The 144,179-nt window shown below is 40.1% G+C and overlaps 1 protein-coding gene across 4 annotated transcripts; it reads left to right on the top strand.

The window, feature by feature from the left end:
- Positions 1-28,969: 28,969 nt before the first annotated feature.
- LOC124803155 (probable ATP-dependent RNA helicase DDX56) lies at positions 28,970-136,435 on the top strand. Of its 4 annotated transcripts, none has more exons than XM_047264346.1 (11): positions 28,970-29,131; positions 29,374-29,535; positions 30,791-30,925; positions 31,050-31,240; positions 32,846-33,106; positions 58,710-58,889; positions 74,014-74,155; positions 78,355-78,455; positions 79,214-79,355; positions 127,403-127,621; positions 136,292-136,435. In XM_047264346.1, exons 1-11 carry the CDS (start codon positions 29,066-29,068, stop codon positions 136,355-136,357), a joined length of 1,665 nt encoding a protein of 554 aa, XP_047120302.1. In that variant the 5' UTR covers positions 28,970-29,065; the 3' UTR covers positions 136,358-136,435. The 4 variants fall into 4 exon arrangements, with proteins under 4 accessions (XP_047120302.1, XP_047120295.1, XP_047120315.1 ...); XM_047264339.1 differs by having other exon boundaries at positions 28,991-29,131; positions 29,325-29,535; XM_047264352.1 differs by having other exon boundaries at positions 29,017-29,150.
- The last annotated feature ends 7,744 nt before the right edge of the window (positions 136,436-144,179 follow it).

The following is a 144,179-nucleotide window of genomic DNA, read 5'->3' as shown; positions in this document are numbered from 1 at the left end:
AATTACAGACCAATATCGTTAACATGGGTTTGTAGCAGGATTCTCGAACATTTCTCAGTTCGAATATAATGAATTTCCTTGAGACAGAGAAGTTGCTGTCCATGCATCAGCACGGCTTTAGAAAGCATCACTCCTGTAAAACGGAACTCGCCCTTTTTTTCATATGATATCTTGCGAACCATGGATGAAGGGTATCAGACGGATGGCATATTCCTTGACTTCCAGAAAGTGTTTGATTCGGTGCCCCACTGCAGACTCCTAACTACGGTACGAGCATATGGGATTGGTTCCCAAGTATGTGAGTGGCTCGAAGACTTATTAAGTAATAGAACCCAGTACGTTGTCCTCGATGGTGAGTGTTCATCGGAGGTGCCCCAGGGAAGTGTGGTAGGTTCACTGTTGTTTTCTATCTATATAAATGATCTTTTGGGTAGGGTGTATAGCAATATTCGGCTGTTTGCTGATGATGCTGTGGTGTACGGGAAGATGTCGTCGTTGAGTGACTGTAGGAGGATACAAGATGACTTTGACAGGATTTGTGATTGGTGTAAAGAATGGTAGATAACTCTAAATATAGATAAATGTAAATTAATGCAGATGAATAGGAAAAAGAATCCAGTAATGTCTGAATACTCCATTAGTAGTGTAGCGCTTGACACAGTCATGTCGATTAAATATTTGGGTGTAACATTGCAGAGCGATATGAAGTAGGACAAGCATGTAATGGCAGTTGTCAGGAAGGCGGATAGTCATCTTCGGTTCATTGGTAGAATTTTGTGAACATGTGGTTCATCTGTAAAGGAGACCGCTTATAAAACACTAATCCGATCTATTCTTGAGTTCTGCTCGAGCGTTTGGGATCCCTATCAGGTCGGATTGAGGGAGGACATAGAAGCAAATTCACAGGCGGGCTGCTAGATTTGTTACTGGTAGGTTTGATCATCACGCGAGTGTTACGGAAATACTTCAGTAACTCGGGTGGGAGTCTCTAGAGGAAAGGAGGCATTCTTTTCGTGAATCGCTACTGAGGAAATTTAGAGAACCAGCATTTGAGGCTGACTGTAGTACAATTTTACTGCCGCCAACTTACATTTCGCGGAAAGAGCACAAAGATAAGATAAGAGAGATTAGGGCGCGTACAGAGGCATATAGGCAGTCATTTTTCCCTCGTTCTGTTTGGGAGTGGAACAGGGAGAGAAGATGTTAGTTGTCGTACGAGGTACCCTCCGCCATGCACCGTATGGTGGATTGCGTAGTATGTATGTAGATGTAGATGTAGATGTAGTTCTATCTGTTTGGAGATTGTAATGGTCGCCTAGTCGTAGATATTGCTAATTGCTATAATCGCACTACAAGATGTTAGAATGTTTTGCTTTCTGGCAACCAATACACTTTCTTAGCACATGTAGTGCACTTCACCTAGGTCTGGTGCAATAACAATAATTACCTATTTTATCAGTACAGTTTGCAGTGCCATAATTGTCCCAAGTATTGTGTGTGTGTAAGATAAAATCATTCACCTAGTCCTCTGGCAAACACACTCACCATTGTTCTTGTTTGTGAGAAACAGAAAACCTCTGTGAATAGTGAAAAACTTTTTTCACTGTTCATCACTGTCATGCGAAAGTTTTACTCCAGCATGTGTCCTCCTGCTGTAACTGCTCTGTGTGTTTACACATGTGGACATAGAATGGGCAGAGTGTTTTGTCCTCCATCAACATAGCTCTTATTGCACCTTCCTTCTCTAAAAGATCGTGGAATTCCTCTAAGCCTTGTGGTAGTCGAGAAAGAGTATCAGCTATATGTTTTGGTTTCCTTTTATGTATACTATCTCAAAATCGAATTCTTAAAGATACATATATCACCTGGCTATCTATCGGTGTGGCAATTTACAAGTTAATAAAAGCGATAGGGACTGGTGGTCATGGTATGCTTTTGTGTGTTTACCCCAAAGGAAATATTCAAACTCTTCAAAGGACAAAATTACAGCCAAACCCTCCAACTCCATAACTGAATATGGACGCTTAGCTTCAGATAAGGTGGGACTGGTTAAGCTAATTACTTTAAGGATGAGGCTTCCCTTTTCTTCTAGCATTTGAAAAAGGCGTGCACCCAGACTGTGAGAAGATGCGTTGGTACGTAAACAAAATTCTTTCTTCATGTCTGCTTGAGATAAAATATTAGCATTTAATATGTCTTGCTTGATGTTCTTAAAATCGGTTTGACATTCCTTGTCCCATAACCAAGGTCTGTTTTTCCGGAGAAGATTGAGTAAAGCATCACTGTTCATAATTTGGTTAGGGATGAATTTCATAAAACATCACAATAGGGCTACGTATGCCTTTAATTGTCTGTTTTGAGGAGCAGGGCAGTTCCTTATGGCATCGAGTTTTTTAGGATTCGGCAGTATGCCTTCCGAAGAGATTATGTGACCTATAAATTTTACCTTTTCTTGTACAAAATTAGATTTCTTGAGATTGCTGTTTCTTGAGAATTGCTGTAACTCCGTATTTGGAAAAGCGATTCAATACTTGTTCAATTAATCTTAAATGTTGTACTCAAATGGGTGTAGCGACTAAAAGGTCGTCCACTTATACAGTTACCTATCACAAAAGTTCGGGCACTAGCACTCCGTCCAGAGCAGGATAAATACACCTGCGCTGACATTCAGTCCAAATGGCAATACTGGAAATTCGAAGCTCCTGCCTCCACTTATGAAGGCGATATAATTCCGCCTTTCTTCATGTAGTGTTATTTACTAATATGAAGACCAGGGATCGATTATAGTAAGAAATTTAACATTATGGAATTTCATAAGCTGTTCTAAATTGTCTGGACGTGTTTGGACTGGTACAACAATCTTATTAATGTTATGTTCGTCAAGGACCAAGTGCTCCTTGCCATCTGGCTTACTGATGGCCAAAATACGACTACAATAAGGAGAAAATGATGGTAATGCAAGGGTCGTTTGAAAAGTTCTCGGAATGGAATAGAAAAAAAGTACTTACATCACTGGAAGTTTTTTATTTTTCAGTTAGTAGATTAATGCACTTGCTCCAATGATGTTGCACTGCCTTGATCCCATCTCGAAATAGAGTTTCCTCCAGCCCTGCAAAATAGTTGTCAACTCTGGCTATCAATTGTTTGTTTGAAGTTAATCTTCGTCCACCAAGAAAAATTTTCATTTTTGGATGAGGTGGAAGTCTGACAGAGCCATATCAAGTGAATCAGGTGGGTCTGGCAACAATTCATACCTTAGTTCGTGTAATTTTGACATGGCAGGGGCACGTGTGTCCAGTTGTGCATTGTCTTGGTGAAAGATGACTTTCTTCCTTGCTAAATGTGGCCTTTTTTTCGCGTATCTTTTGTTGCAATTTGTCCAGAGGCTTAGCATAGCATTCTCCAGTAATAGTTTGCCCAGTGGGGAGATAATTTACAAACAACATCTCCTTTGCATCCCAGGACACTGATGCCATGACCTTTCTCGCTGAAGGAACTGTCTTTGCTTTCTTTGGTGGCGGAGAATCAGCATGTTTCCACTGCTTTGACGGTTTTTATGTCTCTGGAGTATAGTAGTGCACCAAAGTTTCAACTGTGGTCACAAACCGGCACAAGAAATCTTGTTCGTTCTTCTAAAATGGGGCAAACATTGTTCTGATTTGTCCATTCTCATGAGTTTTTGATCCACCATCAAGAGTCGTGGCACCCATCTTGCAGATAATTTTTTCATTTCTAATTCTTCCGTTAAAATGTGATATACACTTTTGATGACATATGGCAAGTGTGAACAATTTTACGCACTTTCAATTGGTTATCCTCCATCACCATTTTGTGCACTTTGGCAATGTTTTCTGGAGTAGTGACACATCTGAGCCGATCACTGTATAGATCATCATCTAAGCTCTCCCGACCAAATTTAAATTCATTTATCCACTTGAAAACAGTTGAATATCAAGGAGTAGACTCCTCCAGTTTATTCTGGAAATCGGCATAAATGTCCTTTGCTTTCATGCTTTACGATGTACTTAATCACTGCGAGATCCTCGATTTTTTCCATCTTCGCAAATCACTACACAGGAACAACAACAAGGCCACGTCACTCACACAATTCTCTCCCAAGAGCACAGATGTGGCATGTGTTTACAGACAACAGTCCAATGAATATCACGTGAACAACTTGTTGCTCTAGTGCTGATCTCCTATGGTGTTTACGAGAACTTTTCAAACCACCCACATATTATGCCTCGTTCAAGCATCCTGTTAATCTCTTTTCTTACTGCTTCCCTCTTTGTCAATGGTATAGGGTATGAATTAGAACAAAAAGTTTCGTGAGGATACACTTCCATTTTGTACACAAAATCCTTGATGATTCCTGGTCTTTTTTCAAATACATGTATATAAGCAAATATCAGTTCCCTAAGTTCCGCTTGCTGTTCTTGAGACAAGCAATTTGATTTACTTACCTTTGTCCTTTTTGTGTCTACTTTTACTTCTTCTGCTGCCAACTATTCGTTATCGTATGTGTTGACAAACATAACTATAGGATTTACCAATTGAACTTCAAAGTCGTGAGTAACTTCCGTTTTACATCCATTAGTACTTCCTCTGATTAGGTCTATTACATCTTGGGTTGTCGGGTGTTCTGCCGGATATCAGCGTCGTACTTGCACGATATTTCGGTCACGTAGCTCGAGACCTTCATCAGGTGCGACCTGAGACTGCTCCTCGAGTGGACCTGGTCCAGTATTTATGCCTATGGCCTTCCCCCTCCACCAACGGCTGCAGGCGCTTCCTCTGTGGTCCGCGCCCATTCCCTGTGACCTGCTGGAGCGTTGCTGCTCCGTTTTCCGTCCGCTGCGGTTCTAGGTGTTCCCTCTGCGGTCCGCGCCCACCAGATCCGCTCAGCAGTTTTATCAATACTGCCTCGTAACCTTTCCTATACTTTCTATAAACCTAAATCTATTTTAGCTAGAAGTTGGCTCTCTTTCTCTTTTAGAGCTTTTTCTACAGTACCTACATAAATTTTGCACTCTGACATGACCTTTTCAGCTAGGGTGCTGCCCTTATCCAGCATCCTGGCTTCAGCTTTTTCAGTTATTTCCTTTACATCTGCACATAACTGATCTCACTGTTTTTTGACAAATTGGTCTATTCTTAAATTCAATTTGTGTATTTCTGTTGGTAGGTTTTGCAGCTTGCTGACTTTGTTCGTCACATTTTTTACCGCTGTGTCCACTTGGGACTGCGTCTCCTGAATTTGAGAATATGTTTCACTATGGTTTTGTAGCTTACCTGCAGGTTGTTCCTGTTTATCGTCTACAGATGATACTTTTTCCCTTAAGATATTTATATTGCGGCACATGTGGGTAATTCTGCCTTGTTTTAGTTGTTTACCTAGCTTTGTCAACTTCCCAGATAGTTCGTAAGATAATTCAGTGCATATAGTTTTGCTCACCTCACTGAACTGTTGACTAATATTATCCTTAAAATCGGTAAGTTCCTGACTTTGGTGTGTAAAGTGTTTTCGTACACCCTTAAATTGTTGTATTACAATAAAATTCCTGTTGCTTTGTAAACCGTTGTGTTATTAGTAGCACGAGTTGTGTCAAATTTTGCGTGCCACTAGTATTTACATTGCTTTTACGAACTGTTTCCTGCTGTTGCGTTTGCGACATCATGAGCAAATAGAGGAAGTTTTGCTGTCGCACACTTCAGTTTCACTATTTGGAAAAATGTTTCTGGGTGAGAACTGAGAAATTGTCTCACTGAGCGTCATAAAAGTGACATCATGATTAGTTATATTACCAGTGTCATCATTTTTTAAAAGTGGGACGATAACCTCGTTGTTTAGTTCATGAGTTGGCGCGTTATTTCCAATTGTTTCCACACTCGGGTTTCCATCTTGGCATACTGCATTTTGTAATGAGTTCCTTTGACTCCATTGTGAACAGTATTTAACAAAATTATGAAAAAAATTTCAAAAATGAAGTTTTGTTTGTATCAGTACTTTTCAATCAAATTTTCTTCTTTTCATTAGAAATGCACTTTCTTTAAGGAAATTAATTGGAAGGAAAAGAGTTTATCTACTGCCAGAGAGAAGGCGCCAAGTGTGGCCATTGAAGCATACAGCATTGCAGCTTCTTGCCTTCACCATTGAAATCTGCATTCTTGGCACATCTCGTTTGTAGGCAGAATTTAATTTTAATTTGTTCCTCAAAAAAATTTGTTATCTCAAGAACTGAAAGGTCTATTCATACTCCGCTTGGCGTCGTCCTTTGAACGGTCGCCATTGAATAGTGGCAGAATAGGTGGTGAATAAATAATAATTACTGCTTGAATAATTAAAATTTTGTTTGGAGGGTCACACGTCAAAGTCAATACATTTTTAACTCACCAACATTTGACATTTAAATTTACATACTTCTTTTGAAATAGTTGCACTGTGCATAGAGCTGGTTATGCAAATACTGTTACTGGATTGCCTGTCCGCAGCTCACGCAAATTTCTCTTGTCTGTTTCGCACCTCTTGAGGCAGGATTCTCGGCGCAGACGAAATGATGAACAGAGGGGGTTATTAATATAATTAGCCATATGCAAACTTCGTTCCCCTAATGACATTTATAACGCTTCTTTAATGTATGCTTAGAATACACATTTTTGAACAATACTAACATGGTGGAACTCATCATACATCCACCCGCTGCCACTTATAGAGACAAACATGTGAAGATACAGAAATTAACCAGTTGAAGAGCGTATCTCTACTCTTTGAAAGTATTATGTTTCCCACAACATGTCTTATATGTATAAAAAAAGAAATGATCCATTACATCCACTCTGAAATAACACTTTCCATTACATAAATCAATCTGTACTTTGAAAGATCTGAAAACATCCATCCCCACTAAACAATTGAGATTCAGTTTTTCTGCTACCAAAAAGATACATTCTATGGTGTTGTCTATGAATGTTATGTGTATATGCCTATAATTGTACGCTCTTTGACCTTACCCAACTGCAGGAAGGATACGGCACTTTTGCACTGGTAAAGTTTATATCTCAATATCCTTTCTCATTTCATTGAACAAACTTTGTGAAGTAATGTTGGTCAACGCCCCCGTATCTAGTACAATGAGTGCAGTGACATTGTCTATTTTAGACTTTATCATGGCCTGTACTATTTCCTCTGCTTTTTTAATATCACTTTCGTCACCCATACATAATTCCTTCTTAATATCACTGTACTGGTCATAGCGTATAAAACAATTCGTAAATAAGTGCTTAACCCTGCTCCTTTTTCGGTCTCCGACTGGAGGATGATCGGTGCCAGCTTCTATTTTCCTTTGGGGATGACTGGGTTATTTCGTCGCTTTTCTCCAGATTGTATCCTGCTTGGATCGCGAATCAGTTTCCCTTTGTTCTTGTCCCCTGTTTCCTTGGCTGTAACCACTGCTATTTTTTTAGGTTGCCTCATGCTATCGATATGTCCTATCCAGTTGCCACTTCGATTTTTATTATCTACTGGCGGTGGAAATCTGGTATGTGGACCCCTTTGTTCCACAGTTAACCAATGGTAACCTGGCTCATGTTCTCTCATATCCCTTTTTTTGGTACCTGTAGTTTCCTCTATTACTGTAGTTCATCTGTTACTTTGGTGAGGAGCGTGAGGATCCCAACCGTGTCGATTGTTTCCACTGTTATTGTTGTTCTTTTAGTTAAAGCAGTTTCCATTACGCGACACATCAGGCTGTAAATTCCTGCTCTCACCTGGAGGTTACCCCTCGTCATAAATACGAGGGCGGTTCAGAAAGTAACCTCCGATTGGTCACAGTGCGGGTTGTGGGGGGAGTAGCGACGCCATCTGTGCGTTCACGCACTCAACAGGTCAGTGGGCATCAATCCGTGGTCGAGTGAACGTCGTACCTGCGCTAGTTTAGTTTTTGTGGCAGTTTCAAATGTGTGCTGCAATAGAAAACCCCGCCAAATGTGAAGTGCGTGCTGTCATAAGGTTTTTTACAGTCAAAGGATATTCTGCAGCAGCTATTCATCGTGAGCTTTGTGCCGTGTACGGACCAAGAGTTATGAGTGAAGGAGTTGTCTGTGAATGGGTACGTTTATTTAAAAATGGACGAGAAAACGTTCATGATGAAGAGAGGAGTGGTAGACCATCATTGGTGACTGACGAACTCGTTCAAACAGTTGATGCAAAAGTTCGTGAAAATCGACGTTTCTCAATGTCGGAGTTGTCTACTGGTTTTCCACAGATTTCTAAGACTCTCTTGTACGAGATAGTGACAGCAAGATTGGGTTACCGTAAGTTCTGTGCACGATGGGTGCCCAAAATTCTTACCGACCACCACAAAACTCAAAGAATGGCCTCTGCATTAGACTTTCTGTCACGTTATGAGGACGAAGGAGAACCATTGTTAAACAGAATCGTGACCGGTGACGAAACCTGGATTAAGTACGTGAACCCTGAGACAAAAGAACAATCAAAGATGTGGGCACATTCAAATTCGCCTACCAAACCAAGAAAAGCCTCGCAAGATTTTTCTGCCAGAAAACTGATGGCAACGGTGTTTTGGGATGCCAAAGGGGTGTTGTTGGTTGAATTCATGGAACGTGGTACGACCATTAATCAAGACGTGTACTGTGAAACAATAAAAAAGTTACGACAGGCTATACAGAACAAACGCCGTGGTATGCTGACTTCTGGTATCGTTTTTTTGCACGATAACGCCCGTCCTCACTCTGCTTGCAGAACAACGGCCCTTCTTGAGTCCTTCAAGTGGGACGTTATCAACCATCCACCTTACAGCCCAGACCTGGCGCCAAGTGATTATCACCTCTTCATGCATTTGAAGAAATGGCTCGGGTCACAGCGGTTTGATGACGACGAAGAGCTCAAAGATGCGGTCACAGGCTGGCTCCAGGCACAAGCGGGTGATTTTTATGCAGAAGGAATTTCAAAGCTTGTGAAGAGATACGATAAGTGCCTCAATCGCTATGGAGACTATGTAGAAAAATAGTGCAAAGATGTAGTTGTAAGATGTATATATCAAAATATTTTTATTTAACTTGGTGTATTTTTTTAAATCAAACTGAGGTTACTTTCTGAACGGCCCTCGTAAGATCAAGCGAGTCGAGAATAGAGAGAAAGTACTCGAGATCGTTCTCTGGTGTTGTCACCAATTTTTCCTTAATATGCCGCTGCAGCCGACTCTTGAGTGTCTTTAAGACGTCAAAATATGAGATTGGATTCATCAAGTAACGACGCAGTCCTCCCTGTTTACTGTTAATGGGATGATAGCTACACACCTCACGACGTAACCTGTCTTCTACAGCGATTGACCAGAATTTATCTAGAAACGCTTGCGCAGATTGTTCGAACGTGTGGCAGCGCTCAGCCATGTCAGTAACCCAAAGCAAAGTGTCATCTGGGGCACAGCCTACTACGAATCTGATATTTTGTGCTCCCATCCAGTTACGTGGCAGCACATTCCAGAATACTCTTATCAATACGGCAGGGTTTGTTTTCTTGCCCTCAGTCGAATATACTGGAAATTGCATGTGCCTAATTAAGCCTTCATAGGCTAAAGTAAACGACAAACGAGTTGCTGCACTCAGAGGTTGCGGGATCGTCGCCAGATGCTTGCGACTGTACACAATATACAATGGCTCCGTCATTGGCATTCTTTGTTATAAATTATTCTTCTCCGTCAGATACAGTTGCAGGTGAATGCGTATGAACATTTCCGTTTCCTGAAATATCGATTCAGCTTTGATTGTTAGTTGCGGTCGGCTCCTTTCAACTACTGCTGCCATTCGCAAGCTCTTTACTTATTCGCTATTCTGCTGCATTAATATCTGAGTCGATTTTAGCAATTATTTTTCTTTCCTTCTGTGTCATTAGTTCTTCCATGACATCTGTGTACATTTTATACTCTTGCACGAAATTCTGTGTAAGCATAGTGTCACTATCTAGCAACCCAACCTCGGCACTTTAATTTAGTTTCTTTGTATCCTTGTACATCCGTTCATGGTATATTTTTACGAATTCGTCACCTAGTTTCAAATTCTTCACCTCTCTTGATAGTTTTTATACTTCATCCGGTTAAGTCCTTGTAAACTGACTGCAAATGCCGTGATGTTCCCATGCACAACCTTCACGGTTTCTGTAATTAAGGGTCTGCGCGGTTTGTAAATTATTCTGAACTTCGGTTACATTGGTAAGCCTGTCCACTGTTTCCTTTTGATCTTGACAAGACTTCTGATCAAGCCTATCTATTATTATCAGTGGACAAGTATGTGTGTAGCTCTTTTACTAAATGTCTGCGCAGGTCCACGATAACTTTGCTTTAAAATCGCCAGACTTCTCTGTTAAGTCATTGTACATACCTGCACGCAAATTGTGTATGTTTGTATTTAGGTCACAAGTAGCTTTTAATATCACTTGCATTTCAGATATTGATGACACGGACATTGACGACATGCTAGCATCTCGTGTATCTTTCGGATTTTTTCCCTTGTTATCAGGTTCTGTCTCCGTGATGTAGAACAAACAAATTTTTCGGAATCCAGGTAATTCGCATTTTTCGCTATTATCTTGGGAAAAAATGCTCTCTGGGGTCGCTTGCGAATTTATTTTATCTACTCTGAATAATGTTACGTCACCCTTCAGTACATTTTCCTCCCCTGTTTGAGCTGAGTTTAAATAAAATTCAATAAACAAGAAAATTTCAATAATCAAGAAAAATTGGATAAAAGAAGCTTCATATACAGTAAGTAGGATAAAGCTAAGGGTAGTATCAATTTAATTCTTCAAAATATCAGGGGAATAAAAAATAAAGTAGATGGTCTCACAAATAAGAATGAAATTGATATACTTTGTCTGTCTGAACACCACAAATGTGGTGATGGAAAGTATCAGTATAAATGGGTATATTTGATCATCATCCACTTGCAGATCTAGCAACGATAAAGGAGGAGTTGCCATTTACACAAAACAAGAGTATAAGTACAAAACTTGTAACCTCCCCCTCACTTATCGACCTTAATGACAGTGAAAAATTAAACCACGTGCACCTAATGGAAATTTGGGAAAAGCAATCTTCACTGAAGTTAATTTGTCGGTAAAGAGGGAGGAAAGGGTTACATGTAAATGAAAGGAAAAATGCAAATGAAACTGGTGGAAATTAATTTTGAAAAGGGGTAAAGTTATAAAGAAAGTAAATGTGCCGCCGTTACGTTAACAATTAACTAGCGGTAATTAGATATTTGAGATTTGTCGGAAATTACAGTCGCCAGTCCTAAGGACAATTACTATAGTAACTGAAAAAGAACTTTGAAATTAAAGCAGTGAAATCGAATGATGCTGGCGTTTGAATTTCAACGACACTCGGGTTCATTCCGGAAAAGGAAGGGACCCTGCTTGGTAATGCAATTGGGACAATGAGCAACCAAGGTTCATGCTACGTTGCTGTAATTTAGTTATGAAAATGGAACAGTTTGAAAAGCTGAGGTCTGCCATACAGTTCTAAAACTTTACGTGGTTCCAGTCTTCCTTATTGGTTGATTGAAGGTTTGAAGCCGTCGATCGAGGAGGTTGCGACAGTCAGTCATTGTCGGCCGTCGCTGTTGCAGAAGCTGGATGTTGGCGCGCCTTCTTCTCGACACGGTCACCGGGCGAAACGGGCTCTTGATGTGCGCCAGCTAGTGCTTCCCGTCCGCGACACCATGTCAAAAACTATCATAGCAAGTCGAGCGCAATTACATGCTGCCCAACCCCGAAAGCGCGGCAACCCGCGGGAGCGTCACACAACACACCTGCTCCACTGCACCACCCCAGCCAGACTCTCCCTCTGCCCGCGCTCCAAGCGACCGAGTTCCCACTACCAAAGATCCTAAACACTTTGGTTCTCCACACGATCTATCGATGTATTCGTTCGATAACATAGTTTTCCCTAGGCCAGACCCAGCGTATAAATACAAATAATATTCACAAAACAAACCAATTATACATCGACATAAATGCATAAATATATATACAAATAGTAAAACAATTACAATAAAGAGACAGAAATGTCATATCTTCAGGTGACAAAATATGGAAAAAATTTATAGTACAATAGATGGAAACAGGAGGATATGCATTTCCGGCGTTACACGTGCCCCACATTGTCTGAGGATGTTCGTGTAACCTAAACAGACTCAGAAAATGTCCCAAAAAGGAAAAAAAACAGCGGAAATGCGTATGCTCAAAACATCAAGAAAGTTTAGCATTAGGCCAATTAACCATAAACCAATTTTTAGACCATAATAATTGAGTGGAGACACTCCTAATCTTATTCCACTCTGTCATCCTACACAAAAGAAAACGGGTTGACAACATATTAAAATTCATAGAAAACATAGAAAATGGTTTAGCTATTCTAAAATCGTCAAAATTCCTAACAGTATCAGGGAATGGAATACTATTTATAAAATTAATCAGAGTACATGGTCATAGAAAAGAGATGTATCAAAATACGCAAATTAATAATTAATTACATAGAATACACATTTTATATAACCTTTTCATAATTAATATTCTTGTCATGAGAGTCCACTTAACGCTAAACAAGAAATTAATATACGGAAGATCGACAAAAACATAAATATTGACAGCAGAATTCTTTCACATAGGCTGTCCGGGAAGACAAAGAACTCCGCCTTCCGGACCTGCAAGTACAAAGAATGCTGACAGCGGCACAAGAGCTGACAGCGGCTCCGCCTCGCCAGTATTGTTGGGCCCGCCTGTGCGGTACGCTTGATCTCACTCGCCCTCGTAACGGCATTTCCAGAACGTCCGTTTCACTGAATTCTTTCGTAAAAACTCAATCCCGAGTAATCTCAAGGAGTCCATTAACAATATCACAGTGGATAACTCGACACTGTCCATCATCACACGCATGTACTAGCCTGAAATTTAAAACAGCGTCTAAGTACATCGGCAATGACTAGTAAATCACACATTCATGAAATCTTACAGCTAGTTACAAAATCATATTTACATTCCTTAATCTACTGTGACTCAGCTGAAAGCTTAAACTAGCAGCTTGGATTTTTCAATTGATTTATAATGACTCTCTCTTAAATCATTTAGTAAAAATTCATTACTTATTAATTACAACTTCTTTAATGTCCTCTTGGTCAGGCAAAAGCATGGCAATCTAGCAAATCGTTTAAATCTTACACTCTATATTTACATACTGTACAAATTACCCATTCTGTGGTATTAATCAATCCTAGGTTGGTACAATTTCAAGTCTACAATGTTCCGTATACCTAATAGTTTTCCAGAGCTTGGATACTCTAAGCAATAAGCATTTGTGTGAGGTATACCAATGACTTTATATGGTCCATTATAAACAAACTTAAATTTAGAGATTTCAATGTCTATCTCGCTCGATTTCTCATGAGCTTTTACAAGTACTAAGTCTCCGATTGCAAATTTAGCAAAACGCGCTTTAGCGTCATGACCACGTTTGCGAGCATCGGCTTTTAGCTTCATTATTTCTCGCAAACGATGTTTTTTCACACCTATACTAATGTCAATCCGTGGAGGGAATTTGATTATCTCTTCCACTAAACTTTTACTTCTGTCATCTAACAGGATTTCCTCTGGAGAAAATCCTGTAGACTCATGTCTCAAGGTATTCATAATTCTCTCAAATACTACTACATATTTGCCCCATGCCCTATGGTTGTGATGGCAATAGGTACGGCAAAGTCGGCCTAGCTCGCGCATATATCTCTCAGCGGGATTTCCAGCCAGACAGTAAGCTGAAATATGGATCACTTTGACCCCATTGCTTGCCATGCCTTCATTCCACAACTTAGAAGTAAATTGTGCCCCATTGTCTGATAGAATCGCCTTGGGCTTACCAATATGAACAAAATAATCGTTCACAAGCTTGCTTTGGCTGTAGCTTTCCTAATCGGGTATAGTTTGATGAACTTGGAAAAAGCTTCTAGCACTACTAAAATGTAGGCAAAGTTTCCTGATGACTTGGGCAAAGGTCCGTACAAGTCCACGCACAGTAATTCAAAGGTGTCGTTAGGCCTTATACTTTGCATAGGACCATGACTCGTACAGTTGGTAACCTTCACCTTCTGACATAAATCGCAAGTTTTCACTCGGTCAGTAACGCGTTTTAACTTGTTAAAATGCGCTACTTCACTCAGCTTTTCCGTACATTTCTTTGGTCCACAGTGACCATACGCCAAATGGTAGTAGTCTATTATTTCCGTGACGTATTTGGTGGGCCAGCATACCCGCCAAATATTACTATCTTCATCCTTATGTATGTACAAGATATGATCGTATATCTTGTAATACTTCCTTAATTTCTCTCCTTCTGGACTCCTCTCGTCATATCAGGTTTTCACCATATTTAAATAACAGTCCTCGTTCTGATGACGACGTAGATTCTTACAGATGTTCATTATTAATTTATGTCCCTCAACTTCTTTAAAATAGTATAATTTGACCACTCCATCTGCCTCATCTTTCAATAGATCTTGATTAGACTCGGGCAACCGCGACAGCGCATCCGCTACGCAATTGTCGGTCCCCTTTACGTAACAGATGTCATAGTTAAACTGCTGTAAATACAGCGACCACCTAGTCACTCTTTCCTGAAGTAGTTTACATTCCTTCAGATAAGTGAGCGCCTTATGGTCCGTATGAATAATCACCTTACAGTCCCATAGGTAACCCTTGAACTTACTGAATCCCCACACGCTAGCAAGACACTTTTTCTCAGAAATCGTGTAGTTTCGCTCACTTTTTGATAAAGTTCGACTCGCGAACGCTATCGTCCGGTGTTCTTTATCCTCTGCTTTACCAACTTCTTGGAACAGTTCTACCCCCACCCCGGAATTCGACAAATCCGTTCCCAGACGGAAGGGTAGCGATAAATTAGGATGAAATAGTATGTTAGCTCTTAACAACTCGTCTTTTAATCTCTCTAGAGCGGCTGACATCCGTCAGTCCACACAAACGAAACATTTTTGCGTAAGAGGTTATTCAAATTTTCATCATTAAACACTTGTCCTTTTACAAATTTACGGTAAAATCCTGTGAGCCCTAGAAAACTTTTTAACTGTTTCCTAGACTTGGGTGGAGGACAATTCCTTATTGCCTCTAGTTTCTCTGGGTCTTTCGTAATACCAGCAGTGGTAATTACATGCCCTAAAAATTTCAGTTCCTGCTTCACAAATTCGCATTTCTTTAGCTTTAGAGTCATTCCGCCATGGCGCAATGCTCTAAATACTTCACCTAACAGGTCACAATGGTCATGCCAAGTGGGATTGGCCAACAATAGGTCGTCAACATATACAGTTAATCTTGAACTCAAAGCCGGTCCTAGCACTTTATCTAGGGCCCTGATGAATACGGACACAGATATATTAAGTCCAAACGGCAGTACTCTATACTGATAACACCTGCCCATGAACAAGAAGGCGGTGTATGGCCTAGATTCTTCTTCGAGTTCTATTTGCCAGTAACTAGCCGTCAGATCGAGGCTAGTCATGAACTTAACGTCATGAAAACGTTGCAAAATCTCCTCCATACTCTCTGGTCTGTCTGTTTCGCGTTGAACGACCCTATTCAACGTGCGTGCGTCAATCACAAAACGCACACTGCCATCCCGTTTTGCTACAATGACCAAACCGTTATTGTATGGACTCGTACTTCTTTCAATCACTCCCCATTCGATCATCTTATCTATCTCCCGTTGCACTGCTTCGTTTTTGGACAGCGGTATAGCATACGGTCTCACGAAGAATGGTTCGTGCGGAATTACATGCAACTTGCATTTATATCCTTCCACAAGTCCCGGTTTGTCTGAAAACACACTCTTATTCCTCATTATCACTTCATACAGGCCTCGTCTTTGTTCGTGTGTTACGTTTGACACACCGTCTACAATACTTTCCAATTCACTTTCTACACTATTGTCAATGCTGAGATTCCTCACATTACAGTAGTTCAAATTCATACCTACGTCAATACCATCCGGCCAGTTAACAATGTGTGTAGGCTGATATTGCCTACGCACACCGTCCCCTGCCTTGTCAAAAGTAACTACTATTGTTTTAACTTGTGACATACATGTCAAAGTTTTGCTTTCACAATTAATCACTGCACGGTACTTTAATAGCCAATTTAACCCGATAATTACTTCCGTAGTTAAGTCTGGCACGACGACAAACTCTTGTTCAAATCGTGCCCCACATATCTCGAAGTTGACAAAAATCTGTTTTGTGACCGGTTTACTGGCCTTCCCAGTAGCACCGATAATTTTCACTCCTGTTACTGGCATAACTACGATGCCAGGTCTGTCTTTCAGTAACTCAAATATTTTCCCAGATACAGCACTCAGTTCTGCACCGGTTTCAATCAACACGTTTAGTTGTAGTTCGTGCACATTAACAGACACTACTATCTGTCTACACTTGTCATTGCCTGTTTCTTTATATTCCCACAGTAAATCCTCGTCTATATCCAGGTCATTCCAGAAAAAACCATCCGGCTTTGATCCTAAATCCGGCTTATCTGGCGGCCTTTTCAACCTCTGTTCACTTACAGTTTTAATTTCAACACGTTTGTCCTGAGGCTTAGTCTGTAGCTTCGCCTCCAATACCGAAACCTTTTCCTGTAACTCGTCAACTAGTGAGTGTAGCTTTGCTATCAATTCACTAATTGTCACCTTCGTTGATTCCTCTTTGGTCAGATTGATCTCATCTGCCAATCTACCTGGAGGAATGTGCCCAGTAGTATCTACAATTACTTCCTCTAGATCTGCGCAACCCACACTGCTATCGTCTGACCGTATAATGTCAGCTCTAACCTCATACACGCTGTAATCTATGTGCTTTTCTACCAATCGTGTCCGGCTATCACTAAAATTTTCGTAATCTTTCTCCTTAATACTCTCGCAATGTTTAAACTGGAGGTTGGCGTCGGATGGGTCGGCTACTTCTACCACTATAACTTTCGGTAAAGTCTGCCGTTTAGGGCCAGAACTTTCCGTTACTACTTCAACATCCAACTCCTGCGGGACGAAAAACGACGAATCTTGCTCGTGCTCCCCATTAACATCAACTATTTCTAGTAAAGTCTTCCGATTAGGGCCAGAACTTTCTATCACTTCACAAATACTATCTTCCTGTGGGACGAGACGCGGCAAATCCTGCCCGCGTTCCCCATAAACACTTCTCCCGTACAGGCCCCTATAATCTCTTAGTTCGTCGTATAAGCGACCGAACTGCCTTAACCAGACCTCATCCCTCTCTGCATCCCCTCGCTCAATGACGGACGTGTTATCCGACATCTGATCTTCTCTCAACAATTGCGAATCATTCTTAAACTCAATCTCCATTTCCGCTGTGGGTGTTACAGCTGCCACTTTATAATCGTTTTCCGGAACACTACTTAAATTGTTCTCACTGACAGTGAATGTATTTTCTACTGCCGTGTCTACAGCTGATCTACTACTTATGGGCGCACTCCTTTCTCTTAACACTGGCACACTCTCCCACCGTTGAATATTCCATTCAGAATTTTCGTAACGACGACACCTGGGTTTTCTCCTGTTATTGGGCCTCCAAAACTTCTCCACACCCAGTCGGCCCCTCACCGGCGCGGCTAATGGTTTCCCTGTCTCGTCCCAGCAGATACGCTCCCCGGATGCTGCTGAGGCGGCTGATCACACCCTCTGGCGTTATTACTATTCTGCGAAGCCCGTATCACGCTAGTATGATACTGGTTTCCGTCATTCCTGTTAGTATTTGCGTTGTACCGATTGTCATTACGGCCCGAACCACTATTGTTATTGATGCCAAGAGTGCGGTATGCATTATTCCCATAGTTATCGTAGTTGTGGTTCCTGTGGTACCCGTTGTTGTTACCACGGCCTCTACCATTGTCGCGATTATTGCGCCAATTGTCCTCGTCCTCAACTCTTTCCAGGAAATCATTGATTGTCCTGTAATTGCTTCCTACGTAGCGTTTTGTATCATCTGGAAGCTTCTTGTAGAGTTCCCAGACTATTTCGGATTCCGTGCGGCGATCACGCAAATTTCCAACTTGCGGATCCAGCCCTCACAAAACTCCTTCATCGAGCCGCGCGAATTCGCATCGAAAGGCCTCGATACGACAAATTCGAGCCAGACACTTCGTTGTTTTTGCTCTGACCAGTATTCAGCCAGAAACAAATTTTTAAACTCGTCAAAAGTCAGGTTCGTAATGTTGAGGTTTAAGCCCCAACGCTTGGCATCACCAGCCAACACGTCAATAATCGCATTAATTTTTCTCTCATTAGTCCATGATCTGGGTAAAACTCTTTCACAATTTTTAATGAAATCCGTCGCGTGTATACCGCCTTTTTTCAAGGGGTCGAACCGCTCCTCTTTCGTCAACAATTCCGAACTATGTGCACATATTGGCACATAGCTCTGTTTTTCAAGTTTATTTTCTAATTCCGACACTCTCGTAATGACTTGGCAAGTGGTTGTCGCAAGCGTTTCCACTTCCCTCTTTTTCTCTTCGCAGGTATTAGCCTGCTTCCTCGCTTTAATATCTACTTCGGACACTAAAGCCTTTAAAGTTTCCACCTTCTGTTGATCCTCTTTTTTCACTAATTGAATTTGTTCCGTCACCTTATTCTCGATGATCGGAACAACCGCTTCTCCTACACTTTTCTCGATTCTGCTAATTTCGGAATCAAAACGAGTATTTATGCTCGCAATTTCCGCCTGAACGCTTATCATTTCCTGTTTAAGATTACCGATTTCGATATTAATTACAACAATATCTTCTTTGATTTTATCAACTTTTGTGTTAACAACTCCAACTTTGTTGTTAACAACATTAATAGCTTTGTTCTGATTGTCTAGCTTCCGTTCAATTTTTTCATACTGAGCTTCTTGCTTGGCAGACTGAGCTTCTTGCTTGGCAGCCTGAGCTATAATTTCTGCCGATTGACTCTTGATTTCGTTAATCAAAACATTCAATAAATCAGTTAAATTCCCGGAAACTGCCTGTTTTACTTCCGTAGCTGGTTCCTCTATATATGTTCCCCCATATTCGTCATCAAGGGGTACAGATTTGATTTTCGCTTCCGATTCCGAAACATTTTCTAAAGTTTAGAATTCCATTTCTGCTTTTTGTTGCGTTTCGGCGGTCGCGTCTTTCATGCTAGCCGCCTGCCCCTGAACAATGGGTTCCACAGTGCGTGTTTCCCACTGTTCGACCAATTGTTCCGTATCCAAGTCTACCAAATTTTGGTAATTATTGCCTTCACTCATTTTAATAATTTTCAATATAAATGCCAAATCTCAAATCTAATTAGGATTCCTCACACTAATATTCTCGCTGATGTGTCGACCATTTCGTAGCCAGTACTTTGTTACGAGATTTGCACTATGCAAAATTCGTGTCCAGAACTACCTCAAATCCGAATATTGTCCTGTCACCAGGTCGCCACGTGTAACCTCCCCCTCGCTTATCGACCTTAATGACAGTGAAAAATTAAACCGCATGTACCTAATGGAAATTTGGGAAAAGCAATTGTCACTGAAGTTAATTTGTCGGTAAAGAGGGAGGAAAGGGTTACATCTAAATGAAAGGAAAAATGCTAATGAAACTGGTGGAAATTAATTTTGAAAAGGGGTAAAGTTATAAAGAAAGTAAATGTGCCGCCGTTACGTTAACAATTAACTAGCGGTAATTAGATATTTGAGATTTGTCGGAAATTACAGTCGCCAGTCCTAAGGACAATTACTATAGTAACTGAAAAAGAAAGGGTATTAGACATATAATTAGCACTAGAAGCGTGGCAACTAAAGGTTGACACGTGTAGTGTGAAAACTGAAAGTTTGTCAGAAGTAATAAATTTCGCTATACTCTGACTTAATTTAGCAAAAGAATTAATAAAACTGGAAAATCGAAAGTTAATTTAGTGATTGAAGTTAATAGTGAGCTTTCTTTCTGAAGCACATCGAAATTCAGTAAAATACGGTTAGTCTTGGACTACCTCAACAATCATTTCAAAAGCTACTTGAATCTATGCAATTTAGAAATAAGAGATTTAACTTTGAACTTGAATTTAATGATTGTGAACAATTAAAAATAGTAAAATTTAGTACATATCAAGCTGAGCTGCAGTCACAGGTAAGCTAAAATACGGTAACAAAACTCGCACTCTTAATTTGTGCTTGTGTAATTTAAATATTGTAGCTAGCTATGAATACCTTAACTGTACTTTGAAATTAAAGCAGTGAAATCGAATGATGCTGGCGTTTGAATTTCAATGACACTCGGGTTCATTCCGGAAAAGGAAGGGACCCTGCTTGGTAATGCAATTGGGACAATGAGCAACAAATGATATGCTACGTTGCTGTAATTTAGTTATGAAAATGGAACAGTTTGAAAAGCTGAGGTCTGCCATACAGTTCTAAAACTTTACGTGCTTCCAGTCTTCCTTGTTGGTTGATTGACGGTTTAAAGCCGTCGGCCGAGGAGGTTGCGACAGTCACTCATTGTCGGCCGTCGCTGTTGCAGAAGCTGGATGTTGGCGCGCCTTCTTCTCGACATGGTCACCAGGCGAAACGGGCTCTTGATGTGCGCCAGCTAATGCTTCCCGTCTGCGACACCGTGTCAGAAACTATCATAGCAAGTCGAGCGCAATTACATGCTGCCCAACCCCGAAAGCGCGGCAACCCGCGGGAGCGTCACACAACACACCCCCTCCACTGCACCACCCCTGCCAGACTCTCCCTCTGCCTGCGCTCCACGCGACCGAGTTCCCACTACCAAAGATCCCAAACACTTTGGTTCTCCACATGACCTATGGATGTATTCGTCCGATAGCATAGTTTTCCCTAGGCCAGACCCAGCGTATAAATACAAATAATATTCACAAAACAAACCAATTATACATCGACATAAATGCATAAATATATATACAAATAGTAAAACAATTACAATAAAGAGACAGAAATGTCATATCTTCAGGTGACAAAATATGGAAAAAATTTATAGTACAATAGATGGAAACAGGAGGATATGAATTTCCTTCGTTACAAACTGTAGAAGTAAGCGAATTTCGTGTCGATCAGCACTTTGAAGTTTGTACTTGTGAACTACAGCTAGATAGTGTAGTGTTGTTTTTAGCAACAATGTTCAGGTCCCCATTAGGACATTGGGAGCTATTCATAGGATAGTTTGACTCCCTAATATGCTGTCTGTCAGACAAAAAGAAGAAGTTATTAATCTGTTGTGATTTCAATTTAAACTTTTCTAAGCAATTCCGATAACAAAAGTGAACTAGAAGTGTTATTAATGATATATAACATAGAAACAGAAATAAATTTCCCTACAAGTGTAGCTCAAGACAGTAGCACTCTAATAGATAATGTATTTGTGCAGCAAGAGGATGTAAAAGTAACACATGCTTTCCCTTTAAGAAATAGATTATCAGAGCATGATGCACAACTGATTAACTTACAAAACCAAGCAGGGTGTAGAGTGTAGAAAATTAAGTAAAAGCTTATGCTGGTTAATCTGGTATCTATAGAGCAATTGAAAGAAAGTTTAAGTAATGTTAATTGGGGAAATGTTTATAATGAGCCAAATGGAAATGATAAATGCAACATATTTCTTGATAAATTTATGTCACTTTTTGAACACTGTTGCCCTAAAGAATTACTAGATGTAACACCAAAGAGTTTTCAACAAAACCTTAAATCACTACAGGTGTTGAAGTGTCTTCAGAAAGGAAAAGAAAATTGTATTAAGCAGCAAGTATTTGTAAATAACCAGAAGTAATTTTACACTATAAAAATTATTGTAACATGCTGACAAAAGTTGTCAGAAAATCAAAAAATATGTAAATTAGAGATGAAATTAACAACTCAGGCAATAAAATCAAATCAATTGGAATGTTGTTAGGATGGAGATAGGAAAAATAACCACTGGGGTAGGTAGTATTACTATTAGAAAGAATGAGACAATATTAACTAACAGTACATGAGTAGCTAATGTATTTAACAACCATTTATTAAGTGTAGGTGAAAAAATTGGAAAAAATAGCTCAAAAGACAAAAGCCAAGCAGTACATGGAATAGTCAGTTTTGAGAAACCCTAGTCAGGTTAGTTTTTATCTAACAACCTCTTGTGAAAAACGGAAAATCATTGAATATTCGAAAAATAAATGTTCTTTTCGAGTAGGTGACATCTCAAACAAGATATGAAAACAACCTGGAGCAGTTACAGCAGATGTTCTAAGTCACATCTTTAATGCATCACTAACCCAAGATATTTTCCCAGACAGGTTAAAATATGCCATTGTCACACCACTCTACAAAAAATAGGACACCACAGATGTCAATAATTACTGGCCAGTATCCTTGCCTACAGCATTTTCAAAAACTGTCGCGATAGTAATGTACTCAGGAGTGGTTAGCCACCCCAACAATGATGGGATACTTAGTAAATCAAATTTTGGATTTTGAAAATGCTGTTCCACTGAAATGGCAATACACAGTTTCACTGCCCACATAGTAGAGTCTTTAATAGTAAAATGTCACCAATAGGAATTTTCTGTGACCCATCCAAAGCATTTGATTGTGTGAACCATGACATTATGTTACAGAAATTACAAATCTATGATATAAATGGAAAATTCATATCTACAGAACAGGAAGCAAAAAGTTTTTTTTATATGGTTTAAATGATTTAAGGAAGTTTCCCACTTTATCTAACTGGGGTGAAGTCACATTACATGTTTCACATGGTTCGATCTTGGGTCCCCTTCTGTTCCTGATATATGTGAATTACTTCCCTTCTTACCTGAAACAAGAAGCTAAAGTGACACTATTTACTGATGACAGAAGCATCATTATTAATCCAGTAAAAGAAACTCTAACAGGAAAAATACAAATAATGTCTTTGGAAAAGTAATTGAATTGTTTTCTGCGAATGGGCTTTCTCTGAACTTTGAGAAAACATAGAGCATCCAGTTTTCTACTACAAGGAATACAGTTTCTTCAATAAATATAACACATCAACAAAAGTCAGTAGCCAGCGTAGAGCATACTAAGTTTTTAGTTTTACATATAGATGAGAATCGTTGGGCGTTGATGAAAATGCAGTTGAGCGCCCCACAAACCAAACATCATCATCATCATGGGAATCGTAATTGAAAAATTCATATTTTGGATCTCCTAAAGCGACTAGGTTCAGCAACTTTTGCAACCATAATAATTGCTAATTTTGAGGATACAGAGATCAGTAAGCTAACATACTTTGCATGCTTTCACTCTCTGATGTCATACTGGATAATATTTTGATGTAACTCAACACTTAGAAAAAGTATTCACTGCTCAAAAGAAAGTGGTTAGAAAAATGTGTGGGGCTCATAGTCGCACATCTTGTAGGGCTCTCTTTAAAAGGTTAGGAATTCTTACAACAGCCTCACAGTACTACATTTACTCAGTAATGAAATTTGTTCTCAACTCCATGGACTAGTTTAAAAACAACAGTGACATTCATGATTATAACACCAGAAGAAAGAAAGACTTACTCTGTCCTCTACTTAACCTATCTTTGGCACAGAAAGGGGTAAAATATGCTGCTGTAAAACTTTCGGTAAATTACCCAAGCACGACTCACGCCCCGTCCTCACAGCTTTACTTCTGCCAGTACCTCGCCTCCTATCTTCCAAACTTAACAGAAGCTCTCCTGCGATCCTTTGCAGAACTATCACTCCTGAAAGAAAGGATATTGCAGAGACATGGCTTAGCCACAGCGTAGGGGATGTTTCCAGATTGAGAAATTTATCTATATTGTGTCATAGTTGCTGCCAAACTGAAGTGGATGAGTACCGTGGTCATTGATCAGTCGGCAATGGTGGTAGGTGGACGTTGTCACATATCAGAACAAAACATTCTTTACTTTCTGAATGACCATTGTACTTACAAATGTTAATGTGCTCTGATGTAGTTTTTTTGTTTTTTTTGTTTTTTGGATCAAGATTCAGTTTGGGTAGAAACAAGTATACTGAATGTGAAGTCTAAAGAGTTTAAAGAGCGTAAGGTGCCCATCACAAGACCAATAATGCAGGATAAAATTTCTAGTTTTATAGTTTCACTTGGGAATTATGACTGAAATATTTGTTTTATAATAATAGTCATTGTTCTGCTAATATAGTCTTTGACTGATTTTTTGTGCTCTCTTAAATGTTTTTGGGTCCAACTTTCCTCAGTGAAAATGTAAAGTCGATCCCAACACATGTAACATAAATGAGCATAGGTATATGAATGCATGGTATATTTTTCAACTACCCCGTCTGAAAAATAGATTATAATGTGTTTAGATCTTTATAGATTATACCAAACTGGTTTGGTTAGCTGATATGCTTAAGAGCTCAAAAGAATTGTAAACATGCAATAAATCGAGCTTAGTAAGAACATAACTTGTTTAATATGGAATCATCAAAAAACAAATACAGGAAAGCATCGAGTGTGATAAACTCAGTGGACAAGAGTAAACAAACATAGGCTGCAGCAGGCTCAGCTGTTGAATTTTATAACTTTTCAATACTGTCTATTAATGAAATATGTGGAAGCATTGTTAGGATTTACCTGATCTCATAATATGTCATAATGTAAGGTATGTACTCAAACACAATTTTTTCTCTAAGGTAACACCTGATATTGTTTTTAGTATCGTAAATAATTTTAGTCTTTCTGATAGTGTAGTTAGACACCATCTTTCTAGTAATATATGAAAAAAGATGATTGAGTGTAAAGCATTTCGTCTTAGTTCTCGAATAACTAAATGTTTAAATGAGGATGTGTTTCCTTAGGTATTAAAATTATCTACAGTTCCAGCCATTTATAAAAATTGGGTGGTTAATTGCCTCTCTAATTATTGCTCAATGTATCTGTCAATGGTCTTATCTATAGTTTCAGAATCCATAATCTGTTATCACTTTTGTGATTATTTGGAACATAATAACATTCTTTCCGCTGCACAGTTTGACTTTAGGAAGAGCAACTGTAGTTTTCTTTCTATTAACTCTTTGATTAAAAAAGTGCTTAGTGCTTATAAGGAGAAAAACTGTAATCAAGGTATATTTTGCAACTTGATCAAGACCTTTGACTGTGTAGAGCATGATTCACTTCTCAACAAATTATTTTATTATTCTATCATTAACAACAAAGTAGGTAACCTTTTTGAATCATTAATTAATATGCATAAACTGTGTTATTGAGAACAAGAGATTGCAGACAGCTGCAGTTAAACATGGTGTGCCATGAAGGTTAGGTCTGGTACCTTTGTTATTTATTCTAATGATAAATGGTTTGCCATTTTATATAAAAACTCGCTTCCTTCTCTAGGTTAGTGATACCAACTTTTTCAGTGTCAATTCCGGCTTTGATCCTTTACTATGACTACAGACACCCTATCACCAGTGTGTATCTGGTTCTAGCTATTGAATTTTTGCTCATAGAGAGTAAAACTCAACAAACTGTATTTAGCTTAAGAGATTTGCCAGTAGAAGACTGTTGATGCAGTGTTAAGTTTTTAAGTATTGTCATTGATAGTAAACTGCTTTGGGATACACATTGCAAAGTTGTCTAGAATGGTGTACTTCTTAAGAAACTGAAAAAAATCTTGCACATTTGGCTTAAGCAAGATCAGCTTATTTTCCTTTTTTCACAGTGTTACATCCAATGGGCTTTCATGATGGTGCAATAGTAGACATTTTTAGAAATTTTTGATACTACAAAAGAAGTTTATTGGGATTACAACAAATTCACGATAACTTGCCCACTGTGGACTGTTGTTTATTCGCTTATAATATTAACTCTAATATATTTGTACATTTACACTGTTTTCTTGTATACAAAGACTAAATTATCTGAAAACAATCTTAGACAGGATTATACTCTCATGATAGCAGAAATAATCGGCTTACTGACATAACTTCCTGTAGACTATCTAAATCATTAAACAGCTAAGAAGTGGTAGGATGTGAAAATAATCAACAAACGTTCTCTAGAATGAGTAGAAATTCCATTCAATATAGTTAACACAGAGTGTACAGTTGATTATCTATTAATCTATTTTCATCAGTTAATGAATTTTATAAGTGCGAAAATGTTACAAGTTAGCGGCAATTGTTTCGACAGTGTACCGTAATTTCTTTCGTGTTTGTGGATAAGACGCCTTGTTCAAATTGTTTTAGCTTAAATATTATATTTTATTGAAAATTTGTTGTAACTTATTGCAATTTTAGCTTTTTAAGCAAATCTTTTTGTGTGTATACACGATATATTTGTATACTTTTGTAACTTGATGTTGTCTATTGAATGACAGTAAAATTTCATTTATATCTTTAATAATAATAATAATATTTTATTGTTGTTAAGCTTAATGAAGCAATAGACAACGCCAAATACAAAATATAAACAAAATTATATGCAGGAGTTATAAGTACAATATTACAATAGTTTTATAAATAGTCAATAAACAGAAGATACAACATATAAAGTGAGGTAGTACAACCAAATCAATCAGAATGTACCAGTACAAAATACAGGAAAAAGTCAGAATACTGAATACCAAGACAGGAAAACATATTATATACAAAGAAATATTGCATCAGATTATAATAACTGCCCTTTGCAACTCTGCAGAAAAAAAAACAGATTAATGCCTATTACTAGCTACTTACAAATAGGTAACTAGAACTGCTAATGAAATAATTAATATTATTACTAGCTACTAACAAGTAGGTAGCTAGAACTGCTAATGAAATAATTAATATAGTATATTGGGAGCAGCCAAATTTTATAATATTATTTGTTTTTGACTTCAATCAAGAAATTCATCAAGGGAATAAAAAGGATGCGCGACCAGCCACTCATACAGTTTTGGCTTGATCTTTTCAATAGGGCAATCGAATTTACAAAGAGAACACTTGGAACCTATTACGTGATAGCTTTTTAAAGACTTAGTTAAATGTTGAAATGGTACATCAATGTGTTTCCTGTTATTCATATTTTACGAATGTGTATTTTCTCTTAATTGCTGATTTGGTGAATTGTTCATGGTATGTAGAACAACAGAATATATATATAGAGATTAACAACAGTCATAACTATAAGTTTGACAAACAATGGCTTGCAGGAATCTAGTCTGCCAGAATCAGTGATAATTCTTACAACTTTTTTTTGCAGTAGAAGAATATCATGTACATGGCTACAGTTTCCCCATAATAGTAAACCACACCGTCAGGTGGCTTGCGGAGTATGGACGTAGATGTAGATGTAGAAGAAATAATGCTCAGAAAGAAGACAAAATATACTGATCTAATATACTGATCTGATACACAACCTTTTAACTTTCTCAACAAATAGATTGCTCTACAAAGCCTTGCAGATATATAGTTAATATGGTAATTCCAATTAAGTTTACTATCTAAATATATACCAAGAAATTTAACATTATTTGAAACATTCAGAAATAAGCTTTATCTTAAGTTGAAAAACATGAACTGTGTTTTATTTTCATTTAATAAAAAACCGTTTGCTCTGAACCATTTTGATGCTTCATTGATGGTATTTTCTGTTATATTTTTTAACAATTCAATGTCAATGTCATTATTGGTAAAGGTTGTATCGTCAGCATATAGGATTGAATGGGAACTTACATTAGATGGTAAATCGTTAATCATAATCAGAAAAAGCAGTGGGCCAAGCACCGAGCCCTGAGGCGCACCACACAGGTCATGGGCTACATTGGATCTATCTTCATTAATACAAACAATCTGTTTACGGTTCTCCAAAAAAGACCTAAGAATACCCAAGCCACTGTTTTGAAAACCTAAAACTTCTAATTTACGCACAAGTAACTTGTGGTTCACACAATCAAATGCTTTACTCAGATCACAAAAGGTGACCACAGCAAACTCCTTATCTTCGAATACCTGGAGAACCTTTTTAACGAGCGAATCAATAGTATGAGTGGTCGATCTATTTTTCCTAAAACCAAATTGTTCATTGGAAATAATAGAATTATTACCTAGAAAGTTACACATTTGGTTGTACATAACAGTTTCTAATACTTTAGAAAAAACAGGAGTGAGTGATATGGGGCGCTAACTAGATGGACATTTTCCATTTCCATTCTTATACAGAGGAACAACTCTACATAACTTCAGTACATTGGGGAAAATTCCCTGTGTCAGACACTTATTTGTAACATAAGGTTGAGGGCCGACAATGCATTCAATAACATTTTTCAATATCTTACAGGATATATCGGCACTGCTCGAAGACTTAAACTTATTTACAATATTTAAAACCTCCTGCTGCGTCACTTCATAGAACACAAAATTATGTCTGTCATGCCTAAACCCCAAATTACAATTTTCCATCATTTGAGCAGCAGTTTCCGCGGATTTAATGATATTTTTCTGAGTATCCGTAACTGACTGTATATAGAAATTGTTAAAATCATTTGCTGAGACAGCTACCTCTTTTGGTTTGTTATTTTTGGCGACTGAGTTTATTATATTCTATGCTTTTTTACATTTATTTTTTGATGCCTCGATACATATAGTGTTATGTTGTTTTTTTGCTTCAATAATAGCTGCCCTATATTGCCTTTGCTATGGTATAGTCTTAAATAAAATTTACAGGTATTCAACTACAGTTTAAAAGGAATAATAATTGTAACAAGTATAGTACTGTTGGAGAAAACATGCTTTTGGCTCAGAAAGGCGATAATTCCGCACCTCACATGGGGGATACTGGTACCAATTTCTAGTGCATGCGGTAGATGTCGGTAGACTCTTAGACCATCGTCTATGGGTAGACTTGTACGTGACAAACTAAACATCTTTGAAATTCGGGAACATGTCTGCAGCGGTGTGAATGTTGTTGTTTGTGTGAGAGGTTATGTGTAGTACGTAATTGCTGTTGTTGTTTTCGTATTTCTATTAAGATGGAAAAAGAGGGTGATCATAGCCGCAATTTTCATGAGATGGAGTTGGATGATCGTATACTTAAGGTATCAAAACTGTAAATCGGTTAGTCGTTCTGACGTTGTATTTCTTTCGTCATGCATGCAGTAGGTACTTTTCGTTCTCTTGAGAAAATTCCTCATTGGAAAAGTTTGACATTTAGTTATCTTAACTGTAACTTAAGTGCTAGTTCAATTGCGTTCGTGTTATGTGTTTTATAATGAATTCCTTTTCCCCCAGCGGATGTGGTTGTGTGACCATTAATGAGAACGACTTACCGTATTTGCAGGCAATAGCAAAACAAGGATGGGAGAAACCTACACTTATTCAGGAAAAAGCTATTCCTCTCCTACTGGAGGGTAAAGATGTCCTGATTAGAGCGCGAACAGGATCCGGAAAAACTGGTGCGTTTGCAATACCAGCAATACAGAAAATACTTAATTCCAAACTGGTGAGCTGCAAAACTGAACAATCTTTTCTTTTTTTATATTTATTTTTGCTTCCGAATTGGCTGTCAGGACTGTTTTCAAATAAATAGTTTAAATTAGATTTACTTTCATTCCAATCGACCCTTAGTGAGGAGGTCCTCCAGGATGTAGAATATGTCAGAAAAACAATAATCCATGACAAATACTTAAAACTAAAGCAATTAAGCTAATGTACCTTCCACAGGCACCAAGTGGAATGATTGTCATTTTTTTAATGAACCCTAAATGAAAGGATCATTTTACAACACTCATTACTGAGTCGCATTAATGCACTGAATTTAAAATTAATTATTTTTAAGGTCATAAACATATAATAGAACTACAATCCTTTTTTACAATGAACACATTACTGCACTGAAAAAAAGTTGGTTCTTCTGAGAAATTCATCAATGGAGTAGAAAGAGTTGGCCACCAATAAATCCCTTAGGCCTCTCTTAAACTGACTTTCATTGGTCGTTAAGCTTTTTATGGCTGCTGGCAAGTTATTGAAAATGTGTGTTTCTGGCTAATGCATTCCTTTTGTACCAGGGTATGTGACTTTCAATCCTTGTGAAGATTATTTGTATTTCTGGTATTGGCTCTATGAACTGAGCTGTTGGTTTGAAAACTGATATTTTTGATGACAAATGTCATTAAGGAATAAATATATTGGGAAGCAATAGTTAGTATCCCTAGTTCCGTAAACAGGCCTTTGCAGGATGTTCTTGAGTTCGCCCTGCATATAACTCTTATTGCACGTTTTTGTGTCTGGAAAACTTTAGCTTGGCTTGATGAATTACCCCAAAAATTAATCCCATATGACATTATGGAGTGAAAGTAAGCATAGTATGCCAGATTTTTTATTTGTGTCTGACAGAATTCACATTGCAAATAGAGATTTGTTTAGACGCTTCATCAGTTCTGTGGAGTACTCCTCCCAGTTGAATTTATTATCAAGCTGTAATCCGAAGAATTTAACACTGTCCACTTCTTTTTTCTGCTTGTCATCATATGTTAGACATGTACTCATGGGACATCCCTTACAAATTCTGAACTGCATGTAGTGTAAGATTTTGTCTTTTGTAATTTAGGTAATAATCCCCTTTATGCGAAAATTATTGTACAGTTAATGAAAACCTGATTTCACTAGGTTCTTAACTGGTGTGCGTTATTAAATTGTGGTTTGTTATATGTAGTGTGATCTCTTGATTAAAGCATGATAATTTTTGTAATTTTCAGGTTGCCCGGGAGCAGGCTGTTAAATGCCTCATACTTGCACCTAGTAAAGAACTATGCCACCAGATTTATACAAATATTCTTCAGTTGACCATTAAATGCTCAAGAGAGGTGACGTGTGTTGATATTTCAGCACCAGTAAGTAAGGAATTATTTCCTTTGGTTTTGTTATAGGCTTGTGTACATAATTATTATTGTTGTTGCTGTTGTTGACACACTAATCTGGCTTAGCACTTACAACATTATTTTATCTTTCTTATAGGTTGACTTGTCTGCCCAACAGTCACTTTTAACAGAGAGGCCTGATATTGTAGTGGCTACACCCTCAAGAGCTCTTGCACATTTAAAAGCTGGTAACATAGATTTGAAGAAGTCTCTTGAAGTGTTGGTAATTGATGAAGCTGATCTTGTGTTTTCTTTTGGTTATGAAGATGAATTGAAGCAAATATTCAGGTGAATCAGATATATAAACACAATTTTTTTAATAGCGATCATTGAACCAGACAATAGTGGGTAGATTACATAGATGAAAACCTTTTATTCTTCCTCGTAGCTGCTGATGAGTATTGAGAAACAGTGTACAGACAACATTTCACAATAGTAATGTGTATATTTGACAGAGTATATGAATCTTTCACAAGAGAAATCTGTTTTTGTGATTATTATTATTATCATCATCATTATCGTCATAATTGTCATTATTATTATCATAATATTATGTCCAGATAGCCTCATAAGATTTGTACCCTTGAGCACAAGTTAATAGAAAAAGTGACTGAAATGAAATGTTATGCAACCCTCACAAAGACTGTTCCATTACCACAAGAGGTGTTGGAGAGGGCTCAAGTTCGTGGAAGGAAACATGCTGACTTTTTGTGTTTGTGTGTGTGTAACAACGAAAACAAAACGACCAATTATTGACAAAATTGTGTAATTGCATAGATAAAAAAATCTACTCACCAAGTGGTGGCAGAACATTCTGTCATCGCTTGGTGAGTAGATTTTTTTATCTCTTCAATTACATAATTATATTTATACACGCAGCTTTTTCGACATTACGGAAGCAACCGATTCCACCCGTCTGCTTTGATTCGGCACCATCAGTATGATGAAAATGGCTACTTCCAGCATGTACAAAATGATTACAATGATGTCACTACATACACATGCCAACAAACATGAACAAAATTAAAAAGACACAATAACATCTCACTCCAAAAATAAAATGAAACTAACGAGACAACTGCGGGAAATTGGGGGTTTAGGGTGGGGACAAGCTAAATATACAATAATAAAAAAACACTGGACCATCCCAAGACAAATACTATAAAAAAATTAAATTACAGCATTGTGTTACATCAAACTAGTCAGACCTAACAGAAACACCAAACACATAAACAAAAAAAAAAACCTTAATAACAAAACACATCCATGTTACCACACCAGCTACCTGAACTCGAAACCACATTGGCACAATGATACCCAAAAGTCAATACCACATATCAAACTCAGTATGTCCACATCTATCACCAGAGGGCACCACCAAATAGAACACGAGATGTACAAACACAACCAACTCAAAACCTCCACGCCATATTGACATCGCACACCACATCACACCACCATTACGTCATGGGTGTATAATGGGGACTTCCATTGACCCACTTTTCCTCCACTTTGTGTGTTATTAACAACTAAAAAAAAAACACCCGCACGCACCTCTGCACATGTATTGTTGAAACAGTCCTAGGTGTAGGTTACACTGGAAGTAGGCGGCTTGGTTGCGAGTTCATGAAACTAACAAATCTGATTTTATAAAATCTTGGGTTTAGTGACAAACTAATTTGTATGTATGGCTTATTAGTTATTAGCCGTGCTGCTGATTCATCAGCCGCCGTTTTCTTTTGGGGTTGTCCACCCCCCCCCCTCCCTTTGTAATACATCTTCCAAAAGATTATTATGATGGTCATGGATATTGGGATGTGCATTTTATATCATTTCTCTTGATGAATTATAATCTAGATTTCTTGGTGTCACTCAACAAAAGTTTTCTTTCAGATTCTTGCCACGTATTTACCAGGCAACACTTGCAAGTGCAACATTGTCAGAAGATGTATTGAGTTTGAAGAAACTTGTGTTGCATAATGCAGTTACATTAAAGTTGGAAGAATCAGAACTAGCGCCAGCAACACAACTGTCACATTATCATTTGGCGGCTGAAGAGGAAGATAAGGCAGCGATTTTATATGCGCTACTGAAGCTACATCTTATCCGTGGCAAGACTGTCATATTTGTTAACTCTGTGGATCGTTGTTACAGGTCAGGAAATATATTTTGGAAAATCCCTACAATAATTACATGTATTTCTGTTCATTGTTTGCATGTCACATGATACAAAAATGGAACAAGTCATTTACCTACAGTTTAAAATGATTTTTGTCCACAGTTTTCAATTTGGTTAGAATTAGCTTTGTTGTTTCTCTGCAAACTGTCACTGCACAAGTCAATAAAATGTTTTTTACAACTTAATTGATACTTTTGCAACAGGAACCTAGTTTATGAAGACTTCTAGTTCATTACTTTGGTCCCCCTGCGGATCCAGGGGTAAGAATAGGCCTGCGGTACTCCTGCCCGTCGTAAGAGGCGACTAAAAGGAGTCTCAGAATTTTTGGCCTTATGTGATGGTCCCCTGTCAGGTTTGATGTCCATATCTCAAAATTCTTCCGAAGAGCAAGCCGATTGGGGAAGGGTGCCTTACTTGGTGCATTGTGTCCATCTTGCGGTCAGACCTTTCGCCAGCTTATTCGTCGTTGCATTGCAGTCCTGCCCGCTCTCCATCTCTTGGGCATGGATACGTTCCTGCGTGCACTTTCCGCCGTGTGATTTGCAGTGCCACTTTCTGCACTGACGGCGACCACGGACTACATGTCACCTAAAATCCAGCATGGTAGCCAGTCCGTTGTGGTGGGGCGCCATGTACCCAGTTGGTTGTAGCCCCCTGACAACACAGGGATCGCTCTACTGATGCCCGCGCCGTTAACTCCCCACGTATGCCAAGGAGTAGATGCCCATCTCCCTGGGGCATCAGGACTCCCAGCAATGGCCATCCTGCCAGGTGGCCTTTGCTGTGGCTGGGTGGCGCCCGTGGGGAGGGCCCTTGGTCGGAGTAGGTGGCATCAGGGTGGATGACACGCAATGAAGCGGGGCACATCTTTTCTTGCTGTTGGCCAGCCACCAGCAGTCCCTAAGCACTCAAAAGCTCACCTTAAGGCTAATGTGTATGACCCCAAATCGTTCCCCTGCCTGGCCACACCATGGGAGGAACGAAAGGCTGTGAATGACAGTGAAAGATATTCGTCCCGGTATCTCATCTGTACTAGAGCTGACGGGAATCCTTTGTGTCCATGAAGCCTCAGTTCCTTGTAGAACATTTAGACGACAAGTTCAGTGAGGTGGAGGGCTTGTCCAAAATGCGGTCAGGGTCAGTCTTAATAAAAACAGCATCCTCTGCCCAGTCGTGAGCCTTGCTCGCTTGTACGAAGCTGGGGGATGTTTCTGTTACTATCACCCCGCATAAAAGCTTAATTATGGTCCAGGGCATTATTTTCCACAGAGATCTTCTTTTAAGGTCCGATGACGAGGTGCGCGCCAACTTAGAGCGATGAGGTGTCCATTTCGTCCGGCGCGTCCATCGGGGTCCGAGGGATCATCAAGTTGCCACCGGTGCCTTCATCTTGGCCTTCGAGGGTGACAAATTACCTGAGAAGGTCAAGGTGATGGTCTACCGTTGTGATGTCAAGCTATATATCCCTCCCCCGGTGCGGTGCTTCAAGTGTTGGAAGTTCGGCCATATGTCTTCTCGCTGTGTTTCCAGCCTCATATGTCGCGATTGTGGTCGACCATCCCATCTTGATACTCCATGTGCCTCACCTCAAATCTGTGTCAACTGCTGAGAGCACCATCCCCCTTGCTCGCCGGACTGGAAGATTCTACAGAAGGAACGGAAAATAATGGAATACAAGACCCTGGATCGCCCGACCTACACTGAGGCTAAGCAGAAATTTGAATGGCTTCATCCTGTGCGCATGATGTTATCTTATGCCGCCACTGTCACTCCTGCTCCAGTTCCATCAGCTGCACCACATACAGTCAGCTCTCAGAGCCAGAGGACCTCACCTGCCCCCTTGATGGTGGGGGGCACTTCACTCCCTGTTGCTCCTGCTCCGTCTACTTCAGGAGCCACACCCTCCCCCAACCATCGGGGACATCAGTTCCCCCTTCCCAGCCGGAGAAGCGTAAGACTTCTTCGGCTCCTCTCACCAGGAAGGAGTCCCTTGAGGACCTCCCTTCGCAATTTCAGACCAGCGGAAAAGCGGCTACCCGCAAGTGGCTGAAACAACCACCGGTCGCTGGTCATAGGGCCTCACGGTCATCGTCCGTCCCTGCGACTGACCCACTGAAGCCCTCCCAGCCTGAACTACTGAAGGCACAACGCGAGAAGCAGAAAAAGAAAAAGGTTCTCAAGAATCCCGATATTGCAGTGGCACCCGTCCCACTACTTCCTACAAGCTCAGCGTCTGGGAATGAGGTCGAGATTCTAGCGTCTGCTGAAGACCTGGATCTCGCTGGTCCCTCAGGCGCAATGGATGTCACTCACGCGGGTACTGAATTGGTGGCAGCAAGTGACCCAGCGGCGTAAACTGTCTCCCCAGTCCCTTTATGCCTTTCTCAGCCATGGACCATACCACCCTCCAGTGGAACTGCAGCGGTTTCTTCCACCATCTCGCTGAGATCCGACAACTTCTCAGCTTTCACCATTTCCTCTGTATTGCTCTACAAGAAACTTGGTTTCTGGCAATGTGAACCCCCACCCTCCATGGCTATCGGGGTTATTATAGGAACCGGGCAGCTTATGAAAGGGTATCTGGTGGTGTCTGCATCTATGTCCTTCACTTCCTTCACAGCGAGTCTGTCCCTTTACAAACACCTTTCGAGGCTGTCGCTGTTCGGTTGTGGACGCCACAGGCTGTTACTGTCTGCAGTCTTTATCTTCCACTGGATGGTGATATCCCACAGCATGTCCTGGCTGCACTGATAGCCCAATTGCCGCCACCTTTCCTGTTACTGGGTGACTTCAACGCCCATAACCCTCTGTGGGGTGGGTCAGTGGCAACAGGTTGAGGCACCACTGTTGAGCATGTATTGAGGCAGCTCGACCTTTCCATTTTAAATGATGGTGCCTTCACACATTTCAGTGTGGCGCATGGCACGTACTCACCCATTAACCTTTCGGTCTGCAGCCCTAGCCTCTTACTGTCTGTCCAATGGAGTGTGCATGACGACCTGTGTGGTAGTGACCACTTTCCAATCTTTCTGTTACTGCCACAGCGGCACTCTTCTTGGCACCCTTGCAGATGGGCTATGAATAAGGCTGACTGGGACTTTTTCTCCTCCATGGCTGCTATTGCGCTTCGTCCTAATGAAGCCATTGTTGCGGTGGTTCATTTGATCATCACCAGCATCATTACTGCCGCAGAATCTGCCATTCACCGTTCTTCTGGGTCCCCTCGGCGGAGGACTGTGCCTTGGTGGTCGCCTGAGATCGCTGGCGGGCGCTCCAGCGTCACAAGCGACATCTTTCAATAGAACACCTCATTGCCTTTAAACAGCTACGTGTGCGTGCTCGCCGCATTATTCGCCAACGCAAGCAGAAGTGCTGGGAACGGTATGTCTCCACCATTGGGCTCCATATATCTCCATTGCAGGTTTGGGCCAAGATTAGGCACCTCTATGGCTATCGGACCCCTGTCATCATCCCTGCACTCTCACTGAATGGAGCCGTTTTTTACTGACTCTGATGTAATTGTAAACCGCTTGGCAGCGCATTTTGCTCCGAGTTCCACTTCTGCGAATTACCCACTGGCCTTCCACTCCATTGAAGAGCGGTTGGAACATCGGAGCCTTTCATTTCACACCCACCATCCTGAATCCTACAATGTTCCATTCAGTGAGTGGGAGCTCCATAGTGCCCTAGCCGCTTGCCCTGATACAGCTGCCGGGCCAGATCGCATCCACTGTCAGATGCTAAAACACCTCTCAGTGGACTGCCAGCGATGCCTCCTTGACCTTTACAACCGTATCTGGGTCGAGGGTGAGTTTCCGTTGCAATGGTGGGAAAGCATTGTTATCCCCTTTTTGAAACCTCCCAAGAACCCATTGGAGGTGGACAGCTACCGCCCCATTAGCCTCACCAACGTTCTTTGCAAGTTGCTCGAACGCATGGTGAACCGGCGGTTGAGCTGGGTACTCGAGTCTCAGGGACTTCTGGCTCCGTCTCATGGTGGGTTCCGTAAAGGCCACTCTGCCGCCGACAATCTGGTGAGCCTGGAGTCAGCCAACCGTATGGCCTTTGCCCGCCATCAGCACCTCGTCGCTATCTTTTTTGACATGCGGAAGGCGTACGATACGACGTGGCGCCATCACATCCTCTCTACCTTCATGGTCGAAGTCTTCGGGGTCCACTGCCGATTTTCCTACGAAATTTTCTGTCGCATCGCACCTCCCAAGTTCAGGAGAATGGGGTAGCACAGGGTTTTGTCCTGAGTGTCTGCCAGTTTTTAATTGCAATTAACGGGCTCGCTGCGGTGGTGGGAACGTCTGTCTCAGCTTCCTTGTATGCTGGTGACTTCTGCCTCTACTATAGATCCATTGGTATTGCAACTGCTGAACTCAGCTGCAGGGCACTATCTGCAAGGCGCAGTCTTGGGCTGTAGCGCATGGCTTCCAGTTTTCGGCTGACAAGACCTGCGTTATGCATTTCTGCCGGCGATGAACAGTTCACCCTGAGCTGCAGCTTTATCTTGCCGGTGAACTTCTTGCTGTGGTGGAGACACATCGGTTTTTGGGTGTGGTTTTTGATGCCCGGGACTTGGCTCCCACATATTTGGCAGCTTAAAAAGATGTGTTAGCAGCATCTTAATGCTCTGCAATGCTTGAGCTGGGGAGCCAACCGATCTACCCTCTTACGGCTCTATCAGGTGTTAATTCAGTCCCATCTGGATTATGGGAGCCTGGCTTATGGTTCAGCATCCCCTTCTGCGTTGCTGGTGCTGGACCCAATCCTTCACAGCAGGATCCGACTTGCCACTGGTGCTTTCCGGACAAACCCTGTGGACAGCATACTTGTGGAGATAGGTGTCCCTCCACTGCAGTTACGGCGCCAACATTTACTGGCCGCTTATGCTACGCATGTTTGTAGCTTTGCCGGGCATCCTAACTGTCGTCTTCTGTTCCCACAGTCGGTCGTTCATCTCCCAGAACGTCGGCCCCGGTCGGGTTGTACGATCGCGGTCCGCATCAGAGAGCTACCTCCTTTCCGGGCCCCTCTGCGTACACCCCAATGGTGTGTGCCTCGCCCTTGCCTTTGGCTCGAATTGGCACAGGGTCCAAAGGACTCAGTCCCTCTGGAGGCCTTCCGCCACCGCTTTTTTTCCATCCTTGCCACGTATCAGGGCTCTGGCGTTGTTTACACTGACGGTTCGATGGTTGCTGCTCATGTCGGTTATGCTCTGACTCTAGGGGACCACTACGAACAACATTCATTGCTGGCTGGCTCCAGCGTTTTCACTGCTGAACTGGTCGCCATCTTTCTTGCCCTAGAGTATATCCGCTCCTGCTCAGGTGAGTCCTTCGTTATCTGTAGCAACTCCCTGATCAGTTTACGAGCTATTGACCAGTGTTTCCCTCACTCTCGTCTGGTGATGGCTGTCCAGGAGTCCCTCCATGCTCTTGCCAGTTGTGGCCGCTCTGTGGTCTTTATGTGGACCCCAGGCCATGTTGGGATACCCAGCAATGAACATGTAGACCGCCTGGCCAGTGAACCAACTCTGGAGGTAGGCCTCCCGGAGACTGATTTGCGGGCAATCTTACGCTGCGCAGTTCTCTCGCTCTGGGATGCTGAATGGTGCGATCTGACCACACCTAATAAACTGCGTGCTGTCAAGGAGACGATGGCTGTGTGGCGGTCATCCAAGCGAGCCATTCACGGGGACTCAGTCGTCCTTTGTCGGCTCCGCATTGGACACACCCGGCTGACGCATAGATATTTACTGAGCTGTGGGGACCCGCCTCTCTGTCGCTGCGGGGCGGTTTTGACAGTGGTGCACATTTTATTGGCCTGTCCGTTTTTAGCTGTGCTCAGGCAGACATTTGCGCTGCCTGATACGCTCCCTGCCCTTTTAACAGATGATGTTGCCATGGCAGGCTTAGTTTTGCGTTTTATTTGGGCAGGGGGCTTTTATCGCTTGCTCTAAATGTTTGTCTTTATTTTGTCTTGAGTCTGGCCTTTGGCCTACGGTTTTAGACTGAGTTTTTAATATGTTTCTCGGTGGTTGGCTTTTCCTTTTTTTCTCTCTGGTCGGCCAACCACTGTCACACACTGTATGATTTTACTTCGTTTTGTCTGGTCTTTGGCTAAGTTTCTCTTGTCCCGTGTCGTCTGTCATCTTTTCCTTTGTTCGTTTTTATTCTGTGTGGATTTTTGACATTTAGGAAAAAGGGACCGATGACCGTAGCAGTCTGGTCCCTTTAATCCCCTGGACCGATGACTGTAGCAGTCTGGTCCCTTTATTCCCACAAACCAACCAACCAACCTTTAATCCCCCAAACCAACCAACAGTTCATTACTTGGGAAATATTATTCAGAAATATTGCCTTGCATTGTCTCTTGAGTTGCTTGCACTTTCTTCACCATTGCGTTTAAGCATTTATTATTGAAATAGTAGTATTTGAGTAACCATTTACAATTTTTTTCATCTTGGTTAGTAATGATGTTTTTATGGTATTGGCTACATTTTTTTAAAATTTGCTGTCTTATATACACTTTTATTGTTGTTGTGGTCTTCAGTCCTGATACTGATTTGATGCAGCTCTCCATGCTACTCTATCCTATGCAAGCTTCTTCACCTCCCAGTACGTACTGCAGCCTACATTCTTCTGAATCTGCTTAGTGTATTCATCTCTTGGTCTCCCTCTACGATTTTTACCCTCCACGCTGCCCTCCAATACTAAATTGGTGATCCCTTGATGCAATACACTATGTAATCAGAATTCCCCAGAAACATACATTTTTCATATAAGGTGCAGAGAGCTGCCATCTACTGCCAGGTACTCAATATCAGCAACCTCAATAGTCATTAGACATTGTGTTAGAGCAGAATGGGGTGTTCTGTGGAACTCGACTTCGGATGTGGTCAGGTGATTGGGCGTCACTTGTGTCATACATCTGTACGCAAGATTTCCACACTCCTAAAAATCCTAGGTCCACTGTTTTCAATGTGATAGTGAAGTGGGAACGTGAAGGGACACGTACAGCTCAAAAGCGTACAGGCCGACCTCATCTGTTGACTGACAGAGACTGCCACCAGTTGAAGATGGTTGTAATGTGTAATAGGCAGGCATCTATCCAGACCATTATACAGGAATTCCAAGCTGCATCAGGATCCACTGCAAGTACCATGACAGTTAGGCGGGAGGTGAGAAAACTTGGATATCATGATTGAGCGGCTGCTTATAAGCCACACATCGCGCCGGTAAATGCCAAACGAAGCCTCGCTTGGTGTAAAGAGCATAAACATTTGACGACTGAACAGTGGAAAAACACTGTGTGGAGTGACAAATCACGGTACACATTGTGGCAATCCGATGGCAGGGTGTGGATATGGCGAATGCTTGGTGAACATCATCTGCCACTGTGTGTAGTGCCAACAGTAAAATTCAGAGGTATTGGTTTTACGGTGTGGTCATGTTTTTCATCTAGTGGTTTTGCGCCCCTTGTTTTTTTGTGTGGCACTATCAGAGCACATGCCTACATTGGTCTTTTAAGCACCTTCGTGCTTCCCACTGTTGAAGAGCAATTCGGGGATGGTGATTGCACCTTTCAACACGATCGAGCACCTGTTCATAATGCACTGTCTGTGGCGGAGTGGTTAAATGACAATAACATCCCTGTAATGAACTGGCCCACACAGTGTCCTGACCTGAATTCTATAGAACACCTTTGGGATGTTTTGGAATGCTGACTTCGTCCGAGGCCTCACTGACCGACATCGATGCCTCTCCTCAGTACAGCATTCCGTGAAGAATGGGCTGTCATTTGCCAAGAAACCTTTCAGCACCTGATTGAACAAACGCCTGCGAGAGTGGAAACTGTCATCAAGGCTAAGGATGGAGCAACATCATATTGAATTCCAGCATTACCGATGGAGGGCACATGAACTTGTAAGCCGTTTTCAGCCAGGTTTCCGGATACTTCTGATCACGTAGTATATTATTGTATCTTTAATTTAAGAAGTAAAAGGTAACAACTCACCAAATAATAGAGGTGTCTAGATGTCAAAAGGTACATAAACAGTACAGAGAACTTTGGGACAAATCCTTTAAGTGGACAAAGGGAAAAAGGAGGCAAGTAGTTTGAGGGAATATTGGGAGAGGATTGCTGACAGCTGAGAGGTTGAGGCAGCAGGTGCACGGGTTTCAGTTGTACATGTGCACTAGCACTGCTGAGTTGATGCTGCATCAAATCATTATGATGTGGAGGATTAAGATGGGAAGAGAAAAGGGTGTGGATGCAGGACAAGTGAAATTAATGTTTCGGGGCTGGCATGCTGGTGGACATGTGGCTGGGGTCTACCTGAGATTGAAGCCAGGAGGATTATGGGGTGAGAGGGTGTGTCCAAGGAGAACTCCCCATCTTCATAGATCAGATATAGTGTGTTTAAAATTAGTTGCGACTTTTGACTTTCGGCTCACTGGAGGGTGCCTGACATTGTTGCCTAGGTAACACCAGTGACGGGCTGGCTTTTACTAACGTGCCACCAGCAGTTCAGTTGGTTAAGCACCTCTGTTGCCACTCTGTGGTGCATGTGGAGTTTTATGTTAGATGAAACTTTGTTGGTAAGCTCTCGTTGTAAAGTGCAATTTTCTGGTGCTAATGTTTTCCAGTCATCATGTATTGTGAATAAGTGTTTTGTGGTTGTGTTACATTAATAATTATAGTGCAGCACATTTGAACACATGATTTGCAATAAAAGTGATCAGTCAAATACACATTCACTGGCTGTGAAGAAAATTTTCTGCTGCAAAAATATTCCCATGAATTTGACAATAATAATGAGCAATTTGCCCTACCACTGTTGTGATTGATAGAGCAAACTACAACTATGCAGTAGAAGAAAACAGATATTTTGCTCAAAATGTGAAAGAATGTTCCACTGGATAAAGTTGAACTTAGCATGTATAAGGTGAAGTTAATGGAACTTGTTGTAGTACACAAGCCAAAACCCCATGCTAGTAGGTTGACAAACTGGTTGATACTAAAGGACGTAATCAGGCTTCCTCCATATCATGCTCATTTGACTCTGACTTAGAATATATGGTCCAAGGTGAAAAGCGATGTGTCAAAAACAAGGAGGAGATTGTGCTCAGTGAGGTTGAAATGCTGATAAAAGAATCCATTCCAAATGTTACGTGATGGGATGGGTCTCAAGTTGTCAGCCATACCAAGAATGTAATTGGAGAGACCTGGATTCATGAAGGACTATGATGAGTTTTGGTTAATATGTAACTTCTCTTGTTGCCATATTAAAATCTGGTTCTTTTGTCAAAACATAACAGAGCTTACAAATATTCATCTTACTAACATTCTAACACAGTTGAAATTGTGACAGAATTGTGAAACATTGAGTTATTAAACCATTAACTAAGGGCAAGACGGGTCAGTGGTTTATGAAAAAGCCCTTTCTCAGAATAAGAATAAATATGTAACTTCTTCGCTTGCATGGTTACAAGACCCAAAGCAATTCTTTTTTTTTTTTTACCAGCTGTTGATGATCCTTAAAAATTATATTATTTCATTGAAAAAAATCTGTAGTTGATTGAATATCATGGTCGATATGCAGTTTCACATGTTAATCATATGGCAAAATACTCTGCTCTTTGTGTGCTATAATTTTCCAAAATCTTGTTTTGATACATCAACCCATTTTTGAGATATGAGGAATTTATGAATATTTGATTTTGGCTTTTTCACTGGCATGTGCATTTGTGATGGAGTGGTTTACATACACTCCATGTCCTCAAGATTAGAGACAGATAGTGAATCCTTCCAAGTTTAAGGATATTACAATTTATTACCTACATGTCATGTGCAGCAATACATGACCTAACACGCACCATATGCAGATTCATAATGACCCCTATGTCTCACTGCAAACTTTAAGAATTTCTTGCAGTAGTTCACCTAATATCAAAATATTACAATAACCCTGACCATTAATGAATAGTCAGTTCATCAGAAGCTAATGAATTGAGTTATAAGGTGTGTGAGAATAAGTGTTCATTACTGAATAGTTTCTTTAAAACTGTTTGGAAAACATTCTAGGTTGGCTGGCTTGCATGGCTTACTATTCATGCAGTCAGGTGAGCCAGCCCGATTAACGTGCCAAGTAGGCCTGGCATTACTGTCACCTACTGGCTTGTTCGACACACACTGGCAACTATGCTTCCCTCCAGTCACTTCTTACTGAATTGTTAAAAGTCACAACTAACTTTAAACACTGTAAGTTGTTGTTGGAGGAAAGCACCTGCACGGCACTTGTTATGAAGCAGCCATTGAAATGGGGCACGTGCTCAACATTGGGTTCTGCCGCTGGGGTATCAACTCTGTTCTTGACCACAGTTTGAAGGTGACGATTCATTTAGGTGCACAGTCTGTTTTTGTTCATGTCCAAATAAAATGCTGTGCAAAAATTACAGCAGAGCTGAAATATGATCCTGCTCTTAATAGGATAGTGTAAAACTGTTATGTAACTGGTGTGGGATGTGCTGGGAGCTTGTCTTTGTCAGATCTTATACCTGTATCATCCACAGTGGTATGACCAATGTGGCAGGAGGTTGGGAGTAAGTGTAGTGTAAGGGTGGACTATTATATTGCGTAGATTTCATTATCCTCCTTGCAGACTAATACTGTAACACTTTTGGGGTGAAACAAGGTATTTAACTTATGGAAGGCATCAACTAACTGTCTAGCTCTGTCCATCCCAGAAGTGTAGTATGACTTCCAACCCCTACTCAAATCCTTAGGCTCACCCCAGAACCTCTCCCCCAAAGCTATCTTCCTTTTTATTCCAATGACACTCTGCACATCCACCTTCCACATACTTGCTAAATCCATAAACTCAGCAATCCTGAAATCCCCATTGTAGCAAGTTATCATGTTTCTACCAAAAGAATCTCCACTCTTGGTGACAAACACCTCCAACCACTTGCCAGCCTAGCCTCTCACATTAAAGATACAGACAATTTCCTTCACTGATTATCAACGGTTCCCACTGAATTATCAGCTGATCTGTACTTGCCATCTTGACACCATCTCCCTATACATAATAGTCTCCCTTGCCCATAGCCTTGCCAATGTTACACACTACCTCTCTCAGCATCCTTAAGACTCCAAACCTACTACTCCTTTCCGTTTACATCTAACAGACTACATCCTCATAACTGCTTCTCTTTTGAGGGAAAGGTACATAACAAATCAGTGGGTGGTCTTCAGCACCTTCATGGCACTCAGCTATGCCAACCTGTTCAAGACCTTCCCAACAACCCAAACTGCTTGTCTGGTTCAAGTTCATTAATGACATCTTCATACTTGAGATCCATTGCCAAGACACCCTTGCATCATTACTCCATAGCCTCAACACCTTCTCTCACATTTGTTTCACTTGGTAGTCCTGAGATCAACTTCTCACCTTTCAGGATGTTGACCTCCTTTCTCTGATACCACGCTGCTCCACCCTTACGTGTCCCTGTAAAGCCCACTAATCTATCAGTAGTACCTGTTCCACAAAATTTCAGGAGAACTGCCTGATGTTTGTAGCTTCCTGACAATATTTTGGCACAGTCTTCTGGCCATTTTCAGGTAATACTGGTGAAAACTGCCTGAGCTCTGGTATTTAAGGCCCCACCAGCACGTGCATGGTGAATTCACATGGTGTCGCGCGTGTGCTATTTTAGCGCATTCAGTTCTGCTGTGCTGCACGGTCTCCGTGTGAAAACTTGCCGCATCGATATCAATTCGATTGTCTTCCCATGGTTCCATCACAGAACTATGCCGGCTATGGAGGACATGAAGTTTTTCGATGATCGAATTCCATGCCTTATTCAATTGGAAACTGCCATCATGAATAATAAGAGATTCACTGTCAGACAACCGTATTTCCATGGATTCATTAATAATAGAACTCCAAAAGTTAGACGTATGGGCCACAATTTTTGTCTCATTGTAATTCATGACATGACCAGTGTAAATACAGTGTTCGGTGATGGCAGACTTACAAGGCTGAAGAAGGCAACTATTCCGCTGATGTTCTACAATGTGATCCTGCACAGCACATGTCATTTGCCCTATATAAGATTTGCCGCATTCACATGAAATCCTGTAAACACTTGCCTTGCGCAGCTCTATGTTGTCTTTGACAGATCCAACACCAACAAAATTTTTGCAGGAGTGTGAAAGGTTGTTTTCACTTTATATTTTCTTAGTATTCTGCCTATTTGCACTGAAATATTACCAATATATGGTAAATAGGCAGTCATTTTAAAGACCCCTTCCTCTTCTTCGCTCCATCGTATACAGATCTGCAGCACTGTCTCCACTTGCTGGGAAAAATACCCATTCTTTAGAAATAGTCTGCAAGTGCTCCAGTTCCATTTGCAAACTACCGGTGTCGGAGGTGACATGGGCTCAGTGAATCAAAGTCTTCAAAACACCCATTGTTTGTGCCGGATGGTGGCAACTAGCGGCTTGCAAGTAAATGTCTGTGTGAGTGGGCTTTCTAATACTGAATGACGAAGTATGCCATCGCACCAAGACGTCTAAAAATGGCAGGCATCCCTCTTTCTCCAGCTCCATAGTAAATTTTATGTTTTCGTGTATGGAATTCAGATGTTGTAGGAACTCTCATAGACGATCCAAACCATGAGACCAAACTATAAAAGTATCATCAAAATATCGCCAAAATACTGTTGGTTTAAAAGTGGCTGAGGTGAGTGCTCACTCCTCAAAATCTTCCACAAAGAGATTGGTCACCAGGGGAGACAAAGGACTCCCCATGGTGACACCATCTGATTGCTCATAAAACTCATTGTTGGATAAAAAATATGTAGAGAAGAGGGTGTGCTCAAACAGCGCTGTAATGTCAGCTCCAAACCTATTGCCGATGAGATGTAGTGAGTCCACAAGATGTACATTTGTAAAAAGTGAAAGTACATCAAAACTGACCAACAAGTCATAACTTTGCAGCTGCTGATGAAATCACTAGAATTCTTCATGTGATGTGGACACTTTCCTACCATTGGTTGAGCAAAGGTGCCAAATACTTTGCTAAGTCGTAGGTGGCTGCTCCAGTATTACTCACAATTGGATGTGATGGCATGTTATCCTTGTGGATCTTCGGCAATCCATATAGCCAAGGTGGAACTGAACTATTTGGTTTCAGTTTCTTAATTACCTTCTTTGGTCAGGAACTGTTAGTCAGAAGTTCTGCTGTTTTCCGCACCACTCGGGTAGTAGGATCCTTTTCTGTTTAGCGATATGTTGAGCCGCTTAATAAAACATTGATCTTATTAATATAGTCCTCCTGTAGCATTAAAACAGTAGCATTAGCTTTGTCCGATTTAAGTACCACTGTATCTGGGTTTTCGTAAAATAGACACCGATAGTTTGCAAATGGAACTGGAGCACCTGCAGACTGTATTTCTGGAAAATGGGTATTCGTCCTGGCAATTAGAGAGAGCGCTCAAGACCTTCAGTTACACGATAAATCAGTCTAATCTAAAAGCCGTAAATTCAACTAAATACCTAGGTATTACAATTACGAACAACTTAAATTGGAAAGAACACATAGAAAATGTTGTGGGGAAGGCTAACCAAAGGCTGCGTTTTATTGGCAGGACACTTAGAAAATGTAACAGAGCTACTAAGGAGACTGCCTACACTACGCTTGTCCATCCTCTTTTAGAATACTGCTGCACGTTGTGGGATCCTTACCAAATAGGACTGGTGGAGTACATCGAAAAAGTTCAAAGAAGGGCAGCACATTTTGTTTTATCACAAAATATGGGAGAGAGTGTCACAGAAATGATACAGGATTTGGGCTGGAAATCATTAGAAGAAAGGCGTTTTTCGTTGCGACAGAATCTTCTCACGAAATTTCGATCACCAACTTTCTCCTCCAAATGCGAAAATATTTTGTTGACACCGACCTACATAGGGAGGAACAATCATCACAATAAAATAAGGGAAATCAGAGCTCGTACGGAAAGATATAGGTGTTCATTCTTTCCGCGTGCTATACAAGATTTGAATAATGGAGAATTGTGAAGGTGGTTCGATGAACCCTCTTGCCAGGCACTTAAATGTGATTTGCAGAGTATCCATGTAGATGTAGATGTAGACCTGTGAACGATGGAGCAAAGAAGAGGAAGAGGCCTTTAAAACGCCTGCCTATTTACCATATATTGTAATATTTCAGTGCAAATAGGCAGAATACTAAGAAAGTATAAAGCAAAAGCCATCTTTCACCTTCCTGCAAAAATTTCGTCGCTTGTGGGATCTGTCAAAGATGACCCAGAGCTGTGCAGGGCAAGTGTTCACAGGATTCTGCGTGAATGCAGCAAATCTTATATTGGGCAAACAACACGCACTGTACAGGATCGCATTGTAGAATATCAGCGGTGTACTCGCCTTCAGCCTTGTAAGTCTGCCATCACCGAACACTGTATTTCCACTGATCATGTCATAAATTACAATGAGACGAAAATTGTGGCCCATATGTCTTAACTTTCGGAGTTCTGTTATTAACAAATCCATGGAAATAGGGCTGTCTGACAGTGAGTCTCTTATTAATCGTTATGGCAGTTTCCGGTTGAATATGGCATGGAATCCAATCATCAAACAACTTCGTGTCCTCCATAGCCAGCGTAGTTCTGTGATGGAACCGTGGGAAGACAACCGAATTGATATCGATGCAGTGAGTTTTCACCACAGAGGGCGTGCGGCACAGCGGAATCGAATGCACTTAAGTAGCACACGCACAGAGCCAAGTGAATCCACCATGTGGGGCCCTAAATACCACAGCTCAGTGAGTTTTTGCCAGTACCACCTGAAGATGGCCAGAAGACTCTGTGCCGAAATATTGTGGCAGGAAGTTACAAACATCCAGCAGTTCTCCCAAAATTTTGTGTAACAATATCTACGCGGGGAAAGTTTAAAATCTCACAGTAGTACCTGTGTTTAAATAAGTTCCCCATCTCCTCCCTCACCTTTCCACACCAAAACATCACTACAGCATAATATGGTGAACTATCAATGGAGCATCTGCAATGATGATAATTCACTTGTTGAGTATGTTAAAGTTATTACAAAGGCCTTTACAGTGAGGAAATATCCCCCAAACCTAGTTCTGAGACAGCACAACATACTGTGATGGAACTGGCCCTTATCTCCATGTCTATGACAGACATCTTAATTATAGACAGATCCTCAACTTTGTTATCTCCATCAAACAAATCACCATATGAGTGCTTTGCACCTCTTTCATATTTTCTTTCTTCATGTCCCCTTTCCATTTTAATTTTTTTTTTTCCGTGGCTACAAATGAGGCAACAATGTCTTCAGTATTTTTCCATTTGACTTGCACTCGTTAATATGATACCCATTTTCGTCCTTGACATACCATTCAGTAATAACATCAGCCCCTAAAACGAAAGGTTCCCGATAGCCCATTACTATATTCTCCTGACTTGTCTCTAACATATTCACCATCAGCTCAGCTCCCTCTATGGAAATGAATGTACTGATTGCTTCTTGAGAAGATTGAGTCCAGCAGCTGTGTTATTGCCACACCTAAGGTTATCTCCCAAAACTTCATAAACACTATTTCGCCTAACAAAAAATCTCTTATTTCCATCAACACACTATCTACTTCTCCTCAAACATATTCTCCAGCATTCACCAATCACTTTAAAATTCATCATAATTGTCTTTTCCAATGTCGACTGATACAATAAAAATTTCTGTAATTTAATTGCCTCCCTCATTACAGGAATTGCCACCACTGTATTGCAGCTCATCTTAATTGACATTACACTCAATCTCACCAGGTTTGGATTTACCTTTGCTTCTGATTTGGATTCCAATTTTACTCAAAAAACTTTATGATTACCATCATCATCTTTCCCTAAATACAATGTATTGTCCTGTCCTGTAGCCTCATTGTCTAATACCTTACTATGTTTCAGTGTTCTTGCTTTCTGTGTTTTGTTACTTCACACCACTCTACAGTTTATTCACACTTTTAATCATCTCCATTATTTGCAGTCTGTTTGCCTGTCCTTTACACACTCTTGATTGTGTCATATATTGCGTCTGTTTCCACAATGGTTTATATTGCTACCTTCATACCTGAGATGCAGCAAAAGTCAGTTTTCGAACCTCCTATCTCAGTTTTCCAGTCCATGACTCATTGGACCCTCTAACCGTTAATCCCTATTGTGATTTTGAAAATTTCCATTGTGATTATTACCCTTCCAGAAAGTGTTATCATTATCATTTCTATTAAAATTATTGTTCTGATGACATTCATGACAGTTATTGTGAGTTATGTTTGGTCCCTGTTGTCCTGTAGGTTGTTAAAATTCTGTGCCTTGAATTTTACCCCCATTACAGTTTCTCAACCAACTTTAAACATTTACCACTTGTAATGGTCGCCTAGTCGTAGATATTGCTAATTGCTATAATCGCACTATTTCACTCCCATTTACGGAGCTTGTTAGCACTTGATGTTAGGTTGGCACCATTAAAATGCATTGTGTTGTGGTAATCGCTGCTACTTGCTGGATCGCTGCTGTGTCTCGATGCTGATGCTGGCTCTAAATCTGGTTGTCTAGGGTTAAAAACATGAGGTCCCGTGTTTTTTATGTGCTTTTGATGATAAAGAACGAGCGAAACCAACAAATATGTAAACTTCAAATATTTATTACTCTGGTGGCCATCTTAATTCCACTGTCCACCAAAGACCATGACACAACACAAAGTAGTACTTCCTTTACATGTTCTTTAGTACTTCCTTTACATGTTCTTTGCATTGTTTATCCACCTCAAACAATAACACACAAACACACTTTACCAAAGTGACATCCCAACTGTGCCCCGACCCTTCTTGCTGCTTGTATTTATAACATTGTCAAAGAACTACTAAAAAGAGATATAGTTTATAAGTCACATGTACATCTGTTATCATAATTTGTGCAGAAAAGTTATTAATTTGCATCGAGTGACATAATTTAACATGTTATTAAAATGACAGACAGATTTGTTGACTTGACAGAATAATTCTTTGTTACAAAAAGGCCGTTTTATAGAAGTTCGTCAATTGACTTCTCTAATTTGCATAAATAAGTAAATAACATGAATTATTAAGAATTACATTGGTTTTCGTCTAAAATAGGATTGATTACGTGAATACTGAGTGAAAACGCTCCTATTGAACAAATAGGTTTCACTGGGTGATTTTTATTTAAGGAGATCCAAAATACCTAAGTTGGCCACTATTTTTCGTACTTCATATTAATTATTTAAGATGAACTTAGTGTTTTTACATGATGACATTTGCTGTATCAGTGATCAAGTGATATTAACTTTTGTGTGGGTCAGTTATTCAGTATAATTTAATGGGTTGACTGTTTATGGAGACATGTTATGCAATCATTGTTAACATACACAATAACTTTTCTATAATCATAAATACTCGTTAAACTGGTTGAATTTGGAGGGTATCACATACTTCGGTAAAGTAAAGCCTTTAATATGTTCCGTTACACACTGTAACAAGTCCCACTGTAGAAAATCCAGCAACTGTCCCTTGAGCATTGTAATTTCCATTAATATGCTCAAGGACCATTAATTTTGCCAGCTCATTCACACAAAACCCCTGCATTGAAACACTACTGTCCCTGTAAGAACTAATTCTGAAGTTGCATTAGCTTTGCTTCATTCCAGAATTTGTTCAAAAAACATCACTCAAACACATTGTAACTGGTGAATGAATTACTCATTAAATTTGCTCTGGATTGAGGATCACTTTCCAACTGCCTTTTTGCAAGTTTAGTTTTAGCTTCATCCAATGCTCTCACACAGACAGCCCACCCCACAGTGCATTAATTACAGTAGGGGTCTGACCCATTGATAGAGAATCGAGTTCGGTGCACACATCGTTAAATTGCTGCGTGCTGTACTGTCTCAGGATGGATTGCCACTTCTAAACTCTGTTTATTACATTCAGTTGTTTTCTGACACTCTACAATTCTTCCAGATAAATTGCTGCATGTTACTAGTCTCCACCTCCAATGTATTTTGCCTTTGTACACAGTCATTCGCACTATCACTCAACTCATCTTCTATCTTTTTGATCTTTACGTCAATTGATTTTTCAACTTTATGAAATTTATTGTTAACAGGACCAATGTCTTCTGAAATTTTGTTCATTTATACTCTTGTGCCCTTTAACTTCTCCTCAGTTTCAGTTTTTATTTTCCCAGCTACGATTTTAGTACAGAAATTCTCTTTTATATCCTACAAATTTAAATAATTAGTTTCCTTCTCTGTCATAGAATTTAATTCAATTTTTACACTCAGTATATTAGAATTTAGATTTGTAAGAGCTTGCAATAACCAAGCCATCAAATATTCTGTAAGAAAATTTATTTATTGAGAGCCTGATCTGATTAGGGGCAACAGGGCCTTCAGTTACATCGGACCAGAGTTTCACTCATACAGTAGCTTTTCTATATCATAGTTACCTAAGAAATAATGTACCGGATGGTTATAATTAAACTTTAACACATTATAACATGGAAACTAATTACTGTATGAGGACCAAACTTAGTAGCATTAGTGTCAATGATATGAGAAAGGGAAATAATACAGTATCAATTCAATTGAAACACTTTTAATGTGCTGCTATGGTACATCATACCATTACATACCCGTACCGTTACTGCTACGAAAGGGGCTCAATATCGTGCCCACCAGTGGCTAGAAGAGTCTGAAAGTGCAGGATTGCATTCTTCACAGCAGAACAAAGCATGTCTGTACGTATGCTGGCTACCTCTCTTGATAAACTGTGTTTCACATCAGCACATGTGAATGTTCCCTTGGTAACCCTGTTCTTCAGGTAGCCCCACAACCAGAAAACACTGTGAGTGAGATTAGGTGATTGTGCCGGCTGATAATTTGATAGTTTCAAAATGTGTTTCAGAGCAGCAGGTGAACTTCATGAGCGATGTGCGATGGGGCCTCATCTTGCATGAAAACTGAGTTGAATGTGTGTCTCTCCTGTAGGGCTGGTATGACGTGCTGGCAAAGCATATCGCAATAATGTTGGGGAATCACAGTGCACGTCTTCGGTCTTTGAGTGCCAACCTGCTCAGAAAAGAATGGGCCAATGATGAACATAGCCATGAAGCCACACCGTACAGTGACACGTTCACCGTACAGAGGAACTTCATGCACAGTGACTGGCAGTGAAGATCCCCACACTCATCAACTCTGTGTGTTCACCTCACCAGTCAGAGAAAAATGAGCATTGGCTGTCCATGGGGTGGTCCAGAGCCAGCCCTTGTCTACTTCAATCCTTGCAAGAAATTGGAAAGTGAAGTTATCAGATTGTTGTGCACCCTGTAGTGCAAGCTGCTGTACAATATGGATCTTGTTCAGATACCATTTGAAAATGGTTTACAGCACCATCTTTACAGTGGACCATGTGATTTTAACTGTCGTGACACAGCGCGTGCACTGCCTGCCGATTGAGAATTGCGAGCAGCGTTGTGTGCTGTAGTAACAGCGATTTCATCAACTATCTGTGGCGCAACCTACATTATGCTCCGCAAGCAAGTTGAGAAGGAGGACCCTTCCATAATCCTTTCAACTACCTATATTCTTGAAGTGGAGCTGCAGTATTACAGTTGTTTTTATAATAGGGCTTCACCAGTAATGCCCTGCTCCTTTCTTCCAAGCTCTTGTTGACATGTCAACAAGTGCACTGTGACTGGCCAGGTGTGTGAGACTGTTAATCACGATGACTGACCACGGCACCTGGTGGCCCTAGTTGGAACTGGGTGGTAGCACTTCATGCATGGAAATCGTGCACCCCATGCTACCAAGTTTGGTACTCATATGGTAATTAGTTTCTGTGTTATAACACGTTAAACAGAGAAAGTTTAATTATAACCATCAAGTATTTAATATGACATATTGTGTTAAAATGATTTTTGTGTCTGTAGACTCAATGTGAGTAAATAATATTGCATGTGCTGCTGCTGATGTGCAGACCTTAAAAGAATTTATAGTTGTACAGAATAGACATTTTCTGATGTAGTTAGCTATGGTGAAAAGAAATTTAAGGAAACTTTACCAGCAATATAATGTGAGAGGTTATTTCAGTCAGGTTCCAGCTACTGAGAAAGATTTTGAGAAAACGGCTGAACACGGAAGTGGGGCACAAAAGATTTAGCTCTGATGGGAATGGGTGTTTCTGTTATGTTGTTCAGACAAAAGTATTAAAAGTATTAAGGCCAAGGGGGGAGGGGGGGGGGCTATGAGGGGCAGTGTATGTTGGTAACACAGTAGGGTATGGAGATCTCTGCACTTGTCCACAAGCAGCCAGCATAGCTGTGCATATGATGATGAAATATGATCTGCATAACATCACTGTAATCAATAGTTTGAAGTTTAAGTGTTTGTACAAGTTCCTTTTCCGCTCAAGAGGGAAGAGCTCTTTATATTTTTGTAGGACATTGAGAGATGCTGATGCCTTTTTGCACATTGCAGATGGGTGCTCGGTCCAATTTAGATTTTCATCTGTTGTTCATCCTAGACTCTTTCTGAGAGACGGAAACTAATATTTGTCTCATTTAGAATTAAATATAGTAGGGGTTCCCAATATTTCAGGCTAATGAAGCTAGAATGTCCAACCATTATGACTTAGGTTTTGGATAGGTTTAGATTATTTTGATAGTGCATGCAGGTCAGTATTAAAATTCTCGATAGCTGTCTTCAGGTGTATTGGATTTGCATTTGGGTCATCAGTGTGGGGTATTTGCAGTAGGACAAAACTGATGATATATTGTTGACATACAATGAAAACAATGTACGACCTAATACTGAACCCCAGGGGATGCCTGATACTACGTGCCTCCGTTGTGCCTTTATGATACTGGACATGATGTATTGCTGTGGGACATCAGGTATAAGCAAAACTGATGCACTGCATTTGATGAGAAATTTAGGCTGCTTAGTTGGCAAGTAAAATGTTGCAGTTGACAGTGTAAAAGGCTTTGCTGAAGTCTAAGAAGCACATGATAGTCACCTCTTGTGCACTCGTGGCAAACTTCAGGCCATCTGTTACCTTTAGTAAGACAGGTGCTGTGCTGCGATGTTTACAGACACCTGATAGTTATTCATCTAGTAGGTTGTGTGTAGTTAGGTAGTTTGTTTGGACAGTGCCGGAAGGATGCAGATAGATCAGTAATGAGAGGGTGCTCTGGCAACTTCCTTTAAGGTATTGGCATAACTAGTCCTTGTTTCCAGGCCTCACGGAAAATACTGGTGACTAAGGAATGGTTGAAGATGTCTTTTATAGTGGACAGAAGTGGGTCACTAATACGCTTCATTTGGGATGTCATGCAATCATGTCCAGTAGATGCTGATGTAATAAACATTATAGCTTTTTTGATGGAGTTGCAAGTAACAAGCTTCAGGTAGAATTTTTCGTAGCTACAGTCATTTGCTCCCATGAAGTAATCAGTGTATCTCTGTTTCATTTGCCATTCAGTTGTGGGTAGTGCGGAATACTGATACAGTTCTTCAGTTGGAACAATGGGATCAGCTGCAGCTTTTACTTTGTCTGTACTAAGACTACGCAGGTTTTTCCGTAGGACAGCTGGTCTGTTTCTGTTGTCAGTTAATGGATGGGCATGCCTGAGTTTAGCATATTTCACAACTTGACTGACTCTGTTCCACTTCTGCTTGTAAACAATATGATTTTTGGGCGTAGGGTGTAGTGTGTATGCTCAATGTACAGCGTCTGAGATTCATGAGCTGTTTTAGTTCTTCAGTTAGCCATGGTGAAGGTTTCCTTTTTAGGTTTCTGGTCTTTAGGGGAGCCTATTTGTAGTTGAGCAAGTTTGTTAGTAAATTCATGAAGTTTCTTCATTATGTCTGAGAAGGGAGTAGAATACAGCCCAAAAACTATTTCATGTGCCTCAGTTGCAAGTTCAGATAAATTAATGAGTTTGAAGTCATGGTATGAAGTCAGTTGTGGTTTCTTTCTGGGACATTAAAATTGTTATAGGCAGATGTGCCAGCTGCAGATATCTAAGAGAGATGAATTACTCCATTTGGAGATTTTGTTGCAAATATGAGTGTATAACTAATGTTCATGTGATGGGTTGGAGCAAGCTGAAGTAGTACACATTTGAAGAAGAAAGTATCCAATTGAATTTCACACTGAAAGGACTACTGCATAGAAAATTTATGTTTGGGTCACCAGCTACAATTATGCTCTTATAGTGATTCAAGACTTGAAAGAGCAGTTTCAAAGCAGACAAATCTGCCTGCTTTAGGAGGTTCATAGTGGAAACATACCAGGCACGTCATCTTAAGGGATTTCATTCGTTCTCGGATTCTGGGCTATCTGGTACACTAGCACTTCCTGACTCATATAAACTTAGTGATTGTTTAATCATGCCGCTCTTCGCCTCTGACATTAAACGTGCAAATTCACATGTTATTTGCACTTTCAGCATCAGTACTTATCAGTCATGTTGACTGCCTCTGCTCTGCTGCTGCTAAAGGTGAAGTTACTGCTGATGAAGCCGTTGTCGATGCTGACAGCGAAGATTTATTTTTATTTATTTATTTATTCTCCATGGACAAATACAAGGATTTGTTTCAGATAGTTTACATATTGATCATTTCCCCTTATAATATTGTGGGAAACAATTATATACAATAGGCCTACAGATGAAAAAATTATGTTGCTTTTTTTGTAAATGTAAATACTATTTATACAAATGAAAGTATTCTGCTCCTCTAAGAGGAATTCCTTAATGCTATAGAAACACTTAGTGCTCAGGAACTCCTTCAAATCCCCATATAATAGGGGGCTCTTGTCTGCACTTTTTGTATTATTTTTTTCCAGGTGATAATCATCATCCCTCCTAGTATTGTACATGTGCATTTCTCTATTTAGATGATTGTACTGCATGTATTTTAGCATCAGCTGAACAGTTTTTTAAATATACAGTGATGGGTGCGTTAGTAGTTTCTTAATTTTGAAAATTGCTTTGTAGGACTCATTATATATAAGCTTACACATGATCCTAACTGCCTTTTTTTGAAGGATGAATACCCTATTTGCATGCTTGGCAGCAGCACATCCCCACACTTCAATTCCATATGTGAGGTATGGATACACTAAAGCATAGTAGATTATACTCATTTGCTCATATTTAAGAAATTGTGAAATTGTCCACATTGCATAAATTGATTTGCTTAGTTTTTGGTATAAGAAATCTATATGATGCTCCCAAGAGATATGCTGGTCTAACATTACACCAAGGAAGGAAGTTTTATCTTTCAGTTTTGTTTCTGAACCATCATCAGACACAACACTCATTGCATTTCATCTTGTTTGTGGTGTATTTGAAATTCCATTAGATTTGTTTTATTGATGTTTAAGCTTAAGTGATTGTTTTGGAAGTAATTCTTCAGTCCAAACAATTTTGGGCCAAATCATTCTCGTTGTTTCCCAGTTAACAACGGTTGTGTCATCTGCATAGTTAAGTATCTTGCTCTTGTGTTCTGTGGGCAGATCATTAACATATAGTATGAACAATAAAGGACCCAAAACTGACCCTTGGGGCACACCATACTTTACTACAACTGGACTGAAGCTGTACTTCTTACTAACGTTGCCCACTTTGTGTGTGACTTGTGTGACCTGATATCTGTCTTATTGGTATGACTGTATGAGACTTTTGGCTATTCCTCTGATACCATAAGTTTCCAGTTTCTCCAGCAGCAGCTCATGAGATACTGTTTCGAATGCATATGATAGATCTAGGAACAAATATGCCACCCTTTCTTTTTCATCTAATCTCATAAGTATCATATGTACTACTTCACATACGGCAGATGATGTTGAATAGCTTTCCTAAAACCATGTTGGGTTTCTCGTAACACTTTTTCTTTGACAAGAAAGTTTTCTTACCATATTGAAATAATCTTTTCTAATACTTTGCTTAGGACCGGAATTGAGCTAATTGGTCGGTAGTTTTTGACTTTGTCGATACTACCTTTTTTGTGCAATGGCTCGACTATTGTATATTTTAATTTAGATGAAAACACACCTTTATTCAAACTTTCATTGAAAAGGTGGAACAGAACAGGTATGAGTGAATGTTTGCATCATTTTAATATAATAGAGGAGATTCCATCCCATCCCATAGAGAATTTGTATTGCATTTTATTTATAATTCCCTCTACTTCAGTTGTATCTGTTTCATACATAAACACTGATTTTTGCACCTGGTAAGGAGTTCTGTAGTCATCAGTGTCAGAGGTCACACACATGTTACATGAATTTATAAAGTGAGTAATACAAACATTGCTGATCATATATGGATGTGAAGTATTTACATTATCAGTCGTTAGTTGGATATTGGTGATACTAGGCTTTGGTTTTCTGCTGATTCTCTCATTTATACAGTTCCATACTAATTTGCTTATGTTATTTGAGGTAGCAATTTTTTGCTGTATAATTTTCTTTGTGTATACATTCAGTGCTTGTTTTTAGTCTTTTCTACATGTTTGATAGTTGTCTTTAGTTGATGTGTCCGGGAACTCTTTACGTATTTTCCAAGTAATAAACATTTTCTCCTTCAGCTGTTTTACTTCTGAAAGAAGTCTTACACGGTTTTGAGTATATTTCTTTTTGAAAGTAACTGGACATGTTACATTGAAATGGGCAAAGTTAGTGTTATAAAAGTTATTCCATTTGTCTGCAACATTTTCTGCACAATATATGTCATTCCATATCTCAGAGTGCAGTGCAGACTCCAACTTCTGTAAACATTTTTCATTTGTACATCTTATTTCCATCATCTCATATGTACTTTGTGAATCGTAATGTGACTGGTTTGAAGAACATTCCGGACAGTTCAAGCGAATGATTTAGCCACCCAATCGCCTGACATAAGACCCGTCGAACATTTATGGGACATAATTGACAGGCAATTTCTTGCTCAGAAATCTGGCAGTACTTTCATAGCTATGGATGGATATACAGGCAGTGTGGCTCAGTATTTCGAGGTGACTTCCAATGACTTGTTGATCCATGCCATGTCGAATTGCTGCACTACAATGGGCAAAAGGATGTCCAATATGCCAATAGGAGGTATTCCATGACTTATCACCTCAGTGTATATTCTTCCAGGCCAGGCAACAACACTAAACATGAACAAGACTAATGCATTTTGGTGGCTGTTCTGTCTGCCACAGAGAATTGCAACTTTAATCATTTACGTATCCAATGATAGTGTGTCCACATACAAAGCTACACTGACACCCAAACATGTCTTCTGAGTGCTTCATTTTTTTGTCAGACGTTGTATTTGTGTAAGGAGCAACTACTAGGTTTGAGCAATGTATTTTATTTAGATGCAGGTCATACCAGTCTTCTCTTGCATAATATGCAATATAATTGTGACAGTATTAACTAAATTTGTACATGATTGTCTTTTGCAGGCTGAAACTATTCTTGGAGCAGTTTGGTATTCCTACTTGTGTTTTAAATTCAGAACTTCCAGCAAATGTTAGATGTCATTCTGTCAATCAGTATAATAATGGGGTTTATGATGTAATTATAGCATCTGATGAAAAAGCTCTGGAAGAACCTCATGAACTGAAAGAACCAAAGAAGAAAAGGTAATTTGTATTGCCTCTACTTTCTTCTGGAAACAAATAAATTCAATCTTCATTTTTCTTGAGGAGAATTGTTGCAAACAGGAAAATCTTAGTATAGTATACTTTCAGTTGATCACTAATTAATTATAGTAAGATACTGACTTTCCCAGTATAGTATACCTTCAGTTGATCACCAATTAATTATAGTAAGATATTGACTTTCCTAAACAACATTCCAAGTTTCAAAATATGAGGCAGATTTGTCAAGTCTAGCATAATATGTTCATTAAGCTGTTGTGAACTGTGATGTGATGATTTCAAATTTATTTTTTCTGCTTGTAACATGTAATTTTGCATGCATGGGGAATGTCAACAAAGTACAGTTATACCATTATTTTTACACACAAATAATTTTTTCAGTATTGTAGAATTATTTAATTCATATTGTATGACAATAATTCACTCCATAGTGAACAGTTGGTGTTAGATGCAGTTAAATACTACGCTTATAGCTAGGAAAGGATTTTTGCTTACAGCAATGCTCATGTTAGTTGCTGCTTTTAAAAGTAGCTCCAGAGGTAGGAAGATAGTGGAACAGGAGGAGAAGATTACTGAACTCCAGGTGGAACTAGATAAAGCGAAGCTAGATCTGGAATGGTTAAGGGGGGAGGGGGGGGGGGAAGAGGGGTGGGAAGTTGCAACAGGTTATAGAAGAAATAGGAATAGGACGTTTTCAGACAGTGTGGTTGTGAATGTGTAAAACAGGTTTGATCTGTTGTCACAGTTGGAAACTGTCATTACCTCCCTTTCCTGTTCCAGTTGTGTATGGTTCACGGGAAGAATGACTGTCTGAAAGCCTCCGTGCGCGCTCTAATCTCTCTAATTTTACATTCGTGATCTACTCGGGAGGTATAAGTAGGGGGAAGCAATATATTCGATACCTCATCCAGAAACGCACCCTCTCGAAACCTGGCGAGCAAGTTACACCGCGATGCAGAGCGCCTCTCTTGAAGAGTCTGCCACTTGAGTTTGTTAAACATCTCCGTAATGCTATCACGGTTACCAAATAACCCTGTGATGAAACGCGCCGCTCTTCTTTGGATTTTCTCTATCTCCTCCGTCAACCCGATCTGGTACAGATCCCACACTGATGAGAAATACTCAAGTATAGGTCGAACGAGTGTTTTGTAAGCCACCTCCTTTGTTGATGGACTACATTTTCTAAGGACTCTCCCAATGAATCTCAACCTGGTACCTGCCTTACCAACAATTAATTTTATATGGTAGAGGTGTAGGTCAACTGTTGCAGGATGAACTAGGGTCAGATTACCAGGTCACAATCTTTTTTAAACCTAGTGCAAGTCTGGATCAGGTGATAGAGGAGGTAGGTTCACTTTGTAAAGACTCCACAAAGGAAGACACCGTGGTAATAGTGGGTGGGGTGGGCAACAGCATAGATAGGAACCGAAATTATTAAATTGAGAGTGACCTGGTAAAGATAGCTTCAGCAGCGAGACATACTGGTGTTGGGTTTGTGTCTGTTCTGTGTCGCCATGACCGGCCTCATTTAAACTCTTCTGTTAGGAGAGTTAACTTAGAGGTGGAACGGCTGCTTGGATTGGGCATGGGGTCTCATATTGGTGTGGTTCCTGTTGACTTTATCAGCAGGTGGGACTATACTAGGCATGGCTTCAACTCAGCAGGAAAGGAAAGGGAAAACTGTCTGGGCTAGTAGCAAATAACTTAAGGGGGGCGACTGTCACAAGTGATAAAGAACCAATGGTTACAAGTGACAGATCAGCACTTTTATAGGGGTAGGAAGGACAGAAACAAGAGTTGTTCAGAGACAAGCTGAAAATGACATCCACATTGATAAAACAGGCAGCCAGAAAGCAAATTTTAATGTACGCAATTCATGCAGACAGCCTCCAATTGAAACTAAAGATACTCAAAAATTGACAGGCAAACTAGGTTCATCCAGTTGTAATTCAGCCAGTGCACAAAATCAGCTATCACTATTGCATCAGAATATCTGAGGACTAAGGGGTAAGCTCAATGAGTTGCTTATTTGTGTTGAAGAATTAGAGTTGAGCAAACCAGTTGATATAATCTGCTTCTGTGAACATCATGTGACCACTGGTATAGATATGTTAAATGTTACAGGATTCAAGTTAGCTTCTTATTTCTGTAGAGAAAATATGGAGAAAGGAGGAGTTGCCATATTTGATAGAAACTGTTTTGATTTCAAGATTGTAAGTTTTTCTCAGAGCAGCACTTAGAAGCTCGTGCAGCAGAAGTAGTATTTCATAACAAGTCCTTTATAACAGTAGGTATATACAGATATCCTTCAGGGAAGTTTAACCTCTTCATAAAAAAATCTGGAAGCTCTGCTGTCTCACCTCATAGCAAAAAAAAAAAAAAAAAAAAAAAAAAAACAAGGAAATAGTGGTTACTTGAGATTTTAATGTGGATTTATTGAAAAGCTCTGTCAGCGAACAATTATTGCAGTCAATAACACTATCATTCAATTTAGTTCCTACTGTGAACTTTGCTACTAGGATATGTAAATGCTCTGAGACTGCTACTGATAATGTCTTTGTAGACAAATCTAGGGAAAGAGGTCATATCACAAAACCAATAGTAAATGGGCTATCTGATCATGACATGCAGCATTTTGTGTTAAATGTTGAAACTTGTCAGGATAAAAAAATCTATTAAATCTGAGTACAGGAGGGTAATAAATAAGTAAAAAATTGAGAAATTCAGGAAATTGCTCAAAGACATGGACTGGATAGTTGTTTACATCTGACTCAAATGGAAAAGACAAAGCATTCATTAATAAAGTTGCCTCCACTTTTGAGATTTTTTTTCCCCCAAAGGTAACTCAACTCACCCAGAAGTCAAAAAATAAACTGTAGATTACACAGGGAATAAAGATATCATGTGGGACAAAAAGGGGACTCTACCTGCTATCTAGGAACAGCTCTGAGGTTAGAATTGTAATGCTGCAAAATATTGTAGCAGGTAATCCAGAAATCGAAGCAGCTTTATAATGAGAAAAAGATAATTACGTGAGGTAACAAAATAAAAACTTTATGGGATATTGTGAAGACAGAGACAGGTGGGGCCAAAAAGAAAGAGGAACAAATAGCTCTAAAAGTAAATGAAACTTTGGTAACAAGTACAGTTAGTGTTGCAAACCTCTTAAACAAGTACTTCATTTCTGTTACTGACAGCTTGGGGTTATCAGGTTCAGTGAACAGCGCAATGGGGTATTTGAGACCAGTCTTCAAAAATAACTCAAGTAAAATGGAAATGACACTCACATATACCAAAGAAGTAGCATCCATCATAAAATCCTTAAAATCAAAGTATTCCAGCAGATACGATAACATATCGACAACGTTAATCAAAGAGTGCTCGTGTGAGTTAAGTTCTGTCTTAAGTTATTTGTGTAATCAATCTCTTATCAGCAAAACATTTCCAAACTGGCTAAAATATGCTGAAGTTAAGCCTCTTTACAAGAAGGGGGATAAAGAGATACCATCAAACTATCGACCAATTTCACTTTTGCCGGCTTTCTCAAAAATATTTGAAAAGGTTGTGTTCCAGCACCTCCTTAAGCATCCAACTGCAAATGATATATTGTCCGAGTCACAGTTTGGATTTCTGAAGGATTCTGATTTAGAGAAAGCTATTTACACTTGCAGTGAGAATGTACTTAATTCATTAGATAATAAATTACAGGCTACTGGCATTTTCTGTGACCTGTCAAAAGCCTTTGACTGTGTGAATCGCAGCATTGTCCTAAGTAAATTAGAATATTATGGTGTCACCAGCAATGCTGCAAAATGGTTTGAGTGTTATTTATCTAACAGGAAACAATGGTGTCGTAGCGAAATACCTGTGCGCTCTTCATTAATTACATGTGGTCTTCCTCGAGGTTTCATGTTGAGTCCATTGCTTTTTCTTGTGTATATTAATGACCTCTCATCTTTTACATTGCCAGATGCTAAATTTGTTTTGTTTGCAGATGATACAAAAATTGCAATAAGTAGCAAGTCAAGTACAGATTTAGAAATAGCTGCTAATCAAATTTTCACTGACATTAATAAGTGGTTTAAAGCTAATTCTTCGCCATTAAACTTTGAGAAGACCCACTATATGCAGTTCAGAACCTGTATTTTCCGTCCAACATGAGTATAACGTATGAAGACATGCAGATTGATGAGGTTGACAGTGTTAAATTTCTGAGATTACAACTCGATAATAAATTCACTTGGGAGTGACGTACCACAGAATTGTTTAAGTGCCTAAACAAGTCTGTATTTGTAAATAGTCTTCACGGGTTTGCCACCACAAACCTATGAAGACTATTTACAACACATCCGCCAGGAAAGTTTGAAGATTCACACGTGTGTATTTGCCGTGAGAGTGATGTCAGATGTAGGAGATATCAATATAAAAAAACTTGCATACGTTGCTTACTTTCATTCTGTTGTGTCATATGGGATCATATTCTGGGGCAACTCATCAAACCGAGCAAAAGTTTTTAGGATGCAAAATGTGTGATAAGAATCATTTGTGGTGTAAATTCAAGAACATCTTATAGAAACCTGTTCAAGGAACTTTGTATTCTAAGCACTGCTTCTCAGTATATTTATTCCTTAATGAAATTTGTTGCAAGTAATACATCTCAATTTCCAACCAATAGCTGAGTACACAGTATCAATACAAGGAATAAGAAGAATCTACATAAAGGCCTAAAATCACTTACCTTGGTCCAAAAAGGGGTCTAATATTCAGGAACACATATTTTTAATAAATTGCCAGCAACCATTAAAAACTTGGTTTCAGATAAAGTACAGTTTAAACAGAGTTTGAAAGACTTTTTGATAGGCAACTCCTTCTACTCCGTAGATGAATATCTTAACAGGGACTGTTAAGTCAGCTGAAGTAAAAATATCTCTTAGAGTTCAGTTTTGACAATTGGTTACAACAGTCAAGATTAGGTATTTTGCTTGTGATAAATTTATTAATAGTGGATAACAGTGTCTCATTCTGACAGTGTGTTAATTCTGTAATTATTAGCTATCCCAGTTTACTGCAAAGTATTAACTTATTTTCGACTATCTCCTGACAGATGATCAGGGTAGTAAGTATATATATTCAAATGTTTTATGTTTTTATGTTATACTTTCTGACATGTTCCACACCCACGAGAATCATTTCATTTTTTGGGTCTTTGGAACGAAAACTGAATCTAATCTAATCTTTATGATCATTTGATGACACCTGATGATGACATGTGAAGCTGAAAGCCAAACTCTTTGCCCAACACCACCACATGTGGTACTGCCATACCTAGTGACCCAGCAAATGTGTGTAATCTGCAAGTACTTTAGGACTGACACTTGGGCAGGAGCATGTAGACGAAGTAGAGTTCATATGTCATGTACAGAACATTCGTGTACTCTTACATTTGATTCAAATTGCCCAAATTCACAAACTATTCAACATACAGACAAAATGGTGTCATTGTGCATCGCGTTTTGATTTTAGATCTATTTACAGCAAGAAATTTTTATTGTCATATATGGAAAGTTTACAAAAATTCATTACCTGATGGCATTAATGAAGTTTTGTGATGCTGAAACAGTATCATTGAATTTAGTTGAACACATTGTTGTTGTGGTATTCAGTCTGAAGACTACTTTGATGCAACTCTCCATGTTGCTCTGTTCAGCACATTATGTGAAGAAAATCTTGAGAAGATGTCATATTTTAATCTGCTCCAAACCAGAACATGTGTCAAAGCTCAGGGATCACCAACATAGTTTCATTACGAGATTCAGATTGTTAGGTTTATAGTTAACCTGTTATTACATTTTTTTATCTATGTTTCTATCTATTTCTAACATAACAGAAAAATTTACATCCATTCGTGTTGGTGAGAAAACTAATCTAGATTTGGAAGAAAGAAGAAAAGCAATACAAAATTTACTCTCTCAGAACTGCAGTAGTTATATAGCAAACAATAAGATAGATTTCTTTTCATGTGGACTCAGATGCTGATAACAGCCAAAACTTATGAAAATATTAGTTTAAACAATGGTAGTCTGCCTGCAGCTGCCAGAGACTGTGGTGATCTGTGTGTGAGTTGCATTTGTGTGTGTGTGTGTGTTTGTGTTTGTGTTATGCCTATCTGTGACTCAGCATCTCTGCTGAATGTAGCAATTATCCCATGTTGCTGAAAATATTAGTTTGCTCTGCAAGAACTTAAACAGCACACTCCAAACATTCAGCTGGACCTACATCTACAACTACGTAGATACTCCAGAAGCCACTGTACGGTGCATGGAGGAATGTACCCTATACCACTACTAGCCATTTCGTTCCCCATTCCACCCACAGATAGAATGAGGAAAACAACTGTCCGTATGCCTCCACATGAGCTCTAATGTGTTGTATCTTTGTGATCCTTAGGTGCAATGTATGTTGGTGGCAATAGAATCATTTGGCAACCAGCTTCAATTGCTGGTTCTCTAAATGTTCTCAATAGTGTTTCTTGAAAAGAACATTGCCTTCCCTCTAGGGATTCCCATTTGAGTTCCTTCACCTCAGGATTCCCATTTCAGTTCCTGAAGCATCTCCATAACACTTACGTGTTATTCGAAACTACGGGTAACAAATCTAGCAGCCTGCCTCTGAATTTCTTCTATACCTTCCTTGAATTTGACCTGGTATGGATTCCAAACTCTCAAGCAGTATTCAAGAATAGGTCACATGAGTGTCCTGTAATTCCATATGCTTGTACCTTCATTAAAAGCCTGTAATGGGGCACTGCATCAAATGCTTTCCAGGACTCTAGAAATATGGAATCTGCCTGTTGCCTTTTACCCATTGTCCGGAGTATATCATGTGAGAAAAGGGCAAACTGAGTTTCGCACGAGTGATGCTTTCTAAAACCATGCTGATTTGTGGATGTAAGCTTCTCAGTCCCTAGAAAGTTTATTATATTTGAAAAGAGAACATTTACAAGGATTATGCAGCAGACAGAAGTTAAGGATATTGGTCTGTAATTTTGTGGGTCCATTCTGTTACCTTTCTTACATACTATACTCACCTGCGCTTTTTTCTTGTCCCTTGGGGCTTTGTGCTGGGTGAGAGATTCATGGTAAATGCAGGCTAGGTAAGGGGCCAATGCCTTAGAGTACTCTTTGTGAAATCGAATTGGGATTCCATCCAGACCTGCTGGTTTATTTGCTTTCAAATCTTTCAGTTGTTTGTCTGTGCCAGGCATGCTTATTACTATGTCATCCATATGGGAGTCTGTGTGATATTCAAATAATGGTATGTTTATTTGATTCTCCTGTGTGAATGATTTCTTGAATATGAAGTTCAAAATTTCGGCTTTCATTTTGCTGCCACACCCGACTGGTCAACAAGGGACTAAATGGAAGCCATAGACCTACTTAGCAATATTATGTAAAACCAGAACTTTCTCAGGTTCTCTGCCAGATCTTTTGCAAAGGTGTGACAGTGGTAGTTGTCGTATGCTTTGTGCATAGATCTACTGTGGTGGGTCTTTTCTATCCTTTATCCACTTACTAGGCACATAAATCTCAGACCACAATTTCCAATCTGCTTAAACTTTGCCCATAATTCCACTATATTTATCTTACTGGAACTAAGTGATGTCAGTTCACTGTCTAAGTGGGATGCTAACAACTGCTTATCTGCTCTGTCTAGCAGAAACCTTCTTGACTGACCTATTAACTTTTGTAAATGTAGTAGGTATAATGGTATGATGATTGCTAATCCCCATTTTTATGTTGACATTGTTGATAAGGTCTGGCCTATTTGTAGCTGCAAGGTCCAAGATATTCTCATTGTGTATAGGCAGTTGAGCCAGCTGCTCAAGACAGTTTTCAGAAAATTTGCTCTAAAGCACATCGTGCGACTGTCTGTCTGTGTCCCCACAATGAATCCATAAACATCTCAGTCTGTAATTGGTAGGTTAAATTTTCTCTGAATGACTCTAGAACTGTCACAGTAGAATCTGGTGGCTGCTAAAAAATCCAACAATTAACTTGGTTTCACCTATATGCAGCCAGATAACTTCACTGTCACACTCAACTTCAACATCAATAGAGGCATTATTTTGTCAATAGCAATGAATCCGTCCTGTTCCAGCCAGTTCTTGGTCCAGAGAATTATTTGATTGTTAGAGACCTCCTGGAGAGCAGTAAATTCAGGAACTTTATTACAAAGATTTTGGCAGCTTACTGATAAAATTATGACAGTTGAAGTTTGTATATTCCAAAAGCCATTTGACTTTCCATGGTGCGTAAAAAATGGCGAATTTTCATCCAAGTGCCTCAAACTACTGCCTAGCCTAAAAAACCCTCATGTGCACTCAACATGTACTCTGCTATCTGAATAGCTGCTTCCTTTGTGTAGTGCACCCCCCGAACTGTCAAGGGCATCTTTTATGTGTTGATAATGGAAAAGATCTAATGACATTATTTTTGTCACAGTCGCAGATGATTAAATTGAAACTTGTATTGGTTTTATTTAACAACACAATCTCTTAATCTACAAACTTTATAAAATTGCCTAATTTTGTAATGTTTTTTCCTTGAAGCACTGCTTATGATTCATGGCTTTCTTCCACTCTTCAGAGATAACTTTCTTAACAGCTTCATTGCTGAGTGTCTCATCTGCAGACAAGTAATTATTTTATTACTACTGGTAACTGAACTTTAAGTTTGGGCCTATATCAGTTCTGTTGGGATGAAATGACAGTGACAATGTGGCATCTTAATGACCATAACCACATGTGATTTTGCCAGCTTGTTGATTTCATATCTGATTAATCATGGTTTATTGTGTGACAAGCTTCACATTTTTAAGATTATCACATATTTCAACAATGTGACTCTGAAACCAGTCAGTCATTTCCTCTTTTTGCTATCCAGTAGTAGGTGTCTTATCATCAACAGAAGTGACCTTATAAATAGAGACAGATGTTTTGCTTGAACTCTACTTTGAACTTGTTGTCTCTCTCGCTCACTGGTCAAACAACAGAGAGACAGAGTTAAAGCTGCTTACTCATGTTAACTGATTCTTCTCAGGAAATTGGAGGAATAGACAGTGTGGGAAGTAATGACAAATTGAGAGGATTGTGTGAAGTTTAGAAGAGGGGAAATTTTAAACTGTGTTCGGTGATTTAACATTAAATCAGGCCTTTGGACTAGAAGTATGTTGATTTCCAAGGCTTCCAACAGGTTGAGTTTTAGGCCTTTATTTGCTAAGAGGAGGACATGGAACTGTTGGTAGTAGTTGTGGCCCTCACTAAGTACATGCTCAGCAAGTGTGGAATCATAATTCTGTGACCTCCAGCTGTGTTAATGTTCAGCCAGCCTAGTTGCTATGTCTCTGCCTGGTTGGCCAATATAGAACTGGGCTTTTGTGTGCTTGACATAGTAGGAAATCCTCTAGTCATAAGACTTCAGTGTTTTTTAGTGCACTCTAATATCTTCCTAAGTATGGTGTTGTACACCACTTCCTGCTGACAGTGGAAGGGGCAGCAGAGGGAGCGTAGATAAGGGGTATAATTTTCATTTTTTGGTTCTTTAGCAAGATGTGGTCATTCAGGACAGGGTTGTAGTCATTGGTTGAGTCAATGAATTTTATTGAACTTTTTGTTCGATGTGAAATTTTTGTTCCTTGTTGGGTGAAAGCTGCATGTTCGTGTATTACTGGATGTTGTGAGCAATTGCAGCTTTTCTATAAATTTTCAAACAATGTGTCTGTGTTATGATGTCAATAATGAGATCTAGGAAGTTTATGGATTTGTAGCCGGTGTCCATTGTGAACTGAATATTTTTATGTTGACTGTTTAAGTTATGTGAAAATGTGTTAAGATGTGTTGTAGTGCCTCTCCACATACAAAGTACATCTTCCACATATCTCAGTCAGTATTTAATATTTGCACTTTAAGGTTCCTTACTCAAAAAATGTTTTTCAGAATGGGTTCATGAAAATTTCAGTCAAAAGTGGACGAAGATGTATCCCCATAGCTAAACCATACAACTGTTTGCACAGAGTACCTTGGAACTGGAAATAGTTTTGTGCTAAAAATGTCTGAGTGTCCAGTCTTAAGTCATTCAGTTCCACAGGGTTGATATTAGATCTGTACATCAACTCTCTCAGAATATCAACACATTACCATATTGGTGTGTTGGAAAACAAACTGTAGACAATAAAGGATACTAGTTTAGTTAGCACTATGTGAGATAGGTAGACCTCTTATTTACAAAATCCATTTAATTTGAAATACCACACCTTGATTTGAATTTAGTCTTGCTTTTAATTACGGTGTCCAATTTACTAGTCAGTTTGTAAGGTGGAGCAGTAAACGATGATATAACTGTATGAATGGGAACACCTTGCTTATGTAGTTTAGGACATAGTAATTGACAGCTTTGATTCAAAATTAGAAAACATGCTTTTACATGAGTTCGCTACACATTTAGTATCACCTTTGAATAGTTTAGTAGGATCTTTAAGAAGAACCTAGAACCATCTGGGACTCAGGAAATCATTAAATTTATCCACATAACAACACTTGTACAAAAGTACTGTTGTTTTTATCTGATTTCATGGCAATGATATCAGGCAGTTGTAATTTCTCTTTAAAATTGTTGAGAGAGTAAAAATCATTAGCCTGTGTGGTGCCACATTCAAATGTTGTCCCTTTCTTTATTGCATGAGCAGCTAAATGTTTTGCACTGATATCTTTAATTAAAGCATATTCTATATCTACTTTCATTGCATCCAGTTGTTTTTCTAATAGAGTCTGGGGCAGATCTTATTTAATATCTATTTTCATTACATCCAGTCATTTCTGTAATAGAGGGTGGGACAGAACTTACTTAAAACTTTTCTCAAGCACCTTTTATTTACTTGTCAAAAGGACCAAGTCCACCAGGTGAATCACCTGTTGGGAAAACTTTTGTGTGCGATGTGAGGTTAGAGGAGCACTCACTTTACCATTTACTCACTTGTTAGAAATTAGTAATCACTACTGATAACTTCTGACATTATTCATCTTTGATTGTGTGGTGGCAGTAGTTATTTATTGTGTGTGTGTGTGCGCGTGCGTGTGCGCGTGAGCGCGTTTTTTTCTGCCGATGCCGATGCCATGCTGATCTTGGATGGCGTAGCCGTGCCTGCCAAGGATTTAAATTCCCTTGCATAGTGCTCTCATTGTGTTTGTGCCTTGAAAATGATGGGATGTGCATCTGTTTAAATGTCAGCAGTTGTTGGAGATATTATGTGGCTGGCTGCATTCATGTTAGTTATTTGAACAACAGCTGAATGGTTTGACCATTATCCAGAACAATTGTTGATGGTGTGGCATGTAATGTGGAAATCATTTCACTCGCATGATCTTCATAATGTGCAGGTAGCGAAGCATGTTTTAAATCTAATTTAAAATCATTTTCCTGGACAACAACTTCAATTCCACTGATGTATTTCTATTAAAAAAGGAAAAAAAAAAATAAAAGCAGACCATTTTTTAAGTTTGGTTGCATGAGTATAAATAATATAACATGTTCAGTTCATTAATGTTAACAGTAATCATGTATATATATCCTGTAAATTGGCTCGTTCCAAATGATTTTGACAAAAGAATTGTTCAAATGATCTATGGAACATGTAACTGACCAACAGCAATCTGCTGGCCAAGAGAAAGACATCTAACAGTTCCACTAAATAACATTTGATGATCTTGCTTCGTGGTATTGTTCAGTATCACACAATGAGCAATAGTAATAACAGGTATCACAACTGTAAGAAATGAAAACAATCAAAATCTCAGCAGGTACAGACTGAGACCACAGGACAACATGCTGCTTGAATCTGAAGTATAGTGCAAGTAGCAAATGTTGTAGTGGTGGGAGGTGAATGTTTGGCAACTGTGGGTGGTTGCTGTAGCTATAGGTCTCGTGAGATAGACTGAATGAATGCCATGCCTTTCTCAGGAGCCTTACCCCACTGCATTATTCATAGCTGTCAATTCTAAACAAATTTTGAACAAAGTAAAGAAACTTAATGAATTGTTTATATAACATATGCCCAGAATTGGCCTAAAATAGAACTGTGAGGGACGTACCTTATAGTAAAGGCACTTTAGATCACTGTACTTGAAAATTGAAGGGCTCGGCAGTAAAAAATGGTAAGGGACAAATCAGTAGTTCTGAGAAAATGCACCACAAATATTTTAATAAAATCCCATAAATCAGATATCTGAAATACATACAAAATAATTTTTTTTCCTTCGGGTGCAGCATTGCTTTATTACACAGTGTCAGTAGTTACATATTTTTAGTATGTAATATCAACTCAAAAAAAATTTCAAAATTTCAAAAACATGTACTTAACATTATTTACTCAAAACATTGTAGTTTCAACACACTTTCTTAACATTTTTTACGTGAAAACATTTTATTCTCAATGCATTTACTTAACATTGTTATTTTACTTAAAACATTGTTTTCTCATTACATGATTGTCTGTCTTTCTTCTTCATCTTCTTTTTGCTGAAGGGCAGTACCCTCCTTCTGGTTGGAGTGAGTCATACCAATCATGATATACAGGAGGTATCCATTTTAAGCTTGAGAGAATGTCTCTTAGCTTGTCTCCTTTAGTAGGAAGAGGTCCAGATTATTTCAGTTTAAGCTCTGTGAGGAAAGAACTGCTTGCAGGTCTTCCATGTTTTGATAGGGTAACAGATTCTAGGCAACCATTGTATGTATCACTGAACATTAATGTTGGGGTGGGACTTTGTAGCTCAGCAGAAAATACGAGTTGAATGCAATTCCTAATACTGAATTTGCTTTGAGCAGTTGACGCTTGTGGTTTATGGAGTAGCTGTTTCAGTGCAGAGAAGCTGCAGAAACATTCTTGAGTCATATGAGTTACCTTGAATGGCTTATTTCGCTGGGATGTTCTTAGAATTACTTCCCAATGATAAAGTCCACACACACTTTGATAATGTGAGGTGACATTTTTCTCCACCTGAGAAAAAAGTCTCTGTCACTAGGTAGCCAGCTATGTCCAGCCTGAGGAAAGATGTGCTCAATGTATCTGAAACAACCAGACCTTAACAGGTAGAGCCAAAATGCCACTAAGGTCCAATTCTTGTTTTGTCCACTACAGCTGTCGGAAAACGCAATCAACTTTTCACCTTTGATGTCTTTCTTTTCGAAATACATCTTTAAACAGCTTGCTATTTCAACTGGTCCCCTTTTAGCTGTTGCTTCACCCCAGAGAAAAAAATGTCCTTGGCTATCTGCACAAGAATGGACACTAAAATTGTTGTTGTTGTCTTCAGTCCTGAGACTGGTTTGATGCAGCTCTCCATGCTGCTCTATCCTGTGCAAGCTTCTTCGTCTCCCAGTACCTACTGCAGCCTACATCCTTCTGAATCTGCTTAGTGTATTCATCTCTTGGTCTCCCTCTACGATTTTTACCCTCCACGCTGCCCTCCAATACTAAACTAGTGATCCCTTGATGCCTCAACACATGTCCTACCAACCGATCCCTTCTTCTAGTCAAGTTGTGCCACAAACTTCTCTTCTCCCCAGTCCTAAAATTACAGCACCATATTTTATGCTTATAAAACGTTGACCCAGTCAGATTAGGTGTGGGTAGTGTCTATTGCAAATCAAACATGATTACATGATTATTTTGATTTTGTTTTGCTACTTTCATTGCTTCACATATTGCAGATTACCCAGCTTCTGCTTTTTGATGGTGAATCTCCTGCTTTATTCACAATGAATATAGTACAGTTTTGTTTTTACAGTTCTCAGCATGCTTGATTGCTACATAAATTGAATCACATTGTTGACAGGGGTCCATTTTAGGCATCTTGAAACTTATATTGAATTCCTCAGTAAATATTCATCGAAATTTGTCTATAGAAATAGAACTTTTGCTTGCCGACTAACATTCCTTGACGTACTTGTCATAACAGAGCTGCAGGGAATATTCCATACTTAAGTGCTCTTGCAATGAATCTTTTCGACTGGGGTGACTCCTGTACTTTGGAAGTTCGTCAATAAATGCTTTCATTTGAATATTTTCTAGGATGACTGGTCTGCTTAGCTCTGCCATTAGAAGTAGGTGAAATGGCACAATTTTTCAATCATTTCATGATATTCTCTACTCGCCCTCTATTTTTCTGAAGTCCATGAATGCAATTGTGCAAACAATGATATCCTTTCTGACAGTTTTCACTGTATATAGAATTGTGTGACTGCGTCTAGATATCTCTTGTTTAGTCTTCTTTTGGATAACAGTTTTTGATCGCAAGCAACCTTGTAGGTAAGAATTTTGAGTATCGTAGTAATTCATTTCCCGGATATTTTGAAATATTGTTTGTTTATGTACTTCATTGACAAGCTGGAAACATTTTTTAGGGCATTTGCATGGTGGGTCTGTCCTTTTTCCTTCAACAACATTACCCTTACCTCTGTACTTTGTACATACTGCTTTCCTTCATTCCTAGTTTTCTTCATCTGCTCTTGCACACTGCGACATTTTAGCCTCTTTCATTCTTTCTATATGCTCTGTTGATCATTAACATGTTTAGTGTCTGCTTCATCATTGTCACTACTTGTAGGATCTTAAAGACAAGATTAAAGCCTGGTAAACTTCCAATCCTTAACTAAAAAAGAAGCATCTGGCTACTCATTTTAAGGATAAGTCCTACTACAACTTTTTTGGGTAGTGAACCAGCGAAGTCTGAAATTTGGCAAAATGGTGCCATCTATTGGTTTTTCGTAGAACTTTTTACTAATATGAATGAAACATGTCATTCTGACATTTTACAATTAATATCTCTGTTTCTCGCAGACTGTCCCTTACCATTGTTTACTGCTGAGCCCGTCAATTCTGTATTTAGCACTTGGTAGTATGTTCACTAGTCATTGCCTTTAAGAAGAAATGTAGGAATATCACATTATCATAGATTTAAAGTGATAAGCAAACACACTCGGTGTTTGAAATCTTCTCTGAGAAGGCATTATACTTGAATGTATGCACATAATTTTATATTTTATAATTTCAGCAAAAGGAAGAAAGATAAAGAGTCAGGTGTTTCAAGAGGAATAGACTTCCAGTATGTTTCCAATGTTATTAACTTTGACTTCCCTCTTGATGTAAACTCATATATCCATAGAGCTGGTCGCACTGCTCGAGGAACAAATCAGGTACAATATTATTATAATGTGGTTTTGATTTTAATGTTTATAAAAAAAGATTTTGAGTTACTACATCATTGATATGTAATGCATGACATAATTGCTTGCGTGCTTCTATACATGAATTAATTGATGAGGTGCAATATTCAGAACAAAATCATATTGTGATTTAAAAATTGGAGATAAAATACTTTAGTTAATACTCACTGTTTTTCTTTAACCTGCCAAGACATTTCTCATCCACATTTTTTTTTTTAATGTAAAGGCTTTTCAGCGATTTTTCAGAAACATTAATGTTTTGATGAAACACTCTGGTATTTGTTGTAGTTGGTATGATTTGTAAATTAGGGTTTCATCAAATTTCTGTTGTGCAATGGTGTCAGTAGAATTTTATTATTTGGTCACTGTCATGAACTTTCAGATATTTATTTTGATTCAGGCTCCAATGGAGTTCTTTCTGTTCATGATTTTGTGCATAACTTTGCCTGTATTTACATGTAAGGCATGCTGCCATCCCTTACAGCAACTAGAAATGCTGACACATTTGTTTTGATTTTCCTTTTCACTTTTGTGTAGATGACAGTATTACTAGAAGTAGGAAAACACACAAACAAAAAAAGAAAAAAAAAAAAAACATTACAATTCCTGAAAAATTTAGCCTGAAGTCAGCTTTGAAAGTATAGATTTCCTTGTCTATTAATGTGGAAATTCTTGGTAAACTTGTTTGGGGAAGGTTCTTGTAGATGAGTTCAGATTTTGTCTTTTCTGCTCAGTTAAATTTTAATCTGGTGACAGAGGAATGACTTTGGACAGTTTGTAAGAGAGATTGTCTAATTATATCTGGCCTTAATTTAACTGTGCTTGCGATTCCTATCCACAATAATAAATGCTTCTTTCTTGATGTCTTCAGTATAGGTCAGCAGCTGAGAGAGTAAATGTCAGACTGCAAATCCATAGGTCCCAGGCTTAATTACTATTCGGTCCTAGTAGGATGGTATATGGTATGTAGATCTGACGCACGTGGAAGGTAATCAAAGTGATGTTCAAAGCTGGTGCTGTGCCGAGACTTAATCCCATTGGCCATAGTCATGAGCTCGGTGCTTTAAATAAACCTTTCTTAGCAATGTGAGAGAGTTTCGGAGCTCTGAGGCTCTGAAAATAATGAAAGTGTTAAAAATGAGATCTCCCTTATTTGATTCTTCTGTATAAAAGACCTGACATTGTATTTTGTGTAAATGCGTGATGGACAGTTTCAACACTTAAGCTGCAAACCAAGTGCTGAAAGACAGAACCAACAGTACGACAGCTCAGGAGTGCCAAGCATGGTCTCTGTGGGCTGAAAACCATTTTCTCATGAAAACATTTGTCATGTCTGAGGCAGAGTTTGTGATCTGTGACATAAGAGCCACCAGAGCAGCTGGCATTGATGAACTGTGTGTAGAACAAATTGACAGTTTTGGACTGCATGAATGACTCTTGTTTGTGATGAAAACCTGTGTTACAGACTTAAATATCCTGAATACATGGAGGAAGGCCAAAGTGGTCTCATCATCGAAACTGGGGGAACAGTCAAATGATGGAAAAAGTTTCTGACCTGTTTCACAGCTCTGAGATATCTTGTCTGACATTGCTTCACATCAAAAACATCATATTAGAGAAATTCATATACCAGTGAGTGTGCTTCCACTCTAGGAAAATGATTTAATGGCCAGCTAATAAATGTGAAGCAATACAGGGAGGATGGGCTTGAACAAAAGAAGGTTACTGGAGTGGTCTTCATTGACCTACCAGTTGTATACGACACTGTCACTCACCAAAAGTCACTGATTAAATTATACGATCTGATGAGAGACTGCTGTATGGCATCCTCTGTTGGTGCCGTTCTCCATTGCAGGACATTTTATGTCAACTTTTATGGGGAAAGAACAGTAGGTGGAGGATAGAGGCGAAAGGCACACTACGAGGAAGCATCTTGGTGCCAGTACTGTACGGCATGTACACAAATGACCAACCAATACCAAATGACATCAAGTAATTCATATATGCTGCAGTGGCAGCTCCACGTTAGAGCTTCTCATCGGTAGAAGAGATAAGAAACTGACAGACTAACGTTGAACATGCTCTGTCTGTTATGATGCTAACCATCTGAAGTGAAACCCCGGCTAGACGCAGGTTGGCACTTTTCATCTTGCTAATCATCATGAGAACCCAATGTGACAAGGTGAGATGGGTGACTCCAGCACTGTTCACAGCCTAAATATGTAGGCATGACCCTGGATCACTTCCTGAAGTTTAGAACATTGCCTCGACTCCAGAGCCAGTTTCTTTGTCAAGAACAACATTATTAGGTCAATGATGAGCAGACCCAAGGTGTTAATCCAGAGCACCTCTGCTTGTATGAAGAATGTGGACATCACAGTGAAGGAAGGAGTCCGTACTAATTGCAACAGGATGTCGAATTTGACATGTGTAAAAGATCTATGATTCGTCAGCATTGCATGCACTCACATGTGCCGGGACTTTGAATCACATGTGGAGAGGGCAAAGCTGGAAATGAACTCATATCACCGAATGCATAGAGCACCACCATCAGGAGACCCATATGGCCCAATAATCCCTTCATGCAAAGAACACAGGTTCTCATGGGTGCGTATCAGAAGCACTGGCAGAAGAGAGAACAGACCTGGAGAACTCTAACATCTTCCCAAGCAAAGAGTTGGCCTCTGGCAGTAAGGTCCTCTAACCTGCATTGCAAACTTTGACCAGAATGAGTGTGTGAGTGTATTGCCATAAGATCAGCTTGCAGAAGTTTGGCCTTCTGGGCAAAGTAGATGTTCTGTGCAGGTGTGGTGAGGCTAAAGATGTTGTGTGTGAGAATGGTGAGACTCAGTGTCTGGGCCACTAACTGCAGTGCCATCTACAGGATGAACATTCCACACTAGACCATTTTAAAGTAGATAACAAGACCATTTGGAGCATGATTTTGTGGAAGAAAACTTGGTTAAATAGACATGGAAATAAATAAATTTAAAACATGCAAATAAAGTAGGAACCTGTGAAATGATTGTAATCTACTGTTCTATAAATTGGGTTATGTATCACATTGTTTCTTAATTTTTTATTAAGTTGGTACAGTAAATAATATTAAGCACCTGTTTTCGGCACTGAGTATTGCAAACAGATAAACACTGACATTTTGTGTGTGTAAAGGGGCACTTTTTAACAGCATTTGGAAATATTTGATAATAATTGCATTTTACTTGTGTTATAAATGTGAAAGGAATGGCCTCAAAAATATCACTTTTTATCGAGTGATTTAGTAAGTAAGTACACTGTTCTAATATAAATAAACAACAGTTGACAGAAGTTACTTGTATTTCCCAAATAAATGCCTGTGTAGTGATGTGTCTTTTCTCTTTCACTGTTTCTTTCTGAATGTTTGTTTTCCTGCATCAGATGATATAAAAGATATATTTTTAATATTCTACGTGACTACAAGATTCCACGTTTCACAAAAACTCGAAAATGAAGCACATTTTTATATAACTGAGTTGAAGCCAAGTTGTATTTTATGTAATATTACTGAAGGGTGTTTATCGATTTTATTCCCTCTTTTCAGTTACCCTACATCTATGATGTAATATGCAAGAAATGCACAATGTTTGTTATATAGATGCTTGCACCAAAATTTCATACTGTTAATTATTCTACAAACTGCTTAAGTTGTAACATCTGTGCCTGCATGTGGTATTGTATTTGTACTGTGATGGTATTAGAGGCAGTTGCAGGTGTCCCTTAACATAGGCTTTATTCGTGTTTGTCCTTCATCTCATAAACTCCCCAAACACCCCCTCCCCCTCTTGAGCAGTTCTTGCCTGCAAGTCAAAACATGGAAAATGGGGTGACGATGCAGGGGTTAGTATGTTGGATTCATATGTGGGAGAATCAGAGTTCAAATCCCTGTCTGGCTTGGTCCTTGTGACAATGTAACACAAGAACAGATCAACTCAACAGTGTTAAATTTATCATCATTTCTCAGTGTCAGATGTTCTGTTAATGTCATCTCAGATCTACCAGTTTATAGTTGCATTTTTATAGTTTACACAATTTGAAATAAGTGTTACACATTTTTAACCAAGTCATTTACTTTTTGTGCTCTGTGTGAATTTTATGTTAGTGTATTTAATATGTTTGCTTTTACTTTGCAGGGCACAGCTTTATCTTTTGTGAGTATTAAGGAAAGACCACTGATGCAAGAAGTTGAACAATTTCTTCAAAAAAGCTGTGGAGACAATAATAATATATTGAAGTAAGTTGTGGGGGGAGAGCTTTGCAAAGAAGCATTTTACTCCGTAACTACATAAATATCAAGTCACTCATTTGGCAACAGAAACAGTTTATAACAAACACAGTTGACACGTGAAAAGAAAGTGGTATCATTTCTTAGCTCTCTGCAGTTAAAAGTCGGTGTGTTTGTTTTACAGTAAATGGGCTTCATTTCTGTTGGGCACTTCCTACTCAGAGGGGGCTGTCTTTTATGTATATTCTTCACTAATTGTGTTGTGTTGAAGGTAAATTGATCTAACTGTTGTGTTTTTGGCAGAGTTCATAAGAAGTATCAGCTTTTCTTAAACATTTTTGCCAGTTAAATTACTCCTTTGATTTGTAATCATGAAATGTATAAGGAATCTTTGACTAATAAATTGGTTGATAACTTTGTATAATAATATAGTGATGCAAAATTGTTGAGGCTTTCGTGTCCACTTGTTGACAAACTGCCTATTGGCTTCTGTCTCGGGTTCTTCGGCCGACGTTCATCTAATGATTTTTCTGACGTTTCGCCAGCACGAGTGGCTGGCATTGTCAAAACTTCACCACCGGCAATGGAGGGTGAAGCTTTGATAATGTCAGCCACTCATGCTGGCGAAATGTCAGAAAAATCATTAGATGAACGTCGGCCGAAGAACCCGAGACAGAAACCAATAGGCAGTTTGTCAATATAGTGATGCACATGATTGTCTCCCATAGTGTCATAAACATTTTTTTTAATTTTTTTTTTTATCACAGAGCATACCAGTTCAAACTAGAGCAGGTAGAAGGATTCAGATATCGTGCCAAAGATGCCTGGCGTGCAGTCACAAGAATTGCAGTTAGAGAAGCTCGTCTAAAGGAGATTAAGCAAGAAATCCTCAATTCACAGAAACTGAAGGTAAAAAATACTATCAGCATATGATAAATATTTAACAAAATTTTAAAATGTTTCACGCTGCAATCATACTATCTTTTGCTTTGAATGTTAGATTATTTTTTTAATATCAGAATATATGAGTCTTTAAATATTAGATTCACTCCCAAATGAATAATTTACTAAGTAAAGGCTTAAAATTTAATATAGGACATCACTTGAGAAACATTGTGATTAAAACCATCATCCCAAATACTATTAAAGGTACCACTTCATTTGGCTTGGTTGCCACTGTATGAGCAAAACAATGTTACCTGTAAAATCACAAAAGTAATAAAGTAAAATCCCATATTAATGAACCTACTTTTAAGGAATTTCCACTTTTAATAAATATTTCCTTCAGTCGCAGTGAAATTGTCATAACAACACTGTTACTGAAATTTGCTTTTTACTAACCGCATTTTAAGAAAATGACTGCCCACAAAGAATAAATATTAAACATTTTGCAAACTGAAATCCAGCTCTTATGAAATTCCTAACATGCTTGATAGTTGGTGACTATTCATTTTATTTTTGAACAAATTGCAGTAAATTGCTGACAGAGAAAATAATAATAATAAAAAAAATAAAAAAATAAAAAAATTATGGCTCTGAGCACTATGGGACCTATCATCTGAGGTCATCAATCCCCTAGAACAAAGGACTACTTAAACCGAACTAACCTAAGGGCATCACACACATTCATGCCCGAGGCAGGATTCGAACCTGTGACCATAGCAGTCGCGCGGTTCCAGGCTGAAGCGCCTAGAACTGCTCGGCCACATCGGCCGGCAGAGAAAATTTCCGTAATTCACAGTCGATTCTTAGGTAGGTTGTAGTTGTTTGTCAGTAATTTCATACAAGTGCTATTTCTGTGTGTTCATACGATGTGCCATCAAAGATAATGTTGCCATTAGGCTCAAGTGCACAAATTCATTGCATTGCGTTTTTTGTGGACCTGTTGAATTTATATTAGTGACACTGTGTTGAACTGTGACTATATTGATCATGCAGTTCTGTTGTACAGTTTTCGAGCCATAGTACACCACACAAAACAGTTCTTTACTGATTCTATGTAAATCTGTAGACTGTAGTTGTTGATGAATTACTTTATTTTCAGACTTGGATGCACAACGTAAGATGTCTCGTGAAATGTTATCATGAGAGATCTGTCAAGAGAATTCTGACAAGAGACTGCCTAAAAATATACATCCAACTTTGTTATTCCGTTTGTGTGCATTATTTGTATTGGGTCCATGGAATCTTTCGTCTGGCTTATTCCTTCTAGCTGCAATTGGTGCCGAGGTCTCTCTGCTCTTGCTCTGATGTCACAACATTGGCTGCTGTCCCCCATTGCCATTCGTCGCCCAACCAATACCTCAAACAGGAAGTGAATCAAACAAAACAGACAAATATGTAAAATACATAAGTGGAACACTAGTTTTCTGAATAACATCATGTAACATGACTTAATACCATTATAACACTGTAACTTGACAGGTTTACTCATTCATATGTCATCAAGGGAGCAGAAATTTTCATATGATACATTTGCACATATTTCAGGTTTTTAAGTCCCAAAATTTCTGCACCTTTTCACCTGCCAGCCCTATGAATGAGTGAACCAATCTAATTTCTATATTTATAAAACTAAATAAACTATAACATAAATAATACATTTCTTTTTCATATACGTAGCACCTCATTTGCTAGATTAACAATCTGTTTAAAGGAACAGATCAGAGAATCCTCGTTCATTGTGACCTTAATGTAAAATTGTTCTTTTTTTCGTAGCTATAATGTGCAACATTATGTTCAGCCTAAGCGAACCCTGTAAAGTCTTACTAATAGAGTTAATCAAAAGAGCCAGGTCAATTATTACAATTAATTTCCAGGAGGGTGGTGGAAAAAGGGTTATTGATTTGAAAATCCAGTGTCTTGCAAGAAGTTCAGACTTTTAATTCTCAGTTATTATCGAAAACATTACTGGAGGTATCAGTTAATCAAATACAATTTTTGAAAATAATTATAACAGTCTAGATCCCAAGTGACTGGTTTCGATCGTCACATGATCATTTTCAGACCTACAGACGTGTTGATGGAAAACTGCAGTTGACTATCATCATTCAGCAGTTCCTGCTTTATACACTTCATACACAGCTATTGTCCATCAACATGACTGTAGGTCTGAGGATGATCATGTGGTGAGCAAAACCAGTTATCTTTCAATAAATGTGCCTTGCAATCCAGACTATTATAATTATTGTCAAAGATTTTTTAAGTCTCAAAATTTCTGCACTCTTTCATATTCTTCATTTTGAAAGTTTTGTGTAAGGAGAATGCTGGAGATTCAGCAGAAACTGGAAATTATTCATGATGTGGAAGTATTGGAACAAAGCACACAATTTCACACAGTCTTCTTTGTGCAGTGCATACTAAAAAATTACCATTTCTGAGTATTGGAACTCATGGCTCTTACACTTGAAAAAAAGCAAAAATTTGTGCATCATCATTTAAACAGCCTAAATGCTTTTGGTTTATCTGTGAAGTTATCCATCCAAGTCAAAATATGTACAATGACCTGAAATGAAAGTGTGTAGCTACATGAAGTTTATCCCCACCATTCTTTCAAGTTGCAGCTGTGTTGTTCCTTTATTTCCATGCAGCAGATCCAAGGTTGTTTATTTCCTGCACTACACCCTCACTACTCATGTCAGGCGTGAAAAAATTTCAGCTTTTATATTAAAACCTTATACGCAGCAACTGATTTGTCTCATACAATTGGTTTACGAAACACATTTTATATCACAATGTTCAGGAAGATTCCAGAAGCCTTTAATTCAATAAAATCCAGAAACACTTTTTTTTCCATGGAGGTAAACTGTTGATTGAGATAGAGATACAGATGACAGGCAACGATAAGACCTTGTAAATTTTACAGATACTGGTGTGAACTAAACAGTATGTAGTTGCTAAATGCTAATTCATGTGCAAGCAAACAGCCTGCCTGCAATGCACAGTTGCCACCTTTAATGTAACTGCCAGCAGCTGATATCGATTGTGACTCAGAGGCGCTACAGCATGCGGTGGATAGTCACCACCGGGGGCAAGCGCAAGGCTGATCCAGTCACGGCAGCAAGGCCAGACAGGCAGCCAGCCATGATTCTGTCTTGTACAGTCTATTGCATGAGTTTTTTCAGTCATGCCATTCTGCTTATTAGATTTTGACCCTTCATTGTACCTTGTTCTCATTATTAGCTTTCATTCAGTGTTCTGCTCTTGAATATGATTTTGTTTACTGGTAATGCTTTCGTATTGGGAGCAAATAGAAAGGTGGTGACAAATACTTAGCATATTGTGCTTTTGGCGATTATGTATGTTCATCTTGCCTCCTCTTTTAGACTAGAGATTTTAGTGTGTTGCAGAGTGGCTGGCCCATCCTTTTTCTTTTTATTCTCGTGATCAGCCAGCCTCAGCCATCTGCTATATTATTTTAATACTTTACACTACTTTTCCTTTTAGTGTATGTTTTCCCCTTTTATTTAGCTTTCTTTTTTTCTTTCCGTGTGGTTCTCCGTTAGTTTTCCGCCCTTTTCATTTCCCCAATTTCTTTTGGGAATTGTTTTAACTTGAACCTTGTTTGCATGAGGAAAAAAGGGACTGATGACTGATGACCCTTTAGTTTGGTCCCTTTATACTGCAAACCAACCAACCAATGTTTGCACATAGTGCCAGTGTTATGGACCCCAGTTTCTGGATCTTTGGGAGCAACAGTTGTCATTTGCTCTTGTGTTCTCGCACCTGTTTGTACAAAGTGGTGCAGAAATTGCAGCCACTCTTTGATTCTAATGTTTTGTCTTTCAGTGATCTGTGTGCTCTGTTAACTGAAGACCAGTCATCAAATGGACATAGTTACCACTAGACTATAGCTCAATAAGTGTCGTAAACACCATGAACAGTCTTATGCAGCATGGATTGCTGACTTTCAGGGTCTTACTTGCAAGTGCAATTTAGTGTTTCATAACTGTAAAGTTTTGTATGGCCATGGGAACCAGGATGGCTCCTTCGTACGCCGATGCTTGGAGGGGGCTTTCCTGGGATCCATAAGTCTTCAGCCCTTGGTTTGGTTTAGATAAATTGATGACATCTTTACCATGTGGACTCATGGTGAGGCTGACATGTTAAAATTCCTGGAATCTCTGACTACTTTCTCCCAGTTAAATTTCACATGGTACTGTTCCGAATCCCATGCCGCTTTCCTTGATATTGATCTTACCCTCATCAAAGGCAAGCTACACACTTCCGTCCATGTTAAACCTACCAACCAACAATAGTACTTATATTTTGACACTTGCCATCCTTTTCATGTGAAACGTTCCCTCCCATACAGCTGTGGCATCTGAGGCAAACATATTTGTTTGGATGCAGACTCTTTACAGCAATACACCACCATTCTCACTTGAGCTTCCACTGCACGCAGTTACCCCACCAGCCTAGTTCAGAAGCATATTTCCCAAGCTATGATATCCAATCCTGATTCTGCTGATCCCTCCAAAAAATAACTTTCAGTCACATCACTGGTGACTCATATTATCGTGGTCTGGGATGTATTAATCAGCTACTTTAACATGGCCATGAGTCTCTAAAATCATGTCCTGAAATCGGATCCATTCTGCCTGAAATTTTGCCCACCGCACTTAGAATAGCCCTTCCAATATCTGCAGTATTCTTGTCCTTGGTTCTTGATACCCACCTGGCCTTAATTTACATTAATTTCTTCCGTCTCACCATTTCTTCACAGGAACTACTCTTTCCTTCACTACATTTTAATTCCCTTTTAGATTTTTACATCGTTCATTGTCTTACCTGTCTTTTTTCACCACCCCTCCTCCCACATCTGTTACGTACAATGTACTTAGCTTTCCACTCTTATCAACTCATGCATGATGTTTAAGCAGTAATTTCTGTCTTACATATTACTCTGCCTTCCGTCTTTAAGCTTTCAGGCTTTCAAATCTTATCTGATGCAGTCTCCAACAATCAGTCTTTCCTTCTCATACTGTGTGGTAAGTCTCCCCTGACCCTGGTTCTGGGCGACTTTCCTGAAATCTAACCTCTCTTCCTAACCACTCCAGTCCTTTTCCTTCACCTTCAATCCTTCTACCTGAAGAAGGAGCCACTGGCTCTGAAAGCTTGCCTATTTACAAGCTTCTTTTATGTGTGTGTTCTGCTGCCACTTGGTGAGTAGATTTTTTTATCAATCGAATTATATTATTTTTTCAGAAATTGATTGTTTTCATTGGTATATTAGCCCATGTGGCCTTCATTCCTTCTTATGTTACCCTCTTCTCAGTTTTTGTTGTTGTCTGTCTTGTTCAATCTGTCATCTGTTTTCCACCTTATGTTTTAATCCATTTGTTTATTTATTAATCAGCACTTTGCTCCTACATCTTTTCTAGTATTGATTTCTGTGCACTTAGAAGGGTTCTTTTTTATTTGCATATAACAATTCCATTGGTATTTACGAATTTGCATATGTCAATTTATAGTTCATTACACTATATGGCCTTCTCCTGATCGTATTTCACCTATTTATTTGCGAATTTGACAGCTGTTTTCTTTCCCACCCTCCACTTATCTTGTTCACACGTAATTTTTGGTTTATCGGCAAACCACTATGATTGACTTTTAATGCCATCCCTTATGTCACTTTCATTGCAAAACTAAGTGTTTTACACTTTCTCCTATGACTTTCGCCTTCTGCTTACCCAGTTTTTAAGTTTTTGTCTGTTCCCATGACTTGCCAAATTGATTTTTTTCGTTTTTTCTTTTCCAATCATTTTTTTCATATCATGTAGATTGCTCACTCATTACCTCTTATTAATGATTTTTGCATGAATTTTTCTGATTTTATCGAATTTTTTCCGTGCTTCTGTTCCATTTTTCCATGTTGTGTTTTTGCCACTCCCACAATGTCTAACTCTCCAGACTATCCTCTTTTGCCATGATGAATCCTATCTCATATTACATCTTTTCTTTTTGAAAACATGCTTTTGCACTATCAAAACTAAGGTCCCACATTTTGTTTCTTGAAACTTGCATGTCCCTTGAAGTTACTCCAAAAGGCCTAACATCGAATGTCCCTGTTTCTGGATGTAATCCTACTCCACACCAGCCTATTTTACAGTTTCAAACACAGCAATCTCTTGCACTTGTCCAGCTAATCTGTGACCTCTATGCCTCCTCGGCCATTTTCGACTGCACCAGATTTCTCTCCTCCTATGAAATCCTGCAGTTATCTGCCCCTAATGTTTCCTTGGATTGTATCATCTGCCAATCCAACTTCAAACTGCAACAACATGCCAGACTTCAAAAAGCTATCCCACCTTCTGCTAAACTACCTGAACAGTGGTGTTTCCCTTCCTGTTATTCTGCAGCTCCCTAAACAGCCACACCATCAACCACCACTCATCTTCTACAAACCAAGCTTAGCCAACCACCTTAACATCCCACAGCCTTCACCACTGCCTCCCAGACCAAGAATAACCCATAATCACAAGAACCAGTCATAACAGTACAGTGTCCTTAACCTCTCATCTAAAGCAATCTCCCCTCCTGAATAATCTGTATTACCTAAGGGTCTCATTTTCAGCCCCAAACAGTCACACTTTCAGCCCTAAGCCTGCATTTGATCATGTTCCTTTGGTGAAGGACCTACTTTCCTTCAGACTTAATATCAACTGGAAATATCGCTTTGCAACCAAATCCCAAAACCTTACCAACAACCGAGCGAGGTGGTGCAGTGGCTAGCACACTGGACTCGCATTCGGGAGGACGACTGTTCAATCCTGCGTCCGGCCATCCTGATTTAGGTTTTCTGTGATTTCCCTAAATCGCTCCAGGCAAATGCCGGGATAGTTCCTTTGAAAGTGCACGGCCGACTTCCTTCCCCGTCCTTCCCTAATCCGATGAGACCGATGACCTCGCTGTCTGGTCTTCCCCAGACAACCCAAACCAACCTTACCAACAGCAAACCTGACATTAAACCCTGCCTTGAACAGTTTGTGCCGTTCACCTGCTTTATTTCTTCATTGATATTCCTCAGTATCGACATACTATATTGTTATACGTGCTGTAAAATGCGGGGTGGAAGTTCAACACTGATTACTGTAAATGATGTAGCTGACAGTTGCACAATTGCGTTTCACAGTTCTTTACTTTCACTGTTCACAGCCCCCTAATATTACACAATTATATAGCCAGTTCACTATTGGTAAATGTTGATAAGCGTCATTAATAGGTTGCAGGCAAACATCAGTGTTCTGCTACAATAGTTAGCTGTTGAACATCTATGTGCAGTAAAAACCTAACCACACACTTCATGGTTCTTGCAGAATAATACAATACGTGTGGCACCATTTCTCAAATAAATTGAACATATATTGTCATTAATTGTTTTAACACACGGGCTATTTGTGTTACACTTATTCCGCTGTTAAGTTGATGCATTGTTGTTACTTTAACCGGTACATAATTCCCCTCTAAAAATCGGTCGTGGACTGACTGACTCAGGACCAAAAATTGGTCCTTTATATATCCTCACAGTAATGGGCACTGAAACTATACATTGTTCGATGTTTAAGTTACAGAAATTACAGTTAAAACATAACCCATTCAATTAACTGAATACCTCAAAAAATTCTTCTTTTTAACAGTTCCTTCTCCTACAAAGGTTTAAATAATGAAATTAACAGATTTAGTTACACAAACAGTACCTTTGACAAACCTGGTAATTATTTTGGAATTAATTAAGAGCTGGCTTTACTAATATGGTTTGGAATAGGGCCAAATAAATACTTTAAGAATCCTAGTAGTTCTTCTTCCAAATGTTTATAATTAGCACACAATTTATATTTATTTATAAGTCAACAATAAAATCTGTCACAAAACAATTACTGATTTCACCCTATAACAAAGATATTAACTGAGAATTGTCAAAATAAATTAGGAAATTAATTACATACACAAAACTACATACAAATATATCTAAAAACAAAGATGATGTGACTTACCAAACGAAAGCGCTGGCAGGTCGATAGACACACAAATAAACACAAACATACACACAAAATTCAAGCTTTCGCAACAAACAGTTGCTTCATCAGGAAAGAGGGAAGGAGAGGGAAAGACGAAAGGAGTCATTCCACCCCGGGAGCGGAAAGACTTACCTTAGGGGGAAAAAAGGACGGGTATACACTCGCACACACACACATATATCCATCCACACATATACAGACACAAGCAGACATATTCAAAGGCAAAGAGTTTGGGCAGATATGTCAGTCGAGGCGGAAGTGCAGAGGCAAAGATGATGTTGAATGACAGGTGAGGTATGAGTGGCGGCAACTTGAAATTAGCGGAGATTGAGGCCTGGTGGATAACGGGAAGAGAGGATATATTGAAGGGCAAGTTCCCATCTCCGGAGTTCGGATAGGCTGGTGTTAGTGTGAAGTATCCAGATAACCCGGACGGTGTAACACTGTGCCAAGATGTGCTGGCCGTGCACCAAGGCATGTTTAGCCACAGGGTGATCCTCATTACCAACAAACACTGTCCGCCTGTTTCCATTCATGCGAATGGACAGTTTGTTGCTGGTCATTCCCACATAGAATGCATCACAGTGTAGGCAGGTTAGTTGGTAAATCACGTGGGTGCTTTCACACGTGGCTCTGCCTTTGATCGTGTACACCTTCCGGGTTACAGGACTGGAGTAGGTGGTTGTGGGAGGGTACATGGGACAGGTTTTACACCGGGGGCGGTTACAAGGGTAGGAGCCAGAGGGTAGGGAAGGTGGTTTGGGGATTTCATAGGGATGAACTAAGAGGTTACGAAGGTTAGGTGGACAGCAGAAAGACACTCTTGGTGGAGTGGGGAGGAATTCATGAAGGATGGATCTCATTTCAGGGCAGGATTTGAGGAAGTCGTATCCCTGCTGGAGAGCCACATTCAGAGTCTGATCCAGTTCCGGAAAGTATCCTGTCACAAGTGGGCACTTCTGTGGTTCTGGGTTTGAGGGGATGAGGAAGTGGCTCTGGTTATTTGCTTCTGTACCAGGTCGAGAGGGTAGTTGCGGGATGCGAAAGCTGTTATCAGGTTGTTGGTGTAATGGTTCAGGGATTCCGGACTGGAGCAGATTCGTTTGCCACGAAGACCTAGGCTGTAGGGAAGGGACCGTTTGATGTGGAATGGGTGGCAGCTGTCATAATGGAGGTACTGTTGCTTGTTGGTGGGTTTGATATGGACGGACGTGTGAAGCTGGCCATTGGACAGATGGAGGTCAACATCAAGGAAAGTGGGATGGGATTTGGAGTAGGACCAGGTGAATCTGATGGAACCAAAGGAGTTGAGGTTGGAGAGGAAATTCTGGAGTTCTTCTTCACTGTGAGTCCAGATCATGAAGATGTCATCACTAAATCTGTACCAAACTTTGGGTTGGCAGACCTGGGTAACCAAGAAGGCTTCCTCAAAGCGACCCATGAATAGGTTGGTGTACGAGGGGGCCATCGTGGTACCCATGGCTGTTCCCTTTAATTGTTGGTATGTCTGGCCTTCAAAAGTGAAGAAGTTGTGGGTCAGGATGAAGCTGGATAAGGTAATGAGGAAAGAGGTTTTAGGTAGGGTGGCAGGTGTTCGGCGTGAAAGGAAGTGCTCCATCGCAGCGAGGCCCTGGACGTGCGGAATATTCGTGTATAAGGAAGTGGCATCAATGGTTACAAGGATGGTTTCCGGGGGTAATAGATTGGGTAAGGATTCCAGGCGTTCGAGAAAGTGGTTGGTGTCTTTGATGAAGGATGGGAGACTGCATGTAATGGGTTCAAGGTGTTGATGTACGTAGGTAGAGATACGTTCTGTCCTCCGTCACAGCGGGACCCACCTCCTCTTCCTCAAAATCACCCTCTCCAAACCTTCCAGGAATTTCTGACTTCCAGCCTTGCCTCTCAATCCTTCTTAAAAAACCTTAATCTTACTCCCAACATCACCACTACTGAAGCTTAGGCTATCCGTGATCTGATGGCTGACCGATCCATCGTCGTTCTTCTGGCGGACAAGGGTTCTACGACCGTGGTACTTGATCGTCGTGAGTATGTGGCTGAGGGACTTCGTCAGCTTTCAGACAACACCACATACAAAGTTTGCCAAGGTAATTCCATTCCTGATGTTCAGGCGGAGCTTCAAGGAATCCTCAGAACCTTCGGCCCCCTACAAAACCTTTCACCTGACTCCATCAACCTCCTGACCCCACCGACATCCCGCACCCCTACCTTCTACCTTCTTCCTAAAATTCACAAACCCAATCATCCCGGCCGCCCAATTGTAGCTGGTTAACCTTCAACCCATTACATGCAGTCTCCCATCCTTCATCAAAGACACCAACCACTTTCTCGAACGCCTGGAATCCTTACCCAATCTGTTACCCCCGGAAACCATCCTTGTAACCATTGATGCCACGTCCGTATACACAAATATTCTGCACGTCCAGGGCCTCACTGCGATGGAGCACTTCGTTTCACGCCGATCACCTGCCACCCAACCTAAAACCTCTTTCCTCATTACCTTAGCCAGCTTCATCCTGACCCACAACTTCTTCACTTTTGAAGGCCAGACATACCAACAATTAAAGGGAACAGCCATGGATACCAGGATGGCCCCCTCGTACGCCAACCTATTCGTGGGTCGCTTTGAGGAAGCCTTCTTGGTTACCCAGGTCTGCCAACCCAAAGTTTGGTACAGATTTATTGATGACGATCTTCATGTTCTGGACTCACAGTGAAGAAGAACTCCAGAATTTCCTCTCCAAGCTCAACTCCTTTGGTTCCATCAGATTCACCTGGTCCTACTCCAAATCCCATCCCACTTTCCTTGACGTTGACCTCCATCTTTCCAATGGCCAGCTTCACACGTCCGTCCACATCACACCCACCAACAAGCAACAGTACCTCCATTATGACAGCTGCCACCCATTCCACATCAAACGGTCCCTTCCCTACAGCCTAGGTCTTCGTGGCAAACGAATCTGCTCCAGTCCGGAATCCCTGAACCATTACACCAACAACTGATAACAGCTTTCGCATCCCGCAACTACCCTCCCAACCTGGTACAGAAGCAAATAACCAGAGCCACTTCCTCATCCCCTCAAACCCAGAACCTCCCACAGAAGAACCACAAAAGTGCCCCACTTGTGACGGGATACTTTCCGCAACTGGATCAGACTCTGAATGTGGCTCTCCAGCAGGGATACGACTTCCTCAAATCCTGCCCTGAAATGAGATCCATCCTTCATGAAATCCTCCCCACTCCACCAAGAGTGTCTTTCTGCTGTCCACCTAACCTTCGTAACCTCTTAGTTCATCCCTATGAAATCCCCAAACCACCTTTCCTACCCTCTGGCTCCTACCCTTGTAACCGCCCCCAGTGTAAAACCTGTCCCATGCACCCTCCCACCACCACCTACTCCAGTCCTGTAACCCGGAAGGTGTACACGATCAAAGGCAGAGCCACGTGTGAAAGCACCCACGTGATTTACCAACTGACCTGCCTACACTGTGACGCATTCTATGTGGGAATGACCAGCAACAAACTGTCCATTCGCATGAATGGACACAGGCGGACAGTGTTTGTTGGTAATAAGGATCACCCTGTGGCTAAACATGCCTTGGTGCACGGCCAGCACATCTTGGCACAGTGTTACACCGTCCGGGTTATCTGGATACTTCACACTAACACCAGCCTATCCGAACTCCGGAGATGGGAACTTGCCCTTCAATATATCCTCTCTTCCCGTTATCCACCAGGCCTCAATCTCCGCTAATTTCAAGTTGCCGCCACTCATACCTCACCTGTCATTCAACATCATCTTTGCCTCTGCACTTCCGCCTCGACTGACATATCTGCCCAAACTCTTTGCCTTTGAATATGTCTGCTTGTGTCTGTATATGTGTGGATGGATATATGTGTGTGTGTGTGTGTGTGTGTGTGTGTGTGTGTGTGTGTGTGTGTGTGTGCGTGTGTGAGTGTATACCCGTCCTTTTTTCCCCCTAAGGTAAGTCTTTCCGCTCCTGGGGTGGAATGACTCCTTACCCTCTCCCTTAAAACCCACATCCTTTCGTCTTTCCCTCTCCTTCCCTCTTTCCTGATGAAGCAACTGTTTGTTGCGAAAGCTTGAATTTTGTGTGTATGTTTGTGTTGTTTGTGTGTCTATCGACCTGCCAGCGGTTTCGTTTGCCAAGTCACATCATCTTTGTTTTAGATATATTTTTCCCACGTGGAATGTTTCCCTCTATTATAAACTACTTACAAATTAGACCTGATGCTATATTCCTTAAGACTGATGGGCAACCTTTCTCTTTTATGGAAATGCAGATTATACTCATGCATGTTAATGGTAATTAGGCAAAAATGAAAATAAAATAAAATGAAATGAAAGAGGCAGATTGCAAAACAAGAAAGGAAGTAAAGAGATTCCAGCTTGCTTCGTCTGAAGTTCAGACCACAATCCCAACTTGATCCACCACCACTACCTCAAAATCATCCCTTACAAGCCTTCCAAAAATTCCTCACATCCAGCATTGCTTCTCAACCCCTCCTTAGGTCCCTACAACATGACCCTAACCTGTCCTCTGTAGAACTCCAGGCTCTATGTTCCCTGAAAGCTGGTGACTCCTTCAGTATCCTCCAAGCACACAAGGGATCTACCACTGTAATACTTGACCGAAAGGAGTATGTTAGTGAAGGTCTATACCAACTGTCTGACACATCTAAATACAGCATCTGGCATCAAGATCCCATCCCTGTGATTCAAACTGATCTTAAAACCTCAGGGCACTCACAAGGACCTGCTTGTGTCTGTATATGTGTGGATCGTTATGTGTGTGTGTGCGAGTTTATACCTGTCCTATTTTCCCCCTAAGGTAAGTCTTTCCGCTCCCGGAATTGGAATGACTCCTTACCCTTTCCCTTAAAACCCACATCCTTTCGTCTTTCCCTCTCCTTTCCTCTTTCCTGATGAAGCAACCGTGGGTTGCGAAAGCTTGAATTTTGTGTGTGTGTTTGTGTTTGTTTGTGTCTCTGTCAACATACCAACGCTTTTGTTTGGTAAGTTACATCATCTATGTTTTTAGATATGTTTATGTCCTTGGTTTTATAGGCCTTAGGCTATAGTCCAAGGCATATTTTTCTGCCTAAAGTGTCATCTTCCAATGCTGAAGATATCTTCAGAGGCTATGCAGCCTCAGATAGCAGTACATGCACTGTACAATGTTTATTTATACTTTGAAAGTAAATTTGTTAAAAAAATAATCACAGGTATGTTGATGACTTGTTTTTTATTTGATGACACCATGGATGGAGTAAATTTTTACATGGACAGTTTAATAGCTTGCGACATAAAATCATGTTTGTGATGTAAACAGAAAAGTATGCAAGTGGGTTTGCACATAAATATTTCTAAATGACACATACAAAAACACATTAAATTTCTTTTGTAAGGCTACCTTTATGGATTTAAAAATAATTTAATAACATGGATTTAATAATAGCCATTCATACCATAAAGCCCTGCAGAATCTGCTTGGACACTCTCCCGAGGGTCATTATGGTGGGGCCATCGCTGTCACTTCGGAGCCAAGCTAATAGAAGTGCCATGGACCAATCAGTGTCTTCATACACGTTATCCCCCAATTCGAACATTGAAGGAACTCGAGTATACGGGGTGGAGTGGAGGCAGAATGATGATCTTGCATTGAGTTCTCTGAGACCAAAGTTAAGGTGCCCTTCATGTCATTGTGCCAGCAATGTGACTTAGAATAATTGTGAAAGGCCGGGTCAGCCTGGCTGGAAATGTGCTCTGGCCACCCTTACCGTACACAAGGCTAAACTTTCTGGAGGACTAGGTTGCAGGACAATGCCATGGTTACTTTGTGCACCATCAGTGGGAATTCATCCAGCATTTGTTGTAGATAACTGTCCAGAACCTGATCAAACTCCACGTCGGGCCCCAGACGGAGGCAGGAAAGGGCTTTTCATTGGTGGGGCAAAAGTAGATGTCATAGTGGTAACTGCTTGAAAACAACGCCCAGTGCTGCGGACACTATTCCATTTCTTTCAGGGAGCTTAGAATGACAGTTTGACTATGAAATCAAGTTTTTCTGATCTTTCAACAGGTGTAAGTAATATGCCGCCTTACAAATAAACGTGAAAATTCTTGCTTCCATAAGTGATGGGTAAAGCCTCATTCTCAATTTATGAATAGTTGAGCTACACCACAGTCAATGTTTGGAGGTGAAGGTGATTGGCATTCAGAACCGTCCAACAATTTACAGAACAAAACTGCCACAATGCCATACTGGGATGTCTACAGCGTGCCCAGTGTAGACAGATCACCCCCCCCCCCTCCCCCTCTCTCTTCTTGGACAGGTGATTTAGGGAGCATATGATTTTTGCTACTTGGGGAAGAAACTTGGCATAGTATGAGATTTTATCCTGGAATGACTACAGTTGTGTGCGGTTAGGAGGGACGTATTAGTGGTTGAGTTGACATAGCTGTTTGTGGCTGTGATACCCTTTATAACTAAGAACGTGCCCTAGGTATTTGGCACTGGTTATAAAGACACTGTACATTTCTAACTGACAGTGCAAGCCATTTTCCTGGAGCTGTTGAAAAAGGACCGAGGTTCCTGCTACATCCACGTGTGTCGACCCTGTACCAATGGTATCATCCACATAATTAGCACAGACTGGAGTACCTTATATCGATTGTTCTAAATACTTTCAGCAAATGTTAGGTGTACTAGCAGCCCCAAACAGTAATGGATTGCACCTGTACCAGTCAAATGGCATATTTAAGACTAGCAGTTGACATGATGTAACAGTGAGCAACAGTTGTTGATATACATCCTTTAGATATATCATTGAAAGATAGTAGATACCATTCAGTTTTAGTTAAATCCTCTGGGCAAAGCATAGAATAATGGTCAGTGTTGGACTGGATATTTACAGTGGACTTGAAGTCACCACAAATGTTTAAAGACCCTTTAGATTTTTTAAGAACAACCATAGGTATCACCCAGTGACTGGTTGACAACAGGAAATGACATCTTACTCCTGAAGCCATGCAAATTCTGCTTGAACAACTGCTCCAACCACAATTGGTAGTGGGCAAGCTCTACCAAATTTTGGTGCAGCTGAAGACTTCATTGAGATGTCAGTAGTAAAATTACTTGCACACCCGATCAATGATTCAAAAATCTCTTTGTACAAAACCCACAGAAAGTCAGTATTAGAAAAAGGCACCACATCAAGCTCTGAATTGACTTGTGAAAGTCCATCCTTGTGCCGGCCGTGGTGGCCGAGCGGTTCTAGGCACTTCAGTCCACAACCGCGTGACTGCTACGGTCGCAGGTTTGAATCCTGTCTCAGGCATGGATGTGTGTGATGTCCTTCGGTTAGTTAGGTTTAAGTAGTTCTAAGTTCTAGGGGACTGATGACCTCAGATGCTAAGTCCCATAGTACTCAGAGTTATTTGAACCATTTGAGTCCATCCTTCTTGTGGAAGTGGGACAGTGGCTGATAAAATAAGTAAGGGAAGTGGAACACTACAGCTGTATTTTCAAAGTATTTGTTATTCAGATGACTAGGTTCAACCCTGCATTAACGTCATCTTCAGACCCTACTATTAGCCAAATAAGTACTTCCAGTCAGTGACTCTTGTACCATAGGACTCATACAACAACTAGATGCCAAGAACCACTATTCATCAGGAGTGTATGTTCTGAACATGTATTCACCACTGGGACCACATGGATATTTAGTCACAGTGGAGATCATGTTTGGAATATATGCTCCAGATGAATAGCAGTCACTGGACCCAGTTATTGTATGGCTTCTATGATACATGAACCAATGACTGTAAGTACTTATTCGATTAATAGTAGGACCTGAAGATGATACATATGTAGCATTGAAACTAGTCATCCGAATAATAAATACATTGAAGAGCCAAAGAAACTGGTACAACTGCCTAATATTGTGTAGGACCCCCGCGAGCATGCAGAAGTGCTACAACACGCTGTGGCATGGACTCGACTAATGTCTGTAGTAGTGCCGGAGGGAACTGACACCATGAATTCTATAGGGCTGTCCGTAAATCTTCAAGAGTATGAGGGATTGGAGTTCTCTTCTGAACAGTACGTTGAAAGGCATCCCACATGTTCTCAATAATGTTCATGTCTGGGGAGTCTGAGTGCGAGTGGAAGTGTTTAAACTCAGAAGAGTGTTGCTGGAGCCACTCTGTAGCAATTTTGGACGTGTGGGGTGTCGCACTGTCCTGCTGGATTTGCACAAGTCCTTTGGAATGCACACTGGATGTGAATGGGTGCAGGAATGGGTGCAGGTGATCAGACAGGAAGCTTACATACGTCACCTGTCAGAGTCATATCTTGACATACCAGGAGTCCCGCTACTCCAACTGCATGTGCCCCACACCATTACAGAGCCTCCACCAGCTTGAACAGTCCACTACTGACATTCAGGGTCCAAGGATTCATGGCGTTGTCTCCATATTCACACACACCCATCTCCTCAATACAATTTGAAACGAGACTCATCCAACCAGGCAACATGTTTCCAGTCACTAACAGTCCAATGTCGGTGTTGATGGGCCCAGATGAGGTGTAAAGCTTTGTGTCATGCAGTCATCAAGGGTACATGAGTGGGCCTTTGGCTCCAGAAGCCCATATCAATGATGTTTCATTGAATGGTTAACATGCTAAAACTTGTTGGTGGCCTAGCATTGTAATCTGCAGCAATTTGTGGAAGGGTTGCACTTCTGTCACATGGAATGATTCTCTTCATCGTCGTTGGCCCCATTCTTGCAGGATCTTTTTCTGACTGCAATCTCATTGGAGATTTGATGTTTTTCCGGAATCCTGATATTTACGGTATGCTCGTGAAATGGTCGTACGGAAAAATCCCCACTTCATCGCTACCTTGGAAATGCTATGTGCCGACTATTACACCATGTTCAAAGTCGCTTGAATCTTGATAACCTGCCATTGTAGCAGCAGTAACTGGTCTAATCAGTGAGCCAGACACTTGTTGTTGTATACAGGGTGTTACAAAAAGGTATGGCCAAACTTTCAGGAAACATTCCTCACACACAAAGAAAGAAAGTATGTTATGTGGACATGTGTCCGGAAACGCTTACTTTCCATGTTAGAGTTCATTTTATTACTTCTCTTCAAATCACATTAATCATGGAATGGAAACACACAGCAACAGAACGCACCAGTGTGACTCCAAACACTTTGTTACAGGAAATGTTCAAAATGTCCTCCGTTAGCGAGGATACATGCATCCACCCTCCGTCGCATGGAATCCCTGATGCGCTGATGCAGCCCTGGAGAATGGTGTATTGTATCACAACCGTCCACAATACAAGCACGAAGAGTCTCTACATTTGGTACCGGGGTTGCGTAGACAAGAGCTTTCAAATGCCCCCATAAATGAAAGTCAAGAGGGTTGAGGTCAGGTGAGCGTGGAGGCATGGAATTGGTCTGCCTCTACCAATCCATCGGTCACCGAATCTGTTGTCGAGAAGCGTACGAACACTTCGACTGAAATGTACAGCAGCTCCATCGTGCATGAACCACATGTTGTGTCGTACTTGTAAAGGCACATGTTATCGTTAACTGCACGAAGAATTGCCTCGTCCATTGCAGGTGTCCTCGTCGTTCTAGGTCTTCCCCAGTCGCGAGTCATAGGCTGGAATGTTCCGTGCTCCCTAAGATGCCTATCAATTGCTTTGAACGTCTTCCTGTTGGGACACCTTCGTTCTGGAAATCTGTCTCGATACAAACGTACCGTGCCATGGCTATTGCCCTGTGCTAATCCATACATCAAATGGGCATCTCCCAACTCCGCATTTGTAAACATTACACTAACTGCAAAACCACGTTTGTGATGAACACTAACCTGTTGATGCTACTTACTGATGTGCTTGATGCTAGTACTGTAGAGCAATGAGTCACATGTCAACACAAGCACCGAAGTTAACATTACCTTCCTTCAATTGGGCCAACTGGCGGTGAATCGAGGAAGTACAGTACATACTGACGAAACTAAATTAAGCGCTTCCAGAAACATGTCCACATAATATCTTTTCTTTATTTGTGTGTGAGGAATGTTTCCTGAAAGTTTGGCTGTTCCTTTTTGTAACACCCTGTATAGGCATTGCCGACCACTGTGCTGTATTCTGTCTGTTTACATATATCTAAAAACAAAGATGAGGTGACTTACCGAACAAAAGCGCTGGCAGGTCGATAGACACACAAACATACACACAAAATTCAAGCTTTCGCAACAAACTGTTGCCTCATCAGGAAAGAGGGAAGGAAAGAGGGAAGGAGAGGGGAAGACGAAAGGAAGTGGGTTTTAAGGGAGAGGGTAAGGAGTCATTCCAATCCCGGGAGCGGAAAGACTTACCTTAGGGGGAAAAAAGGACAGGTATACACTCGCACACACGCACATATGTTTACATATATCTATATTTGAACACACATGCCTGTCCCAGTTTCTTTGGCACTTCAGTTTACTTTGAAAATACACTTGAGGTGTTCCATTTCCAGCACCTTAATTGAGTTGGTCACTACTTTGCAACCAAAACTGGCAAAACGTCTAAGCAGAAAGTGTTAGCAGCAGTAGGGGAGCACAAACTAAGGACATTAGTACGTGTTTGATAATTTTGCACTTAGCTGCCGCTGATATTTCTCTGAGGTGTGCAATAGTCTAGTGGCAGTAAGACATTACATGGCACCTGGTCCTCTACAGCAAAGAAGAGCTGAACTGCTGATAGGTTTCCTCATTAATGAATGACACAGCAGTGCCAGTTTCCAGCTGAAATTACCCACATAGGTTCAACATAAGCATCCATGGTGGCAGGGGAGCCACCTGCTCTGCAAAGTTATGAGTGAGCAGCTAGTGAGCCACTTTTTGACACACTGCTCTGTGATGTCCGTGCTCCTCACAGGCCCAAAAGTCAGGCGTGTGGTGCTGGCAGCTGCTTCTGGAATTTCTTCAACTCGGATGAAGCACATTCCAATGCCGTGGAGGCAGGGGTTTCTGACCAGCCTGATTAACATTACAAAAAAAGAAAAAAGGTCACTTGATGCTGAGGGGACAGCAGAATTATTAATGTATTTAAGCCTCTCAAGAAATGCTGGCAATCCAGACACTCATGAATTTGGGTGAGGCTTAGAGACAGAGAAAGATAATAATGGTGTGGAATCATCTGTTGGCTGCTGCTTGTGGTAACAATGAGCTACTGGTGATACTTGAATTTTATTTATGAAAACAACAATCTTGCGGTAATGGTAACATTAGTTCCCATCAGATCGCTGAAGTTGAGCACTGTCGGGCTTGGCTAGCACTTGGTTGGGTGATTTTCCAGGTCTGCTGAGTGCTTTTGGCAAGTAGGATGCACTCAGCCCTTGTGAGGTCAATCAAGGAGCTAGTTAACTGAGAAGCAGCAGCCCTTGAAAAACTGACAATGGCCGGGTGAGCAGTGTTCTGACCACATGCCCCTCCACATCCAGCGATGCCTACTGGCTGAGGATGATGCGCGCAGCCACCCACCCACACACACACACACACACACACACACACACACACACACACACACACAGACAGAGAGAGAGAGAGAGAGAGAGAGAGAGAGGGAGAGAATATGTTTATCTTTGGAAGCAATCTTGAAACATTGAGCAATTTTAAGGCTAAGTTCAGACATGACAACAAGCTTTTGCTGAGGCTTACTTGTCAGGAGCAAGGTGCAAAATCACATCTCGTATCAATGATTCCACATACAAAACTTTCCAATTACGACTCATGAAATTGCACTAGGGCCAAGACCCTGCAAGCTGGCAGTCCATGATGTATTGTATGATTGAATTGTAGTGCCTAGTCACTACAAGGTGCATCTGATGACCATAGTCTTCAATTAACAGAGCACAGAGATCATAGAAAGACAAAGCACTAGGGTCCGAGAGTGGTTTTAATTGCAGTTTCTGCACCGCTTTACATAAAAATGCATTAAAAGACTAGAGCAAAGCACTTTGCTGCCTGTTAGCAATGATATAAGCAAATCAGTGTAGTTCAGAGTGATGGAGGTTGAGCTTCCCAATTCTCCAAAGACTAGACGGACTGTACTAGACCAAATCATAGCTGCCTTAATGGCCTCATTGTGAGCAGCTCAGTTCTTCTGAGATGCCATGCACATGCCTGGTGGCCATTGGACATTGGCTTGGGTATTAAAATGTGTACATACAATGTACTGCTATGTATTTTATTACAGTTGTAAGATTATACATTGCTGTGTTTGCACTGTTTAGTAAAGTTACCCCATTGCTCCTACTCCATATTCCTGTTATGATATAGGTGTTGAATATTAACAGTGCATATAAGAATCATATTTGTAAGTCTGTAGCATATCGGTGGTGTAGCATATTTATAGCAGCACCATCAGGTAACATATGTTATGTAGTAATTCACATATGTTATGTAATAATAAATGTGCTTGTTAACTGTGCGACTTGTTGACATATCAGTGGTACTACTTGTACAGTTTCAATTACACTAATAGTATGTGCTCTTGGAAGTGAAGATTTAAGGACGTGTGTTTTGCACAAGACATGTAAAAAGACCAGTATTTGTCATCTTTGGTTTTTTGACACTCCTGCAGACCAAAATGTAGATCTTATAAGTTATCTCCCTTACGAGGGGATCTTCTGGTCTCAGAAATTAAGTTTTGGATGAGACTTCGCAGGTTAGTAGTATACCTCAAGGGTGAAGGCAGGAGAAAAGTGAAATAGCTCAGTCAGTAGTGTGCTAGACTGTTATGCGGCTGATCTGGCTTTGATCCTACCTACCTGCCGGTGCGGTTTCATTTAGTTTTTTACTTGTTTTAAAAATTATAGCAACTGTTAAATAAACTTAATGACCAAAAATGTTATCAATTAAATCATAAATAACTTCATTTTGTTTATGAAATGGCTGTCACAGCTACTTAAAGTGTGAGTTATAATCATCAATATTTCTTTTTAAAACTTGAATATTTTCAGATGCATTTTAATGGGGGTAAATTAATTACCACTGTCACAAAATTCTGGGTGGAGTTTCAATGATATAAAATTTTTTACAGTATCATGTTCAGTTGTAAATTTTTATTTTTTATATGCAGGCATCAGAATGATAATTGTCATAAAAGTAGAAAAAAACAAAAACAAAATAATTGGCATCTTGCACAATTTATGAAGGGCAATTGTTTAAAGGAATGGCGTTTTTTTGAAAGACTAGTTGAAAAACGTACTTCGTTGAGATTCCTGAAAACTTCTCTTTCATTGGGAAGCATATCAGATCATATCCTTATAAATTGGTGATGACAGCTGCTGATGGACTATTGATTGTATTTTTATACAGTCTTCACGAGAATTTATTTCTCTATTACTTTCAATAAGATGAGTACAGTTTTGTATATGCTTTATCAGATTTTTTACTTGTCTATAAAAATAGATGTCATATGATTGAACAAGTGGAGTACATTTTGGAGGAATCACTTTAATTGTACGTGTTGGTGATTTCTCTTCATCCTGAAAGATTTCGTTGTTAATTCAGGCTCTGCCCCCCCCCCCCCCCCCTCTTAGGAGTCAATACTTAACAGAAACCATTACTCCCCAAAAGTCAATAAGTCTTGACCCACGGAAGACTTCCAACACCGGTTGTGAAAGTCAGTATACGGTTCTGTCATTAGCTTCTAAGATTTGGATGATGTTTATTACAGCGTTTTTATCATTTTGCTCATATTGTTTTACTCTTTTTTGAACTCTGGGACCGAAGTTATGGGTTGTCTCTTGTAAAAACACACACACTTGAGATACGATGTTTCCAGACACAGTCAGAGTATATTGTGCAGTATACATAAGCATCATTTTATTCAAGTAGTATCTTTTGATGAAAATAGTTTTGCTTCCTGTGACAGCCAGAGTCCTATTGTACACTGACTGATATTGACATCTTGGAAATACAAACCAACCAAAGTTGAAGTATTTTGTCAAAGAATTGTAAAAATAGAGCGCAAAATGAATTTTTAACTCTGCAGTAAATATCTGCCTGGCCACTGTCGATAAAAAAAATGTTTGTTGAAATTTGGTGTCAGTTTTAATGTCTGGGTTCAAAAAGTGTCTGCAGCAGCCAAGATTTCTTTGACCATCGCAGTTTCTTTTCTTGGAACAAATCTTGTCATTTCTCGCTGACGAATTCCGTGCTTCATTTTGAATCTATGAACCCAGCTGTCAGAATTTTTAAAGTCGAAATATGTAAACTGTTGTGCTGCTGCTAAACCCCACTGTTGTACATTCCGTGTAGTCACTTGCTGATAATTCTCTTGGGATTCAACAAAACAATCATACATCCTGTAACTTATTGCTGTGTACTTATCAAGTTGTTTGGCTCCCTTTTTTTTTACTTTCTTCTTCACATTAGGATAAATACTACTTCTGTCTTAACGAGCTGCATGCATAATTTTGTAATATTTGCAGTTTCCACATGGGGTGAGCCTTTGTAATATTAACAACGTTAATTTTGCAATTCAAAGGAGGACGATCTACTTCTCTTGCCCTCTTTTCTTCTGGTTCATATTCATCCGATGATCTGTGGTCTTTGTACTTTTCGAAAGGTTCACCTACACAGTTTTCATTTTTGTCAGCAGGTTCATCATCAATCACAAGTACTTTTTCAGCTAACATGTCCATAGTATGTTTGTAAATTTTTTCACCCACTAACATTGCTTCACGAGAAATTGTTGTTGAAGATTCTGATGCAATCAAATTATTTGCAGTAAGCAAACTTTTGTAATAAACAACCATATCTTTTAATATCACGTTTGACACTTCATTGTGTAATGAATGTGCAGATTATGGTGCTTTCACAATGTCTTCATTGACAGACTTTTTTAATTCACAATATTGTAAACATTGTAACAATATTTCACAGTACAGAATGCTCCAATCTCTGTGAAAGTCAGAAGTGAACTGGCACTGTAGCAAGTAAGGCCCATTGCTCAATGAGTTCCATGCAAGCCTTGAAACTTCCTGACCATCTGCCTGTTTGTACATACAATAAGGCAACAGCTATACTCTGCTTTTCCACATAGACTCCAGTTTCTCAAATTTACAGTGACTATTTATAACCTTTCCACAGCTTACGATATTGCCCAATTTTGTAACAGCATTGTAGTGACAGTAATTAGCACTTTAATTTACCTCCATAAAAATGCATTTGAAGTTGGAACTTTTTAAAAAGGAAGTATTGATGAATGTACTTCATATTTTAAGTAGCCCATGACAGCCATTTCATAAACAAAATGAAATTATTTATGATATAATTGGTAGTACTTTAGATCATTAACTTTATTAAAAAGTTTTTATAATTTTTTTAAAAAATTAAGAAAACAAAATAAAATTGAGCCTGCAGATAGGATTGAGCCTGGATCAGCTGTATGACATTCTAACATGCTACTGACTGAGTGATTTAACCTGTATGCTGGAATGCTACTTGTGGCCATATAGGCCGTGCGGTTCTAGGCGCTACAGTCTGGAGCCGAGCGACCGCTACGGTCGCAGGTTCGAATCCTGCCTCGGGCATGGATGTGTGTGATGTCCTTAGTTTAGTTAGATTTAATTAGTTCTAAGTTCTAGGTGACTGATGACCTCAGAAGGTAAGTCGCATAGTGCTCAGAGCCATTTGAACCATTTTTTTGTGGCCATATATGAGGTGCTTATGAGCTACAATTGAAACTTTAGAGCCCTTGTTCTCGGAATTTTCTGGATACTACACTTTAAGACATCTATGACTGGACATCCTTCAGGTATTCCACCAGCCCAAAAAGTCTCATCCTGAACTGAATTTCTGAGACCAGAACGTCCCCTTGTTAACATAATTCATATTCCATTTACTCAGTGCTTTAATTAACAACAGATGTGTCAGCTGAAGAACTTTTTAACAGGGTACTTGAAAATGGACTAAGACTGAAATTGTACGATAGAAAAAAAAAGGGGGGGTCAGTTGCAGCTGGTATGGAGGATGGAGTGATTAAAATAATGCTGTGTCTTATTAAGGGTATTATCCACAGTGTCTGAGTACCTTCAGTGCTGGCTGCTGTCTAACTTGTGGACTAGGGTCAACAGCTACTTACTATCCAAGAAATAAACAGTAGAACAACTTGTGATAAATTAACAATGTAATACATGTGATTCTTGAGTTTCTCCCGGCGTATTTGATAATCAAAATATCCACGGGTGTGCTGCCGGTCTATAGTGTCCAACGGGCACAATATTTCGGCGATCAAACATGTCGCCATCATCAGGTGAACTGACGGACTGAGCTCCTGTGAACGTGCCGGCACGGAGATCCGTTGGACACTATAGACCGGCAGCACACCTGTGGATATTTTGATTATCAAATACGCCGGGAGAAACTCAAGAATCACATCATACACCTTTACGGGGAGGAGATGTATCGCAGCATGAAGAAATTTGAAAAGTTGCGCCACCGTAGATGTCGTTTGCTAAGTACTCTTGCCTTTCTAAAGAGATGTCGTTCCGAGAATGTTGTTCCGAATTTTGCTAAGGCTATGCATCACATCGATTCTGCAGCAGCTAAGAGAATCAAGAAACGAGCCAGCCTCGCATTGGTGCGTGAGAGAGTGCAATTCACCCGCCGGAGCCTTGAGTTTATCTCACAGGAATTACTCAAACTACATTTGCAACTGGCTAGTAAGTTCACTTCTTGTTCCTGGGATTGGATTGATGGTGTCACCTGGGTGTCAGCGGATTCCACCCATAAGAAGGCTACGGGACGCCAAACAACTAAGTTCTCACGTCTCCTTGACAAACCATCTCTGCAGGTTCCGTGCAAGACTGTCATCAATTTGAGTGGCATGGTGTTGAGTGACGATGCGGTCTCGGCTTTGCAGAAAGGTCTCAACTTCGCTCCCACCCCCAAGTTCACTCCGGTCGCAGAAATTGTTAGTGCTGTTGAACAGGTTGCAGCTCGACTTCCGCCAGAATCAGCCGAGGAAATACGTCGTGAAACTTGTCGTGCGTTGACGAAATCCAAGCCGATGAAGTCAAATATCAGCAGTAAAGAGAGGGCGGCCATTCGTGATCTGAGGGAGCGCCCTGATATTGTTGTCTTACCGGCTGACAAAGGCAATGCTACAGTTGTTGTCTCCCATAAGGACTACACTGATAAGATGCAGAGCCTGCTAAATGACGATTCCTACCGGAAGATCAGCGTTGACCCTACAAAGAAGGTGGAGAACAAGACGAGGGCGCTTCTCAAGGACGCAGATTTACCGGAGGGTGACGCTAAGAAATTGTTACCCCAAGGTCCGGTACCACCTAGACTATATGGACTCCCGAAGGTTCACAAAGAGGGGGTACCATTATGCCCCATTGTCAGCAACATCAGGGCACCTACATATTTGTTGGCCAAATACCTGACGGGAATATTAAGTCCTTATGTGGGTAAATGCCCTCATCACATCCGTGATTCCGTGGATTTTGTTAAACGCCTTGATAGCTTCAGGTTGGATGAGTCAGATATCATGGTGAGTTTTGACGTCGTTTCCTTGTTTACGAGGGTACCCCTGCGAGAGTCACTAGAATTGATTAGTCAGAAGTTTGACGAGAAGACCACTGAACTTTTTAGGCATGTCTTGACTTCCACGTATTTTCTTTTTAATGGAGAATACTACGAACAAACGGAGGGAGTCGCCATGGGTAGCCCACTCTCACCGGTGGTAGCGAATTTGTACATGGAGAACTTCGAGGAGGAAGCCCTGTCGTCATCCGTATGGAAACCTACTTGCTTTTTCCGTTACGTCGACGACACGTTCGTCATCTGGCCACATGGTATGGATAAACTCCTTGACTTCTTTACACATCTAAACTCCATACACTCCAACATCAAATTCACTATGGAGACTGAAACGGAGGGTAAATTACCTTTCCTTGACGTCTTGGTCAAGAGAAGGGCTGACGGCACCCTAGGTCATGGGGTGTATCGGAAGACAACGCACACTGATCTGTATTTGCACGCAGACAGCTGCCACCACCCTTCACAGAGGAATGGGGTACTTAAAACTCTAGTACATAGGGCGCGCACTATCTCTGACGCAGAGAGTCTACCCCAGGAATTGGAACATCTGAGAACTGTATTTCGCAAAAATGGGTACTCAGAGTGGCAGATTCAACGTGCTCTCTGCCCAACCACTGCAGCACAACCTGTTGAGATGGATGAAGTCACGAGGGAGGAGGTAGGCACTGCATTTATTCCATACACAGGCGCACTCTCGGGGAAAATCGCCCGCATTCTGAAGAAACACCGGGTCGGAACTGTGTTTTGTCCTCCAAATACAACTCGTGCACTGGTGGGGAGCACCAAAGATGACCTCGGTTTGAGGAAGGCCGGCGTGTACCAGATTCCGTGTCAATGTGGCAAGTCGTATATTGGTCAGACGATGCGTACCGTCGAGGATCGATGCCGTGAACACCAGAGGCACACTCGACTGATGTATCCGAGCAAGTCGGCGGTCGCTGAACATTGCTTGTCGGAAAATCACGCCATGGAGTATGACCGCACGAGTATTCTGGTACAGACGTCGAGATACTGGGACAGCGTTGTTAGAGAGGCCATCGAAATTCGCACCAATGACGACCTCATAAACCGTGACTGTGGCTATAATCTTAGCAAGGCTTGGGAACCAGCGATTGGGTTAATCAAGAGTAAATCGAGCAAACGTATAGTTGTGACGACCACGGCGGACAGAACCATCACACCGACGTCATCTCAGACGTCGTCGCAATCTGTTCCACCGCGCGACCGTGGCGCGGGGCGCGGACGGCGGAGGGAGCGCCCCGCGGGCGGAGGGTATTTAAATCGGCCGCCGCCGCGACCGAACCCAGTTCCCTCTGAGCAGCCATAGCATACGGATCTCCGTGCCGGCACGTTCACAGGAGCTCAGTCCGTCAGTTCACCTGATGATGGCGACATGTTTGATCGCCGAAATATTGTGCCCGTTGGACACTATAGACCGGCAGCACACCCGTGGATATTTTGATTAATGTAATACATGTAACATAACTGTTGATTGTTTTGGAGTTAGATTATTAACCACAGCCAACCAGAATATTATCAGCTGATGTGCATACAAATTTTAACTAAAATAAGATTGAATGAAAATATTTTCTTTCAAGTAACAAAAAGATCACATGTATTTCCTGTCTGTACTGATTTAGTGGTAACTTTCTTGTTCAGTTGCATTTAACATATATTTGTGTTTTATTTGAATATTAGGTGTTAATTTCGTTGAAAGTGTTTGCAGTAACTTTGTTAGTAAATCCTCTGTTACTGACTTGCACATACATTGGTATTCAGCTTTGAAAATATATGTGAGAGAACAGGTTACAACCCTGTTTCACTCCCTTCTCAACCACTGCTTCCCTTACGTGCCCCTTGACTCTTATAACTGCCATCTGTTTCTGTGCAAGTTGTAAATAGTGTTTTGTCCCCTGTATTTTAACCCCACTGGTACTTCAGTCAACATTGTCAAAAGCTTTCCTGAAGACCACATATTCTATAAATATAGGTTTACCTTCCCTTAAACTGCCTTCTAAAATAAGTCATTGGGCCAATATTGCCTTGCGTGCTCCTACATTTCTCTGGAATCCAAACTGATCTTTCCCGAGGTTGGCTTCTAACAGTTTTACCACTTTTCTGTAAAGAATTGATGATAGTATTTTGCAACCATGACTTATTAACATAATTTTTTGGTAATTTTCACACCTGCTAGCAACTGCTTTCTTTGGAATTCGAATTACTACATTACTCCTTAAGTCTGAAGCTATTTCACCTGTCTCATACATCTTGCACACCACGTTGAAGAGTTTTGTCATGGCTGGTTCTCCCAAGGCCATCAGTAGTTCTGAAGGAATGTTGTCTACTCGCAGGGCCTTGTTTCGACTTTGATCTTTCAGAACTTTGTCAAATTCTTCTCACAGTTCCATATCTCCCACCTCATTTTCATCTACATCCACTCCCTGTTCTATTAATATTGCTTTGAAGTTCATCTTCCTTGTATAGACCCTCGATGCTCCGTCCACCTTTCAGCTTTCCTTTCTTTGCTCAGGACTGGTTTACCATCTGAGCTCTTGATATTCATACAGCTGCTTCTCTTTTTCCCCAAAGGCCTCTTTAATTTTCCTATAGCTGTTATCTATCTTCCAAGTGAAATATGTTTCTAAATTGTTACTTTTGTCCTCTAGTCTTTTGCGCTTAGCAATTTTGCACGTCCTGTCAATTTCATTTTTTAAATGTTTGTATTCCATTTGCCTGCTTCATTGGCTGCATTATTAAATTTTTTCCTTTCAACAATTAAATTCAATATCTCTTGTGTTATCCAAGGATAGCTACTAGGGCATGTCTTTTTACCTACTTGATCCTCTGCATCCTTCACTATTTCATCTTTTAAAGCTACCCATTTGTCTTCTCTGTATTCCTTCCCCCTGTTCTAGTCAACTGTTGCATAATGCTCCATATGAGGGGCTCTCGACAACCTCTGGTTCTTTCAACTTATCCAGGTCCTATCTCCTTAATTTCCTACATATTCCCAATTTCTTCAAATTTAATCTACAGTTCATCACCAATAAATTGTGGTCAGAGTCCACGCCTGCACCTGGAAATGTATTACAATTTAAAATTTGATTTCTAAATCTCTGTCTAACCATTATATATAATCAGTCTGAAACCTACCACTGTCTGCAGGTCTCTTCTACATACACAACTTTCTTCTGTGGTTTGTAAACTAAGTGTTAGTGACGATTAAATTATGCTCTGCGAAAAATTCTACCAGGTGGCTTCCTCTTTCATTCCTTTCCTCTAGTCCATATTCACCTACTATTTTTGCTTCTCTTCCTTTCCCTACTACTGAATTCCATTTGCATATCATGATTAAATTTACATCTCCTTTACCTACCTGAATAATTTCTTTTATCTCATCATATGCAGAGCTATTTGGCATGTAAACTTGTGCCACTGTGGTTGGCATGGGCTTCACGTCTATCTTGGCTACAATAATGCGTTCGCTATGGTGTTCATAGTAGCTTACCTGCATTGCTACTTTCTTATTGATCATTAAACCATCTGCATTACCCCTGTTTGATTTTGTATTTATAACCCTGTATTCACATGACCAGAAGTCCTGTTCCACCTGCCACCGAATTTCACTAATTCTCTCTATGTGTAACTTCAACCTACATATTTCCCATTTTAAATTTTCTAACCTACCTGCCTGATTAAAGGACCTAACATGTAAAAAATTAAACTACATGAAATTACCTACAAAAAGATTCTATTAATTTTTTCTATAGGACTGATAGTTTCTGTGTTGCAGAGGATGGAAATATTGCAGATTATTAAGAAATACTGTTTGAATGGTATAAATTAATTTTTATCTATGAATGAAGTAGGTTAAAAACAAGTACTACAGGTGTGTACCACGCGAAGTGCAGTAGAGCCCTCTTAAGGGATAAGTTGTGTTCTAGGTGTGTAACAGGGCGGTGGTTGGAGGGGGGAGGGATGTGTGGGGTAGAATTGCGAGAGAAGGTGGGTCACCAGTTTGTGTTCTTGCACCTTTTTCTCTCATGGGTCAGTAAACGGAAGATTGAAGATAGAGTAGGTGGTTCCCCACTCTGTCTATGCCCCTATGTGACAAGAAGCAACCACATGCTATTTCTCAAAGTTATACCGACACCCCTTATGAATCACTGGGAATGCAATGGGCGGACATGCCCAGGGATGTTTTTCCACAAAGTGTGTTGACACAACATGGATATGGATATGAGTTATATTTTTTCCAGGGGACAAAATTGAGGAGCAAATCTCCAGGGTCATGGAATTAGTCACTACATGAAATTATAACAGAAGAGTAATAATAGATGAAATGAGACACACATGAATATTGTGCAGATGACAAGCCACAATTTCAAATAAACAAAATCAACAATGTGACACAGGAATTAGCTTAATTTTTAAATTTTTCTAGGATTTTCTCAACGGAATAGGAGTGAGCCACAAGGAAAGTCTTCAGTTTAGACTTGAAAGTGTGTTGATTAATGCTAAGATTTGTGAATTCTTATGGCAGCTTATTGAAAATGGATGCAGCAGAATACTGCACGCCTTTGTGCACAAGAGTCAAGGCGGTGCATTCCAAATGCAGATTGGATTGGTACCTAGTATTAACTGAGTGAAAGCTGCTAACTCGTGGGAATGAGCTGATGTTATTAACAAGAAACAACATAAAAAAAATATGTATTGAGAGGCCAATGTCAGAATTCCCAGACACCCTTTTTGAATCAGAAAAGTTACCATGAAAAGTAAGACCATACATCATAAGTGAATGAAAATAAGCAAAGTAGACTACTTTCATGTTGAACTATCACTTACGCTGTTCTAATGGAAAATGAAGCAAGATTTAGTTTTTGAACAATATTCTGACAGCTTACTGTCTGTGTGAATGCCTAGTAATTTCAACTGTTCAGTGTGTCTAATCGTATGCCGTTTCTGTGTAATCAAAATTTCAGTTTTGCTGAATTGTGTGCTATGAACTTTAAAAACTGAGTCTTCTTGTAATTTAGCATCAATTTATTTTATACAGGCAATGAAAGAATGTCTTGAACTATCAAGTTCTGTTATGTGAGTAGACGAAATAACTGCACTGAGCTTATTATTTTCAGTTTATTAAGTATGTACTTATTTACAGTTGTTGGGTGAGCTATTGAAGCTGTCCACTGTTCACCACACTGAAGAGCCTGCCTCGAGTGTAAAATGCTGTCAAAACGTATTTGACAGTATCAGTTTGTCTCTACTGTCACTGTGTGGAATATTTTTCACAGCATGAACGGTATCAAATACATCACTTCAGCCTGAGCTCTCCCAAAATCTCTCTCTGCAACAGGAGGGGGTCACCTAGATGTTATAGAACTTCAGATATTTCAACATAAGTCAAGCACTGCATAAAGCAGATACCTGTTCTGGACTTGGACATGATCAATCCCTTTCCATAAGACATTTTCACACCCACCTTGGAAGATATACTGCGGTAAGTGACTCCATTCATTGCAGTCCACTTCAAAAGTGCCAGCAATTTAGGAATGGAAAGGATCTATGCCGTCTACTATTAATACAATTAATGGTGAGGAAAGAGCAGTAACTTTCTGTTCATTCATTAATCCACCACCAACTGACTACAACCCAGTTACATGGCTTTATGATATGCTGTCAGTGGGAGATAGCAGCAGGATACCACATTTACCAATGCAGTCACTCTTTTCCGCCAACACTATGTATGTCACTGACAACATCAAATTTACAAATTAAACACTTTCCAGCCATTGTTTACCTTAACATATTTTACATAAATGCTCACTTAACAATTGCAAATAAGTACTCAGTCAGGCAGTAGAAGCCAACCGAGACAGATGCAGCAACAGGGAAGTAACTACTTTTGTGACATTTACAAGTTCCTGACCAGGATCAAATTTTATTATATCATCTTTGTGCTTTAATAGTTTAGTTTCTTGAGTTTTTGCGTGTAAATTTAACATCTAATAGCCTTAGTTCTCGCATTTTCGTTTTCGTCGGAAAGTAAACCTATTTTGTGACGTATTACAAGTTCCTAATCAGGGATGAATTATTTAGTTTCACCTGAGTGCTTCAGTAGTTAGGTTTTTGAATATCTGCTTATTATTATACACACTTCCTGCATTTTCGTAAAGGTCTACAGTAGAATTGCACAGCACGTGCTGATAGTCCGTTTACCTGCATAGTTTAGTTTTCCGTGGTCTTTAGTATGGACAGGGACTGCAATTGTTGTGTGCGGATGCAAGCCGAGTTGGTGACACTGTGCTCTCAGCTTCAGGCTGTGATGGCTTCAGTTACACAGCTTGAGGCTGCAGTGGAAGAGCACCACTGTTGTAAGCCGGCTGTGGGGATCCAGTGGACGTCCAGCACTTCAGAGTCCTCTGATCAGTCCTCACCAGTGGCCAACCCAGTTACTGCTCGCACTGAGGTTGACCCCTCACCTGTGGTCGAGTGGGAGGTCGCCCCGGTGTGAAGCAGGCGGCAAAAGATATCCCAGGTGACTGGCGGCTGCATGTAAGGCCTCCCCGGTTTGTCTGACAAACGGGTTCCAGGCGCTGTCTGTGGCTGATGCTGTTGCTGAGCCAAATGCTGTTGCCTGTCCTGTTTCAGAGGAAACCACTCAGCCTGCAAGATCCGGGCATTCACAGAGGGTGGGATGATTGGTAGTTGTGAGCTCCAACGTTAGGTGCTTCATGGGGCCCTTTAGGGACTTGGCTGACAAGAAGGGAAAGAAAACCAATGTGCACTCCATGTGCATACTAGGTGGAGTCATTCCAGATGTGGAATGGGTCCTCCCAGATGCCATGAAGAGCACAGGGTGCAGCCAACTGCAGGTGGTTGCTCACGTCGGTAGCAATGATGTGTGTCGCTATGGATCAGAAGAGGGTCTCTCTGGTTTAGAGCGGCTAACGTAAGTGGTAAAGGCTGCCAGTCTTGCTTGCAAGATGAAAGCAGAGCTGACCATTTGCAGCATTGTCAACAGGACCGATTGCGGACTTCTGGTACAGAGCCGAGTGGAGGTTCTGAATCAGAGGCTCAGACGGTTATGTGACCGTGTAGGCTGCAGATTCCTCGACTTGCACCAAAGGGTGGTTGGGTTTCGGGTTCTGCGGAATAAGCCAGATGTCCACTGTACGCAGGAGTTGGCTACTGGGTAGCAGGGGCTGTGTGGCGTGGACGCGTGGACTAGGCAGTTTTTTACGTTAGAGGGTCTCGGGAAAACACCAAAAGGGCTTCAGTCACAAAGGGTGCAGGCCGAACACAGGAAGAACGTAGATACAGGAACCATTGGTATAACAGCTGTAAATTGTCATAGCTATGTTGGGAAAGTACCAGAGCTCCAAGCGCTAATAGAAAGCACTGATGCTCAAGTCTTTATAGGCACTGAAAGCCGGATATAAGCTCAGCTGAAATTTTTGCGAAGAACCTAACGGTGTTCCGAAAGGATAGGCAAAACATGACTGGTGATGGCATGTTTGTTGCTGTTAGAAGTAGTTTAACTTGTCGCAAAATTGAAGTAGATACTTCCTGTGAGTTAGTATAGGCAGAGGTCATTGTTGGCAACCGGAATAAAATAATAGGATCCTTTTACCGACCTCCCAATTCAGATGATACAGTTGCTGAAAGGTTCAAAGAAAACTTGAGTTTGACTTCAAACATGTACCCAACTCATACGATAATAGTTGGTGGTGACTTTAATTTACCTTCAATATGTTGGCAAAAATACATGTTTAATTCTGGAGGTACGCATAAAATATCATCCAAAATTGTGCCAAACGCATTCTCTGAAAATTATTTCGAGCAGTTAGTTATGAGACCTTGCAAATAGTAAACGGTTGTGAAAACACACTTGATCTCTTAGCAACAAATAATCCTGAGTCAATAACGAGCATCAAAACGGGTACAGGGATTAGTGAACACAAGGTTGTCGTACCGAGGCTGAATACTGTAACCCCCAAATCCTCCAAAAATAATCGAAAAACATACCTATTCAAAAAAGCTGATAAAAATTCACTTGACGCCTTCCTGAGAGACAATCTCCACTCCTTCCAAATCAATAATGTAAGTGCAGACCAGATGTGGCTTGAATTCAAAGAAATAGTATCGGGAGAAATTGAGAGGTTTATACCAAATAAATTAACAAACGACGGAGCTGATCTTCCTTGGTACACAAAATGGGGTAGAAAACTGTTGCAGAAACAACTAAACAAACATGCAAAATTTAAACACATGCAAAATTCCCAAGATAAGCGATCTTTTACAGAAGCTCGAAATTTAGCACGGACTTCAATGCGAGATGCTTATAACAGTTTCCACAATGAAGCTTTATCTCAAAACCTGATAGAATATCCAAAGAGATACTGTTTGTATGTGAAGTGTGTTAGCGGCAAGAAACAATCAATGCCTTCTCTGCATGCTATCGAAGACTGTGCTGCCAAAGCAGAGTTACTAAACACAGCCTTCTGAAATGCCTTCACAAATGAAGTAAGTATTCTGGAATTCGAATCGAGAACAGCTGTCAACACGAGTATCGTAGAAGTAAATATCCTCAGAGTAGTGAAGCAACTTAAATCATTTAATAAAAGCAAGTCTTCTGGTCCATACTATATACCAATTAGGTTCCTTTTGGAGTATGCTGATGCATTAGCTCCATACTTAACAATCATATGCAACCGCTCGCTCGACGAAAGATCTGTACCCAAAGACTGGAAAGTTGCACAAGACACACCAATATTCAAGAAAGGTAGTAGGGGTAATCCACTAAATTATAGGCCCATATCATTAACGTTGATATGCAGCGGGATTTTGGAACATATATTGTGTTCAAACGTTATGAATTACCTTGAAGAAAACGGTTGATTGACACACAGTCAACATGGGTTTAGAAAACATCGTTCATGTGAAACACAACTAGCTCTTTATACACATGAAGTGTTGAGTGCTATTGACAAGGGATTTCGGATCGATTCCGTATTTCTGGATTTCTGGAAGGTTTTTGACACTGTACCACACAAGTGGCTTGTAGTGAAATTGCGTTCTTATGGAATATCATCTCAGTTATGTGACTGGATTTTTGATTTCCTGTCAAGGAGGTCACAGTTCATAGTAATTGACAGAAAGTTATTGAGTAAAACAGAAGTGATTTCTATCATTCCCCAAGGTTGTGTTATAGGCCCTTTGCTGTTCCTTATCTATATAAACAATTTGGGAGACAATCTGAGCAAGCCGTTTTAGGTTGCTTGCAGATGACGCTGTCGTTTATCGACTAATAAAGTCATCAGAAGATCAAAACAAATTGCAAAACGATTTAGAAAAGTTAAATAACGAAAAGTGTGAGGTCATCCACATGAGTGTTAAAAGGAATTCATTAAACTTCGGTTACACGATAAATCAGTGTAATATAAAAGCCATAAATTCAGCTAAATACCTACGTATTACAATTACGAACAACTGAAATTGAAAGGAACACACAGAAAAGTTGTGGGGAAGGCTAACCAAAGACTGAATTTTATTGGCAGGACATTTAAGAAAATGTAACAGATCTACTAAGGAGACTGCCTACACTACACTTGTCCATCCTCTTGTAGAATACTGCTGCGTGGTGTGGGATCCATACCAGATAGGACTGACGGAGTACATCGAAAAAGTTCAAAGAAGGGCAGCACATTTTGTGTTATTGCAAAATATGGGAGTGAGTGTCACAGAAATGATACAGGATTTGGGCTGGACTTCAAGAAAAGAAAGGCGCTTTTCGTTGCAGCGGAATCTTCTCATGAAATTTCAATCACCAACTTTCTCCTCAGAATGTGAAAACATTTTCTTGACATAGGGAGAAGCAATCACCATGATAAAATAAGGGAAATCGGAGCTCGTATGGAAAGATATAGGTGTTTGTTATTTCCGCACACTATATAAGATTGGAATAATAGAGAATTGTGAAGGTGGTTTGAACCCTCTGCAAGGCACTTAAATGTGAATGAAATTTTCACTCTACAGCGGAGTGTGCGCTGATATGAAACTTCCTGGCAGATTAAAACTGTGTGCCGGACTGAGACTCGAACTCGGGACCTTTGCCTTTCACTGGTAAGTGCTCTACCAACTGAGCTACTCAAGCACGAGTCTAGGTCCGGCACACAGTTTTAATCTGCCAGGAAGTTTCATATCAGTGCACACTCTGCAGTAGAGGGAAAATTTCATTCTAGAACCATCCCCCAGGCTGTGGCTAATCCATGTCTCCGCAATATCCTTTCTTCCAGGAGTGCTAGTTCTGCAAGTTTCGCAGGAGAGCTTCTGTGAAGTTTGGAAGGTAGGAGACGAGGTACTGGTGGAATTAAAGCTGTGAGGACGGGGCGTGATTTGTGCTTGGGTAGCTCAGTCAGTAGAGCACTTGCCCGCGAAAGGCAAAGGTCCCGAGTTCGAGTCTCGGTCTGTCACACAGTTTTAATCTGCCAGGAAGTTTCACTTAAATGTGATTTGCAGAGGATCCATGTAGATGTAGCAACTGAAAATAATTCCACTATATAAACAAGTGCTCAGTGAAGGTATTTTGTATATTCATATAAGACAACTAGACAGGAATACTGGGGAGGTAGTCTGTCTGTAAACTGAAAATCAAGCAGCTCTTGCAGTGGAAGAAGTCTGCTTTCACAGAAGAGCACCACAGCTCCCGTACAGGATGATTAAGAATCAATTTCACCTGTAGCAATGTAGAACAGTGTGCAGAGATTTATGTACATTCTGTCCTTGTGTGTTGCTTGCATTAGTATTATCAGTAACTCACATATTCCTTCCATGTAATGTTAATGCACTTGAAAAATACACACCCCTGGGCATGTCTGGGCACTGTATCGCCAGTAATTCATAAGGCACACTGTGGAGGGTTGGTATAACTGTGGTGAGCACCCTATAATTGCTTCTTGTGACGTGGTGGGGTAGATAGAGTGGGAAATCACCTGCTCAGTTTTCAGTTTGCAGGCCTATGAAGGAGGTAAGTGCATAAACCTTCCCTCACTTTACAAATCCCCTCCGCCCAGTCAAACACCAACCTGTTACACTCAGAACTTATCCCTTAATAGGGCTCTACTGCACTGAGATGTGGCATACACACATTTAATACTTGTCTTTAACATACTTCACACAAAGATAAACATTAATTTTACACTGTTAAAGCAATATCTTTAACAATCAGTGATTTTTCCATCCCCTGCCATGCAGAAAAAAATGAATTATGGGAAATTGATGTAGTTCAATTTTATATTGGGAAACTTTTTCACTGGAGCTGCTGTTTTCACGTTATTCAAGAAAAATGTAATAAAGTGACCTTTAAGTGCCCCCCCCTCTCCCCCCCCCCCCCCCCCCACTCCTCCCACCTTCTCCCCACCTCAATGCTCATACCCCACCAGGCAGGATTTTTAGTATATTGCTCATGGCACTCCCTCCTACCACTGTACAAAAATTTGTGTTGATGAATTTTTTCCCCACATTTGTACATCTACATCTATATCCCCCCCCCCATGAACCATGGACCTTGCCGTTGGTGGGGAGGCTTGCGTGCCTCAGCGATACAGATAGCCGTACCGTAGGTGCAACCACAACGGAGGGGTATCTGTTGAGAGGCCAGACAAACGTGTGGTTCCTGAAGAGGGGCAGCAGCCTTTTCAGTAGTTGCAAGGGCAACAGTCTGGATGATTGACTGATCTGGCCTTGTAACAATAACCAAAACGGCCTTGCTGTGCTGGTACTGCGAACGGCTGAAAGCAAGGGGAAACTACAGCCGTAATTTTTCCCGAGGGCATGCAGCTTTACTGTATGATTACATGATGATGGCGTCCTCTTGGGTAAAATATTCCGGAGGTAAAACAGTCCCCCATTCAGATCTCCGGGCGGGGACTACTCAAGAGGATGTCGTTATCAGGAGAAAGAAAACTGGCGTTCTACGGATCGGAGCGTGGAATGTCAGAGCCCTTAATCGGGCAGGTAGGTTAGAAAATTTAAAAAGGGAAATGGATAGGTTGAGGTTAGATATAGTGGGAATTAGTGAAGTTCGGTGGCAGGAGGAACAAGACTTCTGGTCAGGTGACTACAGGGTTATAAACACAAAATCAAATAGGGGTAATGCAGGAGTAGGTTTAATAATGAATAGGAAAATAGGAATGCGGGTAAGCTACTACAAACAGCATAGTGAACGCATTATTGTGGCCAAGATAGATACGAAGCCCACACCTACTACAGTAGTACAAGTTTATATGCCAACTAGCTCTGCAGATGACGAAGAAATTGAAGAAATGTATGATGAAATAAAAGAAATTATTCAGATTGTGAAGGGAGACGAAAATTTAATAGTCATGGGTGACTGGAATTCGAGAGTAGGAAAAGGGAGAGAAGGAAACATAGTAGGTGAATATGGATTGGGGGACAGAAATGAAAGAGGAAGCCGCCTGGTAGAATTTTGCACAGAGCACAACATAATCATAACTAACACTTGGTTTAAGAATCATGAAAGAAGGTTGTATACATGGAAGAACCCTGGAGATACTAAAAGGTATCAGATTGATTATATAATGGTAAGACAGAGATTTAGGAACCAGGTTTTAAATTGTAAGACATTTCCAGGGGCAGATGTGGACTCTGACCACAATCTATTGGTTATGACCTGTAGATTAAAACTGAAGAAACTGCAAAAAGGTGGGAATTTAAGGAGATGGGACCTGGATAAACTAAAAGAACCAGAGGTTGTACAGAGATTCAGGGAGAGCATAAGGGAGCAATTGACAGGAATGGGGGAAAGAAATACAGTAGAAGAAGAATGGGTAGCTTTGAGGGATGAAGTAGTGAAGGCAGCAGAGGATCAAGTAGGTAAAAAGACGAGGGCTAGTAGAAATCTTTGGGTAACAGAAGAAATATTGAATTTAATTGATGAAAGGAGAAAATATAAAAATGCAGTAAGTGAAACAGGCAAAAAGGAATACAAACGTCTCAAAAATGAGATCGACAGGAAGTGCAAAATGGCTAAGCAGGGATGGCTAGAGGACAAATGTAAGGATGTAGAGGCCTATCTCACTAGGGGTAAGATAGATACCGCCTACAGGAAAATTAAAGAGACCTTTGGAGATAAGAGAACGACTTGTATGAATATCAAGAGCTCAGATGGAAACCCAGTTCTAAGCAAAGAAGGGAAAGCAGAAAGGTGGAAGGAGTATATAGAGGGTCTATACAAGGGCGATGTACTTGAGGACAATATTATGGAAATGGAAGAGGATGTAGATGAAGATGAAATGGGAGATACGATACTGTGTGAAAAAGTTTGACAGAGCACTGAAAGACCTGAGTCGAAACAAGGCCCCCGGAGTAGACAATATTCCATTGGAACTACTGACGGCAGTGGGAGAGCCAGTCCTGACAAAACTCTACCATCTGGTGAGCAAGATGTATGAGACAGGCGAAATACCCTCAGACTTAGAGACCGATATAATAATTCCAATCCCAAAGAAAGCAGGTGTTGACAGATGTGAAAATTACCGAACTATCAGTTTCATAAGTCACAGCTGCAAAATACTAAAGCGAATTCTTTACAGACGAATGGAAAAACTGGTAGAAGCCGACCTCGGGGAAAATCAGTTTGGATTCCGTAGAAATATTGGAACCCATGAGGCAATACTGACCTTACGACTTATCTTAGAAGAAAGATTAAGGAAAGGCAAACCTACGTTTCTAGCATTTGTAGACTTAGAGAAAGCTTTTGACAATGTTGACTGGAATACTCTCTTTCAAATTCTAAAGGTGGCAGGGGTAAAATACAGGGAGTGAAAGGCTATTTACAATTTGTACAGAAAGCAGATTGTAGTTATAAGAGTCGAGGGACATGAAAGAGAAGCAGTGGTTGGGAAGGGAGTAAGACAGGGTTGTAGCCTCTCCCCGATGTTGTTCAATCTGTATATTGAGCAAGCAGTAAAGGAAACAAAAGAAACATTCGGAGTAGGTATTAAAATTCATGGAGAAGAAATAAAAACTTTGAGGTTCGCCGATGACATTGTAATTCTGTCAGAGACAGCAAAGGACTTGGAAGAGCAGTTGAATGGAATGGACAGTGTCTTGAAAGGAGGATATAAGATGAACATCAACAAAAGCAAAACAAGGATAATGGAATGTTGTCTAATTAAGTCGGGTGATGCTGAGGGAATTAGATTAGGAAATGAGGCACTTAAAGTAGTAAAGGAGTTTTGCTATTTGGGGAGCAAAATAACTGATGATGTTCGAAGTAGAGAGGATATAAAACGTAGGCTGGCAATGGCAAGGAAAGCGTTTCTGAAGAAGAGAAATTTGTTAACATCCAGTATTGATTTAAGTGTCAGGAAGTCATTTCTGAAAGTATTTATATGGAGTGTAGCCATGTATGGCAGTGAAACATGGACGATAAATAGTTTGGACAAGAAGAGAATAGAAGCTTTCGAAATGTGGTGCTACAGAAGAATGCTGAAGATTAGATGGGTAGATCACATAACTAATGAGGAAGTATTGAATAGGATTGGGGAGAAGAGAAGTTTGTGGCACAACTTGACCAGAAGAAGGGATCAGTTGGTAGGACATGTTCTGAGGCATCAAGGGATCACCAATTTAGTATTGGAGGGCAGTGTGGAGGGTAAAAATCGTAGAGGGAGACCAAGAGATGAATACACTAAGCAGATTCAGAAGGATGTAGGTTGCAGTAGGTACTGCGAGATGAAAAAGCTTGCACAGGATAGTGTAGCATGGAGAGCTGCATCAAACCAGTCTCAGGACTGAAGACCACAACAACAACAACAACAACAACAACAACATCTATATCTGCATACATACTCCACAAGCCACTGTACTGTGAACGGTGCAGGGTACCCTTTACCACAACAAGTCATTTCCTTTCCTGTTACACTTGCAGATAGAGCGAGGAAAAACAACTTCTATAATCCTCCGTTTGAATCCTTATTACTTGAATAGGAATGGTTCCTATGTGAAGTGAGTTTTGGCAGCAGTAGCCGGCCGGTGTGGCCAAGCGGTTCTAGGCGCCTCAGTCTGGAACAACGCGGCCGCTACGGTCGCAGGTTCGAATCCTGCCTTGGGCATGGATGTGTGTGACGTCCTTATGTTAGTTAGGTTTAAGTAGTTCTAAGTTCTAGGGGACTGATGACCTCAGATGTTAAGTCCCATAGTGCTCAGAGCCATTTTTTTTGGCAGCAGTAGGATCGTTTTGCAGTCAGCTTCAAATTTTCTTAGTAGTGTTCTTCAAAATGAATGTCTTCTTCCCTCCAGTGATTCCCATTTGAGATCCCGAAGCATACTGTAATACTTGCATGCTGATTCTACACCTACCGGTAGCAGCATGCCTCTGAAATGCTTTGATGTCTTCTTTCGATCTGACCTGGTGCAGATCCCAAACACTCAATAGATCACACTAGTGTCCTACATGTGGTCTCCTGTACAGGTGAACCACACTTCCCTAAAATTCTCCCAATAAACTGAAGCCAACTATTTGCATTCCCTACCATAATCCTCACATGCTCATTCCATTTCATATTGCTTCATAGCATTAGGCCCAGATATTTAAAGACATGACTGTGTCAAGCAGAACACTACTAATGCTATATCCAAACATTACAGGTTTGTTTTTCCTGTTCATCTGTGTTTTCTACATTACATTTTTCTACATTAAGAGCCAGTTGCCATTCATCAAGCCAACTAGAAATTTTGTGTAGGTCATCTTGTATCTGCCTACAGCCACTTACCTTCGACACCTTCCTGTACACTACAGCATCGTCAGCGAACAACCGCAGACTGCTGCCTACCCAGTCTGCCAGATCATTTATGTATATAGAAGATAGCAACAATCCTATCACACTTCCCTGAGGCATTCCTGATGTCACCCCTGTCTACAGTGAACACTTGTTGCCAAGGACAACATACTGGGTTCTATTAGTATTATTAAGAAGTCTTCGAACCAGTCACATATCTGGGTGCCTGTTCCACATGCATGTACCTTCATTAACAGTCTGCAGTGGGGTACTGTGTATAATGATTTTCAGAAATCTAGAAATATGGAATCTGTTCATCGATAGTTTCCAATATTTCATGTGAGAAAATAGACAAACTGCGTTTCACATGAGCGAGGTTTCCTAAAGCTGTGTTGATTAGTGGACATGAGCTTTTAGGTATCTAGGAAATTTATTATATTTGAACTCAGAATGTTGTTGTTGTTGTTGTTGTTGTGGTCTTCAGTCCTGAGACTGGTTTGATGCAGCTCTCCATGCTACTCTATCCTGTGCAAGCTTTTTCATCTCCCAGTACCTACTGCAACCTACATCCTTCTGAATCTGCTTAGTGTATTCATCTCTTGGTCTCCCTCTACGATTTTTACCCTCCACGCTGCCCTCCAATACTAAATTGGTGATCCCTTGATGCCTCAGAACATGTCCTACCAACCGATCCCTTCTTCTGGTCAAGTTGTGCCACAAACTTCTCTTCTCCCCAATCCTATTCAATACTTCCTCATTAGTTATGTGATCTACCCATCTAATCTTCAGCATTCTTCTGTAGCACCACATTTCGAAAGCTTCTATTCTCTTCTTGTCCAAACTATTTATCGTCCATGTTTCACTTCCATACATGGCTACACTCCATACGAATACTTTCAGAAATGACTTCCTGACACTTAAATCAATACTGGATGTTAACAAATTTCTCTTCTTCAGAAACGCTTTACTTGCCATTGCCAGCCTACATTTTATATCCTCTCTACTTCGACCATCATCAGTTATTTTGCTTCCCAAGTAGCAAAACTCCTTTACTACTTTAAGTGTCTCATTTCCTTCTCTAATTCCCTCAGCATCACCCGACTTAATTAGACTACATTCCATTATCCTTGTTTTGCTTTTGTTGATGTTCATCTTATATCCTCCTTTCAAGACACTGTCCATTCCATTCAACTGCTCTTCCAAGTTCCTTTGCTGTCTCTGACAGAATTACAATGTCATCGGCGAACCTCAAAGTTTTTATTTCTTCTCCATGAATTTTAATACCTACTCCGAATTTTTCTTTTGTTTCCTTTACTGCTTGCTCAATATACAGATTGAACAACATCAGGGAGAGGCTACAACCCTGTCTTACTCCCTTCCCAACCACTGCTTCCCTTTCATGTCCCTCGACTCTTATAACTGCCATCTGGTTTCTGTACAAATTGTAAATAGCCTTTCGCTCCCTGTATTTTACCCCTGCCACCTTTAGAATTTGAAAGAGAGTATTCCAGTCAACATTGTCAAAAGCTTTCTCTAAGTCTACAAATGCTAGAAACGTAGGTTTGCCTTTCCTTAATCTTTCTTCTAAGATAAGTCGTAAGGTCAGTATTGCCTCACGTGTTCCAGTGTTTCTACGGAATCCAAACTGATCTTCCCCGAGGTTGGCTTCTACTAGTTTTTCCATTCGTCTGTAAAGAATTCGTGTTAGTATTTTGCAGCTGTGACTTATTAAGCTGATAGTTCGGTAATTTTCACATCTGTCAACACCTGCTTTCTTTGGGATTGGAATTATTATATCGGTCTCTAAGTCTGAGGGTATTTCGCCTGTTTCATACATCTTGCTCACCAGATGGTAGAGTTTTGTCAGGACTGGCTCTCCCACTGCCGTCAGTAGTTCCAATGGAATATTGTCTACTGCGGGGGCCTTGTTTCGACTCAGGTCTTTCAGTGCTCTGTCAAACTCTTCACGCAGTATCATATCTCCCATTTCATCTTCATCTACATCCTCTTCCATTTCCATAATATTGTCCTCAAGTACATCGCCCTTGTATAGACCCTCTATATACTCCTTCCACCTTTCTGCTTTCCCTTCTTTGCTTAGAACTGGGTTTCCATCTGAGCTCTTGATATTCATACAAGTCGTTCTCTTATCTCCAAAGGTCTCTTTAATTTTCCTGTAGGCGGTATCTATCTTACCCCTAGTGAGATAGGCCTCTACATCCTTGCATTTGTCCTCTAGCCATCCCTGCTTAGCCATTTTGCACTTCCTGTCGATCTCATTTTTGAGACGTTTGTATTCCTTTTTGCCTGTTTCACTTACTGCATTTTTATATTTTCTCCTTTCATCAATTAAATTCAATATTTCTTCTGTTACCCAAGGATTTCTACTAGCCCTCGTCTTTTTACCCACTTGATCCTCTGCTGCCTTCACTACTTCATCCCTCAAAGCTACCCATTCTTCTTCTACTGTATTTCTTTCCCCCATTCCTGTCAATTGCTCCCTTATGCTCTCCCTGAATCTCTGTACAACCTCTGGTTCTTTTAGTTTATCCAGGTCCCATCTCCTTAAATTCCCACCTTTTTGCAGTTTCTTCAGTTTTAATCTACAGGTCATAACCAATAGATTGTGGTCAGAGTCCACATCTGCCCCTGGAAATGTCTTACAATTTAAAACCTGGTTCCTAAATCTCTGTCTTACCATTATATAATCAATCTGATACCTTCTGTATCTCCAGGGTTCTTCCATGTATACAACCTTCTTTCATGATTCTTAAACCAAGTGTTAGTTATGATTATGTTGTGCTCTGTGCAAAATTCTACCAGGCGGCTTCCTCTTTCATTTCTGTCCCCCAATCCATATTCACCTACTATGTTTCCTTCTCTCCCTTTTCCTACTCTCGAATTCCAGTCACCCATGACTATTAAATTTTCGTCTCCCTTCACAATCTGAATAATTTCTTTTATTTCATCATACATTTCTTCAATTTCTTCGTCATCTGCAGAGCTAGTTGGCATATAAACTTGTACTACTGTAGTAGGCGTGGGCTTCGTATCTATCTTGGCCACAATAATGCGTTTACTATGCTGTTTGTAGTAGCTTACCCGCATTCCTATTTTCCTATTCATTATTAAACCTACTCCTGCATTACCCCTATTTGATTTTGTGTTTATAACCCTGTAGTCACCTGACCAGAAGTCTTGTTCCTCCTGCCACCGAACTTCACTAATTCCCACTATATCTAACCTCAACCTATCCATTTCCCTTTTTAAATTTTCTAACCTACCTGCCCGATTAAGGGCTCTGACATTCCACGCTCCGATCCGTAGAACGCCAGTTTTCTTTCTCCTGATAACGACATCCTCTTGAGTAGTCCCCGCCCGGAGATCCGAATGGGGGACTGTTTTACCTCCGGAATATTTTACCCAAGAGGACGCCATCATCATGTAATCATACAGTAAAGCTGCATGCCCTCGGGAAAAATTACGGCTGTAGTTTCCCCTTGCTTTCAGCCGTTTGCAGTACCAGCACAGCAAGGCCGTTTTGGTTATTGTTACAAGGCCAGATCAGTCAATCATCCAGACTGTTGCCCTTGCAACTACTGAAAAGGCTGCTGCCCCTCTTCAGGAACCACACGTTTGTCTGGCCTCTCAACAGATACCCCTCCGTTGTGGTTGCACCTACGGTACGGCTATCTGTATCGCTGAGGCACGCAAGCCTCCCCACCAACGGCAAGGTCCATGGTTCATGGGGGGTGAACTCAGAATATGCTCTAGAATTTTGCTGCAAACTGATGTTAATGGTATTGGTCTGTAATGTCACAGGTCTGTTGTTTTACCCTTCTTATATACAGGAGTCACTTGTGTTTTTCTCCAGTCACTTGGCACTTTGCCGGCCGTTGTGGCAGGTTCGATCCTGCCTCGGGCATGGGTGTGTGTGATGTCCTTAGGTTAGTTAGATTTAAGTAGTTGTAAGTTCTAGGGGACAGATGACCTCCATTGTTAAGTCCCATAGTGCTCAGAGCCATTTGAAACATTTGAACTTGGCACTTTGATTTCCTTCCGTGACTGGACTACTGATGTATTGAAAACTGAATGCAAAGTGTTCAATCATACGGGATTTTAGGTAACAAATTTCAGTTACAACAGTTAGTGGATCTACTAGCTATTCTTTGCATAACCAAGTACGTTAAGCTCAACACTGCACAGATTCCTTTTAACTTCTTACTCTGTGTATAGATGTTTATGAAGCAGATATTTCACTGGTAATTAAATTGTATGTGGCTATCTCATTGGCTGTAATAAGTGATCTAACTACTATGACAAACAGCAGTTAAGTGTATTACATTATCAGTTCATCACTAGTTTGTATACATTCCCTTTCATCTATTTCTTGGATAGTTTGTGGTTATTGATCCTTGGCCTCAAGATAGTCAGCAGCTACCAGTCCTAACTACTCAGGCAATGTGGACTAAAGAGAATCCAGTCATGATCTTTTCTCCAGTTCATAGTTAGCAATACATGTACATCATCCCAAAAATACATGGGATGAGAGACCTACATTAAGGGGGTAGGATGTCAAACAGGCGAACTTGGAGCAGGGGAGGCACCACAGGATATTTTAATTTCCACCATCTACACTTTTACATATAAATTCTTAAAACTGTGTCAGCATGACCAGGAAGGATTCAGGATTTACACTCATAGCAGTAGAAGTTCAAAAACGCAACAAAATAATTTTTGTTACGTGTGAAATTTTATCATTTTTTTCACTTACTATTGGCAGCATTTGTTATTATAGGTAGACTTTTCTTCGTAAGTAAGATTGACTCTTCAATGAATTTTGCACAGCATACAAACCATACTTACAGGTGTATGAAACTCTAGAATTTATTTAATTTATGAAAAAATGAATGCGCTGCTACACTTAAAATTTCATGTTTAGGAAAAAACTCAAATTTTACATACACTTAAAATTTCATGTTTAGGAAAAAACTCAAATTTTACAATTAATTATCTCAGTTTTTACCACAGTTTTTAATAGATTTGAGAAATTCTGGAGTTTGATACACTTGTAAGTATGGTTTGTATGCTGCACAAGATTCATCAAAGAATCTCTTACTTATGAAGAAAAGTGTACCAATAGCAACACATGCAGCCAATAATAAGTGAAAAAATGATTAAATTTCACATGTAAATGTATAGACAGTGGAAATTAAAATGTCCTGTTGTGCTTCTCCTGCCCCAACTTGGCCAGTTTGACGTCTTACCCCCATTAAGCCTTTTGACGTTGCCCTGCTTGAATCACTGCTTCTTAGTTTTTTTTTTTTTTCTGCAGTATTACATTGGCATATAGTGGTCAATAAATTCAATTTTTATTAATTTAATCTTCTCAGATTTCTTCCATTTGGGTAGCCTCAGAAACTGCCAACACAGGAACAGTAATGATACAAAAATTTAAATTGACAGTTAAATTCACTTTTAAAGATTCCTTCTTCAGAAAACATGTGGGGAACACGGAAAAGAAAGGTAATATGAAACTGGTAAACACTGGGTGGAATAACGAAAATGGGAGGGATAGAGGTAACCACTCACTGTGTAGCTGAGATGTGGAACAGTTGATAAATCATTGGTAAGCATACATACACATGTCAAGCTAAATTTTTCTGGCACTACAGACCAACTGCAACAGAGCAGGGTCTATGTTGCCCCGTATATGTATGCCTGAGGAAGAACAGTATCCAAAAGCTTTGCGATGATTAAAATTTTGCCTGTTGACCACACCAGCTTGACTGATTCCGCATTTAGAAATCAAAAGCACTAAAATGTGAATGTCCTGCAGTATTAATTTATTTAATCAGTTAATACTTGATTATTGCCATGAAACAGGTTATAGTACTGATAACTAATTTTGAAAAACATATAACACATAGATGGATATCTGCCAAAACAGTGTAAATGTTTTCATTGGCACTGCATTTGTTACACACACACACACACACACACACACACACACACAGAGAGAGAGAGAGAGAGAGAGAGAGAGAGAGAGAGAGAGAGAGAGAGAGAGAGAGAGGGGGGGGGGGGGGGAGAAAAATAAAATATAAACTGAAATTCAAAGGCGGTCATAAGTGTGTAGACTGATAGAGGAGAGGATATGGTAAGCAAGAAAATAAACAGAAAAGGATAGGAACAAAGGATATTTAAGAAATGGAGAGCCTAACATGAAATAAGACCAGGAGGACAGCAAGAACCTTACTGGAGAACCAGCTCAACAACACTGATATTGAGAAGATAGATCCAAATGTCTTGAATCACTGTTGAAGTTGACTGGTGGGAAGTTGATTTCTGCGGGTGTCGAGGAGGATGTGAAATGAATGTATGTGTTTTCATTTTTATTATTTTCAGCTGTATTAATAGAATTATACTGCAGTTCTTTTTAATAAAAATGCATTTCTTCATCAGAGTTACTTCGTGGATAATCCTAGAGATCTGCAGACATTACGGCATGATAAAGCGCTGCACACAGTGAAGATTCAGCCTCACTTGGCAGATGTCCCTGACTACATTGTACCAGATGCACTAAAACAGTTATCAAGGGTCAGCACTAGCAGAAAGAAAAATCGTCTTGGAAGTTCAAGAAATAATCTTGCAGGCGTTTCTAAAGCTAAAGCAAAGTATGAGGTGAGTGAATCATGTTTGTTGTCTTTTGTTTATCATCTTGGATTCCGTGTTACACAGTATCTGAAATTTTAATGTATAGCATTGGAACATAAAGTAAATTAGAGCATTTCAGAGGACATTGTTAAGGGCACTGACACAAATGATGCTGTGTGGCATCTCAAGACTTATTTGAAAAGTGTGCAGACTGCATCAATATTTACATCTACATCAAAGAACTGACACATGAATATGTCAAGTTAGAAACTATGGATGGAGTTAGTAACACCATAGAAACAAAAGATCAACTAGTTGTTAAAATCAAACACGAAGTTTTAAAATTTTAAATATTATTATTTTGTGGCAAAATTTTAAAGTGAGATCATATGATGTTTAGTTATAAAAATTATAAACTTTATAAGGCACAATGGGAGTAACTACAAACAGTTTCAAAAAGTTTTTAGCTGAGATACATAACGAATATGGAGATGCAATTTATCATTCCATTGTTCATTGACTTAGCCATGGAAAGGCACTAGATAGATTTTTCAACTTACTTTCAGGAATAAAATACTTTCGTATCAAAGAATGAAGTGCTCTTCAAAGAACTTTGTGTTTTAGGCTGGATATGTTGCTTAACATTTTTAGTAGATATAAATTACTTCTTTAAAAGACTTAAATTTAAAACTACAAGGAGACAGAGTATTTGTAATTGATCATATTCGCACATTAAAATGTTTGAAAAAATTTTAAGGACCACGTCAAAACAAACGTTTTGGCAACTTTACTGCCTTACAAGATATTATTTATGGAACATCCACATGAAAAAATGTGATTCTCCTATTAAAATGTGTGTTTGGGCAACTCATTGAAAACAAATTAGTGTTATTTGTCAGCTTTATACTTTTGCAACTGAGTTCAGATTTTTCCAAAGAAATTTTAAAAATGGTTTTCTAAAAGTACCAGAAAATTTACTGGTGGGAATAATTGAGCCTCAAGCAAATTATGCATTAAAACAATCTCTCGATAATGACAGTATATTATATGATAGTCTTGCACTGTATGGTGCCAAAACATGGGCACTGTGTTGGATAGAGCAGAGAGACACTTGAGGCTTTTGGGATTGTATTTGGAGAAGAATGGAAGATGTGAAATGAACAGATAAAATAAGAAATGAGTTTACATTACACAGGGTGAATAATAAAGAACAATTACTGGAAACAATTAAGAGGAGAAAAATAAATCGGCTAGGGCATTAAATGAGAATAGGAGGAGTGGTGACTGAAAACAGGACCAAAGGAAAAATGAAAATATCAGCTAAATACATCATCATTTTCAAATCTCCATTTCTCCACCACACTCAGTAGCAACACTTTCCTTCCTCCAGTCCTCATTTTTTCCATTCACAGAGCTTCACCTTCCATCCCTTACCACCCGTCATTGTTGTGTGTGACCAAATTTTGTCACCTGCTACGAGCAGTTTAAAAAATTGTGAAACTTTGTTCTGCTACATTATTTTTCACAGATGGAATTTTGATCCACTATAAGATGAAGTGGAATCAAGTAATAATGGTAAAGCCTTATCTAAATTAGTTAAAACTGCTTTATGGTCAATGTATAATTCCTGACAGATATCATGGCTGATAATTGGTTTTGTTCAACTTTCCTCATAGTGTAATCAACTTTTCTAAAGCCAGTTTTACAAAGGCATGGATTATTTACACTTTCATTCCCCAACATTGCTTACATGTGGAAACATGCAGCTGCCACACTGTCATGTGTAAGTTACAAAAGTTAAAAGATGTTTAACTTTTTATATGATGCATCTTCCCCACCATCACTTATGAGCTTCAGGAATTGCCGACAGGTGAATATGCTGTCATTCTGCTTTTCTTCATTGAACTGTGTGTCTCTTCAATCGTTTGTTTACGGGTGTGAATAATCAGTGCCATGACAAAATAATGGACTTCGTTTTCTATTAAATAAATAAATACTTTGGAAAGTGGCATTATTTTCTTAAACTGTGCATTACGAGTCTCATTCTCACATTCTGGAATTTCTTATAATCTCTTATTGTAATACATCATTTCAAGTGATGGGTTCAGAAAATATTGTAACAGAGAGTGTTGACTAGCTGAGGTGCAGAAATCAAAATTGTAAAGGTATTTTTTCTTTTATTGTGATGATGATAATTTTATGCTTTAGTCGTAGTGTAAATATTATGGTGAAGTGGAAATACAGAATTTATATATGGCTTTAGAGGATTAAGGCTACTCTTGACTCCAGCTGAAACCCTATGTAAATACAGCTGTATTTGTATTGGTGCAATCACTGAGTAATGACTATTGTGCACCATCTCACAAACCTTGCTTACAAAATTGATAACCATATTGGTAAAGAAGCATCATATTTTACAGCACCTGTGGCCTAGCAGAATCATGAAACCTCTGAAAATGAAAACAAAGCAGAACAGATGAGACAGTTCAGTGTATTATAAGTAGCATCCTGGGAATAGCACTCTTCAGAATCCAACATGTGTTGCAGTGATGATAGTGTTTGCAATTGCCGGAAATCAGCATTATAACCACTGTCCTAAGTTACTATTGGTACACCAAAATTGGGAAGAGCCACAGGCACTAAAATGTATGTGAAATTGCAAGTGCATGCCAGTCCAGTGAACTTTGATCTCCCTTATGCAATCACTTGTAGCTGTAGAAAGGATAGTCATTCAAATGCTGACACAGAAAAATTCGGACAGGTTATCCAAACATATAATACTCTGTCGTCCAGTGAAAAATGATAGCAAAATGTGCAAGAAACCAAAGTCATTAGACTATGATCCATTGGATCCATTGCTTCTGCCTGGTAGATAAAATGTTGACATTCCATGACAACTTAAGGAAGATGAAATCTTCCAGGTGGATTCAACAGATTTGTGTAGCTCCCTGTAGCCATCAGAGTCTCCAACTAAGCAGAGAGAAAATATTAAAGAAAAGGAAAAAGCCACCTCCAGCATGCTAGTGTAATGTGAACTACTTGGGGACATGAATAAAACAATAGTTCAAACAAAAGGAAGATTTATGTGCTTGTGTCTGTAGGCAATGGATAAAATTGCTGGCACTGCTATATTAAGGTATTATATCCTCCATCATGAGGTTGACCCTATTGGGCACAGAACCAAAGGGGGTATAGCTCTGTTTGCAAATGACACACATTCTTCTGTCACACTGCTTACTCATCGTCAAACAATGGCTGTTACAATTAATGAATCATATGACTCAAAAGCATGAGTGCATTCTCTTGCAGAAATATGATTGATTTTTTGGACTTCCAGCTGTATGAAGTAGTTACGTGTCTACAAACTTTCTGTCAAGTGCTTCTTAGCAATTGTCAGGTGGTAAGTGACTGCCTTATGGTTGTCACCTTCATCTTTATGTAGTGTTGGTAGTGGTTGTGACATTTCACTGAGCAGTCCATCAGTTATAAGGCGGTGTTTATGTCCCACTGTTGCCGCACCTGATTTAACCTTGCGATGCATTGTTTCTGCACTGTGATCAGCTATGAACTGTCATCTTTATAGATAGTATTGGCAGATATTTTTTATCTCTGTAGCTTCTTTAGTTACATTATCCCATTAATAGTTAGCTTTTGTGATGACAGAGATGTTGCTGAGTTTTCCAATAAAATTTGTTACTGCTGATTTCTCTGGATGTCATAGCACATACATCTCTCATTTTCAGTCCAGCATTGTTCTATTGTGTGTTTATCTGACATAATATGGTCCACACTGTCATGGTATTTTGTAAATGATGGGAGTTCTCAAGGCCACATTGCCTTTCATCAGCATCATGGACTTCATGTGATGTCTGTTTCAGGAGCCATCCTTTTATCCTAGCAGTGGACCACAAAATAGCAAAAATACCTCCTGAAATTGTTTGCAATATTTTCATGGCAGTGTAGCTGTTCTCGTGGAAGACTGTTCATTTGTGGTTCAGTATTTCTGGTGGTTTTTAGCTTCAGAGGTGGCTTCTACACAGTGTGCATTTGAGCCAGGTGGTGATGACTGAAAGTGTGCTGCATGAATGACTGTTTGAAGTACCTGGAAGTGTGAGATGATTTTATTCGGGATAACCATGTGCTCCCTGTGATTACCACAAGATGCAGCATTAGGCCCCAAGCCTGTAGTATATCTCCTCACCCATTCCTCCTAGTGAGAGAAAAACATGCAACATGCCATAGCCTCATCATGTGCCTGCCTCACAGGTCAAGTTCTTGACTTTCCCAGCTGCTGTATGGTACTTCTGCATTACTACTAGGTCCTCCGCAAACACACACTTTTCATTCTGCTCCTCAACCTTCACATATTCTACACAGCAAGAAGTTATGAGTGATCTCCATTTTAGTGACTGCTTTCCTCCATGGATCTGTCTACATAACACTGCAGTTCTCAAAAGGAACCTGCCAAGAAGAGTAATAAGGCAGAGCAAATCGCACACTGTTATGTTCAGTTTGATAAAGGACTTGATGTACCACACTACTGACAAGGTCCCCAAGGCTGGAGCGTACTATCACCCTGGTTTCTGAAGAGGTGCATAGTTGCTTTAAATGTACTGAAGTACCACAAGAGCTCTATTCTTAGATACTTTTTTTAGTTAATGTAGTATGACATTTAAAGTGATTATCATATTTATATGATAAAACAAAGGAATGACTGTAAGCAGGAATACTCTCTTCGCAGTTTTACAGTTTTCACTGAGCTTGCCTTCAGGATCCACTTACCAAATTACTTTAAAATATTTGCTGCAAAGTAAATGCTATTTCAAAGACTGTGGAGGAGATGACAAGGCATGCTAATGGCATAAAGTTCCTAAAAGTAAGAAATTTGGCAGTCCGGGGCTTCCTTGTCTATTGCAAAAAATGGGGTAAGGAGGAGTCATTTTGCTGGGAATGAGTTGGAAGATGTACCAAGCAAGAAAATATGTAAAGCAAGTCCTGTCGTTCAGTGTGCTTTCAGTGTACCATTTAAGTATAGAGTTGTGCATTGGCAAGAAAAGAATTGTTGGAAAGAACAGGCAATAAGCTGCAGTTGATAAACTCAACATATGACTATGATTACATGACAGTCTGTTGAGGCAGGTCTTCCTTTTCCGGTGAATGGTGCCTCAGGTGTGTGGTGCTTGTGATACCCAGATATCATTATACCACATTTTGATTGCAATTTATATTCAAACAATAGGGCAGACACTGGGATCTAGCTGGTCTGCATTCTCTTTCAGCACACAAAGGAATGACCGTGGCATTGACATCTAAATTGTTGCAAGATGTCTAACCTGCTTCCTAAATTATTCTTTGGGAAATTGTAATGTGTTGTCAACGTCAAGTGTGTGAGAAAGAGAGATTGAGATCTTGTGGGCATGAGGGGCATGCAATATAATTTTGCATTCCTTAATGTAGCCGGGAAGCTTTGTAGAGAATTGTGAGACTCTGATATGTTAGAGATCCACTGAGTTTATAAATGTGAATTTGTCCTTGTTGTCAGTGTTTGTTAATCTCAGTAAAATGTCCAGTCATAAATGAAAAAGTCAAAGGAAAATTATTAATTAAAATCTTGAAATGAGAATTGCATTGTAGTTGCATGACTGTACTGAGTAGTACCTGCAGCTAAGAGATGTGTCATCAAGTAATACAGCTTACTAAAAGCCAACCACAAACTATGCAAAAGGAAGCTAGTTAACATCAGACGTAACATCGAAAGGTAAAACTGTTAATAATGCAACACCTCGCTTGCCAGGCCTAGTCCTAGTGAAAATGTTACATCCTTGTCCTTGCCTGACCTGAGTGCTGACATTCCCAGCTTCTATTATTGAAAGACCAACAGTTAATGTTGAATTTGAACCAGAAAATGATTTTCACATATAAAAATTATTTCCTGGAGAGACACTATGTTAGCAGGCAAGTAAATTCTATGACAAACTGGGGTTTTAACGCTGAAATTTCGGTTTTGTTATCTGAAATGTGCCTACTAACCCACCAAGCAGATAGAGATAGTTTTGTTCCAAACATTTACTCAGGTATATCATTTGTTCATTGCCTGAAATAATCCTATCCAGTTGAATCCCACATGTTATTGAAATTGGTTTGTTGTTCAGTTAACACTTACCATGCTAAGCCCTTAACTGCATGCCACTCCCTGTGTGCTGGCTGATTTTTTCTATTTTCAACAGACTTTAAATAGATGTAAAGGACGGTTAGTTAGAGATACATAAAAACTACAGGTGTGGTTTAAAACTTTAAGGTTTCAACTTTACATGGGTTAACAGTCATGTGTATGGGGCATATACTGTTTCCAAGAAGTGATGCGGATTTCTCCTCGATTTTGCGAAAATAAATTTTTGTCAAAAATTTATTTTTACTACTGTATTCAATTTAAAGAAGAGATAAATTTTGGAAAGTGATCATTTGACACTGAAAGGACATTTGTTATACCATTTGCACATAAAGCATAGCTACATACACATAAGCTATTTTGCATAGTGAACAACAGTGTGATAAAGCTTGAAGCACAGGGTGACACACAAACCTACATTACACTCACTGCACTCATAAGAAGTATCTCTCCTCCCAGCTTTCCCAGTAATGTTCTTTTGTTTTCCACTACACACTACACAACGTCTTTGTGCTTTCTTCTTCCTTTCTGCCATTTCCACACGGTTCGGAAAATGTTTCTGCGACAATCGAGCAATCGTTGCAGATCCATGAGAATCCTCAATTCTCTCTCCTCTCTGTAACACTAACGCAGTGCAAACCTCCGGTATAAACTTAGGAGTGCTCAGTTTCTTCTCATTGATGCAATTGTGCAAAATACAACCATTGGAAACTGCCGTAATTATACAGTGGAAGGCAAGCTTTCTCCACCACTTCACTGTTTTGTGATCAAGTGCTCCATATGAAAGACCCTGATCAAAAAGGTCTACACCAGCTTTATGTTTGTTGTAATCCAGCACTGCCACTGGTTTCAACTTCTCATTGCCTTCTCTTGTAGGAACAGGCAACATTGAGGATGTGTGCCTGGTACTTATCATCCACACATCCCTCTTGTCTTTCCATCGCAATGCTAGCACATCGTACTTGCGGCGAAATATTTGTTCATCCTTTTTGAGTTTACCCTCTTTGAGAGTCTAGGGCAATCCTTTTCTGTTTGGCATTGCAGTCCCTACAAGACCAGTGTTGGCTCTAGCCAGTTCGTCGGCTAGCTGAACACTGGTGTAAAATCTGTCAACATATAGTGTGGCCCTTATCTTGGAGTGAGCCGAACAATCGCTTTACCACTGCAGAAGCACTGTTGTCCAGTTTATCGTCCCTTCCGTGATAAACTTCAAAGTTGTATATGTACCCAGTTTTGGATTCTGCAAGAATGTATAGCTTCATGCCATATTTGTTTGGCATATAAACTTTGAAACCTACACGCCCTCTGAAAGGACACATACCTTCATCAATGGTTAGCGCTTCACCTGGCTGATAACTTTCTTTGAAATTCCTTACCAAATAATCCAGAAGAGGCCTGACCTTATGAAGGGCATCAGAGTCTACTTCACCTTTCTTTTTTTGCTTTGAATTGTCATTTATGTGGAACATAGACAAAATATTCAGAAATCTGTCCCTTGGCGGCATAATACTGAGGCAAAAATTGCAGCTAACCACTGGATCACTACACCAGTGACTGGCCATACTTGGCCTCTCACTGATTGACATGTGGAGGATAATAGCCAGAAACGTCTTTGTTTCAGCAATTGTTAGCATCCTCCACTGCTTGAATCTAGAATTGGGCCCTAATTTGTTTTGTGCTCTCAGTGTGGCCAGCTTCTGTCTAGCATATAGGTTTGTTTGTTCCTTCATAATTGAAATAACCCTGTCATTTATAAAATGAGAAAAAAAATCTAAATATTCACTAGGCTGACCGAGTCATACATTATTTAGCACACCATGAGACCCTGTAAATAACAAAATGTTTGGTGTTTGATCCACTATAGTCCAATCATCCTGTGAAACGTCACTCAATCTTGGCCTCTTTCGATGATGAGTGGGGGGGAACACAGGCGGGGCTCACCTTCATCTGACGACAAATCTGTGTCTGAAATAATACAGAACGTAACAGAACAAATTTCAACAAGAACTGTCTTGTTCTGCATCGATTTAGTAAGATGTTAGACTTACCTGGACTATTGTTATCTTCAATCGTTTTTCGAAGTTTTGCATCCTCATCACTCGCCATTGTGAGTAAAAAGAAGATAAACAAGCTAAAAACAAAATACTAGCGCCAAAATCAACGGTAAACAAACGACAGGACACAACAGAACATGTAACATACGCGTGAAAACACACGTGAATTCGTTCGGAAATATATACGGATATATCGCATTACCTCACTAGGTGCTGTGATCTAGCGCTAATATGATGAACTACAAGCATTACAGGACCTACAGGTTGTAGCAGGAACACTAACAATGCATTTGAAACATTAAAACAATGTGGAATGCAGCGGGACGTAATATTACGGCGGCTGCATTTTCTTCGTTTCCGCCCGCGACGTAATATTATGGCAGCCGCACGCTAAGTGTTAAACATTCACATACTTCTTTTATGTGTAACCTTCAATTAAAAGAGACTATATTAAAAAATGGTTAATTTTTTCAGGCCAAGAAAGCCAATCCTCTGAAGAGCATGGAATTTTTTGGATTCAAGAAGAGGAAAACATCCTGATCCTAAGAAGATGTACAATTTGGATGTACTTGTACTTCTTGTATAAAATAATTTAATAAAAATTTTTATTTTTATTTATATATATACAATGCTGTATATGAGACCTACACCACTGCCGAACTATATTGGTCTTTCTAAGTGTCTAGGAAAACTACATTCCACTCTCAGTTCTCCTGCTTTTAATGATGATTGCCAGAATAAAAAAAAAGTGTATTTACGTAGTAAATTGGTCTTAGATAGCCTGCTGTATGGAAATTTGTTCTATTTATGTGCATTTATCCGGGAGTGGTAACTACAAATTGTGATGTCAATAGCAATCCAATCCTGTTCATGGTACCTGCTGGTTGGTTGGTTGGTTTATTCCATGTCAATGGCTCCTGCCTTGGAGATATGATGCAAGCCATGGAAGAACAGCTGTGACAACCCCAATGATGTGATGGGAACAGCAGAAGAACTGTTATCTTAATATTCAACTGGAATCTCTTAACTTGAACAGATAATTTTGGATATCGTCCATATTAATGTGTTCGTGATGTTCCAGTGAGAAACCTTTGTTACACATGGTCATTGCGAATGAGACTACGATTTATGGCACATTGTTTGTTAGAAGCATTGTATTTATTTCAAGAATGTGGATATGGATTGTAATTGTGGCTTCCAATAACAGCTGCAGCACTTCCAGAAACAAAATCTGGCCGGAGATATTTGTGAGTGAAGAAATGACAAGGTGAGCAAATGACTTAACAGGGCATCGTAGTTCCCGAGCAAACTTTGTATTGCACACTCACTATCATGAAACAAGCAAACAGAACATGACATGTAGTGACCGGGATAACAACCCAGAACAAATACTCCTGGGAGTAAATAAAATTGATGAAGAATAAGAATAACAAACAGAACTTTAAATTGTTGAAGATCATGGTAACTTTTGAATGGAAATTTACTGGAATTGATATCTGTAGTTCTTAGCAGGGGAGGTCAATATCCAAGATTACGCTACAGTTTAAAAGCAATTGATAGCACTGTAACTTGAAGAGATTTGAGCAGTCAATGAATATATATTAAGTCCTTCAACTACAATTACAATGGGGAAGAAACTAACTATTCCACAAGTTGGAAGATTTTCGACTGTGACTTCAGAGGGCTTCCATGTATCATTAATCCCACGAGTTTATAGCATCTATTGTGGATCACAGCTGGAGTTTGTCATCCTACATCAGTGACAGTCTCAGATGCACACACTCTTTCGACAATGCAGTCTGACTGTTACATTGCTGAATCTTCCTGTCGGCATCTTGATGTGGCTTGAAGTTTATCAATTTCAAATTTTTTTTTGGTGGTGGTGTTTGTGTCGTCGGGTAAGCTGTAGGTGGTTTCACAACCCAAGTTTGTGGGTGTGCTACAGTGTCATCACCAGCATTGTTACAGTATTAAACTAAGCATTATTGTAAGTATTTTATACCAGTGGTGACAAGAAGTATGGAGGCAGAAGTGCCACAACAGTTTAAAAAGTAAAGTGCACAATTAAGTACTTTTATAGAGAAGTTAATTGCTAATACAGACAATACTAAATCAGAATTTAAAAAATGAAATAAAAACAACAAATACTACACTTGAGCAAACAAATGCCATACTCGAGCAAACAAATGCCATACTCGAGCAAACAAATAACACACTTGAAAAGCACATCAAATTCCATCAGAAAATTGCAGATGACACTTTTCACCTTAACAGAAGAGTTAAATGCTAAGGCAACTAAACAATATTATGAAAAGGAAAGTTGCTACTCACCATAAAGCGGAGATGCTGAGTCGCAGATAGGCACAAAAAAAATACTCTCAAATATAAGTTTTTTCGGCCAACAAGGCCTTTGTCAAAAACAAACACCCCCCCCCCCCCCCCCCCCACACACACACACACAAATGCAACTCTCACACACGACTGCAGCCTCTGGCAGCTGAAGCCACACTGCGATCAACAGCAACAGTGCATGATGGGAGTGGCAACTGGGTGGGGGTAAGGAGGAGGCAGTCATTGAAATGAACAATGTTCTGTTGGGCAGTGTGCTCAGCAATAGGGTGGTCCACTTGTTCCGTGGCCACAGTTTGTCGCTGGTCATTCATGTGGACAGAATGCTTATTGGTTGTCACATCCACATAGAATGTAGCACAATGGTTGCAGCTTAGTTTGTAGATTACTTGACTGGTTTCACAGGAAGCCCTGCCTTTGATTGGTAAGGTGATGCTTGTGAGTGGACTGGAGTAGGTGATGGTGGTGGGAGGATGTATGGGACAGGTCTTGCAACTAGGTCTATTATAGGGATATGAGCCAAGAGGTAAAGGGTTGGGAGCAGGGGTTGTGTAGGAATGGATGAGTGTATTGAGCAGGTTTGGAGGACTGCAGAACCACTATGGGAGGGATGGACAGAATAGTGTGCAGAACATTTCTCATTTCAGGGCACGGCAGGCGGTAGTTGAAACACTGGCGGAGAATGTATGACGGTTGGAACTTTAATAGTGGCAACTATTTATTTACAGCTCATACAAAATAGATATGTGTTTCAAAGCTTTACTGACCTTCAAAGTAGGCACCAGCATTGTATATAACCCATTGCCAATTATTTGTAGGAGTTCTGAAGTGAATGCCGTGAAGCATTTCCTTCAGTTTAGAGATTGTTGAATTCACGAGTGCTTTAATCGGGGGAGTGCAGTAGGTGATATGGCACTTAGCATCCCCATCAGTCAAACAAATCAGTAACAGCCTGTACTGTATGTGCTTGAGCATTGTCCTGCAAAATGATGGTCAGGTCCTGCAGAAAGTGATGACACTTTCTGCAGGACCTGACCATCATTTTGCAGGACAATGCTCAAGCACGTACAGTGCAAGCTGTTACTCATTTGTTTGACTGATAGGGCTGCTATGTGCTATGCCACCTACTGCACTCCCCTGGCTTAAGTCCTCATAAGTTCAACTCGATTTCTAAACTGAAGGAAACAATCAATGGCATTCGATTCAGAACTTCTACAAATTCGTTGGGCAAAAGACGGTGCCACTTGAACTGTCAACACAACTGGCACTGCTTAGAGTATCCTAAGACTTCCATATCACTGGCAACGGGTTTATCTACATCTATGTCCACATCCATACTCCGCAAGCCACCTGACGGTGTGTGGCGAAGGGTACCTTGAGTACCTCTATCGGTTCTCCCTTCTATTCCAGTCTCGTATTGTTTGTGGAAAGAAGGATTGTCAGTATGCTTCTGTGTGGGCTCTAATCTCTCTGATTTTATCCTCATGGTCTCTTCGCGAGATATACGTAGGAGGGAGTAATATACTGCTTGACTCTTTGGTGAAGGTATGTTCTCGAAACTTTAACAAAAGCCCGTACCGAGCTACTAAGCGGTTCTCCTGCAGAGTCTTCCACTGGAGTTTATCTATCATCTCCCCAACGCTTTCGCGATTACTAAATGATCCTGTAACGAAGCGCGCTGCTCTCCGTTGGATCTTCTCTATCTCTTCTATCAACCCTATCTGGTACGGATCCCACACTGCTGAGCTGTATTCAAGCAGTGGGCGAACAAATGTACTGTAACCTACTTCCTTTGTTTTTGGAGTGCATTTCCTTAGGATTCTTCCAATGAATCTCAGTCTGGCATCTGCTTTACCGACGATCAACTTTATATGATCATTCCATTTTACATCACTCCTAATGCATACTCCCAGATAATTTATGGAATTAACTGCTTCCAGTTGCTGACCTGCTATTTTGTAGCTAAATGATAAGGGATCTATCTTTCTATGTATTCGCAGCACATTACACTTGTCTACATTGAGATTCAATTGCCATTCCCTGCACCATGCGTCAATTCGCTGCAGATCCTCCTGCATTTCAGTACAATTTTCCATTGTTACAACCTCTCTATACACCACAGCATCATCTGCAAAAAGCCTCAGTGAACTTCCGATGTCATCCACAAGCTCATTTATGTATATTGTGAATAGCAACGGTCCTATGACACTCCCCTGCGGCGCACCTGAAATAACTCTTACTTCGGAAGACTTCTCTCCATTGAGAATGACATGCTGCATTCTGTTATCTAGGAACTCTTCAATCCAATCACACAATTGGCCTGATAGTCCATATGCTCTTACTTTGTTCATTAAACGACTGTGGGGAACTGTATCGAGTGCCTTGCAGAAATCAAGAAACACGGCATCTACCTGGGAACCCGTGTCTGTGGCCCTCCGAGTCTCGTGGATGAATAGTGCAAGCTGGGTTTCACACAACTGTCTTTTTCGAAGCCCATGCTGATTCCTACAGAGTGGATTTCTAGTCTCCAGAATAGTCATTATACTCGAACATAATACGTGTTCCAAAATTCTACAACTGATCGATGTTAGAGATATAGGTCTATAGTTCTGCATATCTGTTCAACGTCCCTTCCTGAAAACGGGGATGACCTGTGCCCTTTTCCAATCCTTTGGAACGCTACGCTCTTCTAGAGACCTACGGTACACCGCTGCAAGAAGGGGGGCAAGTTCCTTCGCGTACTCTGTGTAAAATCGAACTGGTATCCCATCAGGTTCAGTGGCGTTTCGTCTTTTGAGTGATTTTAATTGTTTCTCTATCCCTCTGTCGTCTATTTCGATATCTACCATACACAATACTGATGACTACTTTGAAGGTCAGTAAATCTTTGAAACAAATATCTATTTTGTATGAGCTGTAAATAAATTAAATAAATAGTTGCCACTATTTAAGTTCCAACCCTTGTAATTCAGTTGCTCCAGACCTGCGTGGTGCTGATTTACAGGGAGAATGCTCCCTGTGGCTGGCCATTGAGACCTGGGGAGGTTGTGGGGGAATGGAAAGATAAGGCACAGGAGATTTGTTTTTGTACAAGTTTGGGAGCTTAATTACAGTCTGTGAAGGCCTCAGTAAAACCCTTGGTATGTTTCGAGAGAGGCTGGAGATGCGACGACCATGGGTGGCTAGGCTGTGTAGAAGGGACTTCTTGATAAGGAATGCATGGCAGCTGTTGAAGTGGAGGTATTGCTGGTAGTTAGTATGTTGGATATGGGCGGAAGTACTGATGTAGCCATGTTTGAGGTGGAGGTCGACATCTAGGAAGCTGGTTTGTTGGGTTGAATAGGACCAGGCGAACAAATTGGGGGGGGGGGGGGGGGGGGCGGGGAGAAGCTGTTGAGGTTCTGGAAGAATGCGGATAGGGTGTCCTCACCATCAATCCAGATTGCAAAGATGTCATCAATGAATCTGAAGCAGGTGAGGAGTTTAGGTTTCTGGGGTGAGGTTCTGGGATGGGCCTAAGGATTTGAGGAGAGAATGGAGATCCTGTTGGATTTCTGGAATGGAGTCATAGGCCCATCCCAGAACCTTTCCCCTGAGTCCATCTCTCTGCTCACCCCTGCCACTCCCCACTCTCCTACCTTCTGCATGCTTCCTAAAGTCCATAAACCCAATCACCCACTACACCACATTGTGGCCGGTTACTATAGCCCCATTGAGAAAGTCTCTGCACTCGTAGACTAACACCTTCAGCTATTACCCAGAACCTACCCTCCTACATAAAAGACACCAACCATTTCCTCCACTGACACTCCACAATTCCTGTCCCTTTACCACATGGTGCCCTGCTCATCACTATTGATGCCACCTTCATTTCCAGTAACCTCCCTAATGCCCATGGCCTTTTCACTGTTGAACAGTACCTTTCCCAACACCCAATGGATTCCAGAGAAACAACCTCCTTCCTAGTTGCCTTGAGCACCTATATTCTCACCGACAATTATTTTTCCGTTGAAGGCATTAACTGCAAACAAATCCAGGTACGATTATGGGCAGTCACGTGGCACCATCCTATGCCAATGTGTTTGTGGGCTATCTGAAGGAATCCTTCCTAAACACCCAGAATCCTAAACCCCTCACCTGGTTCAGATTCACTGATGACATTTTTGCGATCTAGATCGAGGGTGAGGACACCCTATCCATATTCCTCCAGAACCTTAACAACTTCTCCCCCATTCACTTCACCTGGTCCTACTCAATCCAACATACCATATTCATAAATGTTGATCTTCACCTCAAAGATGGCTACATCAGTACCTCTATCTGTACAAACCTACTAACCACCAGAAATACCTCCATTTCGACAGCTGCCACCCTTTCCATACCAAGAAGTCACCTGTGGTCATCACATCTGCAGCGACGAGTAGTCCCTCACAAAATATACCGAGGGTCTTACTGAGGCTTTCTCAGACTGTAATTAAGCTCCCAAACTTGTAGAAAAACAAATCTCCCATACCTTAATTTTCCATTCTCACAGAACCTCCCGAAGTCTCACTCTGCAGCCAAAGTGAAGCATTCCCCTCGTAACTCAGTACCATCCGGGACTGGGGCAACTGAATTAAATCTCCGCCAGAGTTTCAACTACCTCTCCTCATGCCCTGAAATGAGAAATGTCCTGCCCACTATCCTTCCCATCCCTCTCACAGTGGTATTCCGCCATCCACTAAACCTACACAATATACTCGTCCATCCCCACACAACCTCTGCTCACAACCCTTTATCTCATGGCTCATATCTAGATAGCGGATTATATGCTTTGTAAAAACGTTAAAATATGCATGCAAATATGCTTAAAAAATTTATGGAAAGTGTCGAAATACGCAAGATCAAATAATAAGAGAACATGGTAGTTATTGTGTGCATTATATCTCGAAGTCGCATCTGTGGATATCAAGAAGAGCGCCGGCCACCCGAAAAATCGGTTCATTTAGAACGTTGATATCATTTTCTGAATACTTTCTGATAGAGGTTAGGAAGGGGGGCCTTTCTGGGATTATTTTCTAAAAATTCGGATGCACACCATGTTTCAAGATTTGTTTCTGCTTTGCTATTGTTGTTGATTACAAGTGGATACGATGCGAGTGAGTCGCAGTGAAACAATCGATATATACAGAACCAACTTCAAGATATATCGCACGCAGAGGGGCATGCTTAAAAACTCCGTAATATTTTATTTAAAAAACAACATACAATCATGAATTAATTCGAACAGCATTAACTTTTAATTAATACTATTGGACCAAAGCATCATTTACAATGTATTTTACATTTTTCTACTTTAGGAGACATAAACGACAAGTGCTGTTGCAAATGTTAGGTGGTAAGATTGTGTCTACGATCACTCGAAACATTTTTATAAGCAGTAAAGGACTGTTCTACATCAAGTGAGGTAACTGGGTAGTATTTGAATTTGGGTGCTATGTTGGCACTTGCTTCTGGTAAAAGTTCACCCGTCCCATTAAGAAAACTATCAATTTGGCACAAGGTTTCAAAGCCTGGATTATTGTTTAAAATGTTCAAACTTTTCTTTGTTTCCTTGGGAATACCTCCAGCAATGAGGTGTTCACTAGACTCATTTTACCCATTAACCAAATAGATTCATTCAACTCCAAACCTTGAGTTTCAAGCTTTTTAATACTTGCAGGTATATGGGAAAAATCAGTGCTAATCACAGCAATGTCTTTTTTAATACCGGAATCATTAAAAGCTTGCTTGCACTGGCAAACTGCCAAAGCTTCTGCACTATCAAAGTCGATTACTGCCTTTCTAATGACTTCGAAATGTTCATTGTAAAACAGCACAGCTTCGACCCACATACCCCAAAGGCTTACCACTGGTTCGGTAAGTAAAGGTGCATTTGGTAGTTTCTCTTTGTAGGTATTGATGTGAGCAGGAGTCTAGAGAAACACTTTCTTTGTGTATGAAATCAGTTTATTTATATTCACAAACATGGAAC

This window comes from Schistocerca piceifrons, chromosome 1 (assembly GCF_021461385.2).
Source record: "Schistocerca piceifrons isolate TAMUIC-IGC-003096 chromosome 1, iqSchPice1.1, whole genome shotgun sequence".
NCBI lineage: Eukaryota > Metazoa > Arthropoda > Insecta > Orthoptera > Acrididae > Schistocerca > Schistocerca piceifrons.
This window is presented reverse-complemented; position numbering and strand designations above follow the sequence as displayed.

Bases quoted from the DNA above. Each gene is read 5' to 3' on its own strand.
- LOC124803155 (XM_047264339.1), top strand. From the start codon at position 29,100: ATGAGATGGAGTTGGATGATCGTATACTTAAG. The intron at 29,132-29,324 runs GTATCAAAACTG...CTTTTCCCCCAG, and splicing joins TGGATGATCGTATACTTAAG to CGGATGTGGTTGTGTGACCA. The intron at 78,456-79,213 runs GTAAGTTGTGGG...TTTTTATCACAG, and splicing joins GACAATAATAATATATTGAA to AGCATACCAGTTCAAACTAG.